The 143,248-nt window shown below is 43.4% G+C and overlaps 1 protein-coding gene across 1 annotated transcript; it reads left to right on the top strand.

Moving 5' to 3' along the window:
- Positions 1–27,894: 27,894 nt before the first annotated feature.
- RIGI (RNA sensor RIG-I) lies at positions 27,895–111,296 on the top strand (the record flags this gene model as incomplete). Its single annotated transcript, XM_082265782.1, has 20 exons — positions 27,895–28,005; positions 32,897–33,032; positions 37,675–37,806; positions 47,647–47,828; positions 50,184–50,334; positions 52,773–52,883; positions 55,776–55,835; positions 56,953–57,057; positions 58,445–58,598; positions 68,078–68,336; positions 73,299–73,461; positions 73,582–73,686; positions 76,305–76,462; positions 88,678–88,813; positions 89,977–90,119; positions 98,567–98,657; positions 104,674–104,844; positions 105,743–105,894; positions 109,549–109,695; positions 110,979–111,296. The coding sequence occupies exons 2-20, from the start codon at positions 32,927–32,929 to the stop codon at positions 111,294–111,296; spliced, it is 2,844 nt and encodes a 947-aa protein (XP_082121908.1). The 5' UTR covers positions 27,895–28,005; positions 32,897–32,926.
- Between the last annotated feature and the right edge of the window lie 31,952 nt (positions 111,297–143,248).

Genomic DNA, 143,248 nt, shown 5'->3' with positions numbered 1-143,248 from the left:
TTAACATTTTTTTTTTTTGGGCGACATTGCCTGACTTTTTTTCTATTTAATTTGTTCTCCAAATTCTTTCATTGTGGTTTTTCTTTTTTTTTTTTTCTCCTAAAATACCCGCACCAAACTCCTCGATTTCCCTTAAATGGAAAATGAAGAATATAAATAAAATGTTATATATATATATATATATATATATATATATATATATATATATACACTTCCAGGTTTTAGTGTAGGTTCACACTGAAAGCGGGTTTGAAATGAACTTGCACGATTTTAAACTGGCATTTTCAGTCCGTCTTCAAGGGCGATTTGACAGACATCTGTGAGGATTTCTGCACAGATGTCTATTGAAATCACCCTCTGAAGTCGCCAAAAGTAATGCAATTACTTTTGGGAATTGGTGCAGTGCTGCAAAGTCGGTGTCACCCCAATTCGGACAGTGCCATTGACATGTCAAATAGGCCCAATATTATTATTATTATATAGGATTTATATAGCGGGGACAGTTTACGCAGCGCTTTACAACTTGAGGGTAGACAGTACAAATACAATACACTTTAATACAGTAGGAATCAGAGGGCCCTGCTCGTTAGAGCTTACAATCTAAGAATATGAATGTGGGCTTATTGTCAAAGCTTAATTGAACAAGCTGAAGTTAGAAGCTGATTGGCAACCATGCACAGCTGCACCAGATTCTGTGTGCTCCAGTTTTAGAGCCCGTTCACACTGGGGCGACCTGGTCGCCTGACAGGTCGCCGTAGGTCGCCTGCCATAGAGAAGCTGTGGACCCGTTCTAATAGGAGCGACACAAGTCGCTCCGACTTAGAAAAAGGGTCCGGAGCTTCTTTGGGGCGACCCGGAGCGACCTGCATTGACTTTAATGTTATGAAGTCCGTGCCGGCCGCTCCGAGGTCGCGGTGCGAGCTGCGCACCGCGATCTGTGAGGTCGCCCCGGCAAGTAGCGTCGCCCCAGTGTGAACGGGGTCTAAGTAAATCCCCCTCATTCTGTTCTAAAAACATAAAAGAAAAATGTTTTTTGTTGGGTAAACTATTCTGGGTATATGTCCTATTTACTTACCACTTACCTCTAACACACAGCTCACTTGAAATGTCCCTCCTGAAGACTTGTTCCATATGCTGTGGATAATCTGTGTAATTTGACATGCTGCAATTTAGAGCCACAAAACCTAAAGTAGGGACATGTCCTTTTCTCTGTCTGCTAGCTAGATTATGCAAACCTATATGGATTTTCAAACTAGAAGCAACAAGTGACAGTCTTTAGAAGCCTTAAGGCCCGTACACACGATAAGAAAATCTGTAGGGAAAATTTGTCCGACCGATCTGTCGATTTTCGGATTGTTAGTATGGTGCTTTCGACAGCCGACTCCGACTTTTCGGCTGACAAAATCCTGATGTGCAGGCTATATCATTTTTGTCGTCCGTCAAAACAATGTCCGATTTTTGTCTCATTAGTACAGATTTTGACGGAAAAAAATCTTAAGAGCAAGACTAGGCAGGCTCAGAGACGAAAGAACACATACAAAGCAATCCAACACATGACATCACTTCTGAAGTAGAATTCTGTCATATGGGAAAATCGTATGAAAATAACCTCTTCACTTTCCACATCAGACTAGCATGCCCCAAAAAACGGATGACAGATGGTTCGAAAAATCTAATTGTGTGTACGGGGCTTTAGGCTTTATGTACACCCTGCCTATTTACCGTGGATGTGGGAAAATGTGGCAAAATCACACAGGTTTTGCGTTTTCTGGTGGTCAAAACATTCTTATCCTGAACGCTATTCTTCCACGTTCAGGAGAGGGAGTTTGGAGCTTACCTAAATGTGGCATCGCCTAAACTCTGCACATTGACACACAGATTTTTATGGAGTTGAGTTTAGGAGCTGCTAGTGTACATGAAGCCTTATGCTCTGCAATCAAGCTGTTATGGAAATGCCATGCATTTGAATGTGTATTTGTAAAATGGAGATTGTGTACAAATCATTTACAAGGTTTTGGTTTTTTAATTGTCAAAAATTGTAAATAAATTTGCCCAAAGTTATGACATTTGCCCTTTCAAATCAGGCTTTTACATGCCCTTGAAAACTAGGAAAACAAGGAATGTATTCATTAGAGATTATTCCCTAATGAGTATATCTATGTGCCAGTGAATATACAATAAATTGTTTATATGCAGCCTACAATTCTGGAGCCATCTCTTGTCAAGCTTGCCACCCCTTGCTTCTGGATTTTATAGATTAGGGGTTGGAGAGTACCAAGGCCGTGTGAGCATGCCCAGGTGGGGCCAAATATTCCACAAAGCCAAATACCCCCTATACTTCACATTGCGGTCAGCTGTTCTCTCCTCACTAAAATTTTGCATGCCTTGGAGTTTTTGTACATAGCATTTTCTGTTGCCTCTGTACACTTGTACAGAGAAGTTGGATATTCATCTTTCTTAAAGAAAAAAGGCTAACTGCACAACTGTTAAAGTTTTAGAAAAAAACATTTACTGTTTATAGAGAATTAGGTGTGTGCAAACATATTTGCTTCCTTTTGGTCTATTAAAAATATGGTTGAAAGTGTTTTGGTATGTTAGTTTATTAAATGCAAAAAATTATTTTTGCTCCTGACAGAAATCCAGTAATATCCAGTGGACTCTGCACTATTATCTCAAACAATGTTACTAAAGTAACAATGATGCTCCTTCAAAGATACAGTGAGTGAGCATAGCCACCCTAGAATGAAAAGCTTTACTAGCAGAACCATCAGGTAAAAATAGGGGAAAAGCCTAAAAAAAAAAAAAAAAACTAAATGAATGAAGCCACCACATTTTAGGACTGGTAAATTGCAATATATTACATTTGTGTACTGTGGTTTTGGTACACTGTAATGTGCATTGAATCTATAGTGGTTAAGTTAATCACATACTAGATAATCTGCAATGCATCTCTTTGACATCCATTCAGGTTAGGATTTTCTTTTTTTTTTTTTACTTTTTTTTTTTTTTTTTTGGTCTTGACTGACAGTTTGAATAAGAATAGGTTCACTGGTGTGATTTAAATCGTTCACCATGGCTTTTAACAGAATTTGTATACTGGGTGTTAAAGTCCCAGTTTTTTTGTGTATATTCCCTTTCTATTGTAAATGAAAATGTGTACGTTTACTGTATTGTGTTTTTTCTTTTTTTTTTTTTCTTTCTTTTATTAACCAATCTACTCAGGGCTTGGGAGTCACAAAACCATGCTTCCTATGACTGTCAAAATGCCATTAAACGTGAACTTTTTGTAATATAATGTATGCGAATAGAAGAAAATAGGGCTGTTTAATGCTTTATTGCTAAACGTATGTGGAACATGTTCAGTTTATGCTGTAGAATTTTTTTTTCTTACTTGTTAATCCAATCCTAAAATTTTGAAAGCATTGGGTTATATTTTGTGACCTGTAAATATGTATGTTCACGACCCTTCCAATGTATATATGGTGATAAATATATCTATCTTTAGACTTGTATGGTCATCATTTTGTTTCTTATTGATTTTACGCACACTTCTACTACATGCCTCAATTTATTCTGCACTGCAAGGGTTAAAGGTAGTTGTAAAGGTCGAAGTTTTTTTTTATCTTAATGCATTCTATGCATTAAGATAAAAAGCCTGTGTGTAGCTACCCCTCTCAACCACCCCCCCCCCCAACACTTACCTGAGGTCCCCCTCTGTCCAGCGATGTCCACGAGTGTCTCAGCCATCTGAGATTCTCCCTCATTATGCTGAGACACAGCAGCAGCACCATTGACTGCTGCTGTTGTCGATCAAGGTCAGCTAGCCAATCAGGGGAGGGGGCTCTGTGTCTGAATGGACACAGGGAGCTGTACCTCGGCTCGGATGCCGCCATAGCAAGCTGCTTGCTGTAGGGGCAGTGAACAGGAGGGAGGGGCCAAGATCACAGAAGAGGGACCCGAGAAGAGAAGGGCCTGGGCTACTCTGCAAAAACACTGGACAGAGGAGGTAAGTATAACATTTTTTTTTTATAGAAAAAAAGAGACCTTACAATCACTTTAAATGCTCAATAAAAGATATGTTCACTTTTGGAATATGGTGCGTGTTCCACCTGTTTAGGGAGGAACGTAACATTTTCCAGCAACTACAACTCTCCCTTCGCTGCCCCCTTCCCTGTGACAGCGGGTCAGGGATCTTTTCCCCGCACCTGCTGTCACTATTTGAAAACAGCATGTCCATGTGGGGCTCTGCCCACACAGCTACATCGTTTATTCACAGTTTACTGAGAATTAATGCCTACAAGTACCATCAGCCATTGCGGCTGACGGCTTGTATCTTTCAGTGAGCTGCGAGGGTGCTGGTGAGCATCCCTGTAGTCCATTGATCCCCCTGCGCTCAGGTAACTGCCTGTCTGAGGTATAGGCAGACAGCAATTCTGAGAGTCTGCAGAAGCTGGATGTTGCACCCACAGTTTGCTGGTCATGGGTACAATGCTCTGCAGGCTCCTTGGGGGAAAAAAACAAATGCACACTTATTTTTTTACCTACACATCTTTTTGCAGGGGAAAATTGTGCATTTATAATGTAAGCAGATTGCGGGTGAAATCCTCCTGCAAGACTATCGGTGTATCTGCCTGCCCCGTACAGCTGCGTTTTTTTTTTTTTTTAATTGGGGGGGGGGAGAGGATCCCAAGCTCACTGTAATAATGGGGGTGCAGGGGCTGCTGCAACTGTAACATGTTTCAAAGGTTGATCTTGGCCTTTAAAGGTGAACCTAACCTTTAAGTCTGGGGTTAGAGAAATAAGCTTTAACTTTTGCATTATTCCTCACTCGAACGCTCTTCTGTTCGTCCTAACGCTTCGACTTGTAGGTGGGCCCTTGCCTTCCTTATACAATGTACTATGTACAACGATTGGTCCTGCATTGTACTTGATGATGTCAGCATGTGACTGCTGAAAAGAGTGCCCAAGGGAAGAGGGGGACAGGTCACATAGATTGAGGGAGGCTGCCAGAGTGAGGAATAAGGTAATACACTTTCTCTTACGTCCTCCCGACAGTCGCCGCCTTTCCATATTCGTCACTATGGGGTTATTGACCTTTGCTCCGTAGGAGTAGCTAGGCAACAGAATATGTCAATATTAAAGCTTTTAGCATATCCCACCCCCAGGGGGTGGTCCCCTCAGTCAATACCCTCCTGCTTCCTGTATCCATACCTCAGTTTCATTGTCTAGCTATCAGGAGTAGCAGGCTGTTTCTGTGCTGGGGCTTTTTGTCTCAGCCTTTATCTTCTTTTTGATTTTATTTGTGTTTTTCTCTCTCTTTACTTAGCTGTTAATTTTTTCAGCATTAGTTAGTTCTTCTGATGAAGAGGACCGTGCGAGCTGGGTCTCGGGCTGGCCCCCCTGGTCGCAGGTTGTGTGCCAGTGGCTTCCCAGCCTGCCATCGAGCGTTCAGTCAGGTTTTTTCCTGGCATGTGTGAACGACCCATCCCTGTTTGCTGCAGGGATTCTGCGGTGAGGTGGCTACCTCACTGGACGCCATGCGGTTTCGCACCGCAGTTCTACTGCGTCCTGGCTGCGACTCTCCCTGTCCTCTGTGCAGCGGCTTGATCGCTTATGCGGGCTCCCCGCGCCATTCAGAAGGTAAGTGTACTCTGTGTGGGGACCTGTCTGTTTAGTGGGTGTCAGTCTGGGACTGTGTAACCCTGCATTTCTGTACACACTATTGGGCTCCCTGTCTGGTTTGCTGCCTTCTGTGGGCTGCAAGGAGGGGGGCTATCCTGCACTGTTCTGTGTTACAGGCTGTGTGTTTTTTCTGTGTGACATGCTGTATGCTGTGGGGCATGATGTGGGACATGTTTGTGCATACATGTGGCGGCCGCTGCTGCGGTCCGCCATTTTTTTATTATTACTGCAGGTGTATGATGGCCATTACTGTATGAGGAGAGCAGCGTTTTTGGCGCCAAGCGCCGCCATTTTGACGGCGATCGCTCAGGCCACATGTCAGCGCTGCATGCTCTGCCTTTGCAGTCCCCCACCGGCGGCCATGTTTGTGGAGCCTTCCATAGGCTTTATAGGAGCGGTCTGTATTGCTTCACTTCCTTTGCCCTGAGAACAGCGATCGATGCAGCAGCCTGAGTGATCTCTCCAGGTTTACCTTCCTTATTCCTGTATTCCTTGCCTGAGTTTTGTACTTCTCCCTGTGGGGGTCGGTGTGTGCTGTGTGTGTGTGCGGTGGGCTACGCTCGCCGCGCTCTTAAAGGGGCAGTACCCCTTTTTTTCCTGCAAACTTTTGGGGCATGGATTCTCAGGAAAGCAAATTTCCTCCCACTTTAGTGGGGGGCCAAGGGTCTGCTGCTTCCCCCGAGGGGGGCGATTTGGCTACCATTGTGGCTAACCTAGCTGCTCAGGTGCAGATGCTTGTGGCTGCTCAATCCACAAAACGGCCCAAAGTTTCAATTTCCTCTGATTCAGAGGGCGATGGTGATGGGGCTGCTATGGCTGGGGTTCCCTTATCGGGTTCCTGTTCGTCCCTGGACCTTGTAGGGTCGGAAGGGGAGGCAGAGGTTGAAGGGGTTGATGATTCCCCCCCCCCCCCTGGCTCGTCTGAAGAGCTTGCAATCATGGATGAATTGGTTGCTTCTATCAAACAAACACTGCATTTGCAGGATGAACCATGTCCTCCTGCCGTCCTGGCCTCTTATGGGACGCAGCGGAGACGCAAATCATCGCTTTTCCTTGCACTGAGGATTTTCAGCGCGCTGTTAGTGAACAATGGCGCAATATAAAGAAGCCTTTTGCTGTGCCAAGTAGGTTCAAGCTGCGTTATCCCTTCACACCCGCCACTGATGAACGTTGGTGTGTGCCGCCTCCGGTGGATCACGCGGTGGCAGTTTTGAATAAGTCTACTGCGATTCCGGCGGAGGATACCCCAGTGTTCCGGGATCCCACGGACAGGAGACTGGAGTCTCTTGCCCGCCATACTTACTCGGTTACCCGTTCCATGCTAAAAGCTATTTTTGTTTCCCTTATGGCAGCTCAGGCTGTCGCGGATTGGACGCAGGTGCTCAGGCGCGTCCTGGTGGCTGATTCTGCCCCGCCAACGTTGGCTATGGTGGATCAAATTCATCAGGGTGTCATGTATTTGTGTGATGCGGACGTAGATATAGTCCCTTTGGCTGCACGTGTGCACAGCGTGGCGGTGTTGACACGCCGCTTGATTTGGCTGAAATGTTGGTCTGTGGACCAATCTTCTCGCAAAACTTTAGCTAATCTACCCTATACGGGATCTCGCCTTTTTGGCGACTCCTTGGATACGCTGATAAAGGGGATCACTGGGGGTAAGAGCACGCTCTTGCCCCAGTCTCACAAGGCTAAGGTTGCTCAAGGTAAGAAGCATGCTTCGTTTAGACCCTCTCAGGGGTCCTTTCGTGCCTTTCGGTCGCACTATAAGGGCAAGCCCTTCAAAGGTCAAGGCTCCCAAAAGAAGCTGTGGACAGGTAAGCAGAAGTCCGGCCAGTCCGGGTCCGCTGCCCATAACAATGCGGCCTGAAGGGGCGCCCTCACCCAGTTCTGGGGTGGGGGGACGTTTGCTCGGTTTTCTTAAACCCTGGCTGGCCCGCGTTCGGGACAGGTGGGTTCAGGAGATCGTTCGGTCCGGTTACAAGATCGAGTTTCTCTCTCGGCCGGCGAGCAGATTTTTTCCCTCAAGTCTTCAACTGTCTCCGGAGCGTTTGCAGGATCTGCACCTGGCGGTGCGGGACCTGCGGGCTCAGGGAGTGGTGGTTCCGGTGCCTCATCGGGACAGATTTCGGGGGTTTTATTCAAATCTGTTCACCGTGCCCAGAAAGGAGGACAAGGTACGTCCGATTCTGGACTTAAAAGCTCTGAACCGCTTTGTGCTGGTTCGCAAGTTCCGCATGGAATCCCTGCGCTCGGTGGTGGCTGCTCTAGTTCCGGGAGAATTCATGGCATCCATCGATTTGAAGGATGCGTACCTTCACATCCCCATTTTCGAGGGTCACCAGAGGTACCTTCTATTCGCCATTGCGGAGGATCATTACCAATTCGTGGCGCTGCCTTTTGGTCTCGCTCCGCGGGTGTTAACCAAGGTGTTTGCACCGGTTCTGGCTTTATTGAGAGCCCAGGGCATCTCGGTCCTGGGGTATCTGGACGACATTCTGGTTCGGTCTGCGACCAGTCAGGGTCTGGTGAAAGACTTGTCCGTCACGATGCAAACTCTACAGGAGATTGGTTGGACGATAAACTTTCCAAAATCGACGCTGTGCCCGTCGGTTCGTCTTCCCTACCTGGGAATGATCCTGGACTCTGTTCAGGCGAAGGTCTTCCTGCCGGAAGACAAGCTCAGGACACTTCAGGAAGAAGTCAGGTCCCTCAGGGACGTTCCGTGCTCGTCCCTCCGGACAGGGCATGAGGTGTCTGGGATTGATGGTCTCGGCTTTCGAGGCGATTCCCTTTGCCCAGTTTCACACGAGGGGTCTCCAAGCGGAGATCCTGTCCAGGTGGGTCGGGCGACCACAATCTCTGGATCTTCAGATGTCGTTGAGTCCTCGCACCAGAAGGGATCTTCTGTAGTGGCTACAGTCCCCGGCGGTGTCGGGGGGCAAGTCTTTTCGCCCTCTTTCGTGGACGGTGATCACCACGGATGCCAGCCTGTCGGGCTGGGGTGGTGTTCTGGGCGTTCTGTCCACCCAGGGTACTTGGTCAGAGGGGGAATCCTCCCTTCCGATCAACATTCTGGAATTGCGGGCGATAAATCTCTGCCTTCGACGTTGGACGGACAGGCTTCAGGGCCGTCCGGTTCGGTTGCAGACGGACAATGCCACAGCGGTGGCCTACATCAACCACCAAGGGGGCACCAGGAGTGCCTGAGCGGCTCGGGAGATGGCCGACATTCTGTCTTGGGCCGAGACGCACGTCCCGGCGATCACGGCAGTTCACATTCCGGGGGTGGAGAACTGGCAGGCAGATTATCTGAGTCGCCAGACCCTGGACCAGGGGGAATGGTTACTCCACCCGGATGTCTTCCAGATGTTGTGCGCGAAGTGGGGGTCTTCCAGATGTGGACCTGTTCGCGTCTCGTCTGAACAACAAGGTGGGAAGGTTCGTGGCAAGGACGCGCGATCCTCGGGCAGACGCGTTAGTGGCTCCGTGGCATCAGTATCGACTGATGTATGCATTCCCACCGATTCAGCTACTATCCAGGTTCCTTTGCAGGTTGTCCTCGGAACCGCTCACGGTGATTCTGGTGGCGCCAGACTGGCCTCGCCGGTCTTGGTACGCAGACCTTGTGAATCTGGCGGTCGACGCTCCATGGCGTCTGCCTCTTCGAGAAGATCTTCTGTCTCAAGGACCGATATTCCATCCTGCTTTACAGTCGCTGGCTTTGACGGCCTGGCTGTTGAAACCGAGGTCCTGAAGGATAGGGGTCTCTCCCCGGTGGTCATTCACACTTTGATCAACGCTAGAAAGACTTCTTCGGGGAAGGTTTACTACCGTACTTGGAAGGCCTATTTTGCCTGGTGTGAGTCCAAGGGGTTTTCCCCTCGCTCATACTCGGTGTCTAGGGTGTTGTCTTTCCTTCAAACGGGTGTGGACCAGCGTTTGGCGTTGGCCACGATTAAGGGTCAGATTTCTGCGCTGGCCGTTCTCTTTCAACGCCCTGTGGCGTCTAATTCTTTGGTTAGCACCTTTGTTCAAGGGGTGCGACACCTGGTCCCTCCTAGGAGGGAGCCTTTGCCTCCATGAGACTTGAACCTCGTTCTGTCCGTGTTGCAACGTGCTCCCTTTGAAAAGATCAGGGAGATCTCGTTGCCTCTGTTGTCCAAGAAGGTCGCTTTTTTGGTGGCGATCACTTCGGCTCGCAGAGTGTCGGAGCTGGCAGCCTTGTCCTGCAGGTCTCAGTATTTGGTGATTCACTTGGATAAGGTGGTCTTGGGACCTAACCCTTCTTTTCTCCCGAAGAGGATCTCGGAATTTCATCTCAATGAGGACATTGTCTTGCCTTCACTTTGCGCGAAGCCTAGACATCCGAAGGAGGTGGATTTACACTCCTTGGATGTTGTTCGGGCGATCAGGGTTTACCTGTCATCGACTAAATCCTTTCGCAAGACGGATTCTCTATTTGTCCTTCCAGAGGGACCTCGGAAGGGCTTGGCGGCGTCGGCTTCTACCATCGCCAAATGGATCAGACAGACTATTGAACAGGCATATGTTTTGAAGGGAAAAGTTCCCCCTATGCCTGTGAAGGCGCACTCTACCAGATCTCTGAGTACGTCTTGGGCCTGTCATCATCGGGCTTCTGTGGCCCAGGTGTGTAAGGCGGCGACTTGGTCGTCCGTTCACACCTTCTCAAAGTTCTACAAAGTGGATGTTCAGGCATCGGCAGATGCTTCTTTTGGCCGCAAGGTTCTTAGTGCGGCAGTGCCTTAGGGTCCCTTATTTTTGGGCCCTTGGCTGTTTGGGATGTTTTTATCCCTGGGTTATTTGTTTTTCCTGGGTTGTTGCTCCTGTTGAGCAAAGTTTTTTTTCATGCTGCCCAGCTGGTTTCCTTCCTTTGGTAAGGTTCCTTTTTTTCTGCTGTGGGTACTGCGTTGCCTTAGGCGCGGCTGCGTTTCCCACCCCTCATGTATGCACTGCTTTGGGACATCCCCATAGTGACGAATATGGAAAGGTGGCGACTGTCGGAGGACGTAAGAGAAAACGGAATTTTTGTAAAATCTTACCTGTAAAATTCCTTTCTCTGAGTCCTCCGACAGTCGCCGCCCCTCTTTGGGGTTTGTTTATGTACTCTACTGCTATTCTACTGAAACTGAGGTATGGATACAGGAAGCAGGAGGGTATTGACTGAGGGGACCACCCCCTGGGGGTGGGATATGCTAAAAGCTTTAATATTGACATATTCTGTTGCCTAGCTACTCCTACGGAGCAAAAGTCAATAACCCCATAGTGACGAATATGGAAAGGCGCCGACTGTCAGAGGACTCAGAGAAAGGAATTTTACAGGTAAGATTTTACAAAAATTCAGTTTTCTTCCTGTGGTATTAGACTTTAGATCTGGTAAATTTGTAGTTTTTAACATTACACAAATGGATTCAGTACAGTCCAATTTCTTTCTCTCCCTCCACCCAAAAAAAGCAACTTACTTCTAGAAAACATACATTTTGTCTTTGTTGTTACCAAATATTTGCATCATGCGATGTAAGTGTACTTCAGCTTCTTTTGTCGTTTTTGGTACACTTATAGAAAAATGAATAGGATTACATTCCAGCGTGAGACCCAATTAGGATGAATGTGGTGTAAGGAGTCAGAAGAGAGGAGGAAAGAAATCCTAGCAATCGAATGCAGACAACAGGCGCTTTTGAGCTCAGGTGTGCATGAGGTCTAAGGCCCCTTGCACACATGCTGTCCGTTTTTCATCCATCTGTTGACGGATGAAAAACGGACATCAATGTATCTCTATGTAAAAACGGATGACAACGGATGATCATCGGTTACATCCGTTTTCATCCGCTTCCGTCAATGTCCGTTTTTTTTGAACAGATGAATGCCCTATTTTTAATCCGTCAAAAAAACTGATAACAACGGATAAAAAACAGATGAAAAATGGATAACAACTGATGAAAAACGGATACATTTTGACGTGACTGAACTGAACTAACCTTTCCCCTACTGGCAATTTAACTACAACAGTCATTAGGAAGGAGGTTAAAGGATTTGTGTATTTTCATAGTCATGTGAAAAGGCCTTCTCCCTGCTGTAACGTATTTTTGAAACATTCAAACCTGAAAACATTTGTGGTTGGTAGCTGAAGGGAAGCACCAGCAGAACTGTATGGCCAGCATACCACCTTCCATCGATGCTTCCAAAGATATTAAGCACAATGCAAAGCAGGTGTAGTGCAGCCTCTGAAGTGCCATGTGTACTGGTAAAATAAAGTAAATGGGAGTTTACTAAGTTGTTTTTGATGTGAGCATAAAGCTCTCAAGAGCATAGTTACAGTTGCTGTGTAGCTAAACCTAAACTACACTAGTTTATCCACACCTCATGCTCCCCACCCCCTTAATTTTACATGAACCTAAGCCCCTTTCACACTTGTGCGACCTAAAAGTCATGCATTTTGACTGAACTTGAAGCAATGCCTATGTCTATGGACCTCAAAGTCCATCAAGACCATCAAAGTCAGACCAAAGTAGTGCAGGGGCTACTTTCAAAGTCGTTGCAACTTGAAGTTGCACAAATATGAACGGTACTCATTGGAAATCATGGAGTACAACTTGTCATGCGACTTTGCAGTCCCAAGTTGCAGGACAAGTCATACAAGTGTAAAAGGGGCTGAAAAGGTGACAGCCTTGCCTGCCACTGTTATCTCTTCTCATGCTCACTAGATAGCATTCATTTTAATGAAATCTTCTGTGCCCAAATGGACACAGCTGTTCTAGATCCAACAGGACTTTTCCATAATCTTGAGGCTAATCTCACAGGCTCAGGCCACATTCTGGTACTGGAACCCTCAATCAACACCAGATCTCTACCTGCAGACTGATCTCCTTCCTGAAAGTGCCTGGTGTTAATGTCATCAGGACAGCTAAAGTGAGGCTGTGCTACGGGACACAGAGCATCTCTTCAGGTATCCAACTGACAATTCTAGGGGAAATGTTCACACTGACACCAATGCTATAGGGATTGTTCTCACTGATACCAATGCTGGGGGCATCTTTCACAATGACACCAACCACATGAGGATTGATCTAATGGACACTAACTTTTGGGGAGTTCTTCCTCCCACTGACCACCGATGCCAGGGTACTTCTTGTATCTCCCAGTGATTACCAATTCCCCTGTAAGCCACACAAAATATTCATTCATGCCAATTTTGTCTACCATCTTTGCATTAAGGAATTCCTCTTCCTTTAAAGTGTATCTAAACACCAAAAATTACCTCCTCTTGTTGCTCCCTTCTAAATATACCACTGCATGTATTTTATTATATTTGATAAGTTGATTACATTTTAAGATTTTAATACAGAATACCACCTATATTTGTTATGTACAGGAGGACAGGCGTTCCCAATAGTCATTTCCTGTTGCTGTTGTCCTAATATAGAACAGTGTGTGAATGTTGTCACCTTAAGACAGGAATTATGTTATTGAAAGAATCATAAGGTGATAAAATAAAATCTTGAAATAAGAAAATGAATGCATCCAACACAGCTAAGGACTTATAAACTGTAATAGATTACATTCTTGTTTTTGGACTTGGATATGTGTTAAAGCAGACCTGCTAAGGGTACATGGATGATATGGTTCCCAGGTGGGTGGGGTTTTTTGGCAAGGCTTGCTTGTCCCCTCCTTTCCTGGCCTGCCAGACAGCACGCCCAAGTTAACATCTTTAGGGCTCTTTCACACGGGCGGTCCGTATGTCTGCAAATCATCCTATTTTTTTGCGGATGATTTGCGGACATAATGTAAGTCTATGGCATTGCGGATGTCAGCGGAATACCATCCGCTGACATCCGATTTTCTTCCTGTCAGTTCTGTTCCATTTTTTGGAACGGAACAGAACCCTATTTTTGTTCCGTTCAAAAAACGGAAAGGAAGGAAAATCGGATGTCAGCGGTGTCATCCGCTGACATCCACAATCCCCATAGACTTACATTATGTCCGCATATCATCCGCAAACGGATGGGATGATATGCGGACACACGGAGCAGATGACAGAAATGTCATCCGCTCCGTGAAAAAAAAAAAGGACCGCAGCGGAGCTCTCACATGGACCGCCCGTGTGAAAGAGCCCTTAAAGTTCACATTTTGAACAGTGAATGGTTGGTCCAAATTTACATTGGGACTGAACATCCGGTTGCTGCCTAATTAGGAACCAGACAAAATTTGCTCCATGCATTGCTAGCTTTAGAGAGATGAAATTTAGTTTTACTTATGCCTCGTACACACGTACCGATCGTCGGCCGACCGATCGACCGTCTTTTGTCCAGGGCTGTCCTGTCCGTTGAAAAGTGCAAAAGACTGCACACGAATTTTGACCCCCCGACTGCAGAAGTGATGTCATGTGATGGTTAACTTTCCCTGTGTTTTTTCTTCTCTGAGCATGCCCAGTCTTGCAAATCTGCTGATTGTCGGCCAAATTCTGTACTGACTGGCGAACAATCGGCCGTTCTGGTGTTGGCCAGCAAAAATTTTAATGCTTGCACGACAGATTCTGTTCGGCCGAAAATGTGCTGTCTACTGTCGGAAGCATCATACTAACAAGCCTACAATTGGCCGATCGGTCGTCGGCCGAATATTTACGGCCGACAATCGGTACATGTGTACGGGGCTTAAGGTAGGGTGAAGTTCCTCTTTACAGCTGGTCATACACTGCTAGAATTTCATCTGATTCCTGCTGGCTCAGCCACAATTTGAGAAGTTTACACATGGCCGCTGATAAAGCAGTACAGGCAGCCCTCCTGTACTGGGCCCCGGCCCCATCATTTCAAAAGGGGGGCCCGGCACCCACTGAGTAGGAGGGCTGGCTGTAATGTCTAATTGCAGACACCAATCCTCTTCTGCTTCCCCAGGGAGCACTGCCAGCTTTTTCTCCTCTTTCTCCCTCCAACTGCACTGCAGGATGATTGGTCCTAGCACATATGCCCCTTTCTCCCGCAGCACTGCTGGCTTCTTTCCTCTCCTCTCCCATTGGCAGCTGCTACGGGCACACAGGGGGATGTTTAAGGATCAGGGGAAGGGGTCATTAAATATGTAATTTACTGGCTCCTTTCTTTCCTGAATAAACACAGTGAGCAATTGGTACCAATCGCTTTTTTGTCAATTCATCACTGAAGCATAGTAAACTGTGTTTATTATGCTTCCGTTTGTGAATGAGCAGAAAGCTTCAGAGTGCTTCCCATTCATTCATCTGTGCAGCTGAGGCTACAGAGAAAGAGACTACTAAATTTATGTCCTCCTGGGGCCCAGTGATTTCTAACAGCAGCCCTGAGTGTATAACCCTGCCTCCATCCATCTCTGTTCCACAAAAAGGGAATTGTTTGATCAACCTTACTCAAAAGGAGCCTACCTGAAAATTGTTGGCAGACGCAGACACAGTTTGGGTATTCTGATATCTGGCAGTGCCGGATGTCAGAATACCATAGCCAAGCGAGGGAATTAGTCTATCCATGCTAAACAGTGTGAATCTGTGAGATTTATTTTGTTTAGCCTGCAGGCTGAGTAAAAGAGATCTATGTGTGAATAATCCACTTAATTCTGAACTTGAGAAGTATGACTCACTTTTGCTTGTACATGTAATATTCTTTGGTTTTAAAAAAGTACTAAAGCCACATTGATTAAATTAAGTAATAATAAAGAACATTAACCACTGACACAAGACATATTGGTTTTGTTAAAATATTTTTTTCTTACTAATGTGTGCATATTCATCCCTGTAGCTGTAGTTGCTGTTTTTTGGCTCGCCATACCAAATGGCTACTGGATGGCATAGACCGGGGTGTTCAGCTATTTGACCTTCTGGGTCCTGGGGAAAAGGAATTTTCTTGGGCCACAAATAAAACACACTTACAATAGGGATAGCTAATGAGCAGAAAAACTTTGGCTGATCACAAGTTAACAATCACTGATCTAGATAACATACTGTACCTATCTGAGTAATAAGCTAGTAATAATTGATAAGTTGATAAGCAAATGCATTATTATCTGGTTTAATGGATGTAGAAGCAATTCTCAATGAATTCTCAAGGTGATCATCAGATGTTTTGGTTCTAATTTTGCCCTTCGTGTGCTTTATCCTTGAAAATAGCTGCTCGCAAATACAGGTGAAAACTGAAGACATGAATAAAACAAGTGATTGTGAAGAGTGGGAGATTTTTCTTTGGGAAGATAAAACTTAAAAAAAAGTCCAGTAAAGAGACACTGTCAAATTTTTCTTCCAACCACATGTGCTAAGTGAAAATGCATTTTTACAAAAACATTACAAGAAAAATCTAACATTTTTAATAAGGTTTACGATTTTGTGTTGGGTCACATTCAGAGTCGACGTGGGCCGCAGGTTGGACATCCCTGGCATAGACTAGCTAGGCAATCTGCCCATAAATTGCTTTATTAGATTCTCAGACCCGCGTCTGGAACAGTAATCAAGTAACTGATCAACAGCTAAAGCCTGCCCCATTCAGTAGCTAGCAGGGAGAAGCGTGCTTGTCTAAAGCAGTGGTCTCCAAGCTGTGGCCCTTTGCTTGCTTTTATCTGGCTATTGGGGCACTATTTCATTCACACCAACAAAGGGCACAGTTCCTCCTAATGACACCAACAATAGGGCCCAATGACACCTATGATGTGGTACAATTCCTCCCATGACACCCAACGATAGGGCACAATTCCTCCCAATGACACCAACAATGGGACTCAATTCCTCCAATGACACCAGTGATGGGGCACAGTTCCTCCCACTGCCACCAACAATGAGGCCCAATGACTCAAACGATGGGGCACAATTTCTCTCTGTCACCAAAGATGGGGCATGGTTTATTCCAACTGATGCTGGATCATTTTCTACTGATGGCCACAGTCTGGTCCCCCTAAGGTCTGAATAACAGTATACTGGCCCTTTGGTAATAAAGTTTGAGGCCCCCGGGTCTAAAGGGTTATCAGGGATGTGCTCTTTCACTCAAGCTAACATTACTACTCATCACTTACACTTTCTGCTCTAAGTTCATTTGAATGTGTGGCTACAAAGGGAGATGAGAGAACAGAATGAATTTTAGACACAGGCATAAAGGTAATGAATGTGCAGATATGAATCTCTGGAATGATTTTAGGCTATATATATATATATATATATATATATATATACGGACTATGACGAGTTTCATACATATGTGGACTACGCCAAGGTTTACACATAATTCTTAATGGCAGCCCTACGCATCAGAAAAACACGATGCATTTTCAGGTGCATGAAACCATGCTATTCCATGTGGCTGCAGTTTCAAAAAAGGGTCAGGGAATGTTTCCAGCAGGTACAGCAGCCCATTCAAATAAATAGGCTGTTGCCCCCATGCAAGTATGAATCGCTTGGGAACCTAGCCTAAGGCTCCGTTCACACTTGAACATTTTGTAGATTAAAGCTCAAAAAACGCTTAACAAGCAAAAACCTGTTTTGTTTTCAGTGAGCCTTGTTCACATGTGAGCTTCCTGTTGCTTGTAGCTAAAAGCCTGTCATTCAAAAAATTACACAAGCTACTTTTCAGGCAGAATTAACCGTTTTTGTCCCTATAGACTTCAATGGAAATGCCTGAAAAGCGTCATGAGCTTTTTTGAGTGTTTCGTTTTCTGCTCAAACCGCACCTCTTTGCCCCTTTTCTTTATCGTACATCACGGGACACAGAGCAGGTAATAATGACTATCTGGGTTATAAGCTACCTTTAGGTGAATGGACACTGACAACCAATAGACAGGAAGTTCCTCCCATATAACCCCTCCCTTACAGGAAGAACCTGAGTTTTTTCACCAGTGTCCTAAAGGTGGTGGTCATGGCTGTTAAAGCTCTTCAATCCTAAGAATGATGTCCCAGCTTAGGGGCGTTCTGATTGGATCCATTTGAATGGCTGAGCGCTAAAAGGATGGTACCCGAGCCTCGGCTAAGGAGACCTGAGGTTTTGCCTGTAATGTGACCCATCTGGGTGCTGGACCCTGATAAATGGAACCCTGGTTATTTATTATCCCAAGGAGTTTGCCAGCAGTGTGTTCTACAGGTCCACGGGTGTAGATCCCATTAAAAAGCAGGACCCAGTCCTTGAAGGTCCAGTGACTGACAAAGCCCGCCGTGATGGGTAAAGTTTGGGTCCTCTAAGGATCCTGCGGCGGGACTGGTAAGTTTTTCCCTCTCTTTTTTTTTTAAAAAGAGAGAGAGATCTGTCGTTCTGGTCTTTCTCCCAGTGGCCACTGGGGGCAGTGTACTGTTCATGCCCTGTGTTCTCAGGAGTATTAGACTACAGTGTCTCCTCCAGCCACTAGAGGGCGCAGGTTCGCTTAGTATGGCCTACTGCAGTATGGACAGGAAGTAGAAGGACAGCTATTTTTGGTGGACCATGTGGGCTGAAGGATCAGCAAGGCATCTGAGACAAAACTTTAGCCCATGGCTACATTTCTAAGGGAGAGCTAGGTGACCAGTCAAGGCATAAAGGTATATTTGTACACTTACTGCTTCATCCGGGGGGGTTGTACAACTGTCTGTCGATACACCCCTGTATGGGTATCCGTGCACTTTAAAGCAGAGTTCCACCCTTAAAAAATAAGTTTTCCCCATCTGCTTGCTCTAAATTACCTAAAAAAGAATTGGATAATTAAATTTTTTTTTATTCACTTACCTTGTTTTTAAAGAAAATATGATTACCTTCCTTCTTCTTCCTCCCTCTATGGACACGGCCTTCGCCGTCACTTCCTGCTTGCATTGACTCCGGGGAGATGAGCGTCATCGATGTGGCACCGGAAGGAGGGAGGAAGCAAAAGAGCGGAAGTTCCACTTTTGGGTGGAACTCCGCTTTAAAGCCTGTTCCAGCCTTGGAATATCTGGGTCTGGTTCTCGACACAGTTCAAGCAAAAGTTTTTTTGCCATCAAAAAAGGTTGTAGCCCTAAGAAGTCTGGTTCAGTTCGTAGGGAGGAAAAAGTTTCCCTCCATATGACTATGCATGATACTATTGGGCAAAATGGTGGCCTCTTTCGAGGCAGTCCCTTATGCTCAATTCCACTCCAGACTGTTTCAGAACAGTATTCTCTCTGCTTGGAACAAGAAGGCCCAAGCGTTGGATTCCCCTATGTCTCTTGCTCCAGGGGTCAGGCAGGATCTGTCTTGGTGGATGGTTCTCATCAACCTAAGTAAAGGAAAATCTTTTTTGCCAGTAACCTGCAAGTTTGTAACCACAGACAGGGGGGGGCTGTCTCGGAGGGTCTTTCTGTCCAGGGGACTCAGTCTCGGGTAGAGAGACTCTTGCCCATCAACATTTTGGAAACCAGGGCAGCCCGTTTGGTAGCTGGGGTGTCCTGTCAGGATTCAGTCCGACAATGCGATCCTGGTGGCTTATATCAACCATCAGGGGGGCACCAGTAGCCAATTGGTTCAGAAAGAGGTGAACCAAATACTGACATGGGCAGAGAGGTATGTTCCATGTTTGTCAGCAGTGTTCATCCCGGGTGTGAACAATTGGCAGGCAGACGCCAGCAATTGTGTCCAGGGGATTGGTCCTTGCATCCCGAGGTGTTTCATCTGATTTGTCAACATTGGGTTACCCCCGATGTAGATCTATTGGCATTCAGGTTCAACAACAAGCTGGATCATTTTGTGTCCAGAACCATGGATCCTATTGCTATCAGAACAGATGCCTTAGTGACCCCTTGGTCACAATGCAGCCTGATTTATGCATTTCCTCTGATTCAACTTTTACCATGGTTGTTGAGCAGAATTCAGGTGGAAGGGAAGGCGGTGATCCTGGTGGCTCCTGCGTGGCCCAGGGGGCCTTGGTTTGCAGAGGTTGTGAGGTTAGCCGTGGGGGAGCCATGGTTGCTTCAATGTCGTCCAGATCTGCTCTCCCAAGGTCCCAAATTCCATCCTGCTTTATGGTCCCTGAATTTGACGGCCTGGCTATTGAAACCAGAATCTTGAAGGATCGGAGGATCTCAGGCTCGGTTTTAGCTACATTGAATAATGCCAGAAAACCTGTCTCTAGGAGAATCTATTATAAAGTTTGGAAATCCTATATCTCTTGGTGTGAATCCAAGAAATGGCATCCTCGTCATTGGTAGAATTCTTGCTTTTCTTCAGGTAGGGGTTGCTCTTAAAATTGGCATTAGGGACCATTAACCACTTAAGCCCCGGAGGATTTGGCTGCTAAACGACCAGGGGGTATTTTGCAATTCGGCACTGTGTGACTTTAACGGACAATTGCGCAGTCGTGCGACGCTGTACCTAAACAAATTTGACGTCCTTTTTTTCCCATAAACAGAGCTTTCTTTTGGTGGTATTTGATCACCTGTGCGATTTTTGATCACGCGCTATAAACAAAAAAGAGCGTCAATTTTGCAAAAATAACAATATTTTTCACATTTTTTTATATGAAATTCCCCCCAAAAAATGTAAAAATCAAATTTTTTAACATTTTCGGCCAATTTGTTTTATGCTACATATGTTTGGTAAAAAAAAATCACAAAAAGCGTATTTTTATTGGTTTGCGCAAAAGTTATCGCGTTTACTAACAAAGGGAAAGATTTTTGTCATTTTTGTTGTTTTTTTTTTTTAACGCGTAATGGCGGCGATCTGCGAATTTTTTTGCGGTACTGTGACATTGCGGCGGACAGATCGGACCCTTGACTAACATTTTTGACACTTTTGGGGTTACCAGTGACATTTCTACAGTAATCAGTGCTATACATATGCACTGTTACTGTAAAAATACACTGGTAGTGAAGGGGTTAACTTTATTTGAGAGGGAGGGGCTGTGTGTGTCCCTAGGGGCGTGATTCTTACTGTGATTGGCTGTCTGTTGAGCTGTAGGGACACTGATCAACGGTTCTACATTGTAGAACCGTGTGATCAGTGTTTTTACACCGAGGAGAATGACAGGCAGCTTGTTTACACAAGCCGCCTGACTTTCTCCCTCTCCCCCGCCAATCGCCGAGTGACCGGCGGACATCGGGTGCGCGGGTCACATGCGCGGGGGGGGGGGTCCGTGACCGCGCGGGAGCGCGCCTCCGCGGGCGCGTGCTCGCTCCCCAGAGCCTTACAGGCTAGCGACGTAGACCTACGTCGCTCTGCCTGTGAGGGGCTGACTGCCGCAGTAAATATACTGTGAGCAGTCGGCAAGCGGTTAAAGGTCAAGTCTGTTTTTTCCAGAGACCTTTAGCGACGCACTCTTTGGTGCAGACATTTTTGTAAGGTGTGATTTGCATGGTTCCGCCAATTAAGCCACCCCTGTGTCCTTGGGATCTGAATCTTGTACTCTCTGCACTGCAGAGGCAGCCCTTTGAACCTATCAGGCAGATTCTCTTGGTAATATTGGTAAGGAAATTGGTCTTTTTGGTTGCTTTAACCTCGGCCAGGAGGGTCTCAGAGTTAGTGGCTCTTTCCTGTAGAGAGCCATTTTTGATCCTTCATTAGGATAAAGTGGCCTTTCGGCCTCATCCATCCTTTTTGCCTAAAGTAGTATCAGGTTTTCACCTAAACCAGGATATAGTTCTGCCTTCCTTTTTTCCAAATCCTCAGACTTGTATCAACCATCAGGTTGATGCAAGATTGTTGCATTCACTAGATGTGGTTCATGCAGTTAAAGTCTATTTGAAGTCATCTGCCCTAATCCTTAGTACCAATGCCTTTTTTTTTTTAGTATTGCCAGAAGGGCCTAGTGCCTTTGACGATGACTTGACGAATCCACCAAGAGATAACGGCAACTACTTCCACTATCTTTCGGTTGATTTGTCAAGTCATCGTTCAAGCTTATGGCTTAAAGAGTAAGATTCTGCCTTTTAAGTTAAAAGCGCATTCTACCAGGAGGGTGAGTGCTTCTTGGGCAGTGCATCATCAAGTATCAATGGCTCATATTTGCAAAGCTGCTACTTGGTCTTCAGTTCATACATTCTCAAGGTTTTATCAAGTGGATGTTAGAGCTCGAGAAGGGGCCCAGTTTGTTGCAAACGGCACTATAAGTTCCTATTGTTCTTTGCCCAGGGGTAGTTATGGGATTCTGTGTCCCCTCCACGCAAGGGCATTGTTTTAGGACATCCCAGATAGTCATTATTACCTGCTCTGTGTTCCGTGATGTACGATAAAGAAAAAAGCGTTCTTCCTACAACTTACCTGTAAAAATCATTTTCTTGGAGTAGTTCACGGGACACAGTGGTCCCTCCCCTCTTTTTCTGGGATCTTCATTGCTTGCTTCAAAAACTGAGGTTCTTCCTGTATGGGAGGGGTTATATGGGAGGAACTTCCTGTCTATTGGTTGCCAGTGTCCATTCACAAGGTAGCATATAAACCAGATAGTCATTACCTGCTCTGTGTCCCATGATGTATTCCAAGATAAGGATTTTACAGGTAAGCTGTAGGAAAAATCCTATTTTTTTCAGCAGCGCTTCACCTGAAAAATACCAGAAAAACGCCTGACAAAAAGTTGCAAAAACGCAAAAAAAAAAAACGCTGAAAAAAGTGATGCTTAGGTGTGAATTTAGCCTAAATGTACACAGAATTTTAAAGCGGTAGTAAATTTTACTTAAAAGTTAAAAATCTTTTCCCCGCAAGGTAATGTCATGCTGGTATGCATCGCATACCCTATCTTCCTTCCAGGCTCACAGGCTCTGGCCGCTTGATGATGTCACTCCCACGTCTCGGCCGTGGCACAGAGCTCTGAAGGAACGGCATGAGAGTGCTGTTCCTTCAGAGCACATGTGCCGGTGACATCACTTGCTGCAGAGACACTGAATATCTCCTAAACGGTGCACGTTTAGAAGATATACATTGTACCTACAGGTGAGCTTTATTATAATGGAAATACAAAATTAAGATTGCTGTTGAGTAAGCAGCACCTAGGGTTCCCTGAACCTTGGGAAAAAAAATAATTGATGAAAAGTGTGTGCAGGTGCGCTAATGTGATGGATTCAACATAAAAATGTTGATTAAAACAAGCAAAGATTACAAAAGAATCTGGAGCATTGAAAATGCTCAGAAAATGAATATAAATTAATCTTTAGAGCAAATAACGTGATATGTTACAAAAAAAAGTGCTCAAAAAGTCCATAAGTGAATAAAAATATATATTCTAAAGAAAAGTTCAGGATGAATCCGGTTAAAATTGAATGGTGAGCAGTGAATTAGCAAAGTTAACAAAATCAGGTGTAGCATACAACCCCACAGTGATCACACAAATGGAGGGCTGCTTACCAGATTCTAACCAAATTAGTGCAGATATGAATCAGGATGGAATGAGCTGAGCCTCAAATGAGCACACAAGACACTTCCAGCGACCCCGGACAACCACTTTGAACCTCTCACAGATGGAACTGGAAAGACCCCGACCAATATCTCTCAGGATGGAACGGACTGAGCCTCAGTGGACACACAAGACATCTCCAGCAGCCCTAGGTAATGACACTAATCTCACAGATGAAGCCGGACTTGCAATGTGTGGCGTCAAAGCAAATAAAATGGCCAATAGTGCATTATCCTATGGTATATTTATTAATATTAAAAAGATGTACACCTACACGTTAGCAGATGGTCACAGCTAAAAAATCGTGTGGTGAACAGAATCAGTGTTATCAGTAAAGCCTCGTACACACGCTACGAATTTCCGCCAACCGGTCGTTTGTCTTTTGTCCAGAGTTGGTTGGAATGTGCTCTAGACTGCACACAAATTTTGTCGTCCGACAGAATTCTACTTCAGAAGTGATGTCATGTGTTGGTTTGCTTTCTTTGTGTTCTTTCATCTCTGTGCATGCCCAGTCTTGCTCATAAGATTTTTCCCTGTCGAAATCTGTACTGACTGCACGAAAATCGGACGTGTTTTGACGGTGGACAAAAATTTTATAGCCTGCACACTAGAATTTTTTCGGCCACAAAGTCGGAGTCGGTTGTCGAGAGCACCATACTAACAAGCGAAAATCGGCAGATCGGTCGTCGGACGAAAATTACCGGCCGAATTTCGACTCGTGTGTACGGGCCTTAAAGCGGAGTTCCACCCAGTGAACGTTTTTTTTAATAAAACTACCCCCGGGACAGTCAGGGCTAGTGCATTCCACAATGGCTAGCCTCTGATCTGTCCTGGGTTGCACTTACCTGCAAGAAGAAATACTTACCTTGAAAATGTATTCTCCAGCGCTGCTATCTCAGGTGTGGGCAGCTTGAAGCCAGCGTGATCCTCTTCTGTGTCCTCTTCCGTCTTCTTCGGTCCCAGGATGCACTGCACCGGCCCCGCCGTCACTTCCGGTGCCGTAGCGTCATCCCTGCACAGCTTCTGGGCATGCCCAGAAGCTGTTTTGCAAGGTATGACACGCCTACACCGGAAATGACGTCGGAGCGGTGCAGGCGCATTGATTCCTGGGAGCGGTGACGTTCAGCTCCCAGGAATCATTGCAAAGCGGAAGTGACGGCGCGGGCCGCGGCCGAGGAAGGAGGAAGTGGATGGTAAGGTAAGTATATTTTCTTCTAAACGAGGTAAGTAAAAAAAAAAAAAATTGCGATTATCCATTTGTTTTTCAGGTGACCCGGAGCGAGAAGATGGAGGTAAGTATAATTTTAGGGTGGAACTCCACTTTAAGGATGCATTGAAAATCCTGTCTCTGGTATCCACGTGGATACAAGAGACAGGATTTTCAATGCATCATTCCATCCCAAGATTCATATCTGCACTGATTTGGCTAGAATTTGGTAAGCACCCATCCGTTTGTGTGATCACTGTGGGGTTGTATGCTACACCTGATTTCGGCAACTTTGCTGATTCACTGCTCACCATTCAATTTTAACCGGATTCATCCTGAACTTTTCTTTAGAATATATATTTTTATTCACTTATGGACTTTTTGAGCACTTTGTTTTTGTCACATATCACATGTTATTTGCTCTAAAGATTAATTTATATAAATTTCCTGAGCATTTTTCAATGCTCCAGATTCTTTTGGATTGTTACTTGTTTTAATCAGCATTTTTATGTTGAATCCATCACACTAGCGCACCTGCACACTCTTTTCATCAAGCTTTATTATAAGCTTACCTGTAGGTACAAGTGTCCCAAGGGAAGTTTACTATCGCTTTAAGGGATAATTCACACTGCAACATAGAGCGGCAGGAGCGATTCACCACTCTGTATTGCTGGCTGCGCTAGGGGCAGGGTAGTGTGCGATTCATTTGTCTTTTTTTTGTATAAGCTTTATTTGAAGTGTACAAAATGTACACTTCAGTCACTGCAATGTCCAGCGCTGTGCTGCCCGACACTGCAGTGCGATTAGGTCCGGTAGGCTGCGATAAAATGCAGCATGTCTGCATTTTATCGCAACGCGCTACAGCGCAGCAATAGGCTGTGTTACAGTGTGAATGGGACAAAACAATCAGGTGGCTGACGTCTCCTCCCGCTGTCCTCCAGTGCTTCTACCCAATTGCCTGTGTGATCGGCGAACTGGCGAAGGAATCAGCCCAGACCAGGCCAGATGGTCCCCGGAAATCTCTATGACCTTCGGAGGCTGGGTGCGATGGTAGGACATCATGTCCAGCCTCCGCAGATGTAAACACTGCTGTTTCTTTGGCTAGAAAGCCGAGATTGTTTTTTTTTTTTTTTTCATCACAGGCTTTCCAGCCTAGAGGCGAGATTTGGGGACTTAGAGGACCTGTCATGCCCTATTCCTATTATAAGGGATGTTTACATTCCTTTTAATAGAAATTAAATTGATCCAAAAATCTTTTTAAGGGAAAGTGTCAAAACAAAAAAATAAAAGTAAAATAAACAATAAAAAAAAAAAAAATTGAAAGCGCCCCTGTCCCCGCGTTGCCCCTGCATATGTAAACGGCATTCAAACCACACATGTGAGTTATCACTGCGAACGTTAGTGCGAGAGCAGCAATTCTAGCCCAACACCTCCTCTGTAACTCTAAATTGGTAACCTGTAAAAATTTGAAAGCATTGCCTATGGAGATTTTTAAGTATCGAAGTTTGTTGCCATTCCACGAGTGTGCGCAATTTTAAAGCGTGTCATGTTGGGTATCTATTTAATCGACGTAACATCATCTTTCACATTATACAAAAAAATCTGGCTAACTTTAGTGTTTTAATTCATCAGAGTTTTTTTTTTTTTTACCATTTGCCGACCGCCAGCAGTACATATACTGCAGCAGGCCGACTCTGTCCCGTGAAACAACATACCTTTTTCGTTGCTTTGAGGGGCCACGAGTGGTGGCACACACGTGAGCCCAATCGCCACAGGGGAAGCTGATCTGCAGGTCTGGCAGACGCGATTGCCGCAGGGCACCTGCAAACTGTCAGCAGTCAACACAGGGCTCATGTGTTCCTCCTATTTAGGAACACAGGTCTCTATGTTCATGCCATAAGTACATCCCCCACACAGTTAGAAAGCACCCCCTAGGGACACATTTAACCCTTTGATCGCCCCTGGTGTTAACCCCTTCCCTGCCAGTGTCATTAGTACAGTAACAGTGCATATTTTAGCACTTATTACTGTAGTAATGTCACTGGTCCCCCCGAAAGTGTAAAAAATGTCAGGTGTCCGATCTGTCCGCAGTCCCGCTAAAAATCGCTGATCGCCGCCATTACTAGTAAAAAATAAAATAAATAGAAAAGGCTTAAATCTTTTCCCTAGTTTGTAGACGCGATAGCTTTTAAGAAGACCAATAAATAGACACTTTTTGGGATTCTTTTTACCAAAAATCTGTAGCAGAATACAAATTGGCCTAAAAGGATGAAAAATGTTGATTTTTAAATTTTTGTTTTGGGAATGCTATATAGTGAAAAATATTGTTTTGTTTTCAGAATTGTTGCTCTATTTTTGTTTATTTAGCAAAAAAATAAAAATCGCACAGGTGATCAAATACCACCAAAAGAAATCTCTATTTGTGGGGAAAAAAGGACATCAATTTTATTTGGGTACAGCGTTGCACGACCGTGCAATTGTCAGTTAAAGTAACGCAGTGCCGAATTGCAAAAAATTGCTTGGTCAGGAAGGGGAAAAGCCTTCAGGTCCAGAGGTGGCTAAAAAACACCTTTGAAAAATTGCTGCGCAAATACCGTGTAAAGCCTCGTACACATGCACCGATTATTGGCCGTGAATTTTCGGCCGCCGTCCGATCGGCCGATTATCGGCTTGTTAGTATGATGCTTCCGACAGCCGACTGCGACTTTTCGGCCGAACAAAATCTGGTGTGCATGCTATAAAATTTTTGTTGGCTGTCAACAGAACGGCCGATTGTTCGTCAGTCAGTACAGATTTCGGCAGACAAAAATCTGATGAGCAAGACTGGGCATGCTCAGAGAAGAAAAAACACACGGAAAGTAAACCAGAACATGACATCACTTCTGCAGTTGGTTATTGTTGGCCGACAAAATTCGTGAGCAATCTAGAGCACATTTCAACCTACACGACAGCACTGGACAAAAGACGGCCGATCGGTCGGCCAACAATCGGTGCGTGTGTACGAGGCTTTACATAAAAAGTTGCAACGACCACCATTTTCTTTCCTAGTGGCTAAAAAACATAATGTTTGGGGTTTTTGAGTATTTTTCTAGCTCAAAAATGATTTTTACATGTAGGAGAGGAATGCCAGAATAGACTTGGGTTGGAAGTGGTTATATTGCGCGCACAAAAAAAAAAAAGGACACAGCATGTACCCGAATAAACGCATGGAGAAGCGTATAAATGTGCATAAATGCAAGTTCTTAAGGCAAGCACTTTACACGGAATATTTCTCTCATGCAGAAAATACTTTTATTTTTCCTGCCCATGTGAATGAGCTCTGCCAGCCAGAACATTTTTTTTTTTTTTCATGAAGAAAAAACACGTCTAAACGCAGTATTTTTCAGCCCATGTGAATGAGCCCTTAGAGTAGACGGTCAAGAAGGTGATGTTTTTAGAAGTACTAGAAAATCTTCACTGCTGGGGGTGTAACAGTACAATTGAAGCTAGGCTGTAATAAAATTGATCAGCACTAAAATGAAGGTGGAATTTCCCTAGAAGGTAAGCAGCATGTCATTTTCGGTTTCCTTTTCCAGCACAGTTTTCGATTCCTCAGGTTATGAGGAGTATGGGGTGGGCTGCTGTGAGGAGTGTGACACTGAGCATGCGCAGGAGATCAGCTTGCAGGAACAGTTTCGTTTCTCATGCTAGGAAGAGCAGTTACTTCCTGATTATGTTCCAGACTGAGGAAAGCTGGCGACAGAGACACAGCTCTGTACACTGCTAGGGAACTCTGTCATATTCAACTGTAACATCTTCAGGTAAGTCCTATCCAGTACATGAAAGCTGCATGGCTGTAGATCAGACAATGTAGCAGAAAGATATTACCTTGTAATAATATTCTTACATAGTGTCTGTCTGTTCTAGAACTATCTGGGCAATTTGTTGAGTGTCAGATATTGTGATACATTCCTGATATTTGTAATTATGGGCAGCAGTTTAGCATTTGCTACATTTAGAATAATGAACAACAATCTAGCACCTCTTGTAATAATCATTAACAGCAACAATAATAACAATATTTGTTGGAATAGTAAAGCTACGTTCACACTACTGCAGTTGGCGAGTCTGTTCACACCAGAACGCAGTTCAAAACGCACTGCAGGTGCGATCTGTAGTGTGTGCCAATGTTAAAGGGGTTGTAAAGTCAGAAGGTTTTTTTTTTTTTTTTTATCCTTATGCATTGTAAAGTCTCTTATTAAAATTAAAAAAATAACAAACATGTTCTACTTACCTCCTCTGTGCAGTTGGTTTTGCACAGAGCCACCTGGATCCTCCTTTTCTCAGGTCCCTGGCTGAAGCTCCTGGCCCCTCCCTCCTGCTGAGTGCCCCCACAGCAAGCAGCTTGCTATGGGGGCACCTGAGTCCAGCTGCAGCTGTCTTTCCATTCAGATACGGAATTGCCGTTCGGCTCTGCCCCCTCTCTCTCCTGATTGGCTAACTGACTTTGACAGGAGCCTATGGTGCAGTGGCTGTGCCTCAGCCAATCAGGAGAGAGAGTTGCCAAGAGACTCATACACATTGCTGGATAGAGATGGGGCTCAGGAAAGTATTAGGGGGTGCTGGGGAGGCTGCTGCACACAGAAAATTTTGTCTTAATGCATAGAATGCATTAAAATAAAAAATCCTTCTGACTTTACAACTCCTTTAAGATAAAAAAAGCCTTCTGAGCCCCATCTCTATACAGCAATGTCCATGAGTGCCTCAGCCATCCGGGACTCTCTCTCCTGATTGGCTGAGACACAGCAGAGGTGCCTATGGCTCTTGCTGCTGTCAATCAAGCTAAGCCAATCAGGAAAGAGAGGGGGCTGGGCCAAATGGCAGCTCCATGTCTGAATGGACACATGGAGCTGCGGCTCGGCTCGGGTGCCCCCATAGCAAAAACTGCTTGCTGTGGAGGCACTCGACAGGAGGGAGGGGCCAGGAGCTCCAGCCAGGGACCCAAGAAGAGGAGGAATGGGGCTGCCCTGTGCAAAATCAACTGCACAGAGGAGGGAAGTATAACATATTGATTATTTTAATTTAAAAAAAAAAAAAAAACAAGACTTTACAATCACTTTAAGGTAATTACACTCCAAATGCAGGTCACAAATGTAGTGAGTTTGCCTGCCCTGGACTGTTGTGTACAGAAGTACCATGCGATCTGGTGCCTGCGTTTTCTTAAAGTACTTTTCTTGCGGTCCAGTGCGAAAAATGCATGGTTTGAAATCGCACCACACTGAACCGCATGTGAATGTAAAGCATGTCCTTGTGCGATTCCTGCTGTGAATCGGTTCTCCCTGTGGTCGCATTTGCGTGGACACAGCAGCCTATTTATTTGAAGGGGCTGCTGTACCTACAGAAAATGCAGAAAAAGGTCCCTGCGCCTTTTTCCAAAATCGCCAAAGGGAAACCACATAGTGCTATGCGGTTTCCAGTATGGGAAAATGTGCTGTGTTTTCCAGTGCTTTAGGTTACCATTAGTTACTCCCTTATAAGTAATCCCCCCCCACACACACACACACACACACAAAAAAAACTTGACTCAGCTACAGGCTAGGTGGATGAAGCGAATCAATGATATTTCACTTCTTGAGAGACGTTCACTTCCCGAAGTTTGTTTTCTTGGCAAGGGGAGTACAGTAGTTCCATAGGTGGAGAGGAGTTCTTTAGGCATAGAAATGCACATAGCATGCAAAAACACGCACAATGTTTGTTAGAAGGTTCTCCCGTTGATGTCTGTGGCACCAAAAATGCCTAAATACTCTCAAAACACTTTTTTTTAGCATAGTTTGACTGTGTGAACAGGAAGAATTCAAGTAGGGAATCTGCATGTTGAGAAACAAGCGAGAAAAAAAAAAGCTCGAGTGTGAATGGGGACTAAATCAAATCATGCTCCTGGGTGTAGTTCATGTATGCTGTACAGCTTTTTAAATGCATAATTAGAAAGTTACATAGGTTAAAAAAAAAAGAAACAAGTCCATCTAGTTCCAATAGGAAAAAAAAAAAAAAATAATAGAAAATCTCCATCAACTTAATCTAATACCCACAGTCGATCCAGAGGTAGCCAAAAAAAAATGCATGATCGAGTTTGCTCCAGCAGGGGAAAATAAATTCCTTCCTGATCCTCAGGAGGCAATTAGATATTCCCTGGATCAATTACCCTTGGAGTTATTACCTTTATATGTTAGTATCCCGTTATATTTTGTATTAGGACTGCATCCAGCTCTTTTTTTTTTAACAGTCTACTGAGCTGGCCAGAACTAATTCTTGAGGGAGCCTATTCCACGTTTTCACAGCTCTTACTGTGAGGAAGCCTTTCCGTATGTGGAGGTTAAAGCTCTTTTCCTCCAGATGTAAAGAGTTTCTCTTTGTCCTCTGTACACTAAGTTCATTATATGAGCCACTAATGTTATACATGTTGATCATTTTGCCCCTTCATGACCTTATTTCAAGAGAGAATAAATTCAGTTCCTCTAATCCTTCCTCATAGCTGAGCTCCTCCATGCCTCTTATCACTTTGGTTGCCCTTCTCTGCACTTTCTCCCGTTCCCGATATCCTTTTTGAGAACTGGTGCCCAAAACTGAACTGCATTTTCCAGATGAGGTCTTACTAATAATTTGTACAGGGGCAAAAGGGTCCTTTCACGCTATGTGCGGTTACCTTTTGTTTTTCCTCACTGAATGAATGCAGGTAACTGCAATCACACATAGAAAACAAGAGTTTTCTACATGTCATGTTCACACTACAATGCAGAATTTACATGCATTCCAGAGGTGTGCATTAAAGTGCAACATGTTCAAATTTTATTATACCAGATAAATATATAAATATAAATGCAAATAAATACATTTAGGCCTCTTGCACACTGCTGCATACGGCTTCGATCAGGTCCACCTGTCCATTTTTCAGGCAGACCTGGTCAGACCCTCCATTCTCCTCTAAGGAGCCGTGGCTGTAAATGGATATGTGTCTGTTTACACCCACCTACATCCGATCCCCTAAAAACAAATGGATGGGGATTGCCCTCCTTCTGGGCGGATCAGATCATATGGCAGTCAGGTGTAAATGGACAGCCCGTCTGTTTACATCCGACTGCACATAGAGGAGAGTAGGCTGTGTCCGTGTCTGCTCTGCATAATCGGAGTGGGCACGGACCTGTCATCTGCCTGCTCAGCGGCAGATCGGTGGACAGATCCCCCCACTGAGCAAGTGGATTACAGGTAGAGTGTGAAAGGTGTCTTATTGATCTAAAATGCAGTCTATTGTTTTCATTGTACCTTTACACACGTGCTCTACGTCTTGATCAGTAAAAACAAAATACAGAAACCTGAGTTGCCAGTCAGTATCTATGCACGTGTATGCACAAATACTCGCATGTACTGTATGTTCAAGTGATATACAACCCATCCTGATGTTTTTTTTCTGCCAGGAATGTCTGATGCGCACATAAAATAGAAATACGCATTTAATAAATCGCATTAAGCAGAAAAACATAGGTAAACACACATAAAAACACGTGTAAAAGCACTTAAAGTGGTTGTAATAAAAAAAAAATGCTTCTGTTCCATTAAAGCATGATCCATAGCATACTGCTTTTTCAGAGTAATTTGTCCCTTTCTATGTTGTAAAATACCTCATTGATCCTCCTGCCTGTTTCTGTGTCCCCCGATGTGTACTGACCATGGTATTCATGGCTGCTGATCTCTCAAACCATGGTCAGTTTACTTCCCTCCATCATTACGCTGTGTACACAGTCTCTCCCTCTCAGCCGCCCTCTCTGCCTGTCAGTTCAGTTGTCTGTTTTGTGAGAGCTGATCTCCTCCCCTCCTGCCGATATTCTGCTGTGGTTGTAAAGTAACGTAAATTTATATAAATCACTTCTATCCCCTCTGTTTTAGGAAGATATTAAGTACAGTATGTCATTTTTTTTCTTAAATTATAATTCTTAATGCCTTCTTGCACAGTGCCGCTGTGCAGTCACGTGACCTCCCTCTACTGGCTGGAATATGTCAGAGGGGAATCTCAGCCCCTCCTGCTGCTCTCCTTAGATTGGGATAGGAGAGCAAAGGGAGGTTACGTGACTGCACAGTGAAGCTATGCAAGAAGGTATTAAGAGTTTTTATTTTTTATTAAAAACTGACACAGTACTTTATGTCTTCCTAAAACAGAGGGGATAAAAAAGATCGTAGTTTGCTTGCTTTAGAAACTACAGTTTAACATTGCATGCTATTATATTGCCTCCCCCTTGTTACAAAAGAAAAACCAAAGATATGAAACAAAAAAAGGATTAATTTGTAAAAAGTTTAAAGGGAACGTGTCTGAATAGAAATCTGGACATTGTGCTGTGGTGCTCTGATTTTTTTTTTTTTTTTTTTTATTTTAAAGTGTGAGCTCCCTCCTAGGGTGTCTTTTATTGCGAACAATTTGTAAATCAGTGCAAATGACATTCTAAAGCTGGATGCACACTATACAATTTTCTTTAGATGTTTTCATTTAGATTTCTAGGGTCTCTGCTAAAATATATATATAATGTTCTAAGTAATTAGAAGGGTTCTAAGTCTAGCAAAAAATACTGATTTTAACTTGTAAGCAACAAGTGTCAGAAATAGGCCTGGTCCTTAAGTGGTTAAAGAATTAAAGTGTCTCACTGATTTCTGTCATCATTCTAGAAAAGCCGACAGCATTGTGATTAATGAAGAATGGGTGCCGAGGTGAAGGAAAACCTAAAGCTCTACAGCAATTACATTATGAATATTATTCGACCCTCCTATGTCCTGCAATACATGGGAACCTGGATGTCGGAAAGTGAGTGTCTTTATGGTTTTTATAGAATATCCGGAACATTTTAACAGTCACATCTATTCCAAATGTAAAGATAATAAATACAGGAAAAATAAATACACCACGATCACGCAAGGGATGTTCCCGGGAGGAGACACTCCACCTCCTCATACTCATCAGTTTGCACTACAGGCGGCGGTATTAGATGGGGAAATGCCGCCTGTAATGCACCGCAAACTGATGACACACAAAACTGCTGGAAGAAAAATCTTGGGAGTCAATTTGCTGCCCCTCTCCAATGGACCCAGCAGGACCATGGTAGGGGCGGCCCTGCATGTGAGATAGGGACTGTAGATTGTAAGCATGTCGAGGGCAGGGACTGATATGAATGTGCAATATATTTGTAAAGCGTAAATTGACGGCGCTATATAAATACCTGTAAAGTTGACCATACAGTTATATAAATTAGGTGGATGGAGGAAACGGGACATTGTATTCTGACAGTGGGACCTGCAGCTGTCACAACACACTGATCAGCAGTTGCAGTCACTGATCAACAAAAGTTTTCTAGCACCTCCCTCTCTGACAGAAGTTAAATGTTCCAGCGGGGACACTTGTTATGGCTAGTGGTGCAACGAAATGACAAGTCAAAATGAAAATTCTGCACAGGAATTAAAAATTCAGGATGCACTTGGCTGAAAACCGAAACGGACAGTTTAGAAAAAAAAATGTTTTTAATAGAATTAATGTGGCTGGCACTTTTGCATTTTTGCATTGAAGACCATGGGATGCAATTTTGCATTGATGTCAATAGGGGCTGATTTTGCATTGAAGTTAACAGGACAGGATTTTGCGTTGAAGTCAATAGGAGGCAGAATGCCATTATCAGAACAAACGCTGATAACCCTGTTTTCAGCTGATCATTTTCAGTGGCCGATTGATTGTGCATCCCTAGTTATGGCAACAATTCTTGTTTGCGAGGATGTTCCTCAATTTAGGAGATTTTCCCTTGTTTCCTGTTGTGTTTAAAGATCAGGTCCTAGGAGGTCAGGGAAAGATTCAGTCTAGAACAGGGGTCTCCAAACTACGGCCAGCAACTTTATCTGGCCAGGGTCAGTGGCATATCCTCCACTGTGCACAGATTGAGGAATCAGGTCAACAGAGGCAGCCTATGGTCTGCGCTTCTCCCTACTCAACCTCAACCACCAACGTCCTAGCCAAGGCCTTTTTTTTTTCTCAGAGAATAGGTGCAGGAACACTCCCTTGTAAGTCGCCCATTGTCTCCGCCCCCCTACCCACCTCCGAGTACTGTCCCTTGATTCCTCCCCCTATCCACCTCCCAGTACCAACCCTTTTAGAGAATATAGAACCAAGTATCATTTTGTAGTGCTAAGTAATTTGCATGGAATTTGTTAATGATCAGCTGTAAAATATATCCCCTGCAGCCAGCAATAATACACCCCGCTTTCAACAATAGTTCCCCCCAGCAACATTAGACCCCCCCACAACAAAGTAGCACCCAAGCAACAATAGATACACCCTAGCAGTAATTAGCCCCCACCAGCAACAATAGATCTCCTAGCAGTTAGCATCAATAGAACCTCCAGCAGCCAACAACAGTAGGTAGACCACTCTCAAAACAGTAGATCCTTCCAAGCAACAATTGACCCCCCCCCCCCTCCACAACAATAGATCTGATTGCAGCCAGAATTAATGAAAAAACACTTTGTTCCTAGCTATCTATGGCGTGTTTGCCCCAGAATTCACAAGAGGATAGTGCTTTCTTTGTCCTGACCTGCTTGCCTTCTGACTCCTGCTCTGCTGATGAAAGGGATATTCTGATGTGGACCCTGATATAGGGTATAAGGGAAGGGGGGGCTCTGATGGGCAGGCTTTCTCTTTTGTTCTGAATCAAATGCTGATTACAAACCAGATCCAAGCAAAATCTATTAATCCATATAGAATTTGCCCATTGTACTGAAAAGTTTAGAGACCCTTGGTCCAGAATATGGGTGTCCGATAACAAAGGTCCTAGATGAGTAAGGGACTTTGTGCTTGTAATATTCTTATTTCTGTATTACACGGTTAGGCCTTATGCACACAGGGCATTAAAAAAGGCGGCTGTAAAAACGCGCTTTTAGAAGCTTTTTGCATTGACGGTAATATGCATTTAGCAGCGTTTCTCCGCCTTTTCTATTTTCCACTTCCAAATCCAATTACTACACAGCACAAGTCGCATGACATGTCAAAAATCAATAAATCAATAGTTCCCTATGAGAGCCGTCTTAAAGAGGAAGTAAAGCCAAAAAAAAAAAACGAGAAAAAAAAAGCCCTGTAAAGAGAAAGGCATAATGAGCTAGTATGCATCGCATACTAGCTCATTATGTAGTACTTACCTTAAAAAGAAGCCCCCGCCGTGCCGCCACCTCAGCGACAGGATGGCGACATGTCCTGCTGTCCCGCTTCCGGGTTCGCGTCCTCCGGCCATCTGATTGGCCGGAGGCGCGATTACATCACTCCCGCGCATGCGCGCGGGAGCCGCCGTTCACGGCACTGAGCTCTGAAGGAACGGCACGGGTGGCCGTTCCCTCAGAGCGCCTGCGCCGATGACGTCATCGGCAGTTTGCGCTGTAAATATCTCCTAAACGGTGCAAGTTTGGGAGATATTTATAGCACCTATAGGTAAGCCTTAATATAGGCTTACCTATAGGTAAAAGTTATACAAGAGGGTTTACAACCTCTTTAACTGATCCGACTTTCAGCCCATTGTTTGAATGGAAGTTGCATCAGAGTCGGATTATCATAATCCAACTTGTGGAGTGCAACTTGTGCACTGAGGATCTTGAAGGGGAACCCCATGCCAAAATAAAAAAAAAAAAAAAAACCCCGGAGGGTCCCCCCCCTAGATCCATACCAGGCCCTTTAAGTCTGGTATGGATCTTGAAAGGGAACCTCACGGCAAAATAAAAATAAAAAAAAAGGGTGTGGGGTCTCCCAAAGACCATAGCATTTGGTCTGGTATATATTTTGAGGGAAAACCCCATGCCAAAAAAATAAAAGCTAAATCCACATCAGACCCTGCAGCCCCACAGGTCAGGAAAGGGAGGGGGGGCAAGCGAGAGCCCCCTCTCCTGTACCAAACCAAGCCACATGCCCTCAATGTATCCCCCCCACCCTAAAGCACCTTGTCCCCATCTTGATTGGGACAAGGGCCTCTTCCTGACAACCCTGGGTGGTGGTTGTGGGGGTCTGCGGGCTGGGGACTTATTTGAATCTGGAAGCTCCTTTAAGAAAGGGGGCCCCCCGGATCCTGGCCCCTCTATGTAATTGAGTATGGGGTGCATTGTACCCCTACCCATTCACCCCAAACAAAAAACAAGAGACGGTTTTTGACAAGTCCTTTGTTAAAAATGAAGAATGTCTCCCGTCATAGCTCCAACGTGTCTTCCTCCTCCGCTGATGTCTTCCCCCTCCGACTTTTTCCTCCAGTCTTCTCCCTTCTCCAACGCTGGCTCCCGTCGTTTTCCAGCTTCGTTGTCTGCGAGTTTTTATATAACCATTGGGCGGGGCCATCCGGTGACATCATCCGGTGGCCCTTGTGACGTCACAGTGACTTGTCAGAAACTATCTCTTGAATTTTGTAACATTACACTGCTTTTTTTTGGGTGAATGGGTGGGGGTACACTGTACCCCATACTCCTTCACATGTGGGGGCCAGGATTTAGGGGCCTCCTTTCTTAAAGGGGACTTCCAGTTTTCAATAAGCCCCCTGCCCACAGATCCCCACAACCACCACCCAGGGTTGTAGAAGAAAGCCCTTGTCCCCATCAATATGGGGACACGGTTCTTTGGGGTGGGGGGGCTTGTCCCCCCCCCCCATGCCTGACCTGCTGGGCTGCATGCTCGGATAAGGATCTGGTATATATTTTGTGAGGGGGGGAGGGTTTTTTCTTTTTTTGGCATGGGGTCTTCCTTTTAAAATCCATGGCAGACCCTTATCTGAACATGCAGGTCAGGAAAGGGGGGGGGGGAACAAGCGAGCGCGTGGGGTTCCCTTTCAAAACTCATACCAGACTCAAAGGGCCTGGTATGAATCGGGGGGGGGGGGGGGGGGGGGGACCATGCATTTTTTTTTTTTTTACATTTTGGCATGGGGTTCCCCTTTAAGATCCTTAGAGCACAAGTCGCGGGCCACAAATCAGATCATGATGATCTGACTTTGATATGACTTCCATTCAAATCAATGGACTGAAAGTCGGATCAGTTAAGACGGCTCCTATAGGGAACCATTGATTTTGACATGTCAAAAAAAAAAAAAAAAACGCTCAACGATACCTAATGCTGTATACAGCATTAAGCCCCATTTAACTGCATCAAACGTTTTTAGAGCTGTAATGCCGGTCTTCAGAACGCTCTCCCTGGGTTTTTTTTGTGCAGCTTAAAAACGCCTATGCCATTTACAGCTTCTAAAAGCCTTTGTGTACGTGGACACATAGCATAACATGGAGAGACATTTTTAAGCTGCAACAAAAAAAAAAAGTCTGATGCTGGTAAAAGTGACTGTAAAAATGCCCTGTGTACATGAGGCCTTATAGTAACCTGTGTTCAAAGTACTGTTGTTCTACATTTAATGTCATGTTTTGTGCTTTGTTTTATTTCCTGAAAGGTATAATAGACCAGATTAAGGCTGAGGAGGCAAAAGGACCAACTGCAGCTGCAAAATTATTTGTAGATAAACTGCTGGAACTGGATACTGAAGGATGGTATCAAGGACTTATAGATAGTCTACATGCTGCAGGTTTGTTAAACAACATTGTGATTATATGCTTTATGCCAGGGTTGCTTTGGCCCACCCTTTGCAGCTATAACAGTTTCAACTCTCCTGGGAAGTCTGTCCACAAGGTGTAGGAGTTTCTATAGGAATGTTTGACCATTCTTCCAGAAGCGCATTTGTGAGGTCAGGACTCTGTGCAGGCCAGTCAAGTTCCTCCACCCCAAACTCGCTCTGCTTTGTGCACTAGTGCGCAGTCATGATAGAACAAGAAGGAGCCATCCCCAAACTGTTCCCACAAATTTGAGAGCATAAAATTATCCAAAATGTCTTGGTATGCTGAAACCTTCCCTTCACTGGAACTAAGGGGCCAAGCCCAACCTCTGGAAAACAACCCCACACCATAATCCCCCCTCCACCAAAGATTTGGACCAGTGCACAAAGCAAGGTCAATAAAGACATGGATGAGTGAGTTTGGAGTGGAGAAACTTTATTGGCCTGCACAGAGTCCTGACCTCAACCCAATAGGACACCTTTGGGATGAATTACAGCGGAGACTGTGAGCCAAGCCTTCTCTCCAACATCAGTGCCTAACTTTACAAATGCGCTTCTAGAAGAATGGTCAGATGTCCCCATAATCACACTCCTAAACCTTGTGGAGCCTTCCCAGAAAAGTTGAAGCTGGTATAACCTCAAAGGCTGGGCCAACTCAATATTGAACCCTACGGACTAAGACTGGGATGCCATTAAAGTGCATGTAAAGGCAGGTGTCCCAATACTTTTGGTAATATAGTGTATGTGTGGCCAAAACAGCTCTTGGTCCCCACTAATGATTGATAGCTGCTTCCAGTTCTGTGACCGGTTTGGAATTATGTGAAAAGCAATCACAATGGTCATGTGAATGGCTAATCTTTCTCACTTCCCAGCATCCAGAACTTTTTAAAGAGATGCTGGGGCAAGTGGGAACGGGTTGAGTACCAAAAGATTCTTCTTTAAAAAAAAGTACAGCTTTTTTTGTGTTGGTTTCAATAATCAGACTTTTGGTACTTTTGTTTTCAAGTGCTTGCTAATATAATAATGGGACATAATACATGCTTGGTATATCACATTATTGCCACCAGATGGAGCTGAAGGTCATGGTAAATATGTTTTTTTTTTCCTACGGTCTTGAGCTCCATCCAGTGGCAATAATGCAGTGTTTTCCCGATTCATTCTTTTCCATATAAAAAAATAACATTCGACCTGCAGAGAAAATAGCATAATAACATTTTTTTTTTTTTAACCTGCATTCACACAAAAGGAATGTACATACAGTTTCGGGAGGCAAATAATTACTTATTTCTTTTATAAATACACCCCTATGTAAGGGGTTGAGCATTTTTCTTTTTTGTGATATTTGCCATGGTCCAGTATGTAATCAGGTAGTCAAGTTATCAAATGTCTTTTTAATCTTATTCTTTGGGACATAAGTATAGAAACATTTTATCCCACTAAGTAGTAATATATCTGCATTGTTACCCTAACAGAAGACTATTATACAGATAAGTTTCTGAGAAAGCTTGTGTTTTTTTTTTTTTTTTTGCTTCAAATTACAATTAAACTTTTAATGATGACAATAATGGGTTTGTAACCTTGATCTTGGGTCCTTTCTTTTTTTTTTTTTTGTCCTTTTCAATGTACAGTATTTATATAGTATCCTACTGTAAGTGTTCCATTAATAAAGGAGCAAAAAGAAAAAGCACAGAGCCATTTGTTCTGCAAAACTGCACGTACATTCATTCTGTGTAAATGGAGCAAAATCAAATATAGTTAGGCCTCGTTCCCTTCTGTTCAAATGTTTTTATATTCATACAGAATAGAGTGAATCAGGAAAACACTGCGTTATGGCCATTAGATGGAGTGGATCATTCTAACTAATTAAGTATTTATTTCAAATGTTCATCATCTCCATCTATTGGCTTTAATGCAGTATTTTCCTGATTAATTCCTGACCAATATTTGCCATGGTCCAGTATGTAATTAGGTAGTCCAAAAAATTATCAAAAAAGTAATTTATTTCCTCTTTTTCTTTGGAACATAGGAGTATAGTGACATTTCATCCCAATGTATCTGCCTATTTACCCTAAGAGAAGAATATTATACAGAGAATATTCTACTCCTTGAAAACTTGTTTTTCTCTTACGTCCTCCGACAGTCGCCGCCTCTTCATATTCGTCACATATGGGGTATTAGACTTTGCTCCGAAGGAGTAGCTAGGCAACAGAATATGTTAACATTAAAGCTTTTAACATATCCCACCCTCAAGGGGTGGTCCCCTCAGTCAATACCCTCCTACTTCCTGTAACCATATCTCAGTTTCAATGTCTAGCTTGTCAGGAGTGGCTGGCTCTCTCTGTGCTGGGGCTTTGTGCCCCAGACTCTTTCTTCTTTTTTGATTTTTTGTTTGAGTTTTCTCTCTACCTTTACTTAGCTGTTCTTTTTGTCAGCGTTAGTTAGTTCTTCGGATGAAGAGGATCATGCGGGCTGGGTCTCGGGCTGATCCCCCTGGTCGCAGGTCGTGGGTCAGTGGCTTCCCAGCCTGCCATCGAGCGTTCAGCCAGGTAACGCTCCTGGCACAGTGAACGACCCATCCCTGTTCGGTGCAGGGATGATTGGTGAGGTGGCTACCTCACTGGACGCTGTGCGGTTTCTTAACCCCCATTCTGTGCGTCTTGTATGCGACTCTCCCTGCCTCATGTGCAGCGGCTTGTTCGCCTGTGCGGGTCCCCCACGCCATTGTGAGGTAAGTGTATCTATGTGGGGACCTGTCTGTCTGGGGGGGTGTCAGTCTGGGACTGTGTAACCTGCCTCTGTTCACACTGTTTGTCTCCCTATCACTCGGCTGCATGCTGTGGGCTGCAAGGGGGGGGGGGGGGGGGGAGCTGTGTGACACTGTGTGTGTCAGCCTTGTCAGTGTGAGAAGCTGTGTGCTGTGGGGCATGTTTTGGGCATGTTTGGGCACTATACATCGATCGCTGCGGCGATCTGACATGTTTTTTTATACATGGATGTCATGTGTGCTTTACTGTACTGTGGAGCGGCGGTTTCGGTGCCAAGCGGCGCCATTTTGCCTACACTCGCTCCGGCCGCATGTTCTACATGCATGGCGGCCATTTTCTTGTAGCCTCCCATAGGCTTTCATAGAGCGCCCTGGCAGCATCACTTCCTCTTCTCCAGGAACACCGATCGAGGCAGCAGCAGCGGCGAGGGTCTCCTCAGGTTATATCCTTCTTATCCATTGCCTGTGTCAGTTTTATTGTCCCTGTGGGGGTCTCATTGTGCTTGTGTGTGGTGCGGTGGGCTGCGCTCGCCGCGCTTGTTAAAGGGGCAGTTAACCCTTTATTATCCGGCTTTTGTAATAGGGGCAATGGATTCTCAGGAGGGCAAATTTCCTACCGCCTTGGTGGAAAGCCAGGGGACCGCTGTTTCCCCCCCAGGGGGGGATTTAGCCACTATTGTGGCTGGCCTTGCTGCTCAGGTGCAGATGCTGGTGGCTGCTCAATCTACTAAAAGACCCAGAGTTTCTCTTTCCTCTGATTCTGAGGGTGAAGGTGATGGGGCTGTTATGGCGGGGGCCTCCTTATCGGGGTCCCGCTCCTCCCTGGATCTAGTGGGGTCCGAGGTGGAGGCTGAAGTTGAAGGGGTTGATAATTCTCCCCCTGGCTCGCCTGAAGAGCTTGCAATCATGGATGAATTGATTGCTTCCATAAAACAAACGCTGCGTTTGCAGGATGAAGTGTGTCCCCCCGCTGCCTTGGCGGCTTATGGGACGCAGAGAAAACGCAGGACGCCGCAGGTTTTTCCCTGCAATGATGATTTTCAGCGCGCTGTTAAGGAACAATGGCGCAATCTGCGCAAACCTTTTGCTGTACCAAGTAGGTTCAGGCTGCGTTATCCTTTCTCGCCTTCCACTGATGAAAGGTGGTGTGTGCCACCCCCAGTGGATCACGCAATTGCGGTTTTAAACAAATCCACTGCGATTCCTGCAGAGGATTCCCCTGTGTTCCGTGATGCCACGGATAGGAGATTGGAGTCTCTTGCCCGTCATACTTATTCTGTTACGGGTTCTATGCTTAAGGCTCTGTTTGCCTCTCTCATGGCGGCCCAGGCGGTCGCAAGTTGGACGCAGATGCTTAGGCGCGTCCTAGTGGCCGATTCGGCCTCGCCGGCGACCCTGGATATGGTGGATCAAATCCACCAGGGTGTCATGTATCTGTGTGATGCGGACTTGGACCTAGTCCCGTTGGCTGCACGTGTGCACAGCGTGGCGGTGTTGTCTCGCCGCCTGGTTTGGTTGAAATGTTGGTCGGTGGACCAATCTTCACGTAAGACCTTAGCCAATCTACCTTATGATGGGTCTCGCCTTTTTGGGGAGTCCTTGGATGTGTTGATTAAGGGGATCACCGGAGGTAAGAGCACTCTCTTGCCCCATTTCCCCAAGGCTCAGGGGTCCTTTCGTGCCTTTCGGTCGCACTACAAGAGCAAACCGTTCAAAGGTCAAGGCTCTCAGAAGAAGCCCTGGTCTGGTAAACAGAAGTCCGGTCAATCCGGATCCGCAGCCCATAACAGTGCGGCCTGAAGGGGCGCCCTCACCCAGTTTTGGGGTGGGGGGACGCTTGCTCGGTTTTCTTCAGCCCTGGTTGGCCCGCGTGCGGGACAGATGGGTTCAGGAGATCGTTCGATCTGGTTACAAGATCGAGTTTCTCTCTCGGCCGGAGAGCAGATTTTTTCCCTCAAATCTTCAACTGTCTCCAGAGCGTTTACGGGACCTGCACCTGGCGGTGCGGGACCTGAGGGCTCAGGGAGTGGTAGTTCCGGTGCCTCATCGGGACAGATTTCGGGGGTTTTATTCCAATCTGTTCACCGTGCCCAGAAAGGAGGGCAAGGTTCGTCCAATTCTGGACTTGAAGGCTCTGAACCGCTCTGTGCGGGTTCGCAAGTTCCGCATGGAATCCCTGCGGTCGGTGGTGGCTGCCCTGGTTCCGGGGGAATTCATGGCCTCCATCGATTTGAAGGATGCGTATCTTCACATCCCCATTTTCGAGGGTCACCAGAGGTACCTTCGATTTGCCATTGCGGAGGATCACTACCAGTTCGTGGCGTTGCCTTTTAGCCTCGCCTCTGCTCCGCGGGTCTTCACCAAGGTGCTTGCACCAGTTCTGGCATTATTGAGGGCCCAGGGCATTTCTGTCCTGGGGTATCTGGACGACATTCTGGTTCGGTCTGCGACCAGCCAGGGTCTGGAGATGGACCTGTCTGTCACGATGCAAACTCTGCAGGAGTTTGGTTGGACGATAAATTTTCCAAAGTCGACACTGAGTCCGTCGGTTCGCCTTCCCTACCTGGGAATGATTCTGGACTCGGTGCAGGCGAAGGTCTTCCTGCCGGAAGACAAACTCAGAACTCTTCAGGAGGAAGTCAGGTCCCTCAGGGACGTTCCGCACTCGTCTCTGCGGACGTGCATGAGATGTCTGGGATTGATGGTCTCGGCCTTCGAGGCGATTCCCTTCGCCCAGTTTCACACGCGGGGTCTCCAAGCGGAGATCCTGTCCATGTGGGACGGGCGACCTCAATCTCTGGATCTTCAAATCTCGTTGAGTCATCGCACCAGAAGAGACCTTCTGTGGTGGCTCCAGTCCCCGATGGTGTCCGGGGGCAAGTCGTTTCGTCCTATCTCGTGGACGGTAATCACCACGGATGCCAGCCTGTCGGGCTGGGGTGGTGTTCTGGGCGTTCTGTCCACCCAGGGGACTTGGTCGGAGGGGGAGTCCTCCCTTCCGATCAACATTCTGGAATTGCGTGCGATAAATCTCTGTCTTCATCGCTGGACGGACCGGCTGCAGGGCTGCCCGGTTCGGGTGCAGACGGACAATGCCACGGCGGTGGCCTACATCAACCACCAAGGGGGCACCAGGAGTGCCCGAGCGGCTCGAGAAGTGGCCGACATTCTGTCTTGGGCCGAGACTCATGTCCCGGCGATAACGGCGGTTCACATTCCGGGGGTGGAGAACTGGCAGGCGGACTATCTGAGTCGCCAGACCCTGGATCAGGGGGAATGGTCTCTCCACCCGGCTGTCTTCCAGATGTTGTGCGCGAAGTGGGGTCTTCCAGATGTGGACCTGTTCGCGTCTCGTCTCAACAACAAGGTGAGAAGGTTCGTGGCAAGGACGCGCGACCCTCGGGCAGACGCGTCGGACGCGTTAGTGGCCCCGTGGCATCAGTACAGGCTGATGTACGCGTTTCCACCGATTCAGTTGCTGTCCAGGTTCCTTCGCAGGTTACACTCGGAACGCAGCACAGTGATTCTTGTGGCACCGGACTGGCCTCGCCGGTCCTGGTACGCAGACCTCGTGAATCTGGCGTTCGACGCCCCGTGGCGTCTGCCTCTTCGAGACGATCTCCTGTCTCAAGGACCGATATACCATCCTGCTTTACAGTCGCTGGCTTTGACGGCCTGGCTGTTGAGACCGAGGTCCTGAAGGAGAAGGGTCTCTCCCCAGAGGTCGTTCATACCTTGATCAACGCGAGGAAGTCTTCCTCGGGGAAGGTTTATTACCGTACTTGGAAGGCCTATTTTGCCTGGTGTGAGTCCAGGGGGTTTTCACCCCGCACGCACTTGGTTTCCCGAGTGCTGTCCTTCCTTCAAACGGGTGTCGATCAGCGCTTGGCGCTGGCTACGATAAAGGGTCAGGTGTCTGCGCTGGCCGTTCTGTTTCAACGTCCCGTGGCTTCCAACTCCTTGGTTGGCACTTTTGTTCAGGGAGTGCGGCATCTGGTACCTCCTAGGAGGGATCCTCTGCCCCCTTGGGACTTGAATCTCGTTCTATCTGTGTTACAACGTGCTCCTTTTGAACAGATCAGGGAGATCTCGTTGTCTATGTTGTCCAAAAAGGTCGCCTTTTTGGTTGCGATCACTTCGGCTCCCAGAGTGTCGGAGCTGGCGGCTTTGTCCTGCAAGTCTCCGTATCTGGTTGTTCATTTGGATAAGGTGGTCTTGCGACCTAATCCTTCTTTTCTTCCGAAGCGAGTTTCGGAATTCCATCTTAATGAGGATATTGTCTTGCCTTCGCTGTGCGCGAAGCCTAAACATCCAAAGGAGGTGAGATTGCATTCTTTGGATGTTGTTCGGGCGATAAGGGTTTACCTTAAATCGACTGAGTCTTTTCGAAAGACGGACTCCTTGTTTGTTCTTCCAGAGGGTCCTCGGAAGGGCATGGCGGCGTCGGCCTCTACCATCGCCAAATGGATCAGGCAGACCATTGAACAGGCCTATGCTTTGCAGGGGAAGGTTCCCCCTGTGCCTGTGAAGGTGCACTCTACTAGATCTTTGAGTACGTCTTGGGCCTGTCGTCATGGGGCTTCTGTAGCCCAGGTGTGTAAGGCGGCGACCTGGTCGACCGTGCACACTTTCACAAAATTCTACAAAGTAGATGTTCAGGCATCGGCGGATGCTTCCTTTGGTCGCAAGGTTCTTAGTGCGGCAATTCCCTAGGGCCCCTTGTTGGGGACCTCTGGCTGTTGGGATAAGTTTTTTTTTTTTTATCCCCTGGTTATTTGTCTTTTCCTGGGTTGTTGCTCCTGTTGAGCACTTGTTTTTCCTGTAGCCCAGCTGGTTTCCTTCCTTTGGTAAGGTTCCTTTCTTTGATGCGGAGACTGCGTTGCCTTTCGGCGCGGATGCGTTTCCCACCCCTCATGTTTGCACTGCTTTGGGACGTCCCCATATGTGACGAATATGAAGAGGCGGCGACTGTCGGAGGACGTAAGAGAAAACGAAATTTTTGTAAAATCTTACCTGTAAAATTCCTTTCTCTGAGTCCTCCGACAGTCGCCGCCCCCGCCCCTCTTTTGGGGTTTGGTTGTATACTCTACTGCTATTCCACTGAAACTGAGATATGGTTACAGGAAGTAGGAGGGTATTGACTGAGGGGACCACCCCTTGAGGGTGGGATATGTTAAAAGCTTTAATGTTAACATATTCTGTTGCCTAGCTACTCCTTCGGAGCAAAGTCTAATACCCCATATGTGACGAATATGAAGAGGCGGCGACTGTCGGAGGACTCAGAGAAAGGAATTTTACAGGTAAGATTTTACAAAAATTCCGTTTTGCTCTACCCTTCACTTCAAATTGCAGTAAAACTGGCTCTGCCAGTCTTGCCAAAAGAAATCTAAACAATGACAATGATGGATTTCTAACCTTGACCTTAGGTTCTCTTTTTTTTGTCCTTTGTAATGGATTTATATAGTAACTGAAGTGTATTTATAAAATAAAAATCACAGAGGTATTCTGTGAAACTGCATGTACATTTGTTCTTTAGTGAATGGGGGGAACAGCAAATGTCATTAGGCTATGCTCTCTTCTGGCCAAATGTTTATCATTCATACAGAATAAAGTGAATCAGGAAAATACTGCATGATGGCCACTAGATGGAGCTGACAATCATAGTAAATCATTTTTTTTTTTTTCCCCCTATGATCATCTACTCCATCCAGTGGCAACAATGCAGGATTTTCCTTATTTCCTCTTTTGTATGAAAATAGCATTCAACCTGCACAGAAAATAGCCTAATTTTTGTTTTTACCCCTATTCGCACAGTACAAGTGAAATTTACACGTTGTCTTTTTCAGTAAGGGGTTCTGCATTTTTTTCCTGAAATTTTGTCTTTTTGTATTGTTGTGTTTTTTTTTTTTTCTAACAAATCTAAAAAAAGTATTTGGTAGTCAGTAACGCAATAGGGCTTCCCTGCAACTGCAGTTGCGGAGTATTAGTTCAGAATTTTAGGGGTTAAAACAGGTGGTGAGGGTGCGACATATTGCCACCTCACTGCTTGTCAAACACTCTCTAAAAAGCAATCCACCATGGATAATTTTTCAGACTGGCTATTATGAAAACTGTCTGTGTGAATGAGCCCACATGTGACGAGGGGGCAATAAAAGCTGGCGGTAGATGCTTGGTTTTACCACCCTCTAACTGCCCACCTAAACACAGAAATGCAGTTGCTTGGGACTATGCACATGCAGCAAAGCATTGCAGGTGAGGAAAAAATGAAACGGAATGATGCATTTTGTGCCGTGGTACCTCTTCAAGTGCTACACAGTCAAGTGAATAGGGCGTTGTGGGTTGGCCTTTTGAGGGTTAAAACATATCCCCCCCCCCCTTACCCCCTGTCAAACGCTTTTTTGAAAAGTGATCCGTGGATCGCATGGCAAGGAGAAGGTGATATTGAAGAGGGGGCTGTAACAATAGCCATGTCTGAACGAGTCCCAATACAGGAAGTTTTTATGGCAGAATCAACAGTTGAAAATAAAGCTAAAAAGCCAGAAAAAGTAAGCTAATAAAGCCACCACATCCAAAGGCTAACAAGTTGCAATATATACAGTTTTCAATAATTCTACCTAACGAAAAAAGCAAATGTTAAGCAACGGGTATTTTTAAGAGACACTTCCAAAGAGTTACTGGGCAAACGTATGCATGTGGACCAACAATATTAGGCAGTAAACTGTGCCATGCAGAAGACAACACAGAGTAAGGCTGGCCATACATTTTACCATTTTCTGTACAATTTTCTTCAGATTTACCTTCAACTATGTAGTACAAAGGCCTGCCTAATTGGAGACAATTGAAAGTGTTGTTTAGTTTTGACCTCAAATTATATGGTTGTTGGTAAATCTAACAGAAAATTGTACAAGACAATTGAACATGTATGGCCAGCCTAAGTCATTATTTATCTCTAACTTGGATTGCTTGACTTTAGTGTGGTTTTGGTTACTTCTTCCAGTTTTATTTAAGATTTTCAATCTTTTTTTTTTTTTTTTTTTTATCCATTTTAGAATATAAAGGACTATCTCGAGCACTTGCAGATACAGACTTCACAGACATTGAAAGTCTAGAAGAATATAAACAACGCCTTAATGTTATCAGGCCGACTGTAACATGTAACATTAATCCTGAAGAAGTAGCTCCTGAAATGGGTGACTGTCTCATCAAAAGGGAGGTTGAGGAGATTTTACAGGTACACCTTGGCAATATTAAGTGTGGAATTTCAGCCAAACATTTTCTTTTAATTTTAGGTTTGTATTGCTGTATGTGTTTTGGTTGGCAGGACTTTCTTTAAGGTTGGTGTGTCACTGGGACAGGAAGATGAGAGAAATCTCTGCAAAGGGCGCACAGGCAGCAAAGAAAGCCTGCCAACATTTCTATGCCTCTTTACTAATAATTAAAGTGTTTTTATTGCTGTGTGTAACCCCATTGTTGAAACACTTCTCTCTTTCTCTGTTGCTGAGGAAACAGAATGCCATACCACCCTTTCTAATCTATAGGCACAATTCACTAAGCGATATGTTACCGCATTACAGTGTGCGGTAAGATATCACAAAACGTTGAAAAAAAAACCAATGCAATTCAGGAAGAAACGCTTGTTATAAACTCATATGCGTAATCAATTTGAAAATACCGCATGACATTGTGCGGTAAGTTATCGCAGCTTCTTGCAAGTTGAGCGAATGGTTCGGCCTGGTTGTTAAGGTGTGGGGCCGGGAAGCCTCATAGGGTCCCCCAGTTCACACCAGGCCCTTTGGGTCTGGTATGGATTTTAGGGTAAAACCCATGCCAAAATTAAAAAAAAAACAAAAAAAAAAAAACAGCATGGGGCCCCCCCCCCCCAAAATCCATACCAGACCCTTATCTAAACATGCAGCTTCGCAGGTCAGAAAAGGGGGAGAGAAGAGCGAGCGCCTCCCTCCCCCTCTCCTGAACCATACCAGGCCACATGCCCTCAACATGTTAATGGGGACAGGGGCCTCTTCCTGACAACCCTAGGCTATGATTGTCGAGGGCTGCAGGGGGAGTGCTTATCAGAATGCGTTGTTTACTGACTGTTTTTGGTGTTTCCGTTAAATACTGCATATGAGCGATAGCGAATTCACATTTTCATTATGGCATGCGTTAAGTGATCACGTGACCGGCATAACGCATGCGATAAGCTTTAGTGAATTGTGAGCCCTCTGTCTTCTTAAGTGGGGCCAAATACACCAAATATATGACTGCTTATTTAAAGCTAAACTTTAGGTTTGGTCTTCATTGCATACTTTCATTGGTCCATGGACCAATGAAAGTATTGTTGTGGAATTTTTTCCTCAGGTACAAAATACCTGTTACCTGTTAGTCAGTGATACCAAATCAGACAATATATATAGCTATATATATAATGAGATTAGACAAGACTCAAGATGGCTGAATCATAGTGACCTGGTTTTATTACAGCAGGCAAGAGTTTAAATACACTAAATGACGTGCAGAAAATGGGTTGTTACTAACATCTTTTGACCAATCAAAGTTAACAACTAATTATAGTAAGCATTGGGTTAATCTATATTGTGATTCTCTGTCATAAGGGAAATTTCTTGGTGACGCTCCTCAAAGTTTCCCAAGGGACTTTTATTAGAAGATATTCTAGGTTCTGCGGTCAGCTGTCCAGACAGAGTTGATATTCTGAGAGATAGGGAATTTCCACTGTCTCAGTCATCGGTATATGCCACGTCAGTATGCATATCTCATACCTGAGGGACCATTGTGGATACTGACCACAAATGCAGGAGTTGGTGCTACTTAAGGTTTTGCTACAATCTTCCTGGTTATGTGTCAGAGGCAGTGACCTCTCAATCTCCACCTTGTCCAATTAGAGAACGCCTTGTACTCATTGAAAAGCCACTCACACAGAACAGGGGAGAACCAAGAAGATCAAGGTGATCACTGTAGTAGCATTGACTATTACAGTGATTGTCAACTTCCCCAGCAGTCCCTCAGGTATTAAATTATTATACTTACACTGTGCCAAAATGAACCAAATTAGGTATGCATTACAGATCTTACCTGGAGTTTAGGGTGATACTAAAGGCTTCAAAAAAAATAATAAACATGGTCTTAACTACCTTCTCTGTGCAAAGGTTTTGCACAGAGCAGCCCCGATCTTCCTCTTCTCGGGTCCCCCACCAGTGCTCTGGGCTCCTCCCCCTTGCTTAGTGTCCCCATAGCAAGCCACTTCCTAAGGGGGCACTCCTGCGTGCTCACTCCTGAGCCACGCACTGTGTGTCTATAAGAAACACTGGCTGTGGTTGACAAAAGAGGGTGTCAATGGCTCCCGTTGCGTTCTTTTAGCCAACGAGGAGGCAGAGAGCCAGGACAGCAGCTGCTCTCGTGTACATCACTGGATCAGGATTTGGCTCAGTTAAGAATAGGGGAGGGCTGCGGGGGGCTGCATACTGAAGGTAAAAAAGCTTCAGGCTTTACAACTACTTTAACTCTACCCTGTATACACCCTTAAATAATTTGGTTGTGAAGATTAATGTATTCTTTGTTCTGCAAACAGGAAACAAAAACTAAAGGGACAACCTCTGGAGCACAGAAACTCATTGACTGCCTTCTCCGATCCGATAAAAAAGAATGGCCAAAGACTTTTTCTCTAGTCTTGGATCGCTATGATTGCGAAGAAGTCCTGCAACTTTGGAGGGGTGACACAGGTGATTTGAAAACAAACTGCTGTACAGTATCCCAGAATACAGAAAATATCCTGATGACTGCGCTGTTCCCTTTTACCAATGCCAAAATTTACAATGCTCTACTAGTTTGTAGACCAAAATTGATTACAAACAAAGCTGACTTTCTTCTGAAAATACAAGTTGCTGACCTGGAACATATATAGTATGTGTACATTAGCAAAGTCAGTATACAGTCCTTACCTGCATACTTGAAGCCTGAGCATGGGAGGTAAACAATAGCAGCCTCCATGTTTCTGTCAGGAAGAGTTTTCTTTAAAGCTGTTTTCAGAAGAGGCAATATAGTGGAGTTTTGGTGGCCACAGACGGATTGAAATTCGGCTGGTTTAGCAGGAACTGAATGAACTTCAGCCCAATTATGGGCAGGCTGGTTGTGCTGAAGTTGATCTATCCATCAACTTCAGTACAACCAGCCTGCAAAGTTTTTTTGTAATCATTGTAATCTAACGGCAGGGAATCCTCCCACTGTCATAACATAGAAGCACAGCGCATGGGCATCCGCAAGTAGGGGCGGGGGGGTGCAAATGCCCCCCATTGGAATCTCAACTTCCCCCTTTGAAGTGATTGTTAAGCCACTTTATACCATCCTGTCTGGTCTTTTTAATAATCCTGTTTGCCCCAGAGTCTGTGTTTTAAAAAAATAAGCCATTCTTTACCAGTTTTCAGAGGGCTAAGGCCGCTCACGTGTTCCGTTGTCTCTCTCCTCTCCCCATCTGACAGCTGTCTGCAGCGGAGAGGACAGATGAGGACAGGAGAGCTATGGATGACGGAGGCACGTAAACTGACCACAGTGTCAGGGCTTAGTCGCCACTCGCCATGGTATACCGTGGTCAGTTTACAGAGGGGAGGACATAGCCAGGCAGGATCAGCCAGGTATTTTAGGTGATAGAAGGGGCCAAATTACACAGCACAAGCACTGTGTTGTATAACATGCTATAAGGGAACAGGATCTATTTTTTTTTTTTAGGTTAACAAATGCTTTAAAAATAAATGCTCCTGTTTGCTCTTTAAAAATAAATGCTCAAAATAAGTATACGGAATAAGCCCCACCCCTTCATGACATTGTTGAAAAAAGGGGCAGACCATAAAATGTTGCCCCCCCCCCTGAAAAAAGTTCTGCGGACGCCCATGACACAGCGGGAGAGATTCCCCATCACTGACTGTGTTGATGGGAGAATCTAGCAATGTTCTTTCTGTCAACCTGTGGTTGAAGGAAAGAAGAATGCATATTGTACTATGGCCGTCCTTAAAGTTAGAATTTATTAACCAAAAAGCACCATTATATAGCACTGGAAAATGTAGTGAATCAATCAAAAACCCTGTTTTCCATTTCTATCTACAGTAGATTTAAATTAGCTGCTATGAATTACTGCCCTCTATCACTAATTTTAGTTAACGAGGGGGTGAAATTCCGTAGTTAAATGCTCTACCCAGCAACACGTGTTAATAGATAGTGATTCCTTTATATAGTAGCACATATCCAAATGTATAATAGATAACAGTGGATCCCCGGAAACAAAAAAAACTACCATGGGTGAGTTCAGTTATGTCTCCACTTTTCTGGTACTTTTGCAGTCACTGGAATTTGTCATTGGAGTTCAAAACACCCTCTGTGAAGTGACATATGCCTTATTTCATGAGTTTATGTTTTGTCATACAACAAATTCAATAAGGATATGCAAACCAGTGTCTAAACATATAAATATGCATAACAAGGGTCCATACAGGGACAAAACATAGCTTACAGATGCAGGACATGAAAATACAATATAAAGTCGGAACTCAAGTGGAGTTAAGGGTCAGAAGGGACAAATCCATGATCTTCTCCCGGTCACCCCTAATGGGTTTTAACTGTGACCTGGAGGGAGAGCAGGCATGGAGGAAATTCATCATACAGACTTATCCACCATAAAAATTATGGAACATAGGGATGAATTGTTACCAGTAAAAGGAACGTTAAAACATAAATTAGCTATGGAGTGTCCTCTAAAGATATCATGCATATGGACCTGAGTTATTTTAGAAAATATCTTGTTGTAGCCATAAACTATTAGAAATAAATAAGACAAATAAAAGAAATAAAACAACAAAATAAGGGGGTTAAAAGGTAAAGAAGAAAGAGGGACGAGCAGAAAGAAGGACAGAAAAGAAGACAATGGGGTTTAGTAAAGAAAGAACAGAAGGATTAGAGGGTCAATCTCTCAAGCAAATTTTCCCTCACCCTATCTAAAACTAAAGATAAATAAATTGTTTCTGGACTTTCACTTTAATTGAGGAGTTGATTGATTAGTATAGGCACAAACATTTTATTTTTCTCCTTTCTTTTCTTTTTTATTTTCTTTTCTTGCATGTTTGGTGTCTTAAATGAAAAATTCACCATACATTATGCTTTTTACTTTCAGAATGCCAAAATGAGAAGAAAATGTCCACTGATGACCCAGTAGAATCAGCCAGTCCTTTCATGATGATTCAGTTCTCTGAAGAGCCTGTACTGGATAACCAATGTCTGTCAGGTAACTGGTTCAAAGTCCCCTTAATTTCAGAGAAATGATAGAATCACATGCTAATATGACATACAAGAGATCACAAATTAATCTTATACCACATATTTATCTGTATTACTTATAGTGTATTATCAAGCATGGTGACCCATAAAAAGCAGAAAATGGTTGTTCTGACAGTTTGATAGAGGCGGACCATTCTTTTATGTGTGTATGAATACCTGTTTATGACTCCCATTGGCCAATATCATATTATTTGCTTTTTAGCATGACCCAAACATTGCCTTACCAACTATAGAGAATAGAAAAGACATTGGCAAGGGAAAAACTCTATGTTCAGTTTAACTTTAAAAAGATAATTTATGAGGCCACAGTAATTGTGCGTGGGTGCTTTTTGGCTATCCATGTTCTGTGGTTCTCTGCAAGCTTTTTATGGTTGCAGTGGTCTACATTCAGTACAAAATGAGAGGGAATATCATGCCCAATCACATTCAGTGGGGTCAAACCCACTGCATTATGGGAGAAACATTTCATGTTAGTTTGTGTCACTAGAATTTTGGTATGTTTTCAACATATGAATACAGCCTAAGTCTCAGGTCAGGTCCATGATCATGGTGGAATAAGCCGGCCATAGACGGTTCAAATCTTGACCTGTTCAGAAGGGACCAGCTGAGATTTGAACCATGTATGGTCAGTCTGATTGTACATGATCGATCAACTTGGGTACAACCAGCTTGTCTAATTTTTCATGCGATTATTGCCAGTGGTTATAGCCACTGGCAATATTCAGTGTGTGTTCTCCCAGTCAGGATGACTCCCCCCGCTGGGAGAACAATGATAGCTCTGCAGGAAGGATTCCCACATCAACCCTGATTGTGTTGGTGGTGGAACCGAGCGATTTTTTTTTTTTTTTTTTCTTTCCTGCAACTCGTGGTTTCAGGGAAGAAAATTGCACAGTGGCCAACTTTTATTCACAACAGGCATTCTTAACCCAAAAAATAGTGATGATAAAGTACTTCACCTGTTCTAATGACCCAGAAAAAAACTCTTACCTATGCATTCAATAGGAAAAGAAGATCATTCTACACTTCAATTTGCTACATAAATAAATCTGCAGTTTATAGCTGCTCTTAGCACCATTTCTAGATTTGGAAACATACCCCTTGACAGTATAAGCTGCTCCATTTCACCTGACATATATAGAATATATGTATGTATAAGTTGTTGCTCATAGCTCAAGAGTTTACAGTATTTTAAAAAATGAGGATGGATTTTCCATTACACTTTTTTGTGAAAACTGTTCAATTGATCAAATAGCATAAAAAAGCTGGGTCATTATTCTGGTTCCTGTAGTTTTAGTTTTTAAGAGCTCTAACATTAAGGCTCCATTCACACCTGAGTGTATCGTTTTCAGGCATTTTTCAGGCGTTTTCTGGAGGTGTTTGGAGGTAGGCATTGACATCTGTCTAAAAACTCTTGTAATCTGCCAAGAAACAAGCTCGTGTACTTTTTTGAGCTTTAGGGATTTTTCTTCAGGCGACAAAACACTCATATGTGAACAGGGGCCATTGTAATGAATGAGATTTTGCTTGTTGGGCGTTTTGGAACTTCAGAGATGAGCGTTTTATGAGCTGAAAAATGCTTAGATGTGAACAGGGCCTTAACCTTCATATACATATGTTATCATTGATGCTGTTACATTAAAACTGTCTCTTGCTGTAATCTTTATAATGACACAAGAATATTTAAACTTGGATGCCAGAGTGCAAATATAGCTATACCAAATATAAATGTTCAAGGTGTATATAAACTAGAACAATGAACTTCTCTTATTTGTTATCTTTTGGTTTGTTAAATATACCAAAAAAAAAAAAATGTGTTTCATTTGCGCAGTAAGAGAAAAAAATTCCTGTTAACTGTGTCATAAATTCAAAGCTGTCCTGCTCACACTACCTGTGTTATGTCAAGAAGCCTGAAAATCCCCTGCAAGTTCTTATCTTAGAACCACAGATCAAAAAGACAATGAGCAAGGCTGACACCATTCTGCAACATGGCGGGCAGGTGGAGTGAATTTCTGGCAGATGGAACAGGTATTTTTCTTTACTTGCAATGTCTTAAAGGGATAAAATATGGGAAATTGTGTATGTATTGCAGAGAGGTACTGCAAATCACAATTTACCTGTTAAAGACACACGTTCAAAATGGTTTGAAAGTATTGATTGCTATAATTTAGTGTTTTATTTCAGTAGCAAATATACTTTTTAAAGAGCAGTATGGGAATACAAAAAAACAAACAAACACATACTTGCCTATATGCTGCCTTGTCAGATAAAAGCCTAAGACCTGAGCAATCACATGACTGCTGATCACTCAGTTCTTGGTCCACTCTGGACAGAAAGCAGACTCTCTTCTCTCCCCCTCCAGTGCTCACTGGAGTACCAGGCTGGGTAGGGGGCAAGAGTAGCTGGCCCAGGCTCTTAGCCACAGGCTAAGGGGCTGAGCCAGCTACTGGTTAGGGATCTAGGGGGATCCCAACATTTATTGTCGGGATCCGTACGGAGCCTGGAGCTTCTCTGATGTCAGCCAACAGCAGACTTTAGCCCACTGCTGGCTTATTTCCAAGTCACAGGAGAGCACAAGTTAGCACACTTTTGTTACCCAGAAGAAAAGTATGGCCAAAACAAGCTTTGGCCACACTTCGTTTTTCATTAAACTCATTGGTAATCATTTTTCATTAAACTCATTGGTAATCATTATAACAATTTGATGTGCTGCCTGTTTCATTTGTTATAGTTCACTTAATATTTACTATGTTAAAACGTATATATTTTTAGGTAGGTTACTATAGATAGATAGAAGAAGTAAAGGGCTTGTAATAATTGTCTTTATTCTTTAAATTTTAAGCCCCTGTGGAAACGGAACCGGATCAGGATTGTGGACACACTACAAAGCCTGGTAAAATAAGTGAATATATACAGACACACTAATGTTTGTGATTTGCACTGAGAGATCTTAATGAGGTTTCAGGTACAGGACCATGTTGAAAGCTGCGTGACACCTGTTAGGTTTTATAAGGGGGCACCTGTTCCTAGATTTTTACCTTTTTATGCAATTATTTGAATTCATTATAACCTATAAAGTGGCTTCTAATGGACTACACAAATTTTTACTTGTCCAGCTACTCCCAAACCCCGTTCTTTCCTCTTATTACCTGCCTTCTAAAAGCTGACTTATCATGATTGAAGCCCAGAATGGCAATTGGTTGGTGGTTTGCATTACATCATGTTTTGAGAGCACTGCTTTGCCCTCCAAGAGAGAAGATGTTTTGTGATTTTTGATGCTACCAATGTAGTAAATTAGCTTGTTGTGCCACAATCTGAGAAATCTTTAGTTGCAGAGAAAGTCTGGAACTTGTTGGAAATGGGAAACCCTATGGTATTACGAGAAAGGGTCTTGCTAATGTTACTACCAGAAACCAGAAAAGGGTCTTATCCCTTATTACCAGAAAGGGTCTTATCCATGTCATTTACCAAAAATGGTCTTATCCATGTCATTTACCAAAAATGGTCTTATCTATGTCATTTACCAAAAATGGTCTTATCCATGTTATTACCAGAAATGGTCTTATCCATGTTATTACCAGAAATGGTCTTATCCATGTTATTACCAGAAATGGTCTTATCCATGTTATTACCAGAAATTGTCTTATCCATGTTATTACCAGAAATTATCTTATCCATGTTATTACCAGAAATTGTCTTATCCATGTTATTACCAGAAATGGTCTTATCCATGTTATTACCAGAAATTATCTTATCCAAGTTATTACTAGAAATGGTCTTATCCATGTTATTACAAGAAATGGTCTTACCCATTTTATTACAAGAAAGGGTCTTACCCATGTTACTACCGGAAAGGGTCTTAAACAGGCTTCCACAGTTTTCCTTGAAGTCCCTTTTTTTAAATACACTGATACATTTTTTCGAATGCCAATATTATTAATAAGTTGTTCTGTTGGTAGTAGAATTGCAAATGTTTCATAATATTAAATTATATATTTTTATTTGTTTATGCTTTTTAGTTTCTCCTCCAGTATCAATAAAAGCTATGAAGCTTAGAAAGTATCAAGAAGAGTTGGCTCAGCCTGCATACAGAGGCAATAACACAATTATATGCGCCCCAACAGGTCAGTTTATTGGACTGAGTAGTAAGCAAAATGTAATGTTGACTTCAACTTAACACATTTTTGTAATACTCTAAAAATAATTTAAAATGACTTACAGCTTTATTCATTACCATTAATGTTTCTTAATCTGTCCTGATGTCAGTGTAGAATGTTGCTTTTCTTGTTTCAATGCTTTTTTCACACTCTTTAAAATTGGCACCTTTGTTAAAGCCCAGCTGAACCTTCTTTTTTTCTTGTTTGTTTCCATTTTATTAATGAACTGAAATATGAACTTTACAAGCATTAAAAAAAGATGAACATATTAGAATGGAATGGCAGGTTTATTCATTATGCAAATGCAGGGTAAAGGATGAGACAAATACGAAATGGTCTCCAGAAACTTTCAGCCATCCTTCTATACTTTGCATTGGTAGAAATGGTCTTTAACAAACAACTATACAAGTTGTAAAAGCCTATACAAGTCTTTTAGTAATTTTGATATCCTGGATGAGAGAAATGCAATTTTGATCTGCAGAGGGGTAGCAACTTTGGGAAAGAATATATTCCCTTTTAAACCATCTTGATTTATTGATTTGTTTATTAAAAAAAAAAAAACCTGTGCTGGTAGCACTAGAAGAGTTGGATTTAACACAAGCAGCAGCCTAGCTCTTCGAAAGGCCCCACGCTCAGGGACCAGGAGCAGTGTTGATAATAGCAGCGTTCAGGGGGCATGTCGCGGTGCAGGAGACGTTCAACTCTCCTATGTGCTAGCAGTGAAGGTTTTTTGTTTTTTTTTAACCCTTGGTGCAGCAAATAGATAAAATAAAAATTAGGTGATAAAAGAAAGTAAAAAAAAATGATATTTATTACTACATATGCAGCCTGACTGCATTACAGAAATACATTAAAGTGGAAGCCAAGTCAAAACCTAACTAAGCTTAAACCTGCTCCCACCCCCATTCTAAGCCTATGCTACTACCCTGTAAACCCTGTATACTTCCCTATTCTGAGGCCAATCCCGTCCAGTCAGGGACCAATCAGGACACAGCTCCTGCTTTGGGGGGAACAGCCGACAACAGATGCTCCATAGTAAGCCTATGGGCATTGTCAGTGACCGTTCTTCTTAACGGAAGCTGCCGCTGGAGAGATCATGTGACTAGACTGGATCAACTTCAGAATATGTAAGTATAGACTTCTTTCCTACAGGGTAGATAGAATAGGCTTAGAATGGGGGTGGGAGCAGGTTTAAGCTTAGGTAGGTTTTGCCTTCTTGCAAAGCTCCAAAAAAGACTGTCATGTTTTTGCAATCTTTCCTGAACCTTTTTGGTTTTCTGCTTCTGTATGCATTATGAATACAGGGAAACTGTGTTGCTTAAAAAATTAAAACGTACTTTGTTTATTAATACAGGATGTGGAAAAACATTTGTGGCATTATCAATTTGCGATCACCATCTAAAATCTATGCCAGCAAACCAAAAGGGAAAGGTTGTGTTTATGGCTACCAAAGTGCCAGTGTATGAGCAACAGAAAGACGTTTTCTGCCAGTATTTTGAAGATACCAGGTATGTACTGAAAATGATTGGTTTAAAAACAAAACTCCACCCAAACTACACGGGTTAAGGCTGGATTGTAATCCTTCTTCAGGTGTTACATGGTCTAGGTAATGGTCTGTTGAACCCCACTGTGTACATTCCATACACTTGGCATGTATGTTGCATAGCACTCTCACCTTTTAAATGAAACCTGTCAAATTAAAAAAAAAAAAAAAATGCCCAAACTCCCAAACCAGTACTTACCATATACTGCCATTCCTCCTCCCTCCCACTGTGAAAGGATTACAGTACTTCTAGGCATGGGAAAGAAAGCGACAAGTAATTTGTCTCCCTAGAATACAGTGTTGAGGCCTGAGGGGTTAGTCAAAAGCTTTCAGCACTGTCACAAGGGTAAGTAGTGGGGAGGACAGGGTGGTCAGGACCACGTACTGTATAATTGTCTGTGACCTTCAGTGGGAGCAGTCTAAACTTTGAGAAAGCATCTATAAAGTTAGAGCAATTGGTAAACCCAAATAGCATATTCCTGATATGTGCCTGTTGTACCATGTACTTGTATGAAAAATTATCCTGTTCTCTTTGTATTGCTCCCTGGTGGTCTTGCCAGGCCCTCTGTTTTCATAATAAAAGCTGACCACACTAGGCATGTGAACACACTGTGGTCAGTTCTCTGACTGTGCTGGGAACTCAGCCTGCTCTCCTCCAATGAACAGACTAGTCCTGACACCCACCCATCACTGCACAGCCTTTCACTGAGAAGCTCAGTGTGCTGCTGCTTCTCCTTCCCCCAGCTTTTATGCAACTGAGAACAGAGGGAATGTGATCACTTATAAAAAAGAGAGAAAGGTTTCTCTATCGTTCATTGACGAACATAGCTCCTTATCTTCTCGACCATTGGGTTTTACTGCCCCCTACTGGAGTAGGACACTAGGCAGGAAAAAGCTTGACTACGCCTATGGTGCAGTCCCAGGGAGTACATACCCACTCTCAGCTATATGCACTCAGCTTTTTTTCTGCCTGGCCCTGGCAATTTTTCTTTTTAAATGGAAATTTTTCCTATCTTTGTTGATTTGTTCCTTTGAGAATCTACAAACAACTGCTGGACTGGGCGACGGACTGGATAATCTAGATCCAGAGGGTCCTCCCAGTCTGGCTACCGAGCGCGCGCAGGCCTCAGCTCCACGCTAGGTCGGCCCTAACATAGCCCCACTGGACCAGGGGCTGGCCTGCGAGTTAAACGTCTCGCAAGGGCGCATACGACCTGGCCTCGCCTGAGTGGCAGCGTTCCTCCTGCCCAACAGCCCTCCATTCCGATGGAGCAGTGGTCTGTCTGGAGTGGTGCCCACCCTGTTCCTGGTATACTAACTAGCTATCCTCCCTCTACCCCTGGTGGATGTGGGCCCCTCCCTGGTACGGCCGGACCCCCCAGGTTCCCCTCTTTCCCATGCAGCGCCCCCCCCCCTTCTCGGTGGTCCTCTGCGGACTTGTCACCCCCATCTGCACACACCCCCCTCCCATGGGGTGGCCATACCTTTTAAGTCAGTCTGGGGTGTCGAGCTGGCTATGGAGGTGGGGGGTCGTCCCGCTGCCGACCGGATGATTGACTTTTTGGAGGGGGCTGTACCTAGTAGGGGCTCCTGCCAGGGCCCCCCTTCCTGATGGGATCATGTTCAGAGCATCTGGGGCCCCGGGGAGCCATATGGTGCCACGCGGGGCCGCCATTTTCTTGTAGCCTTTTGTGCTGTAGATTGGCGGCTTGTTTGTGTAGCTTTTGCCATTTTCTTATGGTTTATATGACGGTGATTCGGCAGTGAGAGCCCCTCCTCACCCCCTAGTGCTGACTCCTGGATCTTTCTTATCTGATCTCGCCACATGGTGTGCAGTTTAGCCTGGTGCTGTAAGTGCCTGATCGGTAGTGGTGAGTCGTTTTGTGGGGTTCGCTCTCTCTCTCTCTACTATAGTAGCGGTAGTGCTCCGTGCTTTTTTTTTATGTGGGTCCCCCTCTTCACTAATAGAGTTCCTGGAGCACATTTCCCCACCTGATCCCCTCTCAGAGGCGGCTTGGCCCTCCGGGTCCCAACAATCCCTGACTGCACTAACGGAGGTCCTGGAGTTGTTAGTGTCCAAGGTGGATTTGGTCCTGAGAAAACGGGTTAGCAAAAAGCATCCCCCACCTTTTACATGCTTCATCTGTCTCTTCAGATCCTAAATCTGATTCAGCCGCCATGGTTGCGAGTTACCCTTCTGGGTCTGCGTCCACGCACCCTGCATGCTCAGATAGTGAGGATGATTCCTCTGCTCCTTTAGTCGCGCATGAAAAGGTGCTGGTGGATGTGCTGATCGTGTCAGTGCGTGAAAATTTAAAGATGGAGGATGCAGCTGATGCTGCGTCGGAGGCACCAGTCGCTTTTGGTACCCACAGGCCCTCTAAGGCGGCGAGGGTGTTCCCCTTTCCCGCTCACTTTGACAATATTGTCACAAAACAGTGGGGTTCCCCAAACACACACTTTTGCGAGCAAGCTGATAGAAGGACGGAGTCTCTGGCCCGCCATATGTTTACTGTGGCTGGCACTTGGGCTGGTATTTACTAATGCCCTGCTGTTGCAAACTCTGACCAAGTGAACTAAAATTTTACATCGGGACCTGGAGGGGGAACAGCTTCCCCCTGCCTTTGTAGAGCTGGCGGATCAGTTGTTCCAGAGGCTACAGTTTATCTGTGATGCCTCTTTGGATGCGGCACCTTTGATTTCTAGACTGTCTGTCTCAGCAGTGGTCCTTTGGCGTATTATTATCTGGCTGAAATGCTGGTCTGCGGACCAGACTTCTAAGAAGGCCTTCTCTGATCTCCCATTTGTGGGGGATCGCCTGTTTGGAGCTTCCTTGGAAGATATTAAGGGCTTCGCAGGGAGGAAGAGTACTCTTCTCCTGCAGGCTTTTAAGGGCAAGGAGCCCCTTCGTAGACGGGGGGTCATTCTTCTCGGCTCATAAGAGACCTTTTCATCCCTCAGGGTCTCAAGACAAGGGATCTAAGCCCTTTAGGGCCTCCACCGGAGGCTCCAGGAGGACCTGGTCATGCAAACCACGAGTGGGCTCTTCCAGAACTGCGGACAAAGTTTCCTCTGCACGAAGGGGCACCCACACCCGTATCTTGGGTGGGGGGACATCTTCGCTGGTTCCTGGATCCGTGGACCTCCCTGGTACAGGACAAGTTGGTCCACAAAGTCATTCGGTCTGGCTACAAGATCGAGTTTCAGTCTTCAGAAAGGTTCTTCCCTTCCAACCTGCGCTTGTCCCCAGGTTGCTTAGTTGACTTAGGGCAGTACAAGACTTGTTACTTTCAGGGGTTTTACTCATACCTGTTTACAGTTTCCGGGAGGGAAGGCAAGGTACATCCAATTCTGGACCTCAAGGTGCTAAACTGCTTTGTGCGGGTACAGAAGTTCCGAATGGAGTCCATTCGCACAGTAGTGGCGTCCCTACATCAAGGGGATTTTCTCGCTCCTATCAGCAATATGTGGCGGTCACCAGCACTTCCTCTGCTTTGCCATGGGCGAGGAGCATTATCAGTTTGTGGCGTTACCCTTTGGCCTCCCCTCCACTCCTCGGGTCTTCACCAACGTTTTGGCCCCCGTACTAGCATTGTTGCGTCAGTGGGGGATCCCAGTACTGGGGTACCTGGATGATCTTCTTTTGCGTGCGGAGTCTCCGACTGCTCTGATGGAGATTTGGAGATTACTCTGTGAACTCTGCGGGAGTTCAGTTGGATTCTGAACTTTCAGAAATCTGCTCTGCTTCCATTCACAAGACTGTACTATCTGGGTCTGACTCTGGACTCTGCCTCAGCCAGAGTGTTTCTTCCTCTGGAAAAACTCCAGAACTTGCAGGAGGCAATTTAGCTTCTGTTGTCCAGCAGACGGTCATCCCTTCGGGTTTGCATGCGGGTGCTGGGTCTGATGGTGTCTACCTTCGATGCGGTTTGGTTTGCACAGTTCAACACGAGATCTCTGCAAAAAGAGATTCTGATGAAATGGGACAAGGATCCTCAGTCTCTAGGCAATCTGATCCTGTTGAGCCAGGGTACGAGAAGGTCCCTGATCTGGTGGCTTCATTCTCCAGCACTTCGACAGGGAAAATCCTTTCTCCCCCTGTACTGGATGGTTGTCACTATGGATGCCAGCCTGTCCGGGTGGGGAGGCGTCCTCGGCACAGATTGTGCTCAGGGGGTCTAGACCCTTCCAGAGTCCAGACTGCTGATCGATGTACTGGAACTCCAAGCGATCAGACTTTGTCTGGCTAATTGGACAATTTGTCTTCAGGGGTGTCTGGTACGCATTCAATCAGACAATGCCACGGCCGTGGCCTATGTCAATCACCAAGAAGTAGGGCACAAGAAGTATCCTGGTGGCTCGGAAAGTAGCCGGTATTTTAAGGTGGGCAGAACGATTTGTTCCAGCCCTCTCTGCTGTACACATTCCAGGGGTGAAAAATTGGCAAGCGGATTACCTCAGTCGACAGGCATTGGACCAGGGGGAATGGGAATGGTCGCTTCATCCGGAGGTGTTTCATCAGTTGTGTCCCCCTTTGTTTGGGTGCAGTGTTGCATGTTGGTAATTTTCATTTAGCACTAAAAGCTGAAAATTGGTCTGGGCAGGAATCTTGACAATATTACTTTCCAAAAGCAGAGACCTTGTACAATAATGGTGGATGTTTTTTTTTTTTTAATCACATGATATTAGCAAAACTGTTTATCAAACACATATTTTCAGCAAAAAATACATTCAAACTAATTTAAAGTGGTTGTGATACTAAAAAAAAAAAAAAAAATTATGTTTCCTTATAGCAAATAAAACCGCACATTGCTTGTGCTGTCTAATCTGTCCATCTCTAAGCTGTAAAAAACCGACTGATCCTGCCAGTTCCTGTGACCCCATCTGTGTACTGACCACGATAATAAGTGCTGCTGAGCCCTGATTACCATGATCGGTTTATGTGCCTCCGTCATCCGCTGCTCTCTAAGGCACAACAACCAAGACAGCTGAAGTGGCTTAAAACCCCAGACTATGAAACAAGTTCAGTTAATAACTTCCTCCTAGAAATACTAGCTCCTTGGTTGTACTTCATGTGGCAGGCCCTGTAATAAAGATCCTAGTAGTCTTCCCAATATCATCAATTAAGCCTTGCTGTGTGACATTCCTTTACCTGTAATAGGGCACCCTGACAACGTTTTACTTTTGGACACACATATGACATGTCGCTTCAAACTAGCTTGTCACAGTGTGCCATTCAGTCATGCACCTCCCCAACCTTGGCTGGATGTGACCAGTTCCTTACCAAGGAGGACCACTAATAACTGCCTGGCAGCTACTGGGTTCATGGAGTGGTAAGCTTGGATGTGTCTCTACTATCCCCCTTTGCCTCATGTTAGTTATATAGAGTTTGTTCTCCTGTGGGATAAGAGCAGCGTTGGAGAGCAGGTGTGCTGTACTCCAGTTAGGGGATCTAGACCATGACTGCTTTCCAGGTCACAGTGCATAAACGGGGCCCTGCCTGAGAGATCTGTTTTGAACTGGTTGAGTGACTGTTGTATTTCTCTCTCCTGAGCATTTGGCCTAATTCATCCAGCCTAGGCCATGCCAGGCGGTCCAAGGACTTTGTGATGGCAGTTAAGGGAACTCACTATTTTAGCCAATGGTTTTGGCTGTGGCCTAGACTGGGAATTAAGACCACCATTTTCTCTTAGGGCATTTTGCCTTGGTAAATGGAGGAGGCAGGGCAGGAAGGGACAGAGTACTATTTTGGTTTAGGGTACTGTTTACAGTAGACTTCTGGTGGAACTGCAGTAGGGCTGCTGGGAAAAGGGCAGGTTTCTCCCCTCACTGTCTGATGCAAAGGACAGAAGATGTACAGGTGCCAGCTGTTTGACCAAGTTGCATTTCGGGAAGGAGTTGTAAGCAAACAATTCCTTGTAAGCTACATACTGCCACAGACTCCGAGAGTAGTGGTTTCGGAGGTAGCATGTCAGAAGAAAGGGGAAGTTGGTTTACTATATAGGGTCTGCAGGACAGAGATTCCTTTTTCCTGCTCCATTTGTGGTATAACAATGCAGGGGGCTGTGGGAGATCCATTTAGTAACTCCTACAAACTTTCACAGGCTTGAACCCTCTCTTGTGCTGATTCCCCACTTCCAGCCTGGAGTATTCCAGGGCCATCCTCATCCCTAGACTCCCTGACATCCACTTTGGAGGGAATAGTGTTGCAGTTGAAAAATCTTTGTATACAGATGCAGGGTCCTTACTTAACTTTGTTTTGGCCTCAGCACATATTTTCCCTGTGTAGGCAAAACCCTTAACACAAAAAGGTTTGTCAAAGGAACACATTTCAGAAATGTTGTGGATTTGGCAGAGCAAAATTATGATCCTTGTTGGCTCTTGATTCATGATCCTTGGTCTCTCGGCTTTCAGCTTTAGCTATGGTCATCCACAAATTGCTGTGACTAAAGGTTGATCGACTGTTCATATAAGAAGGCCTTTATGGATCTGCCATTCAAAGGGAATCAAGTTTTTGGAGCAATGCTGGATGAGATCATTAAGTACAAAGAAAAGTGTTAAGTTTTTCCTGAGCCCAGTAAGGTCAAGCATTCCTGTCACAAACTTTGGGATTACCTATAAATTCACAAGTGGGTTTTTTGATCTCAAGGAAATGTGGACAAGGGGACTAAGCCCTTTACTTCTGCAGGAATAAAGGTGTTTTGCCCCACCTGTTCAGTACCAAGGTAGAGGGCCCACTTCTAGCATTCATGAACTTTTGGCTAACCCATATATTGGACAAAATCAAGTTTTACACATTTTGCCTGCAACCTGTGTCTCCCCAGGAGGTGTTGACTCCAGTTCTGGGTGCTGAAAGGTTCTAAGGTTTCTACCTAAACCTCTACATGGTGCCCAAGAAGGGTGGAGTGCAACCTGTTGTGGATCTCAAGTTGGCCTCAGTTTGTGGCCTTGCCCTTTTTAGGCCAGTTTTAGTTGCCTTGTAGTCAAGGCAGATGCCATTTGTGGGATACCCTAATGACATTCCTTAGCGTGCCAAGTTGTACTCAGAACTGGGATTCAACCTGTGCATCACCATTTAGACTGTGGAGGAGTTCAGGCGGAAATTACATTTCCAAGAGTGTTGGAAAAACTGCTGAAACTACAACTTTAAGTTAATTTACTGCATGCTTGCAGGAGATTGTCCATTCCCCACTGCAACCAGGGTCCTCTGGTTTTAGATTCTGTAGCGTTTTCTTTTGCACAACATTACACTAGGAATTTGCTGCATGAGATTCAGTCACAGTAGAACATGTGTCCTCTGTCTTTGAGATGGAAAAGAAAGGCAAGCTAACTGTCAATGTTTTCTTTAACTTGGTGACTCTGCTTTCTCCTGCAACTGCCTGGGAAGTTATTTCCCCTCTTTGTTGGATAAAGTTACAACAGTCATTAGCTTGCATGGCTGGGAAGGGGTTCTGGGTCTCCAATTCACACAAGGTTCATGGAGGCGGACGGGATTTGCTGTTCCCCATTAATTTGCTTTGGGAATTCAGATGGACTCTGCTTTACTGGATCCACCTCCTGTCAGAAAATGCTTGGCAGTGGTGAATACAAATTATCTGGGTGGGAGGGCTAAGAGTGCGGTGACAGCACTAGAAGTGTCTCATATTCTGAGATGGTCAGAGTGTCACATGCCAGCTATGTCCCTAGTACACATACTAGGGGTAGAAATCGGGCAAGTGGACTATCCCAGTCAAAAAGGTCTGGATAAGGGAGAATGGGTGCTTCATCCGACAGTCTTCCAACAAATCTGCCTGGGATGGGGAAAGCCAGATGTCGATCTTTTGGCACTGTACCTCAATAAAAAGGTGGACAGGTTTTTAGCAAGGGCAAAGGACCCTTGGGCAGACAAGGCAAATGTATTGGTGGCTCTGTGGAATTGCTACACTCTGATACATGCCCACCAGTACTATTTTTAGTGCAACTACTACACCACATTGAGGTCAGGGGACTGAATCTAGTGGCTTTGGATTGTTCCTTCAGGTTGTGGCATGCAGATCTGGTTTGTCTGGTATTGGACACTTCTTGGCATTTACTACTTCAAGAAGACCTGTTGTATCAAGGGCCTATTTTCTACTCTAATAGCTTGAAAGGAAAGTACTGAGGAAGAGATGATTATCATATGTGGTCATCTTCACTGTTTGTAAGATTCATGATCGTACTTGGAAGTCATTTGCATGAGATGGGATTCTAGGGTATACCATTGTTCATTCTCCATTGCCCATCTCCTGGCTTTTCTCCTGCATGAAGTGGAGCAGCCCCTTAAAGCAGGAGTAAAGTCAATAAAAAAAAAAAAAAAAAAAAGGCCCCCCTGCAAGTTTAAGTCATAATATACGAGTACTGCATGCTTACCTGTCATAATGTGTGCCACACCGATCTCCTCGAGCCTGCTGGTCCCAGGTGCTTCCATCTTCGCCTGGTCTGCCTCTTCGGTTGCTTGAATGACTAGGCCTCTTTGAAATGACTCCCGCGCATGTGAACGGATTGGGTGGCATTTATGCAAGCTTAGCTGCACATGTGCGGCTCAATGTACATTGCAGCTGGCAGGCAGGGGAAACATTAATGATAGAAAAGACCAAAAAGGTCTCATATAAGCCTTACCCGTCAGTAATTAAAAAAAAAAAAAAAAAAAATAGCGAGTTTACAAGCACTTGAAGTCCAATCGAGGGTCAGGTGTCAGCACTTTTGCTTATTTCAACATCTTTTTGGCTGCTTGTCTATACTTTTGTTCAGGGCATTCAGGCCACTGTTGGTGGTGTGGGACCATAACCTGGTATTGTTGGTGTTGCAAAAAACACATTTGAAGAGTCTCTGAGGAGATGGCGTTGTTTTGCATTCCTCCATTTTTGGTCTTTCATTGGAATAAGGTATTTCTGCATCTGAGACTCTCCCTTTTGCCAACAGTAGTAGAGCATTGTCTCTTAAATAAACACACTGTGCTTCTGTAACTCTAGTAACAAGCCAGTCCATCTCAGGGAAGTTGCTTAGGTGCTTTGAAAGTAGTTAGGGCAATTAGGTTGACACCTTGTGCTGCTTCCCCCTCTTCCAGTCCAAGCCCTGCTATCCAAAGACTGCAAGAGGTTTATAACAAGTCAAACTGCATTTTTTTCAACAATACCAGGTATTTCTGTACTTGCTAAAAATGTTCTTGAAGCCTGAAAAAAGGAAACCAATTCAGCCACTACATAAGGACTGGTAAACAGTATATTAAATTTTTTTGTTCTTGGGTTTATTTATCCTTTAAGACTAGCTTTTCCTTCCACCCAGCAAAATACCTTTTGGTCAGAGGTACAGTACGTGGTGCATCAGTGCTGCACTGGAACTGTGGGTCTGATTTTAGTATTAGCAGTAGAAGCTCAAGGATATTGTTTTCTAGTAACTGAACTGCTGTCATTTTTTCTTCTCCAGATATTCAGTGGTTGGGTTCTGTGGAGAATACGCTGAAAATATTCCTGTGGGGATGATCATTGAACAGAGTGACATCATTATTTTGACCCCTCAGATTCTTGTCAATTGTTTAGATAACGGATTGCTGTCTTCCCTGTCCATCTTTACCTTAATGATTTTCGATGAATGCCACAATACAATAGGAAATCACCCCTACAATGTGTTAATGTTTAAGTACCTGGACCAAAAACTGGACTCACCGGGTCAAAAACTTCCTCAGGTAAGGAAAACTATAATAGGGCAATTAAACATAAATTCCAGATTGATTTGAGTGTGTTAATTCTGTAGAAGAATGCTGCCAGCTGTTGATTTTAAAGTGGACTTGTGCTTTGCCCATGCTGAACAAATCGACATGCTGACTTTAATGCCAGTCCACACAGATTCATAAAATGACCCTTCCCTTCCAGTAATGCTGTGTGATAGCCCTGGTGCTTTCTGATTGACTGCTGAGGCAACCAGCACTATCACATAAATGTAGGGGGCAAGTCCTCAAACCTCTGTAAGCTCAAAATCTGGACTTGGAGCTTATGCAGTTTCTTACTCCTACAGGCAGAGTGGAAGGGAGTGAAGTTAAGTAAAGTGTAAGAAGCTACAGGAGCTAGCATTAGTTTCTGTTAGTGTAAAATGGTGTGTAACCTAGAACAAATAGACTTAAAGTTACATAAATATCTTGTATCAGATTTTCTGTGAATGTCGTAAGCAGTGTTTTTTTTTTTTTTTGCATGATTGCTCCTTTTTTCAGATTTTTCTTTCCATTTATGGTACATACACATACAGTAAAAGGGGGGCACACGGGGAGGGGGGTTGGGGCCTCCCTGTGTGCCTGGGCCCTCTACAGGAGGACTGGTGTCCCCCCCCCCCCCCTGTCAGCAGCTGGGAGGCAAGCATGGGAGAAGGTTTAAAGGGATACAGAGATCAAGAGGATTTGGGAAGAGTAAAGTAGATGGTTTGAACGATAATTTGAGATGAGGTTGGTGGTGTAGCTTGGGGCAGAGTTGTAGAAGATGTTGTTAGTATTTTGAATTTTATTCACTGAGCAAGCAGAAGCCAATGGAGGATTTGGCAGAGTGGGCCAATGGACATTGAACAGTTAGTTGGGTGGATAGGCCGGGCAGCAGTACTCATGATAGTCTGGGGCGGGGGGGGGGGGGGGCTGTGTAAAGGCAAGCCAGTGAGGAAGGAGGTGCACCAGTCAAGGAGAGAGATAACACAGGAGGGAATTAGTAGCTTGGTCGTATCATTAGTTAAGAAGGGGCTTATTTTGGAAGTATTATGGAGTTGACGGTGGTGAGATTTGGCTAGTAATTGGGACCAAAAGAAGAAGTAAGAGTCCAGGATATTACCTAGCACCCTGGCATGAAGGGAGAGAACGATTGATGTGCTATTATTCTCAATAGAAAAGTTGGTGGAGAAGACATGGGGAGAAGGTGGATAATATGAGCTGAGTTTTGGGATGACCAAGGTATATTTACCCAGTTAGTAAATTAGTTATGCGCAAGGAGACTGTATGGGTTAGATGAACAGTAGAAAGATAGATGTGGGTGTCGTCAGCTTAGAGATAGTATTGGAGGCCATTAAAAACAAGTGTTCTAGGAAGGAGGTTTATAAAGGGAGTCTAAGGATATAACCTTTTAGGAACCCTATGAAAAGAGAGAGTAATAGGGGAGAAGGAGTTGTGGGTGACCCTGAAAGAGAGCTTAATTAGGCAGGAGGAGAACCAGGAATGTCTTAGAGGACACTGGAGTGGAGCTGTTTAAAGAGGAGCAGGTGGTCAACTATATCAACGGTAGCAAAAGGTCTAATGGTGTTTGAGTAGTGAATGTTGGTTTTAGCCGCTAGATAATGATAGTAGTTGTAAAGTAGTTGTAAAGCTTTTTTTTTTCTTTAAATAACAAAGAGGTTTATACTTCCCTGCTCTGTGCAATGGAATAGCATGGAGAGGCCATGAACCTCCTCTTCTCAGGTCTCTCACTGGCGCTCTTGGTTCTTTCCCTCCAGCGAGTGCCCCCCATAGAAAGCCACTTTCTATGGGGGCATTCATGCATGCTCACTCCCAAGCCTCGTTGTCTGTGTCTATTGACACAGACAGCAGGACGTGGCTCCGCCCCCGCTCCCTCTTCACTGGCTTTGATTGACAGCACCACAAAATAGAAAAAAAGTCCAGACAAACTTAGCTACATGCCATTTGTCATGTAGCTGATCTGGTGTCAGGACCATTTTCTTTTTTGTGGTAATACATTTTTGGTAGAGACCTACCTATTCACTGATATAGGGATAAGCAGCTCCACTAGCGCTCTACTTCAGGGGACTCACAAGACACACCATTTCTTTTTCAATTGACAGCAAATTGGCTTCCACTTCCTCAACAAAGCCAGTGAGACCAGGAAGTGAGGGGAGAGAAGAGCTGCAGATGGGCACAGCGCTGGATCGAATTTTTTTTTATCTAAGTCAGGGGATGGTCAGGTTTTGTTCTGTGTTTCCAGGAGGGAGATTTCAGAGATAAGGGTATCAAGCTGCTGCTGTCTCTGCCTCCTAGCCCATGTCCCTAGTTATTATTATTATTTCAGGTACTTATATAGCGCTGTCAATTTACGCAGCATTTTACATATGCATTGTTTGATACAAATTCCATGAATATATGCCTTGTGCGCATTCCAGAGCAAAAATGGGCTGTCTACTGATAAAGCATTTAATCTGGAAGAAATCCTGCAAATGATCCTCTAGGACTTTCCTCAGGGAAGGAGCTTGATTGATCCTAGAATTGGCACGCCACAGAAATGTAGAGCTAGAAGGGTAGGAGTCACTGGCTTTAAGTAAAACAGATGCATGGTGCGACCATGTGATGTTGTTAATGCAGGACAAATTTGATTTCTGAGGAAGCCATTTATGCATTTGAAAATAATCTATTCGAGAGTATGCGCAATGCCTTGATTTAAAAAGAGGTATAGTTTTTTAGTTGGTGTGATGGCAATGCTAAACATTGAATAGGTCATAGGAATGTAAAAAATTATGGATTTGGATATTATCTGGATCTGGAGTGATATTAATATATATCTACAAATCAAAAAGAGAGCCTTGTGAACTGCTTGTATTTGATGAGCATTGGGTGCATAGGTGTTTTACCAAGACATAGCATGTAGAATTAGTCACAGGTCAAGATGAGATACCGTCCTGCATGGTCTGCTGTTACTTTGTGCATAACAAACGCTTCTTAGCTGGCATATGAACAGTGTAGATAATTGGGAAATTCTTGTTGGTACACTTAGGAGGAGACTGTTGGTGAAAATGACTCTCTTAAACACAAAGGACATCTCATTTGTGAAGGAGGGCTTCTTTCCACAGAGACACCTGCTTAGCGGGATGATTTAGCCCTCTAGCAATAATAGTTAGAAACTTTATTCATATTAAAGGTTCATGAACACAAATATTGATTACTGTAGAAAAATAATTGGTACTCACATTAAAGAAATTTACATTTCACTGGGAAAAGTTTTGATGACTGATCACGTAGGCTAGATGCATCAGAGGTAATCATAAAGTATCCAGATTGATGGTAGGTGACACTAAGTGCCGGTTCATACTAGGTCGCTCCGACTTCGGGGGCGACCTGTGAAGTCCCGTGCACCGCGACTTCGGCGCAACTTGCACGGACTTCATATAATGAATGTCTATGCAAGTCGCTCCGAGGTCGCCCCGAAGTAGTACAGGACCCTTTTTCTAAGTCGGAGCGACTTGTGTCGCTCCTATTGGAACGGGTCCTGTAGCACTGCATGGACCACGAGGGACCACGACTTGTCAGGCTGACAAGTCGCCTTACAAGTCGCGGTAGTGTGAATGGGCAGTAAGAACTCTGCTGTGATAATATGAGAAATAAAGTAAGACAAAGGAACAAAACAGTCAATCAAAACAACTAGTAAAAGGATGGGCAATAAGACCGTGTGCAGTGCATCACTGCTCAGATGATAGGGGCGAAAAAATACAATGAACAAAACTTCCCCATAGAGCAAAAGCAGCGGGACAGAGGTATGTAAAGACTTAGACTGTGTTAAGGCGTAAACACCTGGGCACTCAGGAAGTATTAAATTTGCTGCGTGCCACCTGATGCCATTCAGGATCCACTTTATTGTGACCACGTGATGGGTTAGTAGATGGAATAATGTCCCAAGATTTAAGAAGCCACAGGCCTTTATCCAAGGACATGATGAGATGGGAAGTGCTATTCTGATGCACCAGGAATTTAGTTGGTTGTCTCCACGGTTTCTGGGATGCCACTGATTTTAATCTTACTGTGTCTAGCTCTGTCCTCCAAGTCAGCTATCTTCACTTTAAACCACTGGCGCTCATCCTCGTTAGCATCATGGGCATCAACAAAAAAAATTATCATAGTGGTAAACGCCTCCATTTTAGTCTCCACATGATCAACTCTATCCCCTATAGCTGTAAGCTCAGTGCTAAATGTCTGCATACAGAAGAGCATGTTAGAGTGTAACGTGCTCCGCAGAGTGATAAGCATATCTTTCAGTGTGGTTTCTAACACAGAATGGGTATTGGTGAGGAAACAATTATTGGAGTCAGGGAGCTTATCATGGTTAGAGTTCACCTCTGAATGTTGTTGTCTGTTCTCATCCATGCAGGACCTCACTTTATCTGGGCAGCCTGAAAGCGATGTCACAGGCTGAGAGTTTGTATAAGGCTGTGTAGAACTGCCATGAGCCTGTCTGCCCCCATGTGGGGTAGAGTGTGGGGCTGCCGAAGGAGAGGAGCTGGCGCCATCTTGTGGCTGGGAGAAGAATGGTGTTAGATTCTGAGGCTGATGCTCTTTCTTCCTCTTTTGGGTCATGTCCGCAGATATGTGGGGAGGTAAAGTCCCGCTGTCTGACGGAGCTCTGGGATTAGCTGCTCATTTTGGCCGAAGGCAAGCCACGCCCTTTTGGTGAATTTTTGACATTGCTTTTATCCTGCCAGGAGAAAGGTGTTTTAGGATAGCTGGACAAATGCCCAGTGTACATGATGCCTAAATGTTGCCAGTTTCAGAGGCTGATGTTTTAAAAAAAGGTTGCTTGAAAAATACAGTGATTTGTTAAAAGCTGCAGCATTCCCTGTTGTGTCAGCTGTAAAGTAACAATTCACTTTAAAAAAATACACTCATATTGACTTGTAATGATTTGTATTTAACAAACAGATCGTTGGTTTAACAGCCTCTGTGGGCACTGGAAAGGCCCGTTGTGCTGCAGACGCTGTGCACTACATCAGTAAACTCTGCGCCAGTCTGGACATTGAATGCATTTCTACAGTTAAACAAAATTTGGAGGAGCTGCAGAAAGTGGTGCACAAACCAGAGAAATGTAAGTACCTTACAGGAAAACTGTATATTTTGGACAGCCGTTCAAAAATATTAGACATTTGTATGTCTTCCAAGTAACCTCATAACTGCTGTTTCCTGTTTTATCACAACTTTTATACAGTTATTCGCGAAACAAAATGTCGAACGAATGATCCATTTGCTGAGATCATGTCTGAAATCATGACGGAAATTGAGCAGATGGCTAAATCAGTTTACCCATATTTAGGTAGGTTTGTGAGATTATAATTGCTGATGTAGAAATTAGACTGTTATGAGTATACATACCCCAGTTACATAAAGATAAGGGGTAGAATGGGGGGGCTGCCATTGTTGACTGACCTCAAAATGTTGGCTTTGGCTTCAATAGTTTTGGTGATACTAACCTAGAAGAAGCATGCAACAACAACAAAAGTCAAGGCAGACCGTCCGATCTGCATACTTGTGTAGCGCCACCCCCGAAGGAGCTGCTTAGTAAGTTTGGTTCCTCTGTTCTGCGCCTCGACTGCAAGATTAACCTCAACCCCTCTGACACACCTGGTTGAATGGAAATCAATGCAAAAACAAATAAGGACACAAGTGGAAAATATCTTTTATCCTGGCTGTGGAATATTGCCAGTGAATAGACACACACCCGAGGGAATAAACACACCTTTGCTAGACGATTATTCAGTTTATATATCAGTCAAAATAGCAAGAGTATAATCACAGAAGGGTCAATATCTGTGGTATACAAAAACAAACTACATATTAGGAATAAACAATACAACACCATACAATTCCACCTTAAGTAGACCCAACGGGAGGTTGGGTCTACTTAGAGGTTTCTTTCCCAAGTGAGCAGAGAAGGAAAGAGCAAGAGATACCACACATAAAATATAGGAATGACTCTACTGTTGGCTTGATAGGATCCTTACATTGGTGCACAGGAGAGGTATAGTCTATTTGGATGAAAAGTGCCACTTCCTCAAATACAATGAAATAGCGAGCAAAGTCCTCCTTTAGGAAATGGCAAAAAACCTGGACGGTCACTTTAATGTCAACAGATGGAAAAGGTGTGCTTAACCGCTTGCCGACTGCGCACAGTATATTTACTGCGGCAGTCGGCCCCGGCCAGGCAGAGTGACGTAGGTCTACGTCGCTCGCCTGTCACTCCTTCCAGAGCCAATAGCGGGCGGGCGCCTCGGCTCGTTCACGGAGGAGTGCGGGAGTGTGACTGGCGGACCCGATGTCCGCCGGTCACACTACGATCGCCGGTACAGCGGGAGAAAGACAGAGCGGCTTGTGTAAACAAGCCACCTGTCAGTTCTCCCTGTGTAAAAGTGAAGATCAAACAGTTCTACTATGTAGAACTGTTGATCTTTGTTTTTACACTAGTAGACCTGTCCCTGCACAGTTAGAATCACGCCCCTAGGACACACTTAACCCCTCCCTGTCCAATACTGTTAACCCCTTCCCTGCCAGTGTCATTTTTGCAGTTCCAGTGCATATATATAGCACTGATTACTGCAGTAATGTCACTGGTACCCCCAAAAGTGTCAAAAATGTCAGTCAAGGGTCCGATCTGTCCGCCGCAATGTCGCAGTACCGCAAAAAAAATCGCAGATCGCCGCCATTACTCGTTAAAAAAAAAAACACCAAAAATGACAAAAATCTTTCCCTTTGTTAGTAAACGCGATAACTTTTGCGCAAACCAATCAAAATACGCTTTTTGCGATTTTTTTTTACCAAACATAGGTAGCGTAAAACAAATTGGCCGAAAATTTTAAAAAATTTTGATTTTTACATTTTTTTTGGGGGAATTTCATATAAAAAAAAGTGAAAAATATTGTTGTTTTTGCAAAAATTACGCTCTTTTTTTGTTTATAGCGCGTGATCAAAAAATCGCACAGGTGATCAAATACCACCAAAAGAAAGCTCTGTTTGTGGGAAAAAAAGGACGTGAAATTCGTTTAGGTACAGCGTCGCACGACCGCTCGATTGTCCGTTAAAGTCACGCAGTAAAAAATCGCAAAATAACCCCTGGTCTTTTAGCAGGAAAATCCTCCGGTGGTAAAGTGGTTAAACTAGTAAGGTGCGACTGAATTTGGTCGAAATATGTCTCTTTAAGTGCAGAACTGAATTAGTATAAACATTTTTTTTATTCCTGGGTAGAATAGGCCTGTAGTCGAATGTATTCAGAATTCCTGACTACCAGGGACACAGAAAGCGTTAATGCACATATCCTATGTACAGTGAATCAATTGATTGAGTTGGAGTTTTTGGCAGAACACGTGGCTCCAAGCTCTCCCTCCCTGAGCATTCTGGGGGCTTTAGTTTGCTCAGCCACTCTTACCTGTGGCCACTTGTCTTCTGGGACCACATGTCCCAAGACCCTTTTCTCGGCCTCCATTGATTGGTCCCTTGCCACAGCCAATGAGGAGGAAAGGGGAAGAACAGAGCGGGCGTTGATCCCGGTAACAGTGAAGAGCCCGCAGCCATTCTCACCTGCTACGGCTCCGGTCCTCTCTCCTGGTCTCCCTGCTGACAGGAGGAGGGGTGGGGTGGGGGAAGGAATAAGCGGCTGGGATCAGACAGAGACGCTCGTTCAGCCTCTCCTGTCAGTCCACTTGGTGGTAAAAGGGGGGGCTGCAGAGAGCGTGTGTGTGTATGGGGAGGGGGGGGTGTTTGATAGCTCCAGGCTTCACTTGTTATAGGTGTGTGGCACAGAAAATACTAAAGACATTGGATAAGCAATACAGAAGGGGAGAGTTGCATTGCTGTCCGGTTTGCTGCAGTTTGTTGTATCTGGTTCTGAAAATCAGTACAAAGATTATTTTAATAGTAAATGCATCATTGTGGCTTTAGAGACTATGTCGGATATTCAGAGCCGGACTTTTGGAACCCAGAAGTATGACAACTGGATTATTGACATTCAGAAGAAAAGCCGTTTGCTGCAGCTGGAAGATAAAAAGGAGGAGAGTCGTCTGTGTAGTGCTCTGTTTACATATACTGAACATTTACGGGTATGTGCAGCTTTTATATTTTTACTTTTTTACTTTCCTTTTTCCACATTAATGGAAAGTTCATTGCTGGAGAGCAAATAATACATTTGACCTATTTATCAGCACTAAATTGCTTTAATTGTGTTATTTTTTAAACTCTGCCTATCCCTCCCAAGTTACAGCCAGTTCCTTCCAAATTCACCAATATGTTTGCTGATCAGGTCAGCTTTAGAAGATTTAAAAATCTGAAACCTACTGCTAGAACAGGATTATCTGTAAGGCTCCTTTCACACAGGCTATCCCATCATGTCCGCCTGTCAGTTTTTCAGGTGGACCTGATCAGACTCTCCAGTCTCCTTTTAGGAGCGGCGAATGTCAGTGGACAACTGCCATCCGATCCCATCCTGTCTACCAAAAACAGTAGGATGGTGGTCCTATTCCCCATCCGCCTGGTGGATCGGATCGGATGGCATTTGATGGAAACGGACAAGCGGTCTGTTTCCATCCAATTGCCCCATAGAGGAGGACAGGACTGTGTCTGTGGCCACTCTGCACAGCGGAGCAGACACGGACCTGTCAACCGCCTTTTCAGCAGGGATCAGCGGAAAGATCCCCCGCTGAGCAATCGGATGTCGCTTAGAGGAGGCGCCCATGTGAAAGGGACCTAAAGGTGTTTGTCTTTTAGTTAAAACCTGTGTTTTTTATTAGCTTTGAAGAGAGTTTGGAAATACTGTCAGGGTTTTATTGCTGTCTGTTACTCTGTTAGGGAGATTTTCCCTAATTTCCTATCCTGGTAACAGGGGGTCAGAAGGACTGTAAGTGATGGGAGGGAGAATCTTTACAATGGGAGCACAAACCGCAACAAAACTGATATTTGTTTTTATTTTACAGTGGAGAAGGGATGTGTTTTCCTGTACTGGTGACACACGTTCCTTCTCATTTTGGTGTCAAATGGATGTCCCATTCCTTCTTATTCTATCAAAATATAATAAAAATGTTTTGGGTGGTGTTGCACTTTAAAAAGAAAATTCCAGGCTAAAGAATAAGGTGGAGATCAGAGCTGCAAACTGATGTGTGTGTCCTCATTCCAGCTATTAAAGCTATCAGCACTCAAGTGTTTGTGTCAGTGAGTTATCCTAAAATATCTACATGGAAACCAACTGCTACTTTAAGACTTGGAGGAGGGATTTAAAAATGTGGTTAATGAATATATAAAACCAACATCTCATGATATTGCCTGCTGTATAACATATTTGTATGAAAAAGTATCCAATTCTCTTTGTACTGCTTCCTTTGTGTGAAATACCTGGTTTTCCTATTAAAAACTGACCCCACTAGACATGCAAGCACAGCGAGGTCAGATTTCTAGCTAAGCTGGGAACTCAACTTTTTCTCCTCGAATGACCCCCATCCCCCTGCACAGCAATTCACTGAGAAGATCAGTGTGCTGGTGTTTCTCCTCCCTAAATTCCCTATGCAACTGAGAACAGAAATGATGTGATCATTTATAAAAAAAAAAAAAGGGTAAATAAAAGGTATTTATAATGTTTTGATTTGTATACATATACAGTGCCTTGAAAAATAATTCATACCCCATAATTCCTACATTTTACAAACAAAAACGTAAATGTATTGTATTGGGATTTTATGTGATAGATCAACATAAAGTGGCACATAATTGTAAAGTGGAATGGAAATGATAAATGGTTTTCCATATTTTTTACAAATAATTTTGTGAAAAGTGTGGAGAGCGGACAGCTCACATGGAGGGAGGAGCCTGCTAATGGAGCTGATCCCGACGGCCTGCTGAGTCTCTGAGCCACCGCCCAGAGAGATGTGAGGGAATGCTCTCTCACCTAGCCTCGATGCCTGCCTAGCTGGATCCCGCTACCCCCCCTCCCCGCTACCCGGAGGCCCCGACCAGGTCCTGGTTGCCAACCCTCCCTGAGGCTTGGAGGAGGGAGGACGAGTACCCTGGGTCCCTCCTGGAGACTGGAATCGGCTGTGTATTGGAGAGGTGGCCGCCGAGCGCAGGGGCTGCTGAGACGCTGGGAGAGCCGGCGTCCAGGATCAGGAGAGAAGGTCTGATTGGAGTGAACACCGCCGAGGGGCCAGTGCTGGAGGGATCCAGTTTGGAGAGACCCAGCAACATTGGACATCGTAATCATCCCCACCATACCACTCTACAAGGAACGCCACAGATTAGCCGAAGGGGACTGGTGAGAGGGGAAACCCCCCAGAATTTTCATATGAACGATATCAAAACAGTCTTTCTTAAAAATACTATCATCATTTTGGAGTGTATAACTTAAGAGCTAATGTGACTGTGATGGAAAAGTGGTGTGGGACCTTGCTTGCTTGAGTGCGAGGGAAACCCCCAGAGAGGTTGTACGTTTATTTCTCAACATCAGATCTTCTTGAAAAGCACTGTCTTATTATCATCTATAAGTATGCAGCTTAATAGAACAGAGGGACTAATCTGAAAAAAGTGCGGGACTATGCTTACTTAAGCGAGAGGGGAAATCCCCTAGAACCCCCCTGCATTGGATCATAAAATCAGCCTTCCTTGAAGCACTGTTAAATTATCACCCAGGAGTATATAGCTTAAGAGTCAATGGGACTGTTGAGAAAAAATGTGCGGGACTTTGTTTACCAAAGTATGAGGGGAAACCCCTATAGAATTGCACTACATTTGATCTCATTCCTAGCCCTTCGTGAAAGTATCAGTATATTTTCATCTATGAGTTTATAGTTTAATGAGTCAGAGGGATGGTTCTGAAAATTGTGCGGGACGCTGCTTACTTGTGGTAGAGGGGAAACCCCCCAGGATTTTATTTCACATGATCTCAATATCAGCCCTCCTTGAACGTACTGCTGGATTATCTTTTATGAGTGTATAGCTTAAGAATTGTCGGGACTGTTTGGAAAAAAATGTGTGGGACTCTGCTTACTTATATAACTTAAGAGCTAATGTGACTGTGATGGAAAAGTGGTGTGGGACCCTGCTTGCTTGAGTGCGAGGGAAACCCCCCAGAGAGGTTGTACGTTTATTTCTCAACATCAGCTCTTCTTAAAAAGCATTGTCTTCTTATCATATATGAGTATGCAGCTTAATAGAACAGAGGGACTAATCTGAAGAAAGTGCGGGACTATGCTTACTTAAGCGAGAGGGGAAATCCCCTAGAACCCCCCTGCGTTGGATCCTAAAATCAGCCTTCCTTGAAGCACTGCTAAATTATCACCCAGGAGTATATAGCTTAAGAGTCAATGAGACTGTTGAGAAAAAATGTGCGGGAATCTGTTTACCAAAGTATGAGGGGAAACCCCTATAGAATTGCACTACACTTGATCTCATTCCCAGCCCTTTGTGAAAGCATCTGTATATTTTCATCTATGAGTTTACAGTTTAATGAGTCAGAGGGACGGTTCTGAAAATTATGCGGGACACTGCTTACTTATGGTAGAGGGGAAACCCCCCAGGACTTTATTGCACAGGATTTCAATATCAGCCCTCCTTGGAAGTACTGCTAGATTATCTTTCATGAGTGTATAGCTTAAGAATTGTCGGGACTGTTTGGAAAAAATGTGTGGGACTCTGCTTACTTAGGGAGGGGGGAAACCCCCCAGAATCCTCCTTTATTGGATATAATATACCGGCCCTCTCTGAAAGCAAAGACATATTGTCATCTATGAGTATAAGGTCTAAGAGAAGGTGGGTTTGTGTTGAAAAGGTTCGGGACTCTGCCTGTTTGAATGAGAGGGGAAACCCCCCAGAATCCTTATATGACCAATTTCAAATACCAGCTTTCTTAGAAAGCACTGCTACAGTATTTATTTACAAGTGTATGCTTAAGAGCTAGTTGAACGGTTCTGGAAAAAGTGCGGGACTCTACTCACTTAGGTGAGGGCGGAAACCCCCCAGATCTTACTTACGCGCATTGAGAAATGTGCGGGAATCTGAGTACTTAAGTGAGAGGGGAAACCACCAAAATTTTCATACGTTTGACTTCAACAACAGCTTCCCCTGGTAGCACAGCTATATTATCATGCGTGAGTGTATAGCTTAAGAACTAGTGAGACTGTCGTGGAAAAAGTGTGGGACCTCTCTTACTTGAATCACTGAATAAATGTATATGATATTTAGTTCATACTGAAAATAGAGACATAAGAGGAAGCTATACTGAGGGCTTATTCCCCAGAGCCGAATCCACAATGAGAGGTAAACCGGCAAAGGAAGTGGCAGGGAAGCCTCCAAAAACTACAGCAAGCCCAGGAACAATTAAAAAATACATGACACCTGAGGGAAAAGGTCAAAACACACAGCCAGAGGACCAACCGGTTGTTAGATCCAAACAAAATACAGAGGGAACCAAGAAAACTAAGAATCAAAAGCATATAGGAGTAAGTGGAGAAGAAAGCCTACAAGTGTCAAGAGAAAGCAGTATAACAATAGAGGATGGAGACATGAATAGAGAAGATGAATTCAATGAAAAAGATTATCCACCATCAAAATCAGAAATGCGGGAAATGTTTGCCAGCCTTGAAAGATCCATCAAAGCCGAGATGGCTACCTTACACGTCGACTTTGGGCATATTCTGGGCAGAGTAGAAGAAACAGAAGAAAAGGTTGAGTCCCAAGGAAAAGAACTAAAAAATCTAAAAGAACAAATGAGAAAAATGAAAAGGGAGCAGAGAAATATGTTATACAAAATCGAAGATCAGGAGAATAGAAATCGAAGAAAAAATCTGAGAATAAGAGGATTACCAGAGAAAGGGCCAACAGAAAAACTAGAAGAAACCCTGGAGAAGTTATTTAACCCTCTGCTGGGAAAGGCGACCACAGATAAAATTGAGTTTGAGAGAATTCATAGGTTGCGTAAACCAACCAATCTACCAAAAGAGAAAACAAGAGATGTGATTGTAAGATTCCATAAATACGAGACAAGGGCCCAGATCTGGGAGAAAATGAGAAGTAGACCGGAATTAAAATATGACGGGGAGGACATTCAGATTTTCCCAGACCTAGCAAAAGAGACAATTAACAGAAAAAGCATTCTTAGACTAATGGTAGAAATATTAAAGAAAAAAGATATACAATACTTTTGGAACTTCCCAGCAGGCCTAGGAGTGAGAAGAGATGGGAGGACAGTACTCCTTAGATACCCAGAGGAAACCAAAGACTTTTGTGAAGCAGTAAAAATCCCACTTATGGATATTCCAGGCTGGACAGACCAGGAGTGCCCAGAGGAAGAAGTTGATGAAGGAGAATTGAATCAGTGGAAACAGAAGAAAAAGATGAAAACAAAAGGATGAAAAAGGACTGGGGGGACCGGGGGGATTGGGGGAGGGGGGGAGGGCTGGCGGGAGAAGGGGAGGAGGGGAGGAAGAGCAAGTAAGAATAAAAAACGGGTGGCCCTATGGAGATCAGCGGGCCGTCACCATTAGACCCTACGGTAGGGAAGATGGGAGGGAACGGTGACCACTAGCAGAGCTCGACCTCGGCCACAAGTCGATTGGAAAGGGAGGAAGGAGAATCGACAACCCTGATGGAGGGACCGGGAATAGTTGGGGGAGGGGAGGGTAGGGGTGGGAAGAGGAAAGGGGAAGAAAGAGGGAAAAAGAAGTCAATAGATCAAAACGTCTCCTATAAGAAAATACAAGAATTAAGAGAACTCACAAGACAAGAAAAATCAGAGGGATTAATGCCATCTCTTAGGGATCCCTGGTGTTGGTTGAACAGTTTTTATGGCCACTTTAGAGGTGAAGAGATGATAGAGAAAGACAGTAATGAAGATTAAGAAACAATGGTTATAGTTAACATATTATCTTACAATGTCCGAGGTTTAAATTCTCCAGAAAAAAGGAAAAAAATTTTAAAAGAAATTAGTTATTTGAAAGCAGATTTGACATTCTTACAGGAGACTCATTTATCTCATGCATCTAATATCAGATTGTATTCTAAGAGCCATCCTACCTGGTATTACGCGGACTCACCCGTGAGGAAGTCCAAGGGAGTAGCCATTGGCATTTCTAGGGGCCTTGGATTTGTTCTAGAGTCGAGAAAGGTAGACCCAGAGGGAAGATACCTCTTTTTAAGAGGAAAAATAGGAGATGAAGATTTGACCCTAGTAAATATATATAGCCCTAATGAGAGACAAGTAGACTTCCTAGGTAAAGTACTGGAAAAATTAATGGAGTTTAAAAAAGGAGGAGTCATACTGGCAGGGGACCTCAATCTCTGCCTTGACCCTAAAGTAGATACCACATCAAAAACCCTACGGATAAATAAAGTACAGGCAAAGAAAATAAAGGAAAAATTATTTACAAATCAACTGACAGATATTTGGAGAATTCTCCATCCGAAAGATAGAGATTATACATGTTACTCAAGTGTACATGGAACATACTCAAGATTGGATTATATACTAATCGAACATAGGTGGATCGAAAGGGTAAGCGAGGCAGAGATTGGGGTCAAGACTTGGTCGGACCATACCCCCATTATGGTAAAAATAAAAATGGCGAAAGAGCGACCTAGGATGGATGCTTGGAAAATAAATGAGGAGATTTTTGGAGATAAAAAGTGGGAAAAAGAAATAGTGAAAGAGTTGGAATTCTATTTTCAAATAAACGATACAAAAGATGCACCAAAAGACATAGTATGGGAAGCTCATAAGGCTTATATGAGGGGCATATTTATCTCAAAGGGGACCCAAAGGAAAAAAGAAAGAATAAAAGATAAGATTAGGCTAATGACAGAAGTACATCAATTAGAGCAAAAACATAAAAATACACAAGATATATTAATAAATAATTTACTTGAGGTGAAGAGAGAAGAATTGAAAGATCTGCTAGAACAGGAAATAAAGCAGGAAATGAAAAGATGCATAAAAGAAAAATACATTGAAAGTAATAAGGTTGGGAAAAACCTAGCAAAAATCCTGAAAAAGAAGAAAGGAAAAAATTTTGTAGATAAAATTAAAAATAAAAATGGGGAAATAATTCAAACAACGACAGGAATAGCCAAAGAATTCCAAAACTACTATGCAAATCTTTATGCAGTAAAGAAAGGTGAGATACAGGGGAATGAAACAGAAAGGAGGGAGAAAATCAAAAAATACCTTGTAGACGCAGGACTGACAAAGATAGATGAGGAAAAGTTAACATTCTTAGAAAGACCAATCTCAGAACAAGAAATAGAGAGAGCCATTAAAGAAACGAGTCTAGGTAAAAGCCCAGGACCGGATGGGTTTACCATAGGTTATTATAAAAAATTTAAGGACATTTTAATCCCAAGATTTAAAGAATATATAAACGGAATAGGGACTCAGTACGAGATGAGTAGAGAGGCCCTGTCAGCATCAATCACAGTTATACGGAAAAAGGGAAAAGACCCGTTACTATGTTCTAGTTTTAGACCCATCTCCCTACTTAATGTTGATACTAAATTATTCACAAAAATTTTGGCCACTAGAATGAAGAACCTAATGGGGGAGTGGATACACAATGATCAAGTAGGATTCATTCCGGGGAGACAGGGACAGGACAATGGGATAAAAACTATACTGTTGATAGACCATATGGTAAAAAGCAGAGCTCCCAGTCTACTCCTGTCAATAGATGCGGAAAAAGCATTTGACAGGGTAGACTGGGAGTTCATGATAAACACCCTAGTGGAGTTGGGAATAAAACCTAGAATGTTGGCCTGGATCAAAACTTTGTATAATCAACCAACTGCAAAGGTAAAGGTCAATGGAACTTTGTCAGACTCGTTTAAAATGCTCAATGGAACAAGACAAGGATGTCCCTTGTCTCCGATGTTATTTGTCTTATCTTTGGAATCACTACTGGCAACTATTAGAAATAGTGTGGACATCGGGGGCATAAAGGTGGGACAAGTGGAGCATAAGGTATCTGCCTTTGCAGATGATATCCTGCTTTACATAAGTAATCCGAGGATCACTTTGCCCAACATAAATAAAATAATGAAACAATATGGAGAACTATCCAATTTAAAAATTAATCAAAAAAAATCAGAAATATTAAATATTAATATCCCTAAACAAGAAGAGGAGATGTTAAAAAAAGAATTTCAGTTCAACTGGAGAAAAGATGAGATTAAATATTTAGGGATAAAATTAACCCCAACTCCAGAAAAACTCTACAAAACAAATTTTCTAGAACTTCTGAATGAAGTAAGATCAGAATTAAATAGATTATCCCCGAGAATCTTTTCCTGGATAGGGAGAATAAATACGATAAAAATGATAATCCTGCCCAAAATTATATATAAATTCCAGATGATTCCGATTTCATTACCTCAAGTATTTTTTAAAACACTTAAAAGATTAATATCCCACTTTATTTGGAAATACAAAAAGCCAAGGGTAAAGTACACTACACTATGTAAAGGTAAGGGACAAGGGGGACTAGCCCTACCCAACTTTAAAAATTATTATTTTGCAGCAATACTCACAAGGGTGATAGAATGGACAAAAAAAATAATGATAGAAATTGGGTGGTAATAGAAAGCACGATGAGTGGTACACACCTAGCAAAAGTTATATGGATACCTGAGAGGTTTAGAAATCTGGACACTAACACGCATATAATCACAAGACATGCTATTAAGGTTTGGGATAATATACATAAAAAAGAAAATTGGAAACACAATTCACCACTGATCCCGCTACAGGGCACAAAATTTTTTGCACCAGGGGAAGAGAAGGAATTAAGTAAATGGATAGAAGAAGGAGAAGCACAATTAGGGGATATAGTAGAGAAGGGGAAAATTATAACCTTGGCGGAGCTGAAACAAAGGAAAGAAAACTGGAAGATTAAATGAGTGGAGGTATATCCAACTAAAGCACTTCACATTGTCACTACCGCAGCCATTGAGAGATATAAACGACCTCCGCCCTTTTGAGCAATTATGTCTTAAGGATAAGATAATAAATAATATTTCGAATGTGTATAAAATACTGTTAACAATAACAAAAGAGAGAGGAATATCATTAAAAGAAAAATGGGAAAGAGACCTCGGCCCGTGTAGTAACAACAAACAGTGGGATAAGAGCCTTCAATTAGTACATAAATCCGCGATAGACACCAACACGGAGGAGATGAACTATAAATTGATCACAAGGTGGTACAACACTCCTGATAAGATGGGAAGAATTCAGGTAGAGAGTTCAAGACTTTGCTGGAGGGGATGTCAGATGGTAGGGACTATAGCCCATATATGGTGGGAGTGCCCAAAAATTAAAGTATTCTGGAGCGAAGTTATAGAATTGATAAGTAAAATTACTAAAATAGATATTCCCTTGGATCCTTGGAAATGCATGCTTCATGGAACCCATATGTCAGTGAAGCAATATAAAAAAACATTACTCCCTCACTTATTAAACTCAGCTAAGAGCTTGATTCCCTTTAATTGGCAAAAAGAAGAGGCCCCCTCCAGGAAAGATTGGCTGTTAAAAGTAGAGAAAATAAGAAAGTTGGAGCAGCTGAGGACCTGGGAGGAGGAGGAACAGGGGAATGAAGAGGAGATTTGGGATGAGTGGCAAGAGTTTAAGGACACAAGGGAATACAGAGAAATAATAGGAGTCGAATGATAAGAAGAGACGGGGGGGGGGGGGGAGGGATAAGGAAGGGAGGTGGGGGAAAAAAGAGGGATAAAAGGTAATATGTGTAAAATGTATATGAAAAAATTCTCCAGCGATTGGAGTGTTGTAAATAATTTTTTACCTGGAAAATTTAATAAAGAAATAAAAAAAAAAAAAAAAAAAGTGTGGAGTGCATTTGTATTCAGTCAATACTTTGTATAAACACCTTTTGCTGCAATTACAGCTGCAAGTCTTTTTGTCCTTTATGTCTCTACCAGGTTTGCACATCTAGAGAGTGACATTATTGCCAATTTTTCTGTGCAAAATAGCTCAAGTTCTGTCAGATTGGATGGAGAGCGTCTGTGGACAGCAATTTTAAAGTCTTGCCACAGATTCTCAATCGGATTTAGGTCTGGACTTTCACTGGGCCATTCTAACAGATGAAGATATTTTTTTTAAACTAAACTGTTCCATTGAAGCTCTGGCTGTATGTTTAGGGGCATCATTCTGCTGGAAGGTGAACAACCTCTGCCCTAGTCTCAAGTCTTTTTCAGACTCTAACAGGTTTTCTTCTAAAATTGTCATGTATTCAGCTCCATCCATCTTCCAATCAACTCTGACCAGCTTCCCTGTCCCTGCTGAAGAAAAAAATCCCCACAACATGATGCTGCCACCACCATGTTTCACTGTGGGGTTGGTGTGTTCAGGGTGATGTGCAGTGTTATTTTTCCGCCACACATAGTGTTTTGCTTTTAAGCCAAAAAGTTTAATTTTGTCTCATCTGATCAGAGCACCTTCTTCCACATGTTTTCTGTGTCCCCCACATGGCTTCTAGCAAACTGCAAATGGGACTTCCTATGGCTTTCTTTCAACAGTGGCTTTCTACTTGCCACTCTTCCATAAATACCAGATTTGTGAAGTGCACAACTAATAGTTGTCCTGTGGACAGATTCACCCACCTGAGTTGTGGATCTCTGCAGCTCCTCCAGAGTTACCATGGGCCTCTTGGGTGCTTCTCTGATTAATGCTCTTCTTGCCTGATCTGTCCTTTTAGGTGGATGGCCATGTCTTGGTAGGTTTGCAGTTGTGCCATACTCTTTCCATTTTCAGATGATGGATTGAACAGAGCTCTGTGAGATGTTAAAAGCTTGGGATATTTTTTTATAATCTAACCTGGCTTTAACTTCTCCACAACTCCCTATCCTTAACCGGTCTGGTGTGTTCCTTGGCCTTTATGATGCTGTTTGTTCACTAAGGTTCTCTTAACAAACCTTGGTGGGCATCACAGAACAGCTGTATTTATACTGAGATTAAATTACACACAAGTGGACTAATTAAGTGACTTCTGAAGGCAATTGGTTCCACTAGATTTTAGTTGGGGGTATCAGAGTAAAGGGCTGAATACAAATGCATGCTACACTTTTCAGATATTTATTCGTAAAAATTTGAAACCCATTATCATTTTCCTTCCACTTCACAATAATGTGCCACTTTGTGTTGGTCTATCACATAAATTCCTGATAAAATACATTTACGTTTTTTTGGTTGTAACATGAGAAAATGTGGAAAATTTCAAGGGGTATGAATACTTTTTCAAGACACTATGTTTTTGCCTTTCATTTTTATTTAACAGTAAATGGGTTGTTTTACAAGGTGAGGGTTTTCATACACTTTTAAGCCTAAAGGCGATGCAATGCCTGTTAAAGAATTTGTGTAACTGTGAATATGTGCACAAAATTGATGCACATGCTCACTCCAAAGACATGCTGGTAGGTTGATTGAATCCTGTATAAAAAAAAAATTGGCCCTACTGTGTATGTATGTGAGTTTGGGACCTCAGATTGTTCCTCGAGGGCAGGGACTGATGTGAATGTACAATGTATATGTAAAGCGCTGCGTAAATTGACAGCGCTATACAAGTACCTGAAATAAAATAAATTGTGCATACCCACAAAACTGCTGTTGAAGTAAGGATACATTCTTGCCCCTGTCCTAGGATAACTGCAATATCATACATATTTTATAAATAAATATACATACAGTATATTGGTTTCAAGGAAAATATTGATGATGGACTATAAAACTGAAGAGGGTGAGTCTTAAAAAAACAGCCCCGTCACTGGTTGTAAAAAATAGGACATCTGCAGCAGGATCTGAAGATTAGATGAGGGGATTGGGGGAGGGGGGGGAGGCTGTTGCCCATCTTGCCACAAAACTAGAGGTCAGGACCCACAGTTATTGTGCAAGTGTGCCCTACTACTTGAAGATTAGAATTGAGGTTCGAGTTTGCAGTTTCTCTGAGTTTGTAGAAGATCTAGCTGTTTCAAAATTCACCATCCTGAAGAATTTTTGTGCAGATTCACCTGGCAGAATATTTTAATAATGTTTTATTCACTTGTTTATTGGCACAGTATTGACTGTATTTGCAATGATTTAGTTCTTCTTTTTTTTTTTTGTTTCAAGGAAGTAAGTACGACCACACACAATATTAGGGAAATGCATAAAAGGGAATTCTAGCATATACAAAGGAATCTAATGCTGAATAAACTTTTCAAAAGTTTACAGCACCAAATCATGTTGTTTGGTTAATCTGCTAATATTCCTAAAACCCTGTTTTCTTTGTTGTAACAGAAATGTAATAATGCACTCATAATTAATGAGGATGCCCGTACCCAAGATGCTCTGGATTATTTGCAGAACTTTTATACCAATATCAAAAATGGAACATTTACAGACATTGAACAGAAGCTAGTTAAAAAGTTTGAAGGTAAAGATAACAAAGACCTGCATTAATATCGTGCTCCGGTGCCATACTAAGGCTACACAGTGCCCTAGCAGACTAAGGCCTGACTGCTCGCCCAGCTCTTCTGCACCCTTCTACTAGTACTACAAGGTATAAATATACCTAAAAGCAGGTGGTGGCTTATCAGAATTGCTCTGCCCCAGAAAGTGTGCTCCTTACCAGTACTGAACAGTGTGGTGTAAAAAAATCAGTCACTTTGGAAGGAAAATACCCAAATGCTGGCAAGATGGGTGGTTGAGCAGTCTTTTCCCTCTCTGTAGGCACTGATCAGTACAGGCCCTTCAAGAGGGGAAAAGAGCATAGATTACACTGGTCAACTTGCTGCTCTGGGCATACCTTCTTACCTTATGCCATGTCAGTATTTTAGTAATAATCTGCGCTAGATTTTGTAGTTGGAGGAAGCATCCAGTCTGTTTTATACGTAGAACTATTTTTTAGCTGTACAGAGGAGCAAACAAGAGAACAGGAAGATGGTTTCATGTGTTCAGATCTATAAAGAGCATTCTGTTTCCTCTGCACATCCCCTGCGCCATCTTTCCCTTACAGTTTTCTCACTGGGTTAAGTCACAAATGTGATGTTCCCATCAAGAAGCACCGAATTAGAATGTCTTGATTCCTAAAGTCTTGCTTGGACACAATGAGGTCTATTCATAAAATGTTTGGTTGGATGAATGTGAAAAGCAATGCCCAGCACTAACAAATTCTAGCCATATTTTGCCTAATACAGTGGGAGCTTGTGATTATCAATTCCATCTAGTGTGTTTTCATTCCTGGTTGAGGTATTTCAGAAAAAAATTCCACATTATGGGAACTAGATGGAGCTGAGGATCAAGGTTGGGCAAATGCTTGTCACATCCGTCCAAAGATTTGTAAATAGACTTTCTGCTGTGTAAGAGAGAACTGATACTGAAGTTCAGTGATTTAGATATAATGGATATGGTAATTATAGTAAGACTGTGTAGGGGCTACCCTTCTGTTACTTAAAATGTTGTAAAGCCATGGTCCTTATTTAAAATGAAACCTTCTGTTTGTAGCTGATATGCAAACAATTTGGATAACTAAAATACATCTCTTAAGAAAAAGTTTAGGCTGGCAATTTTCTAAACCCATTATTTTTCTTTCCACAGTTAAGTTGCCACAACTGTTGGAAATTGCAAAGGATAATGAAAATCCAAAGCTGGAAGAGTTGGAGTTTATCCTGTCTGAATCCTATCATGAAAATCCAGAGACACGCACACTGCTCTTCGTGAATACCAGGGCTTTAGTAGCGGTAATTATAATTTTTACTTTTCCTGGTTTAATTTTTCTTATTCACTACAAAGCATAGAACATGGCTTCCGTTATTACAGTAATTATTAAATAGATTTCCTGGATACAAAGATCAAAAGTATAGAACGATAAATGCAATAGTGTTCAGTAACACCGTTGGGTACAATACAAAACTGAACATATGCATATGTTAAAAAAAAAAAAGGACCGACAGGAATGGAAGGAAAGGGGTTAGTCTCTAGATACAAAGTGAACACAGATCAGGCGTGAAGAAAGTGGGTCACCCAAGGGTGCCAAAGCTTGGTGTATACAGATGCTCTATCCTGCAGGGTGGCTTCTATTTTTACATGAATCATAGCCTGCATGACCCAATTTTTAGTATGGATGAGGCTCAGCCTAGGAGTTTTACAGGCTTTTGCCAGCTTCTGGTTAGCAGCTGTGGTGACCTGCAGAATAAGTTTGAACTGCCTGTTACAAAGTTCAAAGGCATTCCTTTTAAGAAGTGCAACAGTAGGCTCAGGGAAGAGAGGTCTGTCAAATGTTGTTGAAAGGATTCCAAACACTTCAGTCCAGAAGTCTCACACCAGGGAACTTGCCACCAAATGTGGAGATGAGTTCAGTCTCCCCACAACCCCAAAAACAGGCGGATGGATAAGTAGGAACAAATTTAGCAATCCATTCAGGAAAGGATTGAGAACAGGATTTGATGGCCTCCCAAATAAAATAAAGAATATTCGAGGGGGAATGTGGATACGTCTCATGTGGGAATACAACCTAGATATATGGCCTGGAGAGTTGAAATCTTTAGAAAACATGCCCTCAAAGGATGACAGCTGATCTAGGGATGTCCCCAACTAGACCATAGGTAAATTAAAATGTTTGACTTGAAGGTACCTAAACACCTCTGACCGCTGAAGTATACAATTCTGCTGAAGGGCAGTGAAGTGTAAAATCCCAGTATGGCCAATATAAGCGAGTGATATTCAATGCAGACTAGGAAGCAAACGATTGTGGTGACTCAGCCGCCAGATAAAACAATGAATGCTTTTTAAAAGATAGCATGGGGCAGTGCTCAATTATACTTTTACAACTGCCAAAAGCATGTTCTCTGGTTTTTCACTTTTTTTACTTTTATTTTTGTGATTTTTGAAAAATCACTGTTACATACTGTATATGCAACATAGTTATGGGCAGAGGTGTCACACTTATTAGAAGACCAAAAGTCTTATAAGTTTGCCTCTGACATCTGCTAACATTGTTACTGTTGATAGGTTTGTGTAATGTAAAGTCACCTATACTGTAGCAACCAACCCAATTTCAACTGATCTTAGTATAGTAAGGAAAAAGGCAGATTCTTATTGGCTGCTGTGGATTATTGTCTTTGCACATAATCATTGCATTTGCACTAGCTTATTAAACAAGTAGGCTTGTTCTTGTTTTCAACATGTACAAGCAGCTTGATACATGGGGCAATTTTACCGCATGTGCATTTGGTCTCTCTATAAATCATGTATTGGTATGTGCCTGTAATAAAACATGTGTTTCATATTTGTGTTCTCCCATGCATTTGTACCTTTGTACTGATGGGGTGTACATGAAAAATTGATTTTTAATTCATACTTACTTGTAAAATCTATTTCTTGAAGTATAGGACACAGAGCCATAAATCATAACATATGGGTTATATAGCCACCTATAGGTGAAGGACACTGGCAACCAATCAGAATTGATAACCCTCTATATAAACCCTCCCACACAGGAAGTACCTCAGTATTGTAGCAAGCAATAAAAGACCCCATAGAAGAGGGGAGGGACCTCTGTGTCCCGTGATGTACTTCAAGAAATGGATTTTACAAGTAAGTAAGACTTAAAAATCAATTTTTCTTTTCGTACATCACGGGACACAGAGCCATAAATCATAACATATGGGACGTCCCAAAGCAATGCATCTGAGGGGAGGGGGGACACCAAAAAATACCGCTATCTGACCCTTAACTTGAAGGATTACACCACCGCCTGCAGTACACTGCAGCCAAAAGCAGACTCCTCCTGGGTCCCTACATCCACTCTATAGAAACGAGTGAATGTATGTACCGACGACCAGGTAGTGGCAAATCTGAACCATAGAGGCTTGATGGAGATGTCCCCAAGAGGCATCTAATGTGCCTTTACAGGAAAAGGTGGGACATTTCCTACTAAAACCATACGCCTTGGTAATAACCTGGAGAATCCAACAGGAATTTTGGGGCCTTCTGGCAGCACAAACAAGCTCTCGGTCTTACGAATCTGAGCTGTTTCCTGTAAATAAAATTTAAGTGTACGCATTACATCAAGGGAATGCAATAACCTTTCCTACTTTGAGTGAAAATATGGAAAAAAAGAAGGTAGCATAATGTCCTGATTCAAATGAAAGGCGGACACTACCTTGGGCAAAAAATCTGGGTGAGGACGTAAAATCACCCTATCTTGATAAAATATCAAGAATGGCTCTTTACAAGAGCTGCTAGTTCTGATACCCTTCTAGCCGAAGTTATCACAATCAAAAAGACCAGTTTCTTGGTCAAAAGAACCAGGGGAACCAGCCCCAGAGGTTCAAAAGGCTGTTTTTGCAAAACTGCCAACACCAAATTTAAGTCCCAAGGACACAATGGTGGCTTCACTGGTGGAAGCAAACGCAATATTCCCGGACGAAGGTTTGAACCAACGAATGGGAAGCGATCGGTTCCTGGAAAAAAACGATAAAGCTGAAATCTGCCCTTTAATCGTGCCCAGCTAATTTCATATCTACCCCTGCTTGCAGGAAGGATAGAATTCTCCCGATAATATATGTGCAGGGATGCCATTTCCTGGCTTCACACCAGGCAATGTAGAATTTCCAGACCCTGTAATAAATATTTCTAGAGACTGGCTTCCTGGCGTTTATCAGTGTATGAACTGCGGGGCCAGACACACCCTGCTCTTCGAAGATTAATGCTTCAATAGCCAAGCCGTCAAATTTAGAGACTGTATAGCAGAGTGGAATATCGGACCTTGAGAGCGCAAGTCCGGACGCAGTGGAAGGACCCAAGGCCTTGTCACTGCCAACCTCTAGATTTGTGCATACCAAATCCTCCTCGGCCAAGCCAGAGCTACCAGAATTACTGGTTTCCCTTCCATCTGGTTCCTGCGCAACAAACGCAATATCAGCTGTACCAGAGGAAAGGCATAGATCAGGGAATACTCCTCCCAAAGAGTCACCAAAGCATCCACTCCGACTGCGAGTGGATCCCTGGTCCTGGACAAAAATCTTTCCAATTTGTTGTTGAACCTGGATGCCAACAGATCTACGTCTGGGACCCCCCCAGCAGATCAATTGAAAAATCTCAAGATGTAAAGACCATTCCCCCGGAAACGTCTGTTGATGGCTCAAGAAATCTGCCTGTCAGTTCTCTATTCCTGGAATGAACACTGCTGTCAGGCATGGCACAAACTTCTCTGCCCAGGACAGGATAATATTCACCTCTTTCTGGGCTGATAGACTCCTTGTGCCTCCTTGATGGTTGACATAAGCCACAGCTGTGGCATTGTCGGATTGCACCCTGACAGGGTGACCCCGAAGTCTGGGCATTCAGAATTTCAGTGCCCGACTGACTGCACGAATTTACAAAATATTGATGGGGGAGATGACTCTCTACCCAAGACCATTTCCCATGGACAGTGGCTTCCTCCAGAACCGCTCCCCAGCCGGAGAGACTGGCATCTGTAGACACCACCTTCCAGGTCACTGGAAGAAAGGATTTCCCCTTCTCCAGATTTCTGGTCAACAAACACCAATTCAGACTCTGTCGTACTCTTGGTAGCAGAGATATGAACTGGTCCAAGGACTGAATTTTTCCGTTTCACGCAGACAGAACGTTGTTCTGCAAGGGTCTGGCATGGAATTGAGCATAGGGAATTGCCTCGAATGTGGACACCATCTTCCCCAGTAACATCATGCTAAGACGTATAGATGGATATCTTAGTCTTACTATAGACCGAACCTGAACCTTCAGGTCTGAGACACTTATCTTGGCACTGTGTCGACAAGAAGCCCAAGGTATTCCAGACGCTGGACTGGCTGTAATGCTGACTTTGCTAAGTTCAGTATCCAACCCAGACATTTCAAAAAATGTACAGTCTGAAAGATATTTTGGCTTAGAGACAACGCCTATCAATCTAATAGATCGTCCAGATATCCTATAATCGATATCCCTCGGGACCTTAGAACAGCCAATACTGGAGCTAGGATCTTTGTGAACACTCTTGGTACTTTGACAACCCGAAGGGCAGGGCCACAAACTGGAAATTATGGTTTCCATCGCATAACAAAGGAAACTTTGGTAGGTCTGAAATATAGGCACATGAAGATATGCATCCTTGATGTCTATGGATGCTAGAAATTCCTCTCCCTGCAGGGAGGCTACGAATGAACAAATTCATTCCATGTGGAAAGAACGAACGTTCAAAAAACTGATTCAGCACCTTGAGATCCAAAATAGGTCTACCATCCCCGTTTGGTTTGGGAATTACGAATAGGTTTGAGTAAAAACCCTTGAACCTTTTTAGTTTTTCTGGAACCTCGGTTATCGCCCTCTGAGCTCTCAGCTGGTCCAATTCCTGAAAGAGACATCTTTCTTTTAGGGGATCTGTTGGTATACTTGACCTCACAATCTGAGGATGCGGGAACACCCGAAATTCCAGCTTGTATCCCTGTGAAATGGTGGAGACAACCCAGTTGTCTTGAATTAACTCCACCCATGCCCCTGAGAACTGCAGGAGCCTTACCTCACCCCCCAGGCGAGTGGGGGCGCCCCTTCACTGAGAGGGATTAGAGGAAGACTTGGCTGATCTCTGGGCCTAGGACTTTTTCTGACCTTGCCCCGAAGGCTTGGGTCCGGATGCAGACGGTTGAGGCCGTCGCCACTACCTGGAACTGGAAGCACTGGTATTATGTGTGCTGGGGATCTTAAAGGAAGGATGCCTGTTCCTCCTCTTTGCAGGTAGCAACACACCCCCCCCCCCCGAGATCTTTTGGATATACTTATCCAGATCATCACCAAAAAGGCATTCTCCCTGAAGGGGGAAGCTAGCCAGTAGTTTTTTACATGGTAATTTCTGATTCACTGTCATCAGAGCAAACCGTGACATTTGCCTTATGGAGTCTGTAACAGCACAAAGTGCGAGGTAGATCTGACAGATCTTCCACAGATTCTCCCTGAGAAGGAACTGTCTTGGCCACTCGCTTTATGCGGTCTTTTCAAAGACTGACACACTCCTATGGCGGCTACTGCTGGTTGTACTGCAGAACCTGCAACCACAAAGGAGGCCTTCAATAAAGATTAAAACTTTTTATCTGCTGGATCTTTAAAAACCTAGGCATTATCAACAGTACAGGTTAAATTCTTGTTAACCAAAGAAATGGCTGCATCCACAGTGGGAATTTTCCATCTCTTAGAAAACGTATCCTCCATAGGATATAACAATGAAAACCTTTTAGGTGGAACAAACATCCTTTCCGGATGATCCCAGTCATTATACACTTCTTGCTCCAAGAGTGGATGCATGGGAAATGACCGAGGACTCTGAGGAGGGCGCAATGAGCCTAGGGAGGAAAAAGAGGTTTCAGTTGTCTCTAAGGGGGAGTTTAAACTTAGTCCGGACCATCTCGGCAAGAGACTGGATAAACAATCTCTGGGGTTGAGAGGCTAATGGAGATTCCTCTGACTCGGACTCACCGGAAGGGGAACTTTCAGCTTGAACTTCTATAGTCACCATCCTCTGCCCAATCCTGAACTGATTCAGGGGGCGGCTCAGGAAAGGGGGATCTAACCCGCTTCTTTCATCCATGTGGTGCTGCAATCATGTCAGCAATCCTACCCTCTAGGCTGGCTAATGCCAATGCCAATCGTGCTTGGTAACATAGGCTGTGGCAGAAGTACACCAGGAAGCTACTATGCCTGACAACCGTAATGGTTCACATTGGCTAATTGCCTCTGGCTTATCATGAGGAGTAGACACAGTGGAAGCACGACTAGGACCTTCAGTGCCTGACGGTGGCATCACAGTGCCTTTTCCAACTGTGCTCCCTCCAGCCCTCTTTCGGGCAGACATTGCTTTATAGCAAGACAAACTTGAGGTACTACTAAAGTGTACTCAAGGTCTGTGCCAAGCTTATACAGCCTAATGCACACAACACTGATTACCTAAGATACAGGACCTAATCGTGCCAGTAACATACACCCACAGAGACTCACGCAACCCAGCTACTGCTGCTCTGTGTCCCCTTTCAGTCTGTGACAGAGGCTAGTGTGTTGGAAACAGTTCCTTGCAGAACGTGCCCTTTTATGCATGTGCGGCATGGTGCGTGGCATTCACGTGCATGCCAAATTGTGTTAGAGCATGCCCACCACGCGGCGTATGCCTGTACCTAAATGCGAAGTTTCCCGCGCACGCGCAAATAGGCGTACGCCATAGACACGCGATCCAGCCGATGCGAACGCTTATGGGGGAGAGAGCAGTTTAGGCTGAATCTTGTTTGTCACAGCTGATACTTTTCAGATAATCAGCTCAAGGTAAGAAACAGTGTATCAATATGCTTTAAACATACTTTGCATAAACCTGCTACAATGTAAATACAAGCAGAAATACACTTGGCCCAAGTCTCTGTAATCTTATTAAAGGGAACAGTGCATAAAATATTTACAATTTTGCAATTTTTTAACCTTTTTAAGGTTTTTGTTTGCTGTGTAAATATTTAAAATGAACTCACCAGTCCTGCCGCAGGAAACTGCTATAAGCAAGAATCCATTCTTCACTCTTCACGGTGAGCATGGTCTTAAAGACCTTCAAGGACTGGGTCCCCTATATAAGAGGGGCCACAGCCTTGGACCTGTAGAGCACCCTGCACAGAGTGCCTTTGGTGTTTGGAATTCCAAGGGTCTGGATCCCAGGGTCCAGGGCCTAAAAAAGGACAGCGTTACAGGCAAAACCTCGTATCTGCTTCCCGAGGCTTGGGTACCATCCTTTTAGTCCATTGACTGTTTTAGATGGATCTGATAGCTAACCCCTTAGGGCCGGTGATCTTTTTTAGGGATATGATAGCATAATCTTTTTTTTTTCTTCTTCTTTGAAACATAACAAACATGTGGAGCACCTCTCCACGGCAACCTTCACCTTTTAGACACTTGCAAAAAAACTGAGGTACTTCCTGTGTGGGAGGGGTTATATAGGGGGTCATGAATTCTGATTGGTTGCCAGCGTCCTTCACCTATAAGTGGCTATATAACGCATATGTTATGATTTATGGCTCTGTGTCCCGTGACGTACGAAAAGAAAATATGTCTCCGGTTCAACTTATGTTTCGATGTGTGTGCTACAATTGTGGCATATAAATACCTACTATATGTTAAGAAGTGATGTTTGTTCATCCCTCTCAGACTTCCAGTGTGTCATTACCCTGTACTGACACCTAAACAGTGTTGTGTATGCAGTGTATTCAAACATTCCTTAACTTTGAACATTTTGTTTACCCTTTTTCCCCAAACCGTATGAGCTGAGCTAGACCACGCACCCTCCCAAAGTCTATGCGATTGTACTGTGCATGCACAGGCATTGGTGTGAAGAAGCTGGGCAAAGGATGTAAACGTTGCATTGGGCCTCAGATGCAAGACCCTGAGCAGTATGGACTTTTTGTTGGAAGGAGGTTGGGGCCATACACTAGTGGATTTTTGAACTAATGTTTGTTCAAACATTATTATAAAAATTGTCAACACAACAGTTGATGAAATGACAAAGTTGTTCAAAAATACCTCAGAAGGTTTGCTTTTAACATTCGGTTTTAGTGTTCTTTTTTAGGCTTTCATTTCATTATTTTCATTTGGAGATCTGGCCAGTAAGTCTTTTATTTTTCAACAGAACAAGCTGCCCTGCAGATGTAGCAGTTAGAGGGTTGATACAAACCTTTTACCACTGACAGGAGTGCTTATAATGATCAGCGTTTATGTAAAACCTTTATCTCAAAAGTAAAAAAACTGTTTGCTGTAACTGCTTGTAAAGTGTTAGTTACAATTTGTTAGTGTACCTAAATCTGCTAGTACATCTAACACTCCCCTCCCCCAAGAGTGACAGTGCTGCTGTCCAAAGGTGTCTCTTGCTCCTTCATCCAGAGTGGGGGAACCCTAATACAGGGGGTGTGTTACTGGCCAAATCACCTGGTAAAAACAATGGGGAAAAAGCCCCAAAAAAGAAAATGAGTGCAGTCACCACATCTATTGATTGGGAAGTTGCAATTTACCAGTACTACATTTTTGGTTTTGTGTTTCATTCTGCTCTAAGTGCTCATGTAAACTATCTATATTGTGTAATATGGCTATGATATATCCCTTTATTTGTCACTAACAATACCATTTTGACTATTTTTGTTATTTCTAGGCTCTAAAGAAATGGATTGAGGAAACCCCATCACTAAGCTTTTTAAAACCGGAAACAATATTTGGGAGAAACAAAAGGCATGATAATATAGGTAAAAACAAATACTGTGCCCATAAACCATAAATCTGCCTGTTCACACCAAGCATTAGGCAACTGGCTATTTAGGAGACTAAAGCTGGCTACACACTATACATTTTTCTAGTACAACTTTCCTCTAGATTCACCAAAATCATATAATATAAGGGCAAACCCAAACACTTTCAAATTGTATGCAATCAGGCAGGCTCTTGCACTACATAGGTGAAGGTAAATCTAAAGGAAATTGAACAACAAAAATTGTATAATGTGTATCTAGCTTTACCTAATGGCAAATCAGAAAAATGTGTACTCTCTGCATCTAAGTCATTTATCCAGATCCTTTTTAAGCTGACAGACAGGCATTAAGTAAACATACTGAATATTTTACATGTCTGGGATATGGAAGGAAATAGTATGCTTGCACATTTTGCAGCATACACAGACCCTGTACTTGCCATTTATGGTATATATTTTCATTGGTAGACGATAAGACGATAAGCCTTTTTTTTTTTTTTTTTTTTTTTTTTTTAGTTTTAACATTTCCTGATTCAAACAAGTAATGACATATTGGACAGTAATCTACAGTTATATGATGAATTAACCATTATTCAGAGTAAAGAAGAGGGGAAGGTGAAAGGGAGGAAGAGGGAAGGATTGGTGGGAGAATGGGAAGGAAGGGGGGAGAGCTAGTATGGTATAATATAAAATAAAATACGTTCAGTATAAGGGAGTAAAGTAGTGCTTGGGTAAAGAGGACAAAAGAAAAACTGGTCAATTGACCAGAGGTAGGTACAGTATACATAAAGCCCATAAAGCCAGCGTAGCAAGTATCAAATGAAGTAACAGTGTCGAAAATGTAAGACATTATATAAGCAATTATTTAGCATGTATTATAACAATTTTTTTTTTTTTGCACCAACCAGTAGTAGCGCTTCACTGTTCATCTCCATTCTCTATTTACCACTACTTAAATTGAAGGCAGCTCTACCTAGGGCACCCTACATCAAGATAGGAGAGGCGCCACATCATTTAATATTTTTTACACCATCCTGCTGCTGCTCCTGCTTTTGAAGCACAACATGGAGTTTTAATCACTGGTGTGTTTCCCCCGTCTGTCTACAGTGACTTGGTCACCTCTGGCTACCATTAACCCTCATCAGCACTAGCTACCTGGGTTTGTGAGTACCAGAGGCCTTGCCTCACATTAGGTCCTATTGCATTACTGCGCAGAAGCAACTTGTCTTCACAAAGATACAGAAAGGATAGTCTGCTGACATTGACCTCAGCCCATACTACCTTAGTGGTTCTGGAGTATTTACCCAGTAACCCTAAAAGGGACTGATACCTGTAATTCAGGAACTGAGAACCCTATTATTATAGGGTCATCATCATCATCATCATCATCATCATCATGTCTTCTTTAGCTCCATTGGACGTACTGAGTCCTCCCCAAGATCCACAGGAACTTCTTTGTCCCTTTGTTATAGGGTCATCATCATGATCAGTCTTCCTCAGCTCCGTTGGGCAAGAACTCCCCCGGGTCAAAAGGGACGTCTATGTCCACTTGGGACTTTTTGGCCATATAGGCTCAACTACTGGGCCACACTGCACCTAGAGGCTTTAGGTGCACTTTGGTGCTTTTTCCTGCAGTCTGTCTCTGAACCTCCAAAGACCTTAGAACAGGCTGAGCTTTTGGCCCCTGTTACTGTCTCTGACTTACATTCAGAGTCCCAATAGTATATTTCTGAAGTCAGTTTTTAAGACACTACTGCCACCCTCTCAGTTTTAAGGGGGGGGGGGGGGCTGTGTCAGACTTGTGTTCTACCATGCATCTGGAGGAATAGCCTGCTGTTCCAAACCTTGGGTCTTTCAGGGCTCTTACAGCTGCACATTCCTTTTCACTACACAGTTTGATTTTTCCTCTGTTAGAATGGAAGCACCTTGAAGGTCCTGTGCCCCACCTGAGAGGATGGATGCATTTTTCCCTTGAGAGGGCATTTGTAAAATGGTGGATACATCAGTGACCCTCCTTAACAGGAAGACTACTGGACTGGCTGAGGGAATGCTCGCCTTTCAGATCTCACTGACAGACAGATAGCATTGCATCTTTAATCCCAATTTGAAATGGCTGGTCTTATCCTCCATCCCATGTTGGCAATTACTTTTTTCGGTCAGTGTCTAAATGGGTTAACTTCTTCAAAAAAGTATTCCTCTACTTTTCGTAGAGAATATCGAACAAATGTCTGAAGCCTTGCTGTTTGTTGTGATGGCTTATTACAAGCATCAAAATGTGTGTCTCACATGGGACTGATGTCTGTATAGATGCACAGAGCACTTTGACTGCGTGGATCGGATACTGATGCTACATCCAAGAAGTTTCTGACTCCCTTAGCCTTCATAGGACACTGTCTAGTCACTCCTTGCAATGTGATCAACAATGATTGTGCTCCTGCTTTAATGTGTAGAAGGGTCAGAGGAAGCCCACCCCTCTCTCACATCTACTTTGGCTGTGGAGTTTCACAGGCCCTCAGAGCCTGGCTCTTAATCAGCCTGCAGGGCTGGAAGCCAGAGGTAGGTTAACCTCTCTGTCATCTGCATGATGGGACACCCCATTTAAATGAGGGTATTGGATTTGTTCTCTATCATCACTCCCTTACTGGGAAACATTTCCTACACTTGGGCTATGTGCAACCCCCATGATACATAGTACCCATCACCATCCATTTTCCCCAGAGGGACTTCCTGACTTACACGTTTTACCAGGACCAGCTTTGCCTGTCCTTTACCAAAACTATGACCTGGCTCCTCAATGCCCTTTGGAAAGATCTGTTACATATCGGAGCATGATGACTTTGACTTACACTAGTGCCCTTTCCTTGCCCCTATCATTATGGAATGATTAGACAACCTTCTGTGAAAAGCTTTTTGGACCTTTAAATTCAGTATTCTTCTGAAGGGACTAACAATTGCTTAGATCTCAGCTATGAGGAAAGATTAGCTGAGTTGGATTCGTTCTTCAATGAGAAGTGGAGATTAAAGAAGATATGATCCCCGTGTGTAAATACATAAATGGTCCATATAGTAAACTTGGCGCAGAGTTATTCACTTTAAAGCCATTACAAAGGACAAGAGGGCACTCTTTATGTCTGGAGGAAAACCGTTTTAACCTCCACATGCGGAAAGACTTTTTCACAGTAAGAGCTTTGAAAATGTGGAATAGACTTTCTCAGAAACTAGTTCTAGCCAGCTCAGTTTATTGTTTTAAGAAAGCTTGAAGCATTCCTAAATGCATAGAATATTGGATATTAACAGTTCTAGGTAATAACACCAGAGATTCTTGATCCAGGTAATATCCAATTGCCTTTGAGGCCTAGGAGGGAATTTTTCTTTTCACCGCTGGAGCTATGCCGACCATGCTTTATAGGGTTTTTTGACTTCCTATGAAGTCAGGGTCGGTAGTCACCTTCAGGGAAGTCAGACACAGGACCCAGACACTACAAAAGTAGGCAGTTATAAAAGAAAAACAATGTGCACACACTTTAATTGTAGTCCCACTGTAGGGTGCCGTAGCTCCCAATGGGGGGAACAAATCCCAAATAAACAGTGAACCACTTCCATATTCCCCATGAAAAAATAAGGAAAAACATGTCCTCACATGACAGGTGTATAGGGGGGCACCACGTCACTGGTTCAACCTCTGATAAGCAAAAGTATCATGCAGTCCTAACCGCCTTAGAGGAGAATAGGTTGGAACTGTGGACAATATCCAATGCGCATTCCACCAGTAAGCAAGCAGAAGACACCGGTAACTTTTCACTCAGGTAGCGTCCCAACTTCAGTGTAATGCTTTCAGTCAATCCAATCAGATGCCGCAGTTGGATTGTCAAAGAAATGGGTTTCATTAATAGTGGCCACCTGTAGCCAAGCTGGGTATAACATGGCATAGGTGATATCAAAATGCCTAAGGCGCTTTTTAACCCCCGTGAACTTTGCCCGCTGGTGTTGTAATTCAGCAGAGAAGTCAGGGTAAAACAAATTCCGTACATCGTCCACAATTATGGCCTCCCCTTTACTTCTGCATTGATATAGAATGGCATCTCGATCTTTAAATTTCAGATGTTTAAACAGAAATGGCCGCGGACCTGGGGTCCTAGCAGACACCCGATGAACCCGCCCCACTGCGAACATGGGGGAGAACGCTTCCCTTCCAAAAGCTTCTGTGAGCCAACATTCTATGAAAACAGGATTCTTCCCCTATTCCTTTTCAGGGATATCTACAGCCCTCACATTATTCCTTTTAAGTCTGTTTTCCATATCTTCCAGACATTCCGCATGGCTGGAGGCTAGAGATTGTACTTGTCGCACCTCGCATTGTAATTCACCATATCATCCTTTACAGGGTTTATGTGGCCTTCCAGAGACGCCGTGCGATCTCTCAATTTTTGTATATCCTGTCTGACTAATGTCAGCTCTATTTTTACTCCCTTAATTTCAGTGGTCAGATTAGTGAGGGTGTTATTGCTGGAGGTGACCACTAAAAAGATTTCTCTGAGGGTAGGTTTAGGTTTCAGTGTGCTTGGATCACTGGGCTTACTACCTGAAGTTAGGAGGGCTGGAGTATTCACTGTGCCCCAGAAGGAATGCTCTGCAGGAGCCTTGGTCCAGGCTGGGTCGCTCACCCCCTCAGTGGGCACGTCTGGAGCGGCATCTGAAGGTAGAAGAGCCGATTTGTGAGGAGCTTCCTTGACTGGAGTTCTAGCAAACTGCTTCTGTGCTGCCTCCCTGGCTGAGCATGGCAGGCAGCTGCCATCTTGGCCTGCATGGTCCAGCACCATTTGAGATCTTTCCACGTCTAGACATAGCGTTGCAGGGTAACACCGCTATCAGAAGAAAGCTCAGACAGAACAGGTCAGTAGCAGTAAATGCAATGTAGCAGGATGGAGAAATCAGGATGATATCCAGGAGTATCAGCGGAGAGAGCATTCAGAGCGTCCTATTCCATGTGCTGCAAGTTACGCCCCCCTTTGACTTCCTATAAATCAACTGTGGGTATGATTTAATTATTTATTTTTCTAGTGGTTTAACTAGATAGACTTTTATGCCTTTTTTTCACGCCGACTAACTATATAACTAAGATTCGGCTAGATGGAGCCTCACAGGTGCCCAGTGTTGGTAGCTATCTCTCACCAGGGGGTGAGGCTGTTCAGCTAAATCTAAAAAGGTATAATCCCTGTGTGCCTTTAAAATGTTACTAAAGCAGTGTTAGGAAAACATGTTTAGTTATATCTAAAGTCAGACTCTTTTAGTTTTGAATAGAGTGGTGTAGGTTCAACACCCCTGTCAGATTTTTTTTAATACTGCCTCACCCTCATTATTTAATAAAATTTACCGTAAGACCATTTATCATTTTCCTTCCACTTAACATTTATATGCAACTTTGTGTTGGTCTATCATATAAAATCCCAATAAAATGCATTTACGTTTTTTGTTGTAACATGACAATATGTGGAAAATTTCTAGGGGTGTGAATACTTTTTCAATTCACTGTAAGCGTGATTTGTGCCATTACTCTCCTATAACGTTGAAAAAGGTAGTAAGGTACAGAAAAAAGTAGGAAGACCTAGACATACACAACTAGAAAAGGTGAAAAGTGTGTAGTATATATTGTTGGTAGCAACCAGGTGCCTTAGATCACTTTTTACCCTAATAGATAGACAAGAGAGGCCCAATGCTAGTTACAGTAGCTCAACCTTGGTTTTATACTAAAATGAAGGGGGGAAACAGAATGGAGCAGACCGTGTTAAAAACACACTCAAACCTTTAAAACAGAGAAGTTTCATACCCAAGCCAGTGCAGAGAGCAGTGTGTAGTAATCCATGTCAACAAGATTTCAGCGGGGTGCAGTTTAGAAAAGTCAGTTTGGCTGAATTTTTTCTTCTTAGGCAAGTCTTTACATTTGTTGTAGAGTGGCAGCTCTATTTTAATAACTGATGTATCAATTATGATGTTTATTTGTCTTTTAATTTCAGGAATGACCCTTCCAAACCAGAAAGGAGCTCTGGACACATTTAAATACTCAGGGAATAGCAAGTTGTTAATAGCTACATCCGTGGCTGATGAGGGCATAGATATCCCGGCATGTAATCTGGTTCTTCTCTATGAATATGTTGGCAATGTTACCAAGATGATCCAAGTCAGAGGTACAGTTATTAATTAAATAGAAGGACAAGCAGATAGTTTCACTTTTGTACACCTGTTTAGAGAGTTCAGAATGAGGCAGAAAATAGAAATCCAGTGCAGCTGGCCGGTGAGATTTCCCCTCGATGAACCCCCAGTGATCTACTGTTTTAACAGTGCCACTGCTTTGTAGGACCAGTCAAACAGCTGAAGGGACCCTGCTGGAGCGAGAAATAATTACACCTTATTCATGCACACCTAGATATAACAAGTATTCAACCCTTGAGTGGGGGAGGGGGGGAGGGGGGGGGGATTTCCTCCTAAAGCTGATTAGTGACCACGTCCGGTTTTTGATTCTCCAGCAACCTACTGTAATCCATATAACCCTTTAGTCTGCTTTCCTAATTTATTTATTGTTGTTTTCTAGTCCTATTATGTTTTCTTTCCACCTATTGTTATTTATCTTAAATTGTTAATTTATGCTAGTTTAGCTAGTTGCTAGAGTAATCACAGGATTGTCTTTTACCTATTTTTCTATGCAGTAGAGCAGGGGTCTCCTAACTGCGGCCCTTTGCTTGCCTTTATCCGGCCCTTGGGACACTATTCTGCCCACTGACATCAACAGTGGGGCATGTTTCCTGCCGCTGACATCAACAGTGGGGCGCTTTTTCTCCCACTGACACTAACAATGGGGCACTATTCCTCACCCTATTTCCAAAGATACTGTTTACTCCCACTGATGCCAGAAAAAAAATGTATATTCCCGCTTGCCACAGTCCAGCCTTCCCTAAGGTCTGAATCAAAGTAAACTGGCCTTTTGTTTAGAAAGTTTGGAGACCTCTGCAGTAGAGGATGCCAGGCGTTGGGCACTATTTCACAAATGTGACTTGAACATGATGTATTCATATTTATATCACACAGGTCGAGGAAGAGCCAAGGACAGCAAGTGCTACCTTGTCACTAGCAAGCATGAACAAGCTGAGAAGGAAAAGATTAATTTGCTTTATGAGGTTTTAATGAATAATGCAGTTGTTGAGCTCCAGAAGAAGGACAGAACTGAATTTATAAGACAGGTAACACTTGCAGTAGTATTATTATTGTGGTAAATCTAAAAAGTGTAATATTTCAAGTCTAATTAGCATATGCAGTAGGTATATGATGGTACATTTTGTTTTTTGAAAAACATTTTATTCGGTATGATGGTAAGTTTAGTACATAGTATTATATGGTTTTCAGTAATCACTCATGTAGCCGGAGGACGCAAACCCAGAAGGAGGCCCTAGGAAAGATATCAGCCCTCTCAGCGGTTACAGTGCGGCACTGGAGGGCTTTGTTCTTAGGTAAGTCTCTCATAATGTGCTAGTATGCAATGCATACTTGCACATTATGACCTTGCCTTGCAGGGAATTTTTTTTATTTCTATTAACTGCAATTTACTACTGCTCTAAAAGCCTACAGCCAGGCATAGAAATCATGTAGATGGTCAAGCTGGAGTTGTGAGCGTGTACTTAGCATAAAAATGGTGGATAGAGTCAGGATGAAGAAATGCGTATGCAAAGTTAGATCAGTTGCTTTGAGTGTTGGCACCTTGATATTGTTAGCTTTTTGTGAAGATATTATGAGAATTTGCTGCTGCTGCTCTTGGTACAGGAATTGTAAGTATTCTGCAGAGGGGATTTGTTTAGCAGTTAGGTTAGATTTATGGTAACGTTATATTAGGAGTGAATTGTAGAGAAAATTTGGTTTTCAGTTCTGAAACTGCTAGCACGTGACTCAGAGCTAAGAACAGATTAAACATGAGTCCTCAACACACTGCCAGAACAAGGTCATCCAGTGCCCAGGGTGAAGATGCCAAATTGCACTGTCCTGGTTTGTTACACATGAGTCTATAGGGCTGATTTTCTAAAACTGGGGAATGCATAATCTGGTGCAGCATCTCTCTGGTTTACCTGTATGAGTTAAAGCGTTTGTTACCCCAACACTTTATATTCCTGATATGTGACTGCTATAGCATGTACTTGTATGAGAAAAATGTTCTCTTTGTATTGCTTCCTTTATGTGAAATCCCTGGTTTCCTGCCAGTCCCTCTGGTGTCCTAATAAAAACTGACCACACTAAGCAGGAGAGCAATCCATGGTCAGTTCTCTAGCTATTCTGGGAACTCAGTATGCTCTCCTCCAATGGTCAGACTTGTCCTGACACGACCCTGCTGCACAGCCATTCACTGGGAAGCTCAGTGTGCTGCTGCTTCACCTCCCCAACTCCTATGCAGCTGAGAACGGAGGGAATGTGATCACTTTTATAAAAAAGGGAAAAAATGTATTTATCATGTTCTTTTTAAAGGTATACTAAAATGTTTTGCATTTCATTTCTATTTTAAACGAAATGGGTTGTTTTACAAGGTGATCATTTACAATGACTTTAAAGGGTACAGTCTCTGTATCCTGGCAGTTTGCATACTCTTTGTCTCAGCAGTTTAGCAATTTCATGTGATAATACAGCTCCTCTCTTTTAAACATAGCCAGCACAGGAGGTCTTCCGCTATTCACTTCTTCTGCCTTGATTTGCATTAGATGATGTCATTGATTAGAGCCTAGCAGATGAATCAAGTAGTGGAAAACAGTGTTAATTTTGGAATTGAATTTTGATTTAGTTTTAGTTAGTCTTTTGACTAAAATGCCATCTTAGTTTTAGTCCCATTTTAGTCATCTGCAATTGTTTTAGTTAAATTTTAGTCGACTAAAATCTCCAGTAAGTTCAAATAAAATCATAGTAATCAACTAAAATCAAATGTGGGAAGTTACATTTTAATGCATTATTTAAGCATTTCTATAGAATTTCCAAACTCCTATACTCTTGGAGTAAAAAAAAAATTGAATATGTTATTATTTATGGTATTACAGTTTGGGGAAACAAACAGATACAGATTTAGCCGCTCTGGACAGTCTGAGGCGGCCTGTAATGCTGTACAGTGCTCTGGATGATGGTCTGTCTTAGGAGGCCTGTAATGCTACACAGTGCTCTGGACGGTGGTCTGAGGAGGTCTGTAATACACACAGTGCTCTGGGCATAGACAGTCTGAAGAGGAGGCCTATAATTGTAATGTACACACTCACAGTGCTCTGCTCTGGATGGTCGCTGTTGTGAGTCAGGAGTGGGACTGTCGTCGGGAGGCCTGTAATGCACAGTGCTGCTCTGCACAGTCGTCTGAGGACTCAGAGGCTTGTACTGCTGGCTGCACAGTTGCTTGCTTGCTGGGAGCAGAAGCAGGTTGAGCTCTGTGGAAACTGGAGGTTCACAAGGGTAAACGTCCCTGCCTCACATTTTCATTTTGTTTTTGTTCGTTAATGAAAACGGAATTGATTTTCGTCAGTGGACGAAAATGTGGTGCACTTTTCATTTAGTTTTCGTCTCTGTAAAAAGGCTGCTGAAGATAATTTTGATGAAAATGTTTTCATTGGCGAAATGATCACTGGTGGAAAACCTCCCTTGCCAATTCTGTTTACAGCAGTGAGCACTGAGATTATAGCAGCGAGCAGTGAGCTGCTGTATTATAATGTGCGAGTCTGTGCTGAAAGAGGTCTCCAGGTGCTAGATCAAATTTTGGTGGTATTATAGTAAACCCAAGTCTCCTCTGGTACTACCACTGCGGCTGCCCCCCCCCCCCTTCTTTTTAAACCCTGCTTCAGCATTTTCCTAACAGACACTGGCCAAGTGCCACCTTGGGCTAATATTGCAGGAGGAGCTTTCAAGAATGACATACATTAAAAGGGGCAAAGACTTTATTTCTGTTAATGACCATTTGCATGTCCACAACTATGCTGATATGTATTCATAAAGTGCGGAGTGCATATATGCCCCAAGGATATTGGGGCCAACTGTACACTCACTCACTGGACACACTGGAGAATGGGATTCAATTTGTGACTGCAGCCACTCTTGCCACTTGTGGCTGCAATGGGATCCATGGCACATATACCAGCACTGCATCTGCCCTCTAAAGCATTGGGTATTTACTGATAACTTCAATGACCCCAAATGGACAAAATGGCAGATTGTTCTTAAGGCTTTCCCCTGTTAGTGATTGTAGAGGCATGGTTGGGGAATAGCTGCTATATTTTCCCTTGTGCTTCCACTGTCAGTGTAAGGTCAAGGCAGGTCCTAAGCTACAAGAAAACAGAATAAATTTAGATAGCAGGTTGAGTATATGCCTCTTACTGGACAGAGGGCTTTTCCACCTGTACTAAAAGCGGTTGTATACTCGCCTAAAAAAAAACAAAAACAAATACTGCATTGCATACTAGCTCATTATGAAATACTTACCTTAAAACGAAATCCTGACACGGTCACCCGATCACCGCTGAGGGAGCTGTCATGTTCCCTCGGCGGCTCCGGCGCTGTGAGTGGCCGGAGCCGTGATGACTTTCCGGCACGGATTCGGCAAAGAACTCTGAAGGTCCGCCGGACCTTCAGAGCGCATGCGCTGCTGGTTTCAGCGGCTGCATGCAGGACGAATATCTCCTAAACCTTGCAGGTTTAGGAGATATTAATGATACCTACAGGTAAGCCTTATTATAGGCTTACCTGTAGGTAAAAGGTAAAAAGTGGAGCATACTACCACTTTAAGACACTTGCATGTTAGGCTTGAACTCAGATACTACTTTAGGTTTCTTTTATGTTGCTTAAAATTTTATCTAATCATTTATTTTTTACATTTTTATTCACAGAATCTTAATTTTCAAAGAGAAGAGAAGAGGCTTCGCGATTTTAAAAATAATTATAAAGGACGTGTACTATCAGAGGAGAACAAACGTCTGCTTTGTGGAAGATGTAAAACGTTTGCGTGCGATACAGATAACATTAGACTCATAAATGTATGTGGAAAGGTCACACACACTATAAATTAAACATGCAAATTATTAAAAATAGGTCCGTTGAGTATAATTAGAGTTCTTAATGCCCAAGTGCTGCTTCAGCCACCTGCAAGTAGAATGGATCAGTTGGCTCAGGAAGCGCTCAGAAATGCAGTGCATCTGGAAAGTATTCACAGTGCTTCACTTTTTTCCTGTCTCAGAGGTCTACAGACAATTCGTTGGACTTCATGGCTTGGTTTGTGCACTGACATGTACTGTAACGTGGGATTTCAAACAAAACTTCTTTCATGTTGTCATTATGGGGTATTATTTGTAGAATTTTGAGGAAAATAATGAATTTAATCCATTTTGTAATAAGACTGCAACATAACAAAATGAATACTTTCCGGATTCACTGTACTTAGCAAAAAGTACACACAAAATGTATATGTGTGTGTAAACAGAGGAGGGTTGTAAAGCCCATATAAATATGTGTATAGATTCACAAATTGTGCAGGTTCTGACTAAATAACCTCTGTTCTATTTAAATATCCACTAAGGGGATGTAAAAAAAAAAAATAAAAAATACTGTTGTAAGGGAATGCCAGCACACCAAAATACACTTTTCCTCTTATATTAATGCAAAAAAAAAAAAACTATAGTTAGAGTCACATAGGAAGAGTCATCAGCTAGAGAAAAGGGTTCTACGTGCTATTCTACGTGCTTCAGTGAAAGAGCATTTTTATCATTTTAGACTACTGACATTTTACTACAATGTAGTTTACTGTATTTCTGCAGCCAAACCACGGAACTTGACCTATGAGCTATGTGGAAGTGGCTTTGTTCTTAACCAGTCATTAAAAGCCACGCTGCAGTGTGTATTGGTACTGCAAGATCCCTTTAATTTTCTTTTGTATGTTCTCTAGACCACAGCTGTTTAGAATTCCCAGATTCAGCCATACACACATAGGGATAACACTTGTCAATGGTGAACTGGGTTGACTGCATTCTAATGTGAATTTCAGAATAGTTGCCAGCAGCACTGTGACTATGAAGGCAATACACAATAAATAAGAAAACGTTTATGATCCAGTTCATAGTAGTGCAAAGTGCAGTAATCAATTAAAACAAATCAGCTCTTTACTTTTTGATGTCAGATCAGTCACTTTGCACACAGCTGCCTACCTTACTACCTAGGGACACCCAGGCAATTTACATGCCAGTAGAAAAGAACCTCAGCAGCTGCATATACCACCCATTTTTTCAAATATATTTTCTTACTAACTGCTCTCTCTTCTTAACAGAAATCCCATCACACAGTAATCGACAAAAGCTTCAAGGACAAGTATTTCACTAAAGAACACTCAAAGCCCGTGGCATTTGGTGGCTACCACAAAAAGTACAAGATATTTTGCAAAAATCCCAAATGTGGAGACGACTGGGGAATTTCTGGCAACTACCTGAGTTTCCAGAACATTCCACTTATCAAAATTGACAAGTTTGTGGTAGAAAATGCTAACGGATCCCAGGTATATTTCAGGAAGTGGGTGAAGGTGGATTTCAGAATGAAGGAATTCAACCAAGAAGAAATAGATGAATCCGTCTTTGCCCAGACAGATTAACAGTCGGTAACCAGGACTTTATTAAGTGGCTTTGATAGTTGCTTAAAGGATAACTCCACTTTCATGGGGAAAAAACAATATAGCGTATACAATTACGACACAAGTCATATTGTAATTGAATGTTATTAAAAATTACCTTTCTTTTTCAATCTGCAGCTGTTGTAATTTTCTAAAAATGCAATGCAATATGGCTACCTGGAGCTGTTCTGTGCACAGAATGTATACTGACCACACCCCAGAAACATAATTTCCTGCTTGTGTGATTGGCTCACCAATTTTCCCAGAAGTCTGCACTAAGATACAAGTCAGATTTCTGGCATCTCCTGCAAAAAAAATGTAATTTTTGGTGAGGTATTCCCAATAGGAACACATCTAAAGGGATGCAGGCCCAGCAGATTTCCTCATTAGAGCTCTGCAGCTGCCACAGCTGACTGATAATTATGAAACCCCTCCCATTTGACCCACTCAGCACAGAGGAACAAACCATAATTTCTTTAGAACAAATGGTAGGAATCTGCAACAAAGTTTTTTAAAATCCCTGCAATGTACAGAGATCACCCAGAGCGGAATGTTTTTTTTTTCTCAACAAAAGTGGAGTTACGCTTTAAGGCAGGAAAACAACAAAGTATGTGATCTTTTTGTAAAAAAAAAAATACAATGTTTATAATGAAATTAAATATAAAGCAATCATCATTTTAACTGAAAAGTGAAGTTCCCATTAACTGTCAGCAAACACATAAGGGGAGATTTACTTAAATTGGAGAGTACACATCTGCTGCAGCTCTGCATAGCAACCAATCAGCTTCCAGGTTTTGACGTCAAAGCTTAATTGAACAAGCTGAAGTTAGATGCTGATCGGCTAGAAAAAACAGCTGCACCAGATCCTGTGTGATCCATTTTTAGTAAATCATCCCCAAAATGTCTGGAGACTTTTGCGCCCTGGTAACTTTTTTTTTTTTTTTTAGAGATTGTGAAGAAGTTCCTGATTGCTACATATTTTACTATACTGTAGGAATAAAAAGAGAAATATATATGTCTCTGCAGCTGGCACTTTAATTTATTGTGCTGTAAAGGAGGTGCAATGTTTTGCATGCTCCCAATAAAAAAAAATAATAAATGCACATTTTTTTACCTGCAAAAAGATGTGTATTTATTTTTTTTGAAAAGGCGAACTAAAGCCCCGTACACACGTACCGATTGTCGGCCGAACGATCGGCCGTCTTTTGCCCGATGCTGTCCTGTCGGTTGAAAAGTGCTAAAGACTGCACATGAATTTTGTCGGCCAACAACAGCCGACCGCAGAAGTGATGTCATGTGATGGTTAACTTTCCGTGTGTTTTTTCTTCTCTGAGCATGCCCAGTCTTGCTCATCTGCTGTTTGTCGGCCGAAATCTGTACTGACTGAGGAACAATCGGCCGTTCTGGTGTTGGCCAACAAAAATTTTATAGCCTGCACACCAGATTCTGTTCGGCCGAAAAGTCGCAGTCGGTTGTCGGAAGCATCATACTAACAAGCCGACAATCGGCCGATCGCCGAATATTTACGGCCGACAATCGCTACATGTGTACGGGCCTTTATCCTTTAAAGACAACTATGACATTTATCTTTTTTTTATTTTTTTTTATTTTATTTATTTATTTTTTTAAACCCATTTTATCATTATATATTTTAGTGCCTTCTTTTCCCCCTAATCAATATTCTAATGGGATTTTTTATTAAAATCTTTCTGTTTTTATTGCGTACTTTATTTTAGACGCAGAAATGTCAACACTGTGTCTTTGTGTTTCTCTATGCAATGCAGGCAAATCATGACTGGTGGGAGGGTCTGGCAGGTTACTATGTACAGCTTCCTGAAAACATTATACCACCCTCCCTCCGTACTCCTTCCAGGAGTCCTCAACCCTGATGTAAGCAGTAGGCTGGCCCTTGAGAGGAGTTAGGCGAATGTCAAAATGCATTGATTGGTAAATATGTTGAGTGAACATTTCTTTGCATGCTGCATTTGTATGCAGACTACCGTAGATAACGCCCACATGTGATGCTGAGCCTCCATAACTGAAAGAACTGAAATCCAATGAATGAAAGTGGTGGGCTAGGGACAATAAAACTGGGAAGGAAAGTTTTAGTTGATGCTGGATGTCCTTTCTGACTTATGACTTGCTACAGTTTCTAATAGCCACGTGGTGAAATTACCCTTACCCTCGAGTCTCGGAAGTACAGGTTTTTTGTGTGTGTGCCTGCTTACGCATGCAATTTTAATTGCTTTATTTACATCTACATTGTAAGTGCAACTCTACTTTTATTTGTGCAATAAAACTCTACTATTTTACACTATGTGGAGCCTTTTATATTTTTGGGAAACTTCTATGACGCCGTGCTGAGAAGAGTGTTGAGTCAAGTTGAAGGACCCTTTGAAGTTTAAAAGGCCCTGGCTGGGTATGGAGCCACAAGCGCTTGTGACCTTTTGTAATGAGAGGTCCATGTAATCTTCTAAGGGAGTTTTTCAGCTATTTGGTGGTGGTGTTGAAACACAAGATCACTCTTGAAGGTGGTGGATGATGGCAAAACTCACCAGGATCATCATTATATACTTGTGGAATTTATATGTTTATTCATTTAGCTCAACTTGAAAAAGCTATATTGTATTTGAACTGTGCCTATATCTCACAGATAAGTTGCTGCTTGAACCTTTTGTTTATTATATATAGCACGTTTTTTTCTTTTCTGTTTTAGTTTCTAATATACACTATAAAAAGCTCAAAGTGTGCAGTGAAATAGTGAAATCAACATCAGTACAGTATAGGAGGTCATACAACTTTGCAAAACTGAATGTAAGATTGGAGTTCAGCTTTAAACATTACATTTCTACTAGTCACTATTGTGATAGAGGTCAGATTCATTGTATCACGTTTTCCAATGCAAAATAGTGTATTTTATCCATAATTGTAAAGAGTTGGGCTACTTATAGTTGGTATTTAACACTTATACAATGTGTGGTCACACCAAACCTCTGCACAATATTTTCACTACACCTAGAACCTCATGTCAGTGGGCAAAAGAGCCAAAAGCTTTGGCCTTACTTCTCCTTTAACAGCACAGTGCAAAGACTATTGTTGTGATGTGACCATCAGCAGCCAGTCAAATAATTTACTGTTCATCACTGACCTTTTATACAGTTTAGCAAATTATTTCGATAATGTAATAGTTTCACCACAATTTAACTTCTTCATTCTGATATTCTACTTAACTAATGTAAGCAGGAATTTAAATAGTAATAGTTTTCAAGGTTCTGTGCTTAAAGCGGAGTTCCGGCCACAGAATCGTTTTTTTTTTAAATAGCTCCCAAACAGTGACCCATCGCCCTTTATGTTTCAGCTAATCCGGTTTTATACAGTTAAATAACATTTAGGCAATCATAAAATATTACTTTATATAATGTTTGCAGAGCGCCGCCATCTTTGCCTGGGTCACCCGAGTCCGCAGTGGGGAAATGTCTGCCCTGCTTCCTGCTTCTAGAGGGAGGAAGCCGGTGAATCCAGCGCGAAATCTCGCGCATGCCCAGTACTATGCAATCGGCATAGTATGTGTTTCCATAGAGACGGCAGCGTCCGCACTGGGTTCCTGTTTGGAAATAACGCAATGAGAGGAGCGGCCGGCCGCCTACGTCACTGCCCATTGCATCCTGGGAGCGAGGAGTAAGAGCTCCCAGGACGCATTGCGGGACAGGAAGTGACGGCGCGGGCCGCGGCTGAGGAAGGAGGAAGTGGAAGGAAAGGTGAGTATATTATCTTCTGAAAAAAGGTAAGTAAAAAAAAAAGAAACGGGAATATCCAATTCTTGTACCGGTGACCATAAGGAAGCGGATGCCATAAAATCTAAAGTAACGATTTTGTGGCCGGAACTCCGCTTTAAATTGTAAACATTTTAATGCTGAATTACAGCCTTGGATACATGTTTGTTGGTACTATCCATTAAAACAAGAACCCCCTATAATGTTCTCTAAAATACCTTGAACTGATAAAAAGTAGTTGGCATCCATCATTGTTTATTCCATATTTAATAAAAATCAAATGTTGCTTTTAATATAACATTTATATTTTAAATATTAAAACAAATGAAAATGGTGTGGATAAAAAGGATGGGTCCCTTAATTTTTTTTGTTACACAGCCTTTTGTAGTCCATCCTGGCAAAAAAAGGATAGAGCTTGAAGAAACCTGTGCAACTGAAAACAGGTAGTTTGGCCCACTCTTCTTGAAAAACTGTTCCAACTGCCTCAGGTTTGAAAGCTGCGTTTGATCAGATTCAGATCAGGGGTCATACAAGACTACTTTAGTGCTTTTAGCATTTTCCTGTTGGAATACCCATGCCATGCAACTGCGATATAGCTTTCTGACACTGGGCAGTATATGTTGCTCCAAAATTGATAGTCTTTCATTGTGCCCTGCAGAGATTCAGGAGGCCGGGTGCAGCAAAACATTTTCAAAATGTAACTGAGCCCTCTCTGTTTCACAGTAACTAGTGTTTTCTTTGAAAGATTCATTTTTTTCATCTGTGAACATAGAGCTGAGATAACTTGTCAAAAGCCTCCAGTGTTTTCTCATCTATCCAAAGGACATTCTCCTGAAAGAATTGTGAGTAGTCAATTTAGCAAATTCCAGTCTAGCTTTATGTTTTACAGTGGGGCCCTGGGACTTCTTTTGAACCCGCTGCTACCTTAAAAGTGATGGATGGTGCAATCGGATGTACCCTGACCTTGGGTTTCAATTTATATCGCTCTGGAATTTTTCCTTGACTCTTTGTCTACCATTTGCACTATCCTTCTGTTTAAGGGTTGATTTTCTTCTTGCAGCCACATCCAAGGAGGTTAGCTGAATTCCCATGACCATAAACCATGTACTAATATTTGTAACTGTAGTCACAGGAACATCAAGCTGTTTGGAGATGGTCTTATAGCCTTTACTTAGACATGCTGGTCTATAATTTTCTTTCATCTCTCTTACTCTCTCTGGTCCATGTTCAGTGTGATGCACACAATACCAAACGACTTTTCTCCACTTAAAATAGGATGACTGACTGGTTACAAGATTAAAAAATAACTATAGTCCAATTATTTATAATCTTTTCTAGGAGTACCAACAAATTTGTCCAGGTCATTTTAGATTATCTTTGTAGATTAAGCAACAATTTTAGCTCTTTCCACAGCTTCTTTTCTTCACTGTAACATATTGAAGGCATGCGGGTATACATGATAGTTGCTTTAATTTTCATCATTTTACATGATGAGTAATACAATAATTTCGTAATGAGTAAATATTCTTACTCTGTTGTCAGCTACCTTTGGTAGATACAGTAGGGAGCAAAGTAAAAAAAAAAAAGTATGTATAGTATTGAATTTGTTCCAATGGACATTTTGAACAATGTTACATCTAACTTGGTACTAGAAGGAGAAGTTTTAATAGTACAGTATGTAAAAATGTATCTATATTATTCAGTTGTCTTTAATGAACATTATTATATATTGCTCTATTTAAATAAATACCCTAGAAACTTCATTTCACAAATAGTTATTACACAAAATGTGTTCGGGTTAAATGTAAATGAGAATTCCACATATAAGTAATGACAGTTTCACAGGGGTATGGCTTGTGAGATGTGACAAGCGCCTTCTCCTTTCAGGCATCCTGAGCACCACCTGTGTTACGGCCACACCCTATCGCTTCTCGGCCTTGGGGCTAAGATCAGGTGTAGTATCTGTTCTTATCAGTGTCTAGTAGTGGTGCTATGCCTTCATTCTGGCCTAACTGGGAGCTGGGATGGCTGGTTATGTAGTATCCCTGCTGGTATGGTGGGGGGGCTCTGAAGGCTAGTACCGACTGGAACAGAAACTGGGTCACCCATAGGCAGTTAGGGCACAGGAGAAATTCCCCCCAGGAAACCTGGATGGGCCCAGTTTCTCCTGTTTTGAGTGGATCTACCTTGTCTGGCCATGGGCTGGGAAGGCAAAGCGTCCGTGGTGTCTGTGCCCCCTAGGGGTGCTCTTAGTAACACTTTGGTGTGGGACCCCACAGTGTGAAACGGCACAAAAGCCTTTTTCTGCACTGCGCCTTTTAGGGCTAGGCCTTCTGGTTGAAGTCTGGGGCAATTTTGGTACCAGACCTCAGGGCCTAGCCAGGGCACATTGCACGGCCACTTCAACTCACATTTTATCAATTTCATTTATGTGTGTGTGTTTGTTTGCTTTTTTTTCTGACCAAGATGGAGGGTATGAGTCCTCGGGCTTGCCCTGATGCTAGGGGGAGGATGTATGGCCCCTCAGGGTTCTTCCTCCCCGACCCTGGGGGGTCTCTCTCTTCGGGAGAGCTCCTCGACCTAGTACTCGGTGGTCGGCTTCTGCTGACCACGAGAAGAGTGGTCCGCCAGCCCTTCTAGTTAGGCAGACCATGTCATTCCCTATGTCCCTGTCAGGAGACTTTTGTGTCCAGGGGGATCCGGAAGAGGTCCTACCCCTTTGGGGGGTGGGCAAAGCACACTCCTAAGTGCACTTCTTAGTGTGTGTTTCACATGCACGTTTTATGCACACTTAATAGTTTTTTGTGTTTTCAGTACCACTGCAAATTTTAAAAAAATAGGAGATCACTGACTCTCACTGTTCTTTCAGCCCTGGGCACAATCAGCCAGGCAACCCCAAAGGTTCAGCGGAAAGGCTGGCTATGAATGTCAGGGACTAGTGCCAAAATAACAATGGCAACTCCACACCACGTGGTGTACAATTGCAGGAAGCTAGTAAGATGCCCAGGTATGATAACTCCTTACATTCCCCAGACAGGGACGCCATATCCAGCCCTTTTGCACACACATAGCCCCTGCCAATTTCACTGGGGGAAAACAGAACAACAAAAATACACAGGGAGACACAGAACTGACCTCTGAAGCATGTATAAAGGCAATACATTTGTATTATAAATAGATTCTGTGAGAATTGACTTCTCACTGCTTAAACATAATTTGCAAAAATGAGACACGGTATCTGATGGTGAATACAGGTTAAGTGATCTTGAAGACACAGCTAACCCCCTCTCTACTGATTTGCTTGCTATCCAGAGGGATCGCTGTGACCATGCTTTAAAACTGGGAGATCTGTATGATCCCTTCTGCAGCAATAACCTTCATTTTCTGGAAGGATAGAAACATAGAAAAGTAGATGGTAGAAAAAGACCAAGTAGTGATGAGTGTTTGTTTTTGTTTTGTTTTTCGTTAACTTTTTTGTCTGCGTATAGATCTAGGTTTGTCCAAAGCACGTTTGAAGCCATTTACTATGGACTGTCTCACTACCTCTGCTGAAACTCTTTTCTAGGCATCAACTCCAAGCATGAACTATGTTCCTATTTTCTGGAAGGATCTAAGGGTCGCAACACAAAATCAATCCTGGAAAATGGCCCAAAACTAATATGGGGGACATCCCATGTCCTGTCCAGTTTATTCACCATAGAAAGAGCTCACTGAGTCCCTCTGCACCCAGACTGTAGCCCTGGGCCAGAGGGCAGCCTAGGGATCTACCTGAACAACATGGAAAAGATAAAAAATCACCAGTTTGGCACTTTTTTAAAAGAAATTAACTAGCAAGCCTAACTAAATAGTAAGGAAACCTTCGAAAAACATACTAAAGCAAAGGTCACTGTAAAAATATAAACATAGCCTGCCTTAAAATTGGATGGTGTTAGTAGGTCAGTGGATGGTGTCAGTCAGTAGAGCAGTGGACAGTGTCAGTAGTTTTTTTATTTTTTACAATTTTGCTATTATTATTTTATAACAGTTTTATTTTTCTACTTTTTTTTTTTTTACTATTTTTTCTTAATTTTTTTAACAGCCCTGTTGGGGGCTTTGGTGAAATATCAGGAGTCTATAGAGACCCCTAATGTCTCACTTTTGAGACAGAAAAAGGAGATTACAGTCACAATCCTCAATCTCCATCTCTGCAGCCTCAAGTTACACATAATGAATGAACAGGAGGCGCTCTGCACAGGTTCCCTGTTCATTCACAAACTGAAGTATAGTTAACACAGTTTACCATGGTTCAGCTATGAATAAACACAGTGAGTGATCGGTACAGTGGACAACTTAAAGTGGTTCTAAAGGCAGAAGGTTTTTTATCTTAATGCATTCTAGGCATTAAGATAAAAAAAAAAAAAAAACCCTCTGTGTGCAGCAGCCCCCCTAATACTTACCTGAGCCCCATTTTGATCCAGCGCTGTTGCCAGAGAGACTCGGCTGTCCCATAGCAAGCTTCTTGTTGTGGGGGCAATCGGCGGGAGGGAAGCTGCTCAGTTCAAAACCATTTTACAGAGCAGGTAAGTACAACATGTTTATTATTTGAAAACAGAAAAAAAAAGACTTTACTATCACTTTAAGTACAGTGTTGCACTCTCAACTGTGCTGGACCCTGCATCGATAGAACAAGCCAGTTGGATTTTTTGTATGTGATCTCTGCTGGCAGCAGAACACAATAGCTCTGCGGGAGGGATTCCCCCATCAACACTGACTTTGTTGATTGGGGACCTGAGCATCTTTCTTTCTTTCCACCAGTGGTGTAAGGAAAGAAAATTGTATAATCCACGACTTGCTTAACGTTTAGATTTTCATGGCAAACTCTACTCCTGTAGTGAACCTAACACAGCAAGCTTTGCTAAAAAGTCAAGCAGAGCATTCAACAATTTGTCAGGGTTAGGCAGATGCCAAAGACTTGGTGTACCTGCTGAAGCTCCACAGTTGGTGAAAGAGGATGGCCTTCCCCGAATAGAGAAGGCACCGTTCATTGGTTCAGGGTATACCATAGCTGTGCTCTCCTGCTAGAACCTTCAGACAAGAGACTAATTATGAGGTCTCTGCACATCCTAAGAGAGGAGTGTTTAGTCTTAAAATTATTGTTATTTCGCTATACAATAGTGTTTACAGGTTCTTTAAAAATATACCTCCATTATAGCCAGAGTTTCGAAAATTATGCATACTTTTAGAACTGTGCTGTTTTTTAGAAGGGAAGCTTGGGGTCACAGAAAGCCAGACCTAACTGTATGTCTAAGGCTACGTTTCCACTATTGCGCCCACAAAATCGTGCCATTTCAAGCGCGACTTTGTAGTACGACTTGTTTGCGGCTACTTCTGGGGACTTCAGTGCGACTTCCTTCTATGAGGGACAAGTCTCACTGAAGTCACCCAAAAGTAGTGCAAAAACCTTTTATCAAGTCGCTGCGACTCAAGTCGCAGCAGTTAGAACGATCCAAATTGAAAATAATAGGTTTTGACTTGTAATGCGACTTGACATTTGTCAAGTCGCACAACAAGTCGTACTAGTGGAAACGGGGCTTAAATGTTTTACCATGGTTAATTACAACCAGCATTTAGGCCTGTTAAGCTTGTCTAGAGGTTGCCCACTCAATACCAACTAACAGATGTACTAATCTCAGCTGGAGTGTGTCAATAACTGAAATGTTTTCATACCATATTTCAAAATAGTCATTAGCAATTTATAACAGGCTACAGCCTACTTGAGCACACCTGCCAGATCCCATTAGGTAACCTAAAGCCCTACTTCCCTGTCTTAGTGGGATTTATGATACTGGCTGGTTGTAGGATGCCAGCTAAGAAAGTTTAATGAAATTCATGATGTGGGTTATATATAAAATGCTGACTTCTGCATATTTAAAACTAACTTATGTCACAGAGTGGCCAATTTAAATAGGATAAGGGTACAACTCTGTTTCTGTGCCCTGACCCCATTACTGTCAGGTAAGAGAAGCTAGTAGCTGATTCAACCATGATCAAACCAAATCAGTATTCGGTAGGCTGACCCTTTAACTTGCAGATATTTAAATATTAAAAAACACAAAAAAAACTGCACTTGGAATAAGAATGTATAGGCAGCCAGCACCATTGGTGTAACGCGTTCGTTCCAGATCCACTCACCTGTGCCCGCTCCGGCTCCCTCCTCCGCTCCCCGCTCACGTGGTTCCCGGCTGTTTGAAATTTAAGGGGCCTGTGCACCAGTAATTGGTGCCTGGTCCAAACCTCCCTTCCTGTTTCCTGTGACCTGTTTCCTGTGACCTGTTTCCTGTGACCTGTTTCCTGTTCTTATATAAACCCACTCCCCCTTCCTGTCCTTGCCGGATCTTGTTGCCTTAGTGCTTTGAGAAAGCGATTTGTGTTTGCCTTGCCTGTGTATCTGACCTTCTGCCGTTGACCTCTGACTTCGAACCTTTGCCACCTGCCCTGACCTTCTGCTACGTCTGACCTTGCCTTTGCCTTGTCCTATTGTACCACTCCTGTATCAGCTGCCAGTGAGGTTGAGCCGTTACCGGGGGACACGACCTGGTTGCTACAGCCGCAGCAAGTCCATCCCGCCTTGCGGCGGGCTCTGGTGAAAACCGGTAGTAACTTAGAACCGGTCCTCTAGTACGGTCCACGCCAATCCCTCACTGACACAGAGGATCCACCTCTAGTGCAGTCATCTGCCGCCAGCCCGGACCCTGACAGTAGGTCCGGCCATGGATCCCGCTGATGTGCCTCTGCCTAGTCTCGCTGACCTCACTACCGTGGTTGCCCAGCAGTCCCAGCAGATTGCCCAACAAGGACAACAACTGACGCAGTTGACCGCCATGATTCAACAGCTTCTGCCGTCAACAGCCAGCTTCTGCATCTCCTCCTCCCCGAGCTGCCGCTGCTACCGCTAGAGTCCGCTTATCTCTCCCGGACAAGTTTGATGGGGACTCTAAGATGTGCCGGGGATTCTTGTCCCAATGTTCCCTGCACCTAGAGATGTTGTCAGACCAGTTTCCCACAGAACGGTCTAAGGTGGCGTTCATGGTCAGTTTATTACCCGGGAAGGCCTTGGCCTGGGCCACCCCGCTTTGGGACCGCAACGATCCTGCCACTAACTCTGTCCAGTCCTTTGTTTCCGAAATCCGCAGTGTCTTCGAGGAACCTGCCCGTGCCTCATCCGCGGAAACAGCCTTGCTGAACCTCGTCCAAGGAGACTCTACAGTGGGCGAATATGCTATACAATTTTGCACTCTGGCCTCCGAATTAGTCTGGAACAACGAGGCTCTCTGCACGACCTTTAAAAAGGGTTTATCCAGCCATATCAAGGATTGTCTGGCCGCGCGAGAAATACCTGCCTCCCTGACTGAACTTATCCACTTGGCTACTCGCATAGATATGCGCTACATTGAGAGGCGTCAAGAGCTCCGCCAGGAAAAAGATCTTGGTCGCGTCAGGCGATACCCACGCCTGGCTCCTCTCTTCCAGCACCCTTTGCAGTCTGCTACCGTGCCTTCCACCGAGGAGGCCATGCAAGTGGATCGGTCTCGCCTGACCCAACAAGAGAGGTCTCGCCGGAGGAACGAGAACTTATGTTTATATTGTGCAAGCTCTGAACACTTCTTAAAGGACTGTCCTCTTCGTCCTCAGCGTCCGGGAAAACGCTCGCACCTAGTGAACGTGGGAGAAACGTCACTGGGTGTAAATTCTTCCTCTCCACGCCTGATCATTCCAGTACGAATTTCTCTAGCCACTAAAGTCTTCTTCTCTGCGGAGGCCTTCTTGGACTCTGGTTCTGCAGGAAACTTCATTAAAGCCTCTTTCATCAACCGGTATAACATCCCTGTTATCCGTCTCGTCAAGCCCTTCTTTATTTCCACCGTTAACGGAGAGAATCTGAACTGCACCGTGCGTTACCGCACAGAACCCGTGCTCATGACCATAGGGGTTCTCCACCAAGAGACGATTGAATTTTTTGTTCTGCCTAACTGCACTTCTGACATCCTTATTGGCTTGCCTTGGCTCCAGCGCCACGCTCCTACCCTCGACTGGACCTCTGGGGACATTTAAATCATGGGGTCCTACCTGCCACACTCATTGCCTCAAGTCGGTACCCACCAGACAAATCTCCTCTCCTTTGCTCTGCCTTCCTAAAGCCACTCAAGACTTTTCTGACGTCTTTTGCAAGAAACAGGCAGAGGTCTTACCACCACATAGACCCTTCGACTGCCCCATTGACTTACTTCCTGGTACCACACCACCTCGTGGCAGGATTTACCCTCTCTCCGCTCCTGAAACCAAGGCCATGTCGGAGTACATTCAGGAGAATCTCAAGAAAGGTTTCATCATGAAGTCTTCCTCTCCTGCCGGAGCAGGATTCTTTTTTGTTGCCAAAAAATATGGGTCACTACGCCCTTGTATTGATTATCGCGGTTTCAACAAAATCACGGTAAAGAATCGCTACCCGCTGCCTCTCATCTCGGAGCTCTTTGACCGTTTGCGCGGAGCAAAGGTCTTCACTAAGCTTGACCTCAGGGGCGCTTACAACCTCATCAGAATCCGTGAAGGAGATGAGTGGAAAACCGCTTTCAATACCAGAGATGGCCACTTCGAGTATCTTGCCATGCCCTTTGCCCTGTGCAATGCTCCTGCAGTCTTCCAAGACTTTGTCAATGAGATCTTCCGGGACTTGTTGTATACCTGCGTAGTGGTCTATCTTGACGACATACTAATCTTCTCCTCCACTCTGGAAGAACATCGTCTCCATGTTTGTCAAATGCTCCAGCGTCTCCGTGTTAACCATCTTTACGCCAAAATTGAAAAATGCCTCTTTGAACGTAGCTGCCTTCCGTTTCTGGGATACCTAGTTTCTGGACAAGGTCTTCAAATGGACCCCGACAAGCTCTCCGCAGTCTTGAATTGGCCACGCCCCTCGGGACTTCGCTCTATCCAGCGCTTCCTCGGATTCGCCAATTACTACCGCCAGTTCATCTCCCACTTCTCCACTATGGTGGCGCCTATTGTGGCACTAACCAAGAAGGGAGCGAATCCGAGATCCTGGCCTCCCCAAGCGGAAGAAGCCTTTACTTGCCTTAAGACCGCCTTCGCCTCCGCTCCAGTCTTGTCTAGGCCCGATCCGCTGAAACCATTCTTCCTGGAAGTAGATGCCTCCTCTGTGGGAGCCGGAGCAGTTCTTCTTCAAAAATCCGCTAAAGGAAGAAATGTCACCTGCGGCTTCTTCTCTAAAACTTTTTCCCCTCCAGAAAAGAAGTATGCCATTGGAGACCGTGAACTACTAGCCATTAAGTTGGCACTAGAGGAATGGAGACCTCTCCTGGAAGGATCCCTTCATCCTATCACCATCTACACTGACCACAAAAATCTCTCGTACCTTCAGTCTGCCCAGCGCCTTAATCCGCGCCAGGCCAGGTGGTCATTGTTCTTTGCCCGATTCACTTTCCAGATCCATTTTCGTCCTGCTGATAAGAACATTAGGGCGGATGCCCTATCACGCTCCACCGATGCCTCCAAAGACGAAACCGTCCCTCAACACATCATTCCTCCTGAGTGTCTGATTTCAACCGCCCCTGCTTCACTGGTACCAGTTCCTCCAGGGAAAACGTATGTTCCTCCACGTCTTCGCCTCCAGACTCTCAAATGGTGTCATTCCTCTCACCTGGCGGGTCACGCTGGAATTAAAAAGACGACTCAGCTAATTGCCAGACACTATTGGTGGCCTTCCTTTGAGAAAGATGTAAAGGAGTTCTTTCGGGCCTGTACTGTCTGCGCACGTGACAAAACTCCCCGCCAGAGGCCTGCAGGTCTTCTCCTCCCTCTGCCAGTGCCCGAACAGCCTTGGTCCCACATAGCGATGGATTTCGTCACTGACCTTCCCGTATCCCATGGCAACACAGTCATATGGGTGGTTGTTGACAGATTTTCCAAAATGGCACATTTTGTCCCGCTTCCTGGTCTCCCTTCTGCGCCACAGCTGGCGAAGCAATTCTTTTTACACATATTTCGTCTCCATGGTCTCCCAACACATATCGTCTCCGATAGAGGTGTTCAATTTATCTCAAAATTTTGGAGAGCACTCTGCACCCAATTAAAAATCAAATTGAACTTTTCTTCCGCCTACCACCCTCAGTCCAATGGACAAGTGGAGAGGGTTAACCAGATCCTTGGTGACTATCTACGACACTTCGTCTCCTCCCGTCAGGATGATTGGGTCGACCTGTTGCCCTGGGCCGAATTCTCATATAACTTTAGAGACTCTGAGTCATCCACCAAATCTCCATTTTTTTGTGGTGTACGGCCGTCTCCCACTGCCCCCCCTCCCCATTCCCACCTCTTCTGGAGTTCCTGCCGTTGATGACTTGACCCTGGACTTCTCCTCCATCTGGAAAGAAACTCAAAAGTCGCTCACCCTGGCCGCTTCTCGTATGAAGAGACATGCAGATAAAAAAAGAAGAACTCCTCCTGTCTTTGCCCCTGGGGACAGAGTGTGGCTGTCTGCCAAATACATCCGGTTTTGGGTCCCCAGCTACAAACTGGGTCCGCGTTATCTCGGGCCTTTTAAAATCAAAAGCCAAATTAATGCCGTCTCTTACAAACTCCATCTTCCTCCCTCTCTCCGTATTCCTAACTCCTTTCATGTATCCCTTCTCAAACCCCTCATTCTTAACCGATTTTCCCCCAAGGTCACCGTTCCTGCTCCTGTCTCTGGGTCCTCTGATGTCTTCTCAGTGAAAGAGATCCTCGCCTCCAAGGTCATCAGAGGTAAAAAAAAAATTCTGGTTGACTGGGAGAATTGTGGTCCTGAGGAGAGGTCATGGGAGCCCGAGTCCAATATCCTCGACAAGGAGCTCATCCACAGGTTTCTGGGTACCAGAAAGAGGGGGAGACCAAAGGGGGGGGGTACTGTAACGCGTTCGTTCCAGATCCACTCACCTGTGCCCGCTCCGGCTCCCTCCTCCGCTCCCCGCTCACGTGGTTCCCGGCGCGCGGTTGTTTGAAATTTAAGGGGCCTGTGCACCAGTAATTGGTGCCTGGTCCAAACCTCCCTTCCTGTTTCCTGTGACCTGTTTCCTGTGACCTGTTTCCTGTTCTTATATAAACCCACTCCCCCTTCCTGTCCTTGCCGGATCTTGTTGCCTTAGTGCCTTGAGAAAGCGATTTGTGTTTGCCTTGCCTGTATATCTGACCTTCTGCCGTTGACCTCTGACTTCGAACCTTTGCCACCTGCCCTGACCTTCTGCTACGTCTGACCTTGCCTTTGCCTTGTCCTACTGTACCACGCCTGTATCAGCTGCCAGTGAGGTTGAGCCGTTACCGGGGGACACGACCTGGTTGCTACCGCCGCAGCAAGTCCATCCCGCCTTGCGGCGGGCTCTGGTGAAAACCGGTAGTAACTTAGAACCGGTCCTCTAGTACAGTCCACGCCAATCCCTCACTGACACAGAGGATCCACCTCTAGTGCAGTCATCTGCCGCCAGCCCGGACCCTGACAATTGGTTAGATTACACACCATGTAATGAATGTACAAAAGAAAGGCAGTGCCAATAAAAAATCTATGTGACGCAGTAACAGTCCATATAAAAAGTCCATGTAAAGAGTGAACAAGAAGATCCTCCACACACCAGTGGATGACAGATGGATAAAAACGTGTCACTCAACACCACGTGAGTATAAGGTAATCTGCTTACCAGAAAGTGTTGACTCTCAAATAATAGAGAAGTCAAAACCAGCATGAAGATAGAAGGAAAGAAGATATTCCCATAAGAGCAATAAACTGTCCATCACGATCAATGAGATATGCATATCTACATCCGGAAGCGACTATGAATACAAGTGAAACATAAATGACGCACCAAGAAGTAGGGCATCTCCATTTTGCGCTCCAGGGCTGCATTTCAACATCCGGAAGCAATTATAAATGTCAATCCAATTCTTACTAGATGTTTAAAAAGAAAATTGCATAAACCCTGACAAAAAACACTCTATTCAAATAATTCAGGGTCGCATCAAAACCTGAAATTTATATTAAATCACACTATTATAATATAATACATATTATCGCCATCTTGTGGAGATGTCGAAAATTACATGATGCTCTCAAATTTTTTGGAAAAGTTAAAAATGACACAAATAATATCTAAAAATGCAATGAACTGAATGTATAAATATGCACATTAAAGAGTAACAATGAGTTTTAAAACTAAAATGTACAACATAACACATAAAATGACATAAAATGCTGAAATCACTAAAAATCTCAGCTATTGTTCAATAAGTAATTTAAATCCCATTCTATATTCATTCCCCATGAGGGTGTAAGATCTAAGGTCATAAATCCAGCGGGTCTCCAATCTGGATATTTCCCCCTGGACATGACTCCCCCCCCCCCCCCCATGTGGAGTGAATTTATCAATACCCCAAATAAAAGTACCTTTGGGGTTTTTATTATGACAAAGTGCATAATGTTTGGACACACTATTTCCTGGAAAACCTCTCCTAATATTACCTAAATGTTTGTTAACTCTAATTTGCAATGTTCTGATGGTACGGCCCACATATTGTAGGCCACAGTGGCATTGGATAAGATATACCACATTAATGGAGGTACAGGTGATAAAAGATTTGATGTCATATCGTTTGGATGTCACCATGAATTGAAAATCACATACCCATCTGCCTGATAAAGCATTTACCCGACAGACGCAGCACTTTTTACAACGAAAAAAAACTTTAAGATTCTGAAAAAAGGCCATTCTCTTCAATGATGTTTGAGGCCACATATAAACGTAACAGTTGGACCCCACGAAATACAACCTGAGGGGTATCTGCCAGCTTGGGTCCCAACAGTTTGTCTTTCTTAAGAATCCCCCAATGCTTGCAAAAAATATGTTTAATACCTCAATACTTTATTAGAGTAGAGATTAGAGTAAGTGGAAATATATGAAAATCCTAATTGATTGATATCCTTTTGTATCCTAGGTTTATCCTCCAGCAGTAATCCATGGTGATATCCAAACGATATGATATCAAATCTTGTACATTTTAGTTTTAAAACTCATTGTTACTCATTAATGTGTATATTTACACATTGTTTATTGCATTTTTATATATTATTTGTGTAATTTTGAACTAGTCAAAAAAATTTGAGAGCACCATGTAATTTTCAACAATTTCCACAAGATAGCATTAATATGTATTTTTTTTATTATATTAGTGTGATTTAATATACATTTTTGGGTTTTGATGCAACCCTGAATTGTTTGAATATAGTGTTTTTTGTCAGGGTTTATGCTTTACATGGTGTTTTGCCCAATTTTTGGTTTAAACATGTTGTACGAATTGGATTTACATTTATAGTTGCTTCCGGATGTTGAAATGCAGCCCTGGAGCGCTAAATGGAGATGCCGTACTTCTTGGTGCGTCATTTCCGTTTCACTTGTATTTATAGTCGCTTCCGGATGTAGATATGCATTCTTAGAACGCACAACGGAGATGCCGTACTTCCTGGTGTGTCATGTCCGGTTCATTGGCTATTTAGAGCGTGCTTGTGTCTGGCCCCACACCTCTGAAGATGTCATTGGATGATGAAACGTGTAAGAGGTCGGAACATTGGGACGTAAGCACGCTATTAGCTGTGGCCTATTCTTATTGATGTACACATGCTTCCTTTATTTTTACTGCTTGTAAGTGCATAGTTTTAAATAAATGAATACCATTTTGTTGCACCATTGGGGTTTGTTTTGATATTCTGAGGTGATCCTGCATTTGATTGGACATGGAAAGGGTCTCTATTTATTACCATCTCAACCTCATTGATCGTGATAGACAGCTTATTGCTATTATGAGAATATCTTCTTTCCTTCTATCTTCATGCTGGTGCTGACTTCTCTATAATTTGAGAGTCAACACTTTTTCTGATAAGCAGATTACCTTATACTCATGTGGTGTTGGGTGACATGTTTTTATCCATCTGTCAACCACTGGTGGGTGGAGGATCTTCTTGTTCACTCTTTACATGGACTTTTATATGGCTGTTATTGTGTCGCATAGATTTTTTATTGGCGCTGCCTTTCTTTCATACAGTTGTTTAAACATTCCCTCAATCTTATGTTATAAGTATACAAAAAATCTGAGCTATACGTGAAATGACAAATAAGAAAAAAAGGCAGAACATGTCTCCTGAAATTTATTTTAAAAGTTTTTTTCTTTTTTTTTAGAAAGTGATTTTGTAAAGATAAAGGCCTTTAACAGATTTACCCATGATTTGAAGATTTGGGTGGAACAGAGGATGTAATCTAGACACACAATAAATACATCAATTCTTTCCTAGTTTAAACAACTGGGACCTTCAGAATTATTTTGGAGCAAACTGCCCTAACCCATAGCAAAACAAATCTCTAGTGACCACAGTACACTGAAATATAATTGTTTGCTATGGGTTACTATCTTTATACATAGTCACAAAATTCCAATTAAACATCATGTCTATATAGGAAAGATTTTTTTTATACACTAAATGCAATGTTTGGATCATTTTGCCCTGCAGAGTCCCTAACTTGGAACAATTTTTAAAGCTAACAGAGATAACCATATAGCTGTAATAATTCATGTATGCCTGAGATGTTTTTCATGATGGCAGGGTTGTCCAACACCAAATGCAGGTTCTGGCTGTGCAGCAATATATTACCACTTCCTCCTTGCGATTGAGAGAATGCCTACTTTGGGATCTTTCATCAATTCCTTAAATGAGGGAAACATTGATGTTTTTCCCAGTAACCACACCATAGGTGCAAGCTGGAATAAGTCAAAGCCCAATCCAACTGTGGCTGGTAAACTACACATATAAGACCTTATTGCCCTGCTATATCCAAATGCCAGGCCGTTCAGAACAGGCAAATCTCTGACTCCTTGGGAAAGTGTTGGGGAAATCTGTGTTGGCCCATCAATACAAAGAGCTGCCTCAGTGGCCAATAGGAATAGGTGGAGGCAGGAGGGGAATGGGTAAGCTCTAAGACTATCAGAAAATGCCAAAGGTTTTTTCTTTCAGAATGGCCTGGCTTTTGGGCATAGCAGGGTGGAATAAGATCTGCCTGAGACTTTATTACAATCCTGTAACTTAATGAAAAAAAGCTGGATATGAAAACTGAAAGACTAGTTAACGGGCACAATTTTATTATATATATATTTATATATTTATATATTCCATGTACATTTAACATTTTAAAGATGACTCATGTCCCTATTGTGACGAAAAAGTTTACAGAAGTCTCACAAAGGATAGCATTGATATTGTCATAAAAGCAGACATATAAATTTAAGTATTTATGAGAGGCGAAGATAAATGAACAAAACTAAAACACAAATATTTCAAGAAAGGAAGGGAAGGGAGCGAGAAAGGCAGGATGATATTTTATTATGTTTTAAAACTCGCTTTCAAAGCCTCCCGCGCTAAACCACTGAAGAAATGGCTTGAAATTAAAGCCTCATTCAGGGTGGTGTTGATGTCTGAGATCCACCGCAGCTCGCGTTTAAGGAGGGCTTTGTTGAAATCCCCCACCCATGTGGGCTGGGGTGGATTCGATCAAGGACCAGGAATGTCACTCTAGGAAATACGCACCCGTTGACGTGTAAGATGTGTCATCCAAGGAGGAGCTCAGGATTCTTTTGTCTCATACTTAATATGTGGCGAGAAATACACTGCCAGGATCTCTGTATGGTCTTAACCACATAATAGCAGACACATTCACAATGCATAAGGTACACTACCACCGCCATTTGGTAATTATCAAAATGTTTGGGGTTAAATGTGCGTCCATTTGGTAGGCGCACATGCTGCCTTGTATCAACAAATTGGCAGTAGGAGCATGATCCACATGGAAAACTCCACAGGTGTTTACAGGGATCCCCTCATGATTCCCATGGTATTCACTTTGTACCAGCCGGTCGCCAATGGATGGATCTCTTCTATAAGTAATTTGAGGCGTCGCTGGGACAAATGGACCTATTGTTGGATCTATAGTAAGTAGATGCCAGTATTTTTTCAGAACCTGTTTCAATTCTTTATGTTCCTGCGAGTATTTTGTAATTATTCTGGTTGTATTATTGGTCGTAGGTTTTCTTTTAGTGAAAAGAAGATCCTGCCTAAGCAGTTTTTTTACTCGTTTAAAAGCTTTTTTCAAACATTTGTGACTGTAACCCCTTGCTAAGAGTCGTTGCTTCAGGGTATTAGCTTCCTGGATGAAATATTACTCATTGGTACATATGCGTCTTGCCCTGAGATATTGGCTATAAGGAACTGATGCTACCAGCGGTTGGGGATGGAAGCTGCTAGCATGCAGAATATTGTTTCCAGCTGTAGATTTCCTAAAAAGTTCACAAGACAGCATATCATTCTCAGTCCTGAGAATTCTCACATCCAGGAAGGTAACTGCTGACTCATCATATTCCATACTAAATTTTAAATTGAGTCAGTTACGATTCAAGGAATTCAAACAATCCAGCAGTAGAGGTTTTGGGCCATCCCAAAGGATGAAGGATGTCATCTTTATAACGGTACCACATAAGAATGTGGCCAGCATATACAGAGAAATATCCATCCATGAACAAGGTACGCTCCCACTCCCCCAGGTACAGATTAGCATAAGCCGGGGCACAGCAGGTGCCCATGGCCACGCCCTGCACCTGGAGGTAGTGGGAGCCCCCAAAGGTGAACACATTGTGTCTGAGTATAAAGTCTAGAGAAGTAAGGATGAACTAATTGAATGGCTGCTCACGATCATTTGTTTGCAATAAAACTCGTCGTATTGTGGCTAGGCCTAGGTCGTGTGGTATAGAACTATATAGGTTCAGACAAAAAAGAATGACCGCACTTCTGATGAATTTTCAAGGAAAGGAGTATCTTTATTCCACATCAATCAAATGGCAGGTACAGGTACACACTGTGATTGCAGGACAATCGGTGGACGCGTTTCACGACTGGATATGTCGCTTATTCATCACCAAATTCATTCTGGATGTGTACCGGCCATATATAGTCCCCATACATGCAGCTGGCAACAATTAGAGTCATCAAACTAGTTGTTCCTCCCATCGGTCAGCTGTTGGGAATCCATGGCCGGATTGCACAGGCAGAATGACCCCAGCAAATACAAACTTGAACACACTTGTGCAAAAAAACACATTTTACATTTTCATATGTATATAAGTAAAATAAGTCTTCTAGTGATAGAGTGTTGAAGTGAAAAACAATCAAGAATAAAAATAAAAAAACAATCAAGAATAAAAAACAATCCAAAATGGACAACATATTCAATATTAGTGATGCATTTTATCATATATCATGTCTGATATATGTATATCTAATATAGATAAAAAGAATATGTGTGGAAAGCTTTGTAAAAGTGACTTTGAAATGAAAATAGTGATTATTATCATAAAAAGATAAAAAGTAAAAGTGTATATTGTTGAAATAAATTTTTTGTTATATGTAAAGTGTCACAAAAAGATCTTGATTTCTAAAAAATCAATTTGACCGATATTTAAAAAAAAAATCCCTCCATCGCTTACGTGGTTACATTGCAGAGGAAATTATGGATGTGGGGCACAGGATTGTGTCACCTGACCCCACATTCTAAAAAGTCCCCATTTTCAATCCACGGTTAGTGGTAGGATTTATAAAATAGATAAGTTCTTCAACTGTAATTCTGAATATATTATATATTTGATCACCTGTAAAAAGTGTTTGACCCAATATGTCGGAAGAACAACTAGGATACTCAAAGACAGGTTTAGATAACATCTAAGTGACATACGATGTCTTAAATCGACCAATGTCGCCCGTCATTTTAATGACTTGCATGGAGGAGATATTTCACTGGTCATGGTACAGGTTATTGAAAAAATCCTAAAACCTAAAAGAGGAGGAGATACTTTCCAGATACTTTGCAAACGTGAAGTTTTCTGGATATTTAAACTCCACACAAGATTACCTAAAGGTATGAATTTTGAGTGGGACGTAACACATTTCTATACTTAACATTAATTAGCATTAAATTTTGTTCAGTATAATGATCATTATAATCATAATACAAACAGTAAAAACACAAAATATAATAAACACATATTTCCCTGTTTTGGTAATACTATACCAGATATTTTTGTGACAATTAATTTTCTATAAAAAATATCGGAGCTTTGTTTCTACTTAGCCAGGATGTGTTTATATACACATAAGAGCTTTGATGACACTTAAAAGTTTTTCTTAGGATCAATGACGGTTAGGGTAGTGACCTCGGACCATGTATGCTCGTATAGTATATAGATCTACCAGTGATATATTGTCTGGCACATTCGGCTGCATGTTCCGAGGTCATCCTTACTGTTACGGATCCTTAATATTAAAATATTAAAATACAGATTAAAACAACATATTGGAGGTTCGTTTCCAAACTTTCTTTCCCCTGCTTTTGGGAATTGTGGGTTATGTCAGCATCCATAGCAGAGATATAACATTTATCTATTTTTTGGCTCAGATTGAGTTAGATGAGACTAATTCCCACACTTGCCCATCCACTGGCCGATTTTAACATATCGGGTTTTCTACAATAATGGTTGACTATTCCAACACAAATGGAAAACCATATTTAGATAGATTCAGCCAATAGATATATAGTTAACCGTACCCGTTTTTGTTTTTGTTTTGTATTTCTTTTTTCTTCCCAAAGAATTTTTCTCTCTTTTTTTGAAAACCCTCTTTGGAGGTTTTTATACAGAGAGAGAATTTGGTTTTAAACACTATATAGGAAATTTCAGTCCATGAGAAAGCAAGTGCACACCAGTGTTTGTATTTGTTCCTAATATAGCAATGTGTTGTCATGATATATTAAGTGCATAGTGAAGGCAAGTGCATACCAGTGTTTGTATTTGTTCCTAATATAGCAATGTGTTGTCATGATATATTAATGTAACATTTAAATTGATACATATTGCTATTTAGAGGAACACTGGCTTTATCATCATGCACCATGTGTATTTTTTACACATATCACATTGGATATCGTGAACTAAGCGTGTCTGTTCACATACCGAGATCATTATTTTGCTTCTCAAATATGCATGGACCACATATACGAGAGAATTTTTTCTCATGTATTTTTATCGATATTTTTTAGTGTTTTTCACCCATATGTGCTTCATGGAAAATGTACTTTTGAGACATACACACGGCAATTTATGCAGGAAGAGATTTTTTCTCTCTCTTTTTTTCATTTTCCACATCATTATACTGTTTCACATATGATTGTTGGGCAGAAAATACAGATAGGAGTTGCTTTCACGTCACTCCCTTTCTGAAATACACTTTATTCATTCATTTACACATATTTTTTTTAAATATCGGTCAAATTGATTTTTTAGAAATCAAGATCTTTTTGTGACACTTTACATATAACAAAAAAATTATTTCAACAATATACACTTTTACTTTTTATCTTTTTATGATAATAATCACTATTTTCATTTCAAAGTCACTTTTACAAAGCTTTCCACACATATTCTTTTTATCTATATTAGATATACATATATCAGACATGATATATGATAAAATGCATCACTAATATTGAATATGTTGTCCATTTTGGATTGTTTTTTATTCTTGATTGTTTTTTTATTTTTATTCTTGATTGTTTTTCACTTCAACACTCTATCACTAGAAGACTTATTTTACTTATATACATATGAAAATGTAAAATGTGTTTTTTTGCACAAGTGTGTTCAAGTTTGTATTTGCTGGGGTCATTCTGCCTGTGCAATCCGGCCATGGATTCCCAACAGCTGACCGATGGGAGGAACAACTAGTTTGATGACTCTAATTGTTGCCAGCTGCATGTATGGGGACTATATATGGCCGGTACACATCCAGAATGAATTTGGTGATGAATAAGCGACATATCCAGTCGTGAAACGCGTCCACCGATTGTCCTGCAATCACAGTGTGTACCTGTACCTGCCATTTGATTGATGTGGAATAAAGATACTCCTTTCCTTGAAAATTCATCAGAAGTGCGGTCATTCTTTTTTGTCTGAAGCTATCCTGGATTGCGGATCCGACCGGCACCTGATCCTGGCCTCACCTGGAGCGGTCTACCCTGTTTGGACTTTGCATAGAACTATATAGGGCCTCCACATTTATGGTAACAAGTATAGTGTCTGCAGATATGTGGATTCATCAAGTACCTGTAAAAGGTGGATGGTATCCAGGATTAGTGATGTCGCGAACCTAAAATTCGCCGTTCGCGAACGGCGAACGCGAACATCGGCAAATGTTCGCGAACCGGCGAACCGGGCGAACCGCCATAGACTTCAATAGGCAGGCGAATTTTAAAACACACAGGGACTCTTTCTGGCCACAATAGTGATGGAAAAGTTGTTTCAAGGGGACTAACACCTGGACTGTGGCATGCCGGAGAGGGATCACGCAAAAAAAAGTTCTTAAAAATTATAATTTTTTGATAGAGAGCCAATTATTGGAAAAATTAAAAAAAAATAAAAATAAAAAATTTCTTTGGATTTAGCATCTGGGGGGGTCTAAAAAGTGTACCTGTGAAGTTTCAGCTCTGTAGCATGTCCAGAACCCCTAAAAAACAGCATTTTTCTTATATTTTCAGGAATATGGCTTCTCTGCGGCTGGCTTTTTCTCTTGCAGGCATTTATCGGGCATTTTTTTAGGCAGGCATGTCATTTTTTGTATTTAGTGTCTGGGGGGTCTAAAAAGTGTACCTGTCAATTTTCAGCTCTGTAGCATGTCCAGAACCCCTAAAAAACAGCATTTTTCTTATATTTTCAGGAATATGGCTTCTCTGCGGCTGGCTTTTTCTCTTGCAGGCATTTAGCGGGCATTTTTTTAGGCAGGCATGTCATTTTTTGTATTTAGTGTCTGGGGGTCTAAAAAGTGTACCTGTCAAGTTTCAGCTCTGTAGCATGTCCAGAACCCCTAAAAAACAGCATTTTTCTTATATTTTCAGTAATACGGCTTCTCTGCGGCTGGCTTTTTCTCTTGCAGGCATTTATCGGGCATTTTTTTAGGCAGGCATGTCATTTTTTGTATTTAGTGTCTGGGGGGTCTAAAAAGTGTACCTGTCAAGTTTCAGCTCTGTAGCATGTCCAGAACCCCTAAAAAACAGCATTTTTCTTATATTTTCAGGAATACGGCTTCTCTGCGGCTGTCTTTTTCTCTTGCAGGCATTTATCGGGCATTTTTTTAGGCAGGCATGTCATTTTTTGTATTTAGTGTCTGGGGGGTCTAAAAAGTGTACCTGTCAAGTTTCAGCTCTGTAGCATGTCCAGAACCCCTAAAAAACAGCATTTTTCTTATATTTTCAGGAATACGGCTTCTCTGCGGCTGTCTTTTTCTCTTGCAGGCATTTATCGGGCATTTTTTTAGGCAGGCATGTCATTTTTTGTATTTAGTGTCTGGGGGGTCTAAAAAGTGTACCTGTCAAGTTTCAGCTCTGTAGCATGTCCAGAACCCCTAAAAAACAGCATTTTTCTTATATTTTCAGGAATACGGCTTCTCTGCGGCTGTCTTTTTCTCTTGCAGGCATTTATCGGGCATTTTTTTAGGCAGGCATGTCATTTTTTGTATTTAGTGTCTGGGGGGTCTAAAAAGTGTACCTGTCAAGTTTCAGCTCTGTAGCATGTCCAGAACCCCTAAAAAACAGCATTTTTCTTATATTTTCAGGAATACGGCTTCTCTGCGGCTGTCTTTTTCTCTTGCAGGCATTTATCGGGCATTTTTTTAGGCAGGCATGTCATTTTTTGTATTTAGTGTCTGGGGGGTCTAAAAAGTGTACCTGTCAAGTTTCAGCTCTGTAGTATGTCCACAACCCAAAAAAAACAGCATTTTTCTTATGATTTTTAGTAGAAAACTAATGCAGTGTCTTTCCAGCTGTCTTTTTTTCTTTCTGGCAAGCTGAAATATGATATGCCAAGGCAAACATGCCTATCAGTTGAGCTATGACACAGACAACACTGCACACATGGGGAAATATGTAAAACAAAAAACAGGAAAAGGAAATTAGGTGACGGTCACAAAACATGATATTGTGATTGGCCAAATAAAAAGTCACCTCGCGATGAGGTCGCGCCAAAGTCGCGCTAAGTCGCGCCAAAGTCGCACTGGAAGCGACGCTACTTTAGTGGTAGCTGCAGTGTAAACCAGCACTAAAACATCCAGTGTGTGAATACGATCAGGTATGATGTTTTATCGGTCAAGTAGTGTAAGGGTTACGCCCGTCGCCCGCTTCACAGTGACAGACCAAACTCTGACAGACCAAACTCCCCGTTTAACAGTCAGTCAGTCCATTTGCACAACCGCAAACTCCCAATTTGCACAAGGTTGAATACCAAGCTAGCCATGTCCCGTTCCTTGTCCTCACTGACATCATTGAAGGTCTCTTCCTCCACCCAGCCACATACAACACCAAGGGTCCCCGAAAGGTGAGAACAAGCCCCCTGGGACGCCTGCTGTGGCTGGTATTCCACCTCCTCAAAGCCACCTTCCTCCTCTGACTTCTCTTCTTCAGACTCCTCTCTCTGCGTTGCCACAGGTCCAGCAATTGACAACGACAAGGCTGCTTCTGGTGGTGATGAGGACCACAACTCTTCCTCTTCATGCTCATCTACAGCCTGATCCAGTACTCTTCGCAGGGCACGCTCCAGAAAAAAACGCATATGGGATGAGGCCGATGATGTTGCCTTGGGTTCGACTGACCACCAGGGTTGTCATCTCCGCAAAAGGACGCATGAGCCTACAGCCATTGTTCATGAGCATTCAGTAACGCGGCCAAAAAATACCCAGCTCCGCAGAAAGAATGAAAGAAAATGAATGTTTTTTTTTATGAAAAATTATCCTGCGGATCGCTTTTGGTCTGTACACAATGAAGCAACGACCTTATCATCTGGGGTGTGCCAACACAATCCTAGAGGTGATCGCTTCATTGTGATACGCAAGCCCCTTCACCACGACAAGGTAACGATCACGAAGGGGAATTGACACATGTATGTGCCTTTTTTTTTGTTTTTTGTTTTTTTGCAGCCACAGTGTAGCACCAGAGGCCAGAAAAATTAGGCATGTACACATGCATGAAAAAGTAGGTATTGTTGCAGCCGCTGCTGTAGCAGCGGCCTGAAAAATTGAGGTTTTAAGGCAGAAAGTGCACTAAAACATTGCGGCTTGAACCGTAGTTGGTGGCGGAGACGTCACGTAAGTCATCCGGCATGCAGAGAATGATTATATACAGCAGCGTGTGGACCATTTTTAGGCCAAGGCATCTCAGTCATCACCAGGCCTTTTTTAGTCAAATGCATCCCCCACTGTCAGTCCCTTCGGGATCCATGCCTCATTCATCTTAATAAACGTGAGGTAATCAAGACTTTTTTGACCTAGGCGACTTCTCTTCTCAGTGACAATACCTCCTGCTGCGCTGAAGGTCCTTTCTGACAGCACACTTGAAGCGGGGCAGGCCAGAAGTTCAATGGCAAACTGGGATAGCTCAGGCCACAGGTCAAGCCTGCACACCCAGTAGTCAAGGGGTTCATCGCTCCTCAGAGTGTCGATATCTGCAGTTAAGGCAAGGTAGTCTGCTACCTGTCGGTCGAGTCGTTCTCTGAGGGTGGACCCCCGAAGGGCTGTGGCGATGCATAGGACTAAAAAAGCTCCGCATGTCCTCCATCAACAAGACGTCTGTAAAGCGTCCTGTCCTTGCCGGCGTGGTTGTGGTGGTAGGAGGAGGATTACTTTCACCTCTTCCCCTGTTGGATTCCCGTTGTGCTGTGACATCACCCTTATACGCTGTGTAAAGCATAGTTTTTAACTTATTTTGTAGCTGCTGCATCCTTTGCGACTGCCGGTAATTGGGTAACATATCACAGACTTTCTGCTTATACCGGGGGTCTAGTAGCGTGGCCACCCAGTACAGGTCGTTCTCCTTCAGCCTTTTTATACGAGGGTCTCTCAACAGGCATGACAGCATGAAAGACCCCATTTGCACAAGGTTGGATGCCGAGCTACTCATGTCCAATTCCTCGTCCTCACTGATGTCATTGAAGGTGTGTTCTTCCCCCCAGCCACGTACAACACCACGGGTACCAGATAGGTGACAACGAGCACCCTGGGATGCCTGCTGTGGTTGGTGTTCCTCCTCCTCAAAGCCACATTCCTCCTCTGACTCCTCTTCCTCACACTCCTCTTCCAGTGTTGCCGCAGGTCCAGCAATCGATGGTAAGGCTGTTTCTGGTGGTGGTGATGGTGACCACAACTCTTCCTCTTCCTCTTCACGCTCATCTACGGCCTGATCCAGCACTCTTCGCAGGGCACGCTCCAGGAAAAAAACATATGGGATGATGTCGCTGATGGTGCCTTCAGTGCGACTCACTAGGTTTGTCACCTCCTCAAAAGGACGCATGAGCCTACAGGCATTGTGCATGAGCGTCCAGTAGCGTGGCAAAAAAATACCCAGCTCCGCAGAGGCTGTCCTAGCACCCCGGTCATACAAATACTCGTTGACCGCTTTTTCTTGTTGGAGCAGGCGGTCGAACATTAGCAGTGTTGAATTCCAACGTGTCGGGCTGTCGCAAATCAAGCGCCTCACTGGCATGTTGTTTCGCCGCTGAATATCTGCAAAGTGCGCCATGGCCGTGTAGGAACGCCTGAAATGGCCACACACCTTCCTGGCCTGCTTGAGGACGTCCTGTAAGCCTGGGTACTTCTGCACAAAACGTTGCACAATCAGATTCAACACATGTGCCATGCACGGCACATGTGTCAACTTGCCCAAATTCAATGCCGCCAACAAATTGCTCCCGTTGTCACACACCACTTTGCCGATCTCCAGTTGGTGCGGGGTCAGCCACTGATCCACCTGTGCATTCAGGGCGGACAGTAGTGCTGGTCCGGTGTGACTCTCTGCTTTCAGGCAAGTCAACCCCAAGACAGCGTGACACTGTCGTATCCGGCATGTGGAATAGCCCCTGGGGAGCTGGGGGGGTGCAGTTGGTGTGGAGCAAGACGCAACAGCAGAAGAGGACTCAGCCGAGGAGGTTAGCAAAGAGGATGGAGTAGGAGGAGTAGAGGAGGTGGCAGCAGGCCTGCCTGCAAGTCGTGGCGGTGTCACCAACTCCTCTGCAGCAGAGCCACGCATTCCATGCTTGGCAGCCGCCAGCAGGTTTACCCAATGCGCAGTGTACGTTATATACCTGCCCTGACCGTGCTTTGCAGACCAGCTATCAGTGGTCAGATGGACCCTTGCCCCAACACTGTGTGCCAGACGTGACATGATTTCCTTTTCCACAATAGAGTACAGGTTGGGGATTGCCTTTTGTGAAAAATAATTTCGGCCGGGTACCTTCCACTGCGGTGTCCCAATAGCGACAAATTTTTTGAAGGCCTCAGACTCCACCAGCTTGTATGGTAAAAGCTGGCGGGCTAAGAGTTCCGACAAGCCAGCTGTCAGACGCCGGGCAAGGGGGTGACTCTGCGAGATTGGCTTTTTACGCTCAAACATTTCCTTCACAGACACCTGACTGTGGGCAGGTGACGAGCAGGAACTGCTGAAGGTGAGAGGCGGAGGGGCGGGTTGTTGATAGGGGGCATGGAGGACAGCAGTGGTTGACGTGGCTGAAGATGCTGGACCAGGAGGAGGATGGTGGCTTTCAGTTTGTGTGCTGCTTTTACTCATGTGTTGATCCCATAGGCGTTTGTGATGTGAGATCATGTGCCTTCGCAAAGCAGTTGTACCTAGGTGGGTGTTGGACTTCCCACGACTCAGTTTCTTTTGGCACAGGTTACAAATGGCATCGCTGATATCAGAGGCAGACACACAAAAAAAATGCCACACTGCTGAGCTTTGCAAGGACGGCATTCTGGTGGTGGCAACAGCTTGCGTTGATTGGCGTGCTGTCTGGCTGACCCCGGGTGCCGAATCTACATGCTGTCTGACTGCGCCACTAGCTCCTTGCGATGACCTCCTCCCCCTGCTTCCAACTCGTCTCCTCCTCCTCTCTGTCTCCCCATCTGAACTTTCCCCCTCTTCTTCTGCTCTTCGAGCATGGCACCCAGGGGACATCCACAGACACATCGTCATCATCAGCCGCTTCACTTGACAACTCAGCAAAGGCAGCAGCAGCAGGTACAACATCATCATCATCACAATGTACGTCCATGTGTATAATGCTGCCTGACTGAGACATATCCCCGTTATCTACATCCTCTGGCACTAATAGTTGCGCATCACTTATTTCTTCAAACTGATGTGAAAATAACTCCTCTGACGGATCAAGTGAAGCGGCTGTGGTGCTAGTGTTGGTGGTGGTGCCGGCGGGCTGGCGAGTGGTAAATTGAGAGGTGCCCGAAGCTGAGCTGGAGGAGGATGGTGCATTAAGGTTCCGAGCGGAAGCTGTAGACGATTGGGTGTCCTGTGTAAGCCAGTCAACTATGGCCTCAGAATTTTTTGAGTTCAGGGTCTGTGGTGGCCTCTGAACACTGGGCATTATTCTAGGGCCTAAGGAAATCACAGCACCATGACCACGACGGCCCTTGCGGGGTGGCCTGCCTCTGCCTGTCATTTTTTTTTAATGTGTTGTTACTGTTGTACTATGAGTGCAAGCTGCTGTGCCACCTTATATATCAGTGGTGGGTGGGCAGTGGCACAGTACACTCTCTGTGGACCTGACAGCAGTCACTGGCACCCAGGCAACTGCAATTTAAAAAATATATATATATTTTTTTACTTTGCAAGCTGCTGTGCCACCTTATATATCAGTGGTGGGTGGGCAGTGGCACAGTACACTCTCTGTGGACCTGACAGCAGTCACTGGCACCCAGACAACTGCAATTTAAAAAATATATATATATTTTTTTACTTTGCAAGCTGCTGTGCCACCTTATATATCAGTGGTGGGTGTGCAGTGGCACAGTACACTCTCTGTGGACCTGACAGCAGTCACTGGCACCCAGGCAACTGCAATTTAAAAAAATATATATATTTTTTTTACTTTGCAAGCTGCTGTGCCACCTTATATATCAGTGGTGGGTGTGCAGTGGCACAGTACACTCTCTGTGGACCTGACAGCAGTCACTGGCACCCAGGCAACTGCAATTTAAAAAAATATATATATATTTTTTACTTTGCAAGCTGCTGTGCCACCTTATATATCAGTGGTGGGTGGGCAGTGGCACAGTACACTCTCTGTGGACCTGACAGCAGTCACTGGCACCCAGGCAACTGCAATTTAAAAAAATATATATATTTTTTTTACTTTGCAAGCTGCTGTGCCACCTTATATATCAGTGGTGGGTGGGCAGTGGCACAGTACACTCTCTGTGGACCTGACAGCAGTCACTGGCACCCAGGCAACTGCAATTTAAAAAAATATATATTTTTTTTTTACTTTGCAAGCTGCTGTGCCACCTTATATATCAGTGGTGGGTGGGCACACAGTGGCACTGCAGTGGGCACAGTACACTCTGTGGACCTGACAGTCACTGGCAGCCCAGGCAACTGCAATAATAAAAAATATTTTTTTTTTCAATTTATTGCAACAAGATGCTGTGCCAACGTATATATATCAGTGGTGGGCAGTGCACTGCAGTGGGTACAGTGCACTCTGTGGACCTGACACAGCACTCACTGCAATTATGACAGAGGAAAAAAAAATATTTTTTAAAATGCCAGGTACTGTGCCTGTGCCACCCGAAATGAGTGTGGTGTGCACACAGTACAGTCTGTGGTAGGTCTGTGGCCTCTCACACACAGCGGGCAGGCAACTGCAGTGTACAATAGATATATATATATATATATATATATATATATAAAAAGAAAAAAATCTATTACCTTACCAGCCCTTAAAAGGGCTTTTGGGGACACTATATATATATATATATGTATATATATAAATAAAAAAAATCCTCAATTACCAGCCCTTAAAAGGGCTGTTGGGGACACTAGATAGATATAGATATATATATATATGAAGAAACAACTCAATTACCAGCCCTTAAAAGGGCTTTTGGGGACGCTAGGTATATATATATATATATATATATATAAAAAAAAAAAACCACAAATA

The sequence above is a fragment of the Pelophylax lessonae genome (assembly GCF_965119305.1).
Source record: "Pelophylax lessonae genome assembly, chromosome: 1".
Classification (NCBI taxonomy): domain Eukaryota; kingdom Metazoa; phylum Chordata; class Amphibia; order Anura; family Ranidae; genus Pelophylax; species Pelophylax lessonae.
Note: the sequence above shows the minus strand (reverse complement) of the source record. Positions and strands in the feature narration are given on the sequence as shown.